We start from the raw sequence: 135,248 nt of genomic DNA, 5'->3' as shown, positions 1-135,248 counted from the left end.
GATTTTTCCTTGATAAAAATCAAACCAAAAAACATTTTTTACTTGAAAATTAAAAATATAAAAGGTATTTTTTTTAAATAAAAAGCAAGCCTACATTTTTTAAAAAATAAATTAAAAAAAACTTCAAATGCTTTTGGTTTAAATCTATGTTTTGTTTGTGAAATTTTAAAAACTCCAAATACATAAAAAGAAAGCAAACAATAATATATTTATATATTTCTATAAAAAAGTAAAATTTTCTAATTTTGTTCGTTAGCGACGAATGACGATCGTTAACAACAAAGAATGACTTCGGCATGTCGGTGACAGAATCTAGTCAAAAAGGAAGGAATGTAAAGAGAGAAGATTTAATAAATTTGTCGCCGGGGTTTAGTCTAACGGTTAAAAGTATTTGACAGCACGTCAAAATTTTGATTTTGAATTAATTTTTTTTATTTGTATTAAAATTTTATCTTTTTAATTTAAAAAAATTAATAAATTTAGATGAAACAATAATATATTCATATATTTGCCAGAATTTTTATTTTGTACATGAATTAAAATTATAAAATTATTTTAATAGGATAACAATAAAAAATATTTTGAAAATAAAATACAATACATTTTTTAATAATTAAAAAAAAGTTTTACTAAATAAAATTTGATTTTAAATAATTTTAAAAAATCAACCAAAATTTATATGTTATTAATTATTATATTTTTATTCCAAAGAATCAAATCTAAATTATCAAATGAATTGGATATATATATATATATATTAAAATAATTAATATTTTTTTCTGGTAATTTTGATCATAGCGGGGCCATTGCCAAACAAATACTGGTTGTGATGTCATTATCCTTTGGTTAGAGATGGTGTGGGTTGCTTCTCACTCTTTAGGACTAGTCTTTTAGTAGTAGCAATAAATAAATGCTAGCTGCTTTTCTTCCTTAGACTTAGCTCTTTACTCTGACTTTGGTGAGGGAATGGAGAGAATAAGGGCGTGTTTGGTTGCCGTGGCCGTTTTGAGCCTTTGCGGCTTAGCCCATGTGAGATCCAGTGCTTCTGATCATCGTTACAAAGCTGGAGATGAAGTTCCTCTCTATGCTAATAAAGTGGGTCCCTTCCACAATCCAAGGTTTGATTTTCCTTCATTTTTCCTTTTCGATCTCAACTTGAAACTTTAAAATTTTGATTTTTTATTTTCATTTAATTTTTTTGTTTGATTTTCTTTAATCAACAGTGAGACATACCGTTACTTCGATTTTCCATTCTGTTCCTCAGGTTAGTTAGTGTCAATTTCGGCATATTTAATCTTCATAAATAAATAAATAAATAAAGAGATTGAGTGTGTTGTGCAGCGCCCGTGAAGGAGAAGAAGGAAGCTTTGGGTGAAGTGTTGAATGGCGATCGGCTAGTGAGTGCCCCATACAAACTTGACTTTTTGGCTGAGAAAGAGGCCGAAACTGCTTGCAAAAGGGAGCTCACCAAGGAAGAGGTTGCCAAGTTCAGAACCGCAGTCTCAAAGGACTATTACTTCCAAATGTATTACGATGATGACCTTCCCATTTGGGGCTTCTTAGGGAAAGTTGATAAGGAAGGCAAAGCCGATCCAAGCGAGTACAAATATTATCTCTTTAAGCATCTCATATTCGAGATCCTTCACAATAAGGATCGTGTCATTGAGATCACTGTTCAATCTGACCCCAATGCACTTGTGGACATCACGGAAGATGAACCAGTCAATGTGGATTTCATGTACACTGTTAAATGGAAGGAAACGGACACTCCGTTTGAGAAGCGGATGGACAAGTACTCGCAATCGTCTTCATTGCCACACCACTTGGAAATCCACTGGTTTTCGATCATCAACTCGTGTGTTACCGTTCTGTTATTGACTGGATTCCTCGCCACCATTCTTATGCGAGTCCTGAAGAATGATTTCGTTAAGTAAGAGTCATTTTCCTCTGTTTTTGATGCATGAAAATCTACATTTAATTCAAATTACATGGTTTTAATTTTCAATTCCTTTATTTCTTCTTTAATGATAATAGGTATGCACATGACGAGGAATCGGCAGATGACCAGGAGGAGACGGGGTGGAAGTACATTCACGGTGACGTGTTTAGGTACCCAAAGCACAAGTCTTTGTTTGCAGCGGCTCTTGGTTCTGGCACCCAGCTATTTACTCTGTGAGTATCATTTAACATAGTCGTAGTTATTCTCCAAACAAAAGAAAGAGAAATGTGAGAGATAAATTTGGCCTTCCATTAGAAGTTACTTTTGGCTTTTTGTTTCTGAGCAATCTGGTGACTGTCTATTTATTTGCATTCTTTGCCAGTACAATTTTCATTTTTGTCCTTGCTCTAGTTGGGGTCTTTTATCCATATAATCGAGGAGCTTTGTTCACTGCTCTGGTTGTCATTTATGCCCTTACCTCTGGAATTGCTGGCTACACTGCAGCCTCTTTCTATTATCAGCTAGAAGGAACAAATTGGGTATGTAATGCTGGTCTCTCCCCATTTCCTGTCTATAAAAGAGATGAGATATTACATTTTGAGGAATCCTTTTCTAGTTTATAATAATCATCATACTATTAACTAAACATAAATTGGCTCTGCTGGTCAGACCAAATAAATTTTTTATGCTCTAAGTGTGTGTGTGTGTGTGTTATTTTTTACTATTCAGATATAGACAAGCCATGAGGGAGAAGCAGATAAGAATGAGGGGGAAAACATAAGAAATAGGGGAGAAAACCAAAAAGAATCAATAAAGGGTGAAAATCTCACATATTCATGGTCCAAAACCTAATTGGAATCTAAATGATGTAGATATTTATAAGCTAACTAAGCCCTCAAAATACCAAGTATAACCCTAAAACGCAAATACTTGGGAATAAGCAAAAACAATTAATAAAGAATAGCCTAAATTACCTAAATCTACATAATATGTCATTTAACTCATAAAATATATTGCTTTTGGTCCAAATTGAATGTTCATCTTACTATTTTAGGATGTTTTAAAATAATTTCCACTTTCTCAAAGTGGAAAAAACATTTTCAATCTTGCCCTTCATTGAAATACTAACTTTAGGTGGGGCGTCTCTGGCTTTTCTTAGTTTTAAGGGCTGTATTTGTGAAGTAGAGAATGAAATGCCTCATTCCTAAAACTTTTGGGCTGTTTGGAAAGTGGACATTCAATTTGGAACGAAAGGAGTAACAAAATTACAACCTAATCCCACTGTCTCAAACCTTATGTTCACATTTCCCTTTTGGCTTGTCTCAAAATAAGGTCCACTTTCCCAAATTGAAAAGCATTTTTCAATGTTGTCATTCATGGAAATACTTACTTTAGGTGGGCTCCTCTTATGACTTGAAGGTTGAAAGTTCTAAAGTTAGGCTTTACAACGGCACACTCCTTTTCCCCTAGGACGTCATTAAATGGTTTTAAAATTGTTGCTTTAGCAACAATAACTTTGATCTACCAATTAAGGTATGAGTTTTTATCGGATCCTTCTTCGTAAGCACATTGGAGAAATGTGTTTGAGAAGTTGTCATGATAAGGTATCTAAGGATGCATTAACTTATCCCAATTTATTATTTAATTTCCTGTATTCATTCTTTGATTCCATCAACCAAATTGTAATCTCCAATTTCAAGTATTTTCTTGAGGCATATGCTCTATAAAATCATGGTATTAATAAAGGTGTCAAGGAAGAAGGTTCTCACAACCATATCTATCCTTGAAAGATATCTCAAAATCTCAAATATTCATCATCCAAAACCTAAAATAGCATAGATATATTTAAGCTAAACCCCTCAAAACACTGATTGATTATAGCCCTAAAACTAAATGTGGTAAAAATAAACTTGAACGTGAAAACTCACTCAAAAAATCTCGAATCTAAACCTACCAAGAGCTAAATTTACAAAAACAAATCAAAGACCTGAACCAAAAATGACCTAAGCCTGAGATAACCAGAAGCTGAAATAACTCGAAGTTGAGATCGATTTGACCCAAACCTATAATAACCCAAAATTAATACTAAAACTTAAAATTAATGAATTTTAAAATTAAATTTAAGTACTGACTTTTTTCTCCTCTGAACTTGAGCTTGACTCAAGCTCGAGAAAACCCAGCCTGAAATTGTCCCGAATTCACAACAAGCTTGAACTCGAAACAACTTGTTTCCCTCACCAGGTTGGTGTCTGTCCTGGGTTTTTAACTATTCATATCATGTTAGGGTCATCAAGGTATAAATATATCTTATAATACCCAAATATTTTTCCATTAGGAGTATGAATATACTGTCTACAATGTTACCAAAATGCCCTAATGTGAAAGAATTCCATGAATCACATTCCGCTTGTGCATAAGAACATTCTATATTCCCTCTCAATTTTAGTTTTTATGAAATTTTGAAAACGGAAAAGATTTTCTCTGAATGATATGTTATTATAATGTGCAGTTGTCCTTACAAAAGCAGAACTAAGAAGCATGAGAGGAAGCTAGTTCTTAGAGATTGCAACTCATATTCATAGATGTCAAAGCAAAATTACACTATTTTTATCAGTGTGAATGTAATTTAGTTCCTTAGCTACTATTGAAGGTGAATGTTTTCAAATTTCGAGTCATTGTATTTGTCTTATAATGCGCCTTCTTGAAGCGGATTTTATGGTTACTATTATTCTAATCTAAGCATCATGCCATGGCAATTAAGCAATTCCTTATCTTAATCCTATCTTCTCTTGTCTGCTGAATCTTAATGACAGAATGTAGGAACTTGGAACCAAAACATGCTAGCCTCATTTTACAATGTTACCTAAAAGGAAAATGTCTTACTAAAATGTGAATATCTTTTTGGTCAATTGTAATGACTTTTCGACTTTTCTACCCTTTTCCATGACAGGTGAGAAACTTACTACTGACTGGAAGCTTGTTTTGTGGACCTCTTTTTGTCACATTTTGCTTTCTTAACACTGTCGCAATTGCTTATAAAGCCACTGCAGCGTTGCCTTTTGGAACCATTGTGGTGATTTTTCTCATATGGGCTCTGGTCACATCTCCTTTATTAGTATTAGGAGGTATTGCTGGAAAGAATAGCAAGGCAGAGTTTCAAGCCCCTTGTCGCACCACAAAATATCCTAGAGAGATCCCACCATTGCCTTGGTACCGGAAAACTCTTCCTCAGATGGCAATGGCAGGGTTTTTGCCATTCAGTGCTATCTATATTGAACTTTACTACATATTTGCCAGTGTGTGGGGACATAGGATCTACACCATATATAGCATCCTTTTTATTGTCTTTATCATTCTCTTGATTGTCACTGCTTTTATCACCGTGGCTTTGACTTATTTTCAACTTGCTGCTGAAGACCATGAGTGGTGGTGGAGGTATGTTTTTAGCTTTCTGATATGCACATATAAACACATGCATTTCCATGTGGGCACAAACAAAATACATGAACATAGATGCATGGTTACTTGAAGAATACTTTAAAATTTCTCATATTATTGTTCTGACGAGCACAGTTTTTGTTTTTTTTTTGTTGGCGCATGTGGCATATTTGTGTTGCATTTATAATAAGCTTAACTTCTTTCGATATATAGGTGGATTGTTGATAGCCATGTTGTAATTAGCCTTTTCTTGTCTGGAATTCTGAATCACATTCTCCATTTGTACAATTCCAAAAGAAATGAGAAACCTGACCCAAGTTGCATGCATAAATCTAAGTGCTGCTATTGTTTTTTCTGTGCATTTGATAAGCTTTTTGTAGATATGCAATTGGTCTTCTAAATACTGATGCTAAGCAGGATATAGGTAAAGCCAGCCATCTTATGATAATGTAATGAAAAGTTTATGAAGAAAATATTTTTCTATAAATTAGATTCTTTTTCTTTTAAAACTTTCATTAACCAAACCAATATTCATTTAGTATGAAGTTTAAATACTTTTTTCTTGAAAGGGCATAAGCCCATAAGTTGAAGTTGGAGGGAGTATAAAGGTGAATTTTTAAGCCAAATTTTGTATTAGAAATTTCTGGGTCAGGGAACTCACGTTCAATGGATTCAAATTTCTAAGGTAAACCCTTGTTTAGAGCTCAATTTGAAAGAAGAAAAATCCTAATATACTTGGCATAAAAATATACGCTAGAAGACCTCTTTCCCTTTTCTCAGGCTGCACTGTAAAATCTCCCTCACCCTTGCTTGCCTGCTCTCTCTCACTTGCACACACACACACACACAGACACGGAGACACACCCCACGTTAAGCTGCAATTTACCTTTTTGTGGTTGTTTTTGAGCCAACCTCATATTGAATAGAGGCCAGATTGCTCAAAGCAAAGTCCTACTTTTGAAGCTGTGACATAGATATTTTTGCTCCCAGAGCTTTGTTATTTCATGCTGATACAGGTTCAGTGCCCTAGAAACACTATCTGTAATTGTTAAGACATTTTTGCAAAAGGAGCCTTGTGTGTCTGTTTATGTTTTGATACTGGTCTTGTGCCAGGGGAGCCATATGTATGTTAATTCCATTCATTTGCCTATAGCATTGCAAAAGATTAAGCAAGATCATAAACTAAAATCATCATCGTACCATCTGTATCTCCAATTAAAGGTTACTCGTGGACATGCATCTATTGTAGGCATTGCCATACACATGCATGCAAACACAAAAGGACACATACTTTAAGGGAGAATTCTATCTCCGATAAAATGTTACTCGTGGACAATATGACCTTATCTTTTTCCTTGTAAAAGTACATGCATCTATTGCAGGCATTGCCACACACATGCGTGCACACACAAAAAGACACATACTTTAAGGGAGATAATTCAGGGAGAGAGTGATGTAAGGGGATTAGAGAAATCTTCCTTTGTTGTTATCTTCTAGATTTATGTTAGAAAAATAAGTAGATAAGTAGTTAAGTACTAATATAAGTAGGTATATAAATGTTCATACACCTCCCTTTACTTGATTCTTAACTATCCATTTCACAATAGATCATACCTGTCATGTTTGCCTAGCTTTTAAAAAATGTGCCAGACTCTAGAATTAGCTACTATCTTAGTGAACAAGTGTGTCAGTTGACCCACTGACCTCACTGCTTGTGTATGAATCACATTGTTTATTTTTTAAATATGTGGCAACCTAATTCAATATGTATGAAAGTTGTGGCTGTTTGATGTCCACACGTGTCACATTGTTTATTTCTGGAAACCGAGCTCCTCCAACATGTATTTTAAGCAAAGCAACTCACAAGTAGTATTGCCATGCTCAAAAGGTTGATGCAAGCCCTGATCTTGCCTCCAACACAAAATATTATGCATTACATTGTTCATTAGATGGATATCCAGCCAATTTGCATCAGATAAAACCTGAAAAATAACCATGATTATTTTAAAGCAAGCCACATTATGCGGCATCCTTGAAATAATTGAGGATTTGCATAATGTAAGGCTAATGACTAGTCATTGGAGACGCTTAAAATGATTTACTGGAGTAGAGGTGTTTACTTTTGCATCAAAAACGATAGCAATAATGATACAGAGTTATTTATTTTTCTTTCAATCACCTTTTTGTTGTGTAATGGTAGTACAAGATCACAATTTGTTGTCCACATAGTGCACATAGCAGGATCCTCAAAATAGTCCTTGTAGAGCGAGGGTCAACAATTGACTAACCACTCTTGCTACAAAAGAGTATATTTTTCTTTTAGCCACCTATTTTGTTGCGTAGTGTACATACATGATGATGGGTGATGAGAGAGACCAATGTTACCAATTGGAGCATGCTACTTTGTTAGAGATAGGTATGCATCTAACATACTTATTTATTGGCCAAAATATTAATGGGGCCCTTACACTTAAAATTTTCAGATAAGACCCGGTTTATGTTACCAATTGGAGCATGCTACTTTGTTAGAGATAGGTATGCATCTACCATACTTATTTTATTCGCCAAAATATTAAAGGGGCCCTTTCACTTAAATTTTCAGATAAGACCTGGTTTATATCATTCACAGTTGAGCATTTGTTTGGATTGAAATTGTTAGTTTCAGTTATCTTTGCCATGTCAATGTTCACATGGTCACTCTTTCTAGCACATTAATGCCTACATGGCAGGTAGTTTCAAAATAAGGGCTCTATTGATACTAATGTGTTATGCCATGTAAGCACCGACTTCATGAGAATTTTCATATTTTGTCAGCGGACACTATTGTAGCAAAGATAACAATCACACAGATACTGACATGGCAGAGGTATCCGACTTTAATGGTTTTCATCCTATATAATTACCTAATTAACCAAAAATAGTAATTTAAAGGCTCAATTGGGTACAATAGAAGAATAGAGGCATATTTGGTAATTTTGGGAAATATTGGCTTTTTTTAGTATTGCAGCCTATTTTATTCTTACTAATTGATTCAACATTTGGCAACCAAGTTTTGCATGCTGCCTAAAATTTTATCATTTATAGATATGGCTGCTGCTTGATGTGATTCTTTATCTACATGGTAGCAACAAAGTAAGATGGCAATTTGTATTCCCCTTTAATGCGCATATGTGATTCTTGATGCCTCCACCGGGCAGGTGATAGAAATTAGATTGGACTTATTGGGCTGAAGTGTCAATTGTGTTCTAATTTCTGAACCGAAAGGGTAATTACCATTAGAGAGAGTTGGAAAGGGAAAATTAATGTGGTTCGACTTCATCTTGGAGATTGTGCAAATGTTTTTCTTATCCATTTTCTTTTGGGGAGGTGGTTGAGTATAGCTGTTTTATGAATGTGGTTCTTGTGTACTCGCTATGCTTGCGCTGTGGGTCCTTTCTTGTGCTACTGAAAGGGATGGCATGATAATTTCATGATGATGTTCCAGTCATAGTCATAGATTTGGGTGGTCATCATAGTCAGTGCTTTAGGTGGTCAACAGACGATACATCTTGGCACTCTATCGGAACTGACAGGACACTGCCATAAAATTGTGATCCCTGTTCTCTCATTTATGCATTTGCTTTGTAGTAGTCTCTAAGTCTTTGCTAGAGAAGGTCAAAACTTGATGCGTGAGTGTTAGACATTTGATCGAATCTTTGCCACATCATGCCTTGCATCTGATTATTGATAACATTTTTACTCCTCAATTCCAAGTTAAGCTGATTCGTCAGACCGAATGAAGCTTCAAACCATATAAAGTAGCCTGGATTTGTACTTTGATTGCTGAAACTTTACTCAAATTTGCTAGGAGGCTGCAAACACCGGCAAAATGATGTCGCAGGCATCAAGTTGCTATCATTTTCTGTCAGTCTTGGATGATTAGTAGATTTATTAATATGAATTACTTTTATGATTAACTAACATCTAGCATCGCAGACAAGTCTCTTGTTTTGATAATCAGCTGGTCTTAACAGAATTCTTTTTGGTCTGCTAGGTCCTTACTTTGTGGTGGGTCTACCGGGTTGTTCATATATGCCTACTGTTTGTATTACTACAATGCACGATCAGACATGTCAGGCTTTATGCAAACCTCATTCTTCTTTGGCTACATGGCTTGCATTTGCTATGGCTTCTTCCTCATGCTTGGGGCCATCGGCTTCCATGCATCTCTGTTCTTTGTTCGTCACATTTATCGCTCTATCAAGTGTGAGTAGGAAGTTGGATGGCCTTCCCTGTTAACAAGAGGTATGTTTATTTTTGCTTTACGAGAAGCAGTCGATAGTTTTATCAAAGATTTTATGATATGATGATGACGATGATTGGTAGCATCTTTCATATTTACAGAAAGAGCCGAGTCGGACAGAATGTACGTTGGAGCAGCAACGGAAGCCAATGTTTGCTTCAGGGGAGCTATTTCAGTGTTATAAGAAAATATGAATCATATAAACCTTATTTGACTACGACAACCAGATAGCAACAGAAACTTGTATTTCTCAGTTAGCCCATTACACGACTCAACCATTTATTTTTGTTTATTATTATTTTTTATTTGGGAACAACTTGTGTTATTATACGGTCCGTCTTCTTTTACAATCCCTTTTTGTTGGGTTTCTTGGGAACTGATTCATAATGAACATCATATTATGACCATTTTTATGTTAGTAAGCTTAGATAATGAAGTCAAACAGTCAATCACACAAAAAAAATAAAAATTTAATGTACTTAGATGCTTAAGGTCTATTTTAATGAACAATAAAATCAGTTTTGATGATATTAATAATAATAATAATAATAAAAGTTATGGCAGCTGCATTTCAAAAAAATTATTATAATTGCGATTTAAAAAAAATTTATAGAAAAATTTATGTTAAATGAATTTTATTAAAATTGATATTTAAATTTAATTAGTGATTCATTGAGTTCGATTAGACAGTGAAATTCAAATATCTACTTAGTATACTTGTAGTATCGACATAAAAGATAAAACATTCACTAATTATAAACTATTATCAATATATCAACGCTCAAACAATCCATTTAAAATTTAACTCACAACCTGAATTAACACAAATATACACGACCGATATCTACGTAAAAACTCACACACTCACAAAATCAACCCAAGCCTAGCCCAAAGCACTCCCACTCTACCCCAACAACCTCTAATCAAGCAGAAATCTTAGCGACCTCGCTTCGTTTTAACAATTTCAAACCAAATATGCACGTCCATGAAAACTTTCTCTTGAGAATTGTAATGAGTCCTTATGTCAGCAAGGGCAATGATATGAAGTTGAAAGAACCAGGAATGAGTACTGAGGCAACAATGGAAGCAGATGCAAGTGGTGGAAGTGGTGCTGAATCAGTAATGGGAGCTGTGGCAGAGCAAGGAACCAGGACACTAAGGAGGCAGCAAACAGAATTGGAAGCTGAGCCTGAGCTGGGAAAAGAAGCTGATAAATCAGGAACTGATCATGAGGAAACAGAGAAGAAACTGAATTTGGAGCTACAGTGGTATAACAGTTGTGTAGGATTATGGTATAACAGTTGTTATACTGTTTGTGTAGGATTCGGTGCTGTGCTGTCAAGCATTATGTTATAACAGTTGTTAATATATTTTGTCAGCATTCTACAATTTTGTTTTACTCGGTTGAACCTAGTGATGTGATATATAGGAAATGCTATGGAATAATCTTTTTACTTGTCAAACAAACTTGTCCACCAAGTGTACTTTAATTATTAAGTAATATTTTTAAAACAATCATAAAATCTAACGAAATCTTTTGGATTTTGGTCATAATCTCTAACAAATTTATCATTTACATTCTTTTTATCCCAAAGTCAATGAAATTGAAAGTTTGGTAACAAAATTTGTCTTTTGCATTAACATAATATAATATTGCATGAAATATTTTAATTTTGTTATTCTTTTATTAAAAATTAATAAAATTAAAATTGAAGTACTATGATAAAATCCGATATTAGATTATATTATAATGATAATTTCACTTTAATTTCTATTTTATTCCAAAAAACAATCTTCTACTTTCCTCACCCTCTGGTTTTTAAAAACAAAAGTTAATGATGCTACTATCACTTTGCTTGACGGAAATAAATTAAATTTTATTAATAGAAAAGATGAAAAAAATAAGAATAAAAATTTATTAATTTAATGATTAAAATTTATAATCATTTTTTATCTTGTAATTTAACAATTAAATTAATAAATTTTTGTATTTTCATTTCTTATCTTCCTTTTAACTAAATAAAACCTTTTTTTTTTCATAATTCTCAAGAAGATATCTTAACCGACATCACTAGAATTCGAAATCTCCATTCAAAATGAAAAATAGAAAAGGATGTTTCTAATATTGTCTTTTATTTTTATTATGTCACTAACTTTTTAATCCGTACAATGTATGGGATTGTTTATTAAATTTTTCATAATTTTAAATTTATTTTTTTATTATTTATTTAATATATAATCATATATTTATAAATGTTAAGTTACAATTAAATGATAATTTATATATAATATATTATAAATGATATTGTTCATCTACAAAAAATCTAATTTTTTACAAATTTTCAAGAATTATAAAAAAATTTTCATTAACAAATATTTTCTTTAATTTATTTGCTAAATACTAAAATTTTTGTTACCGTTTTTTTCTTGTTCGATAAAAAATCAAGAATCAATATTTAAATAGTTAAAATTAATAATTATTTTTATCATAATGTTGATTAAGTGGTGTATATATATATTTGATTGAACAACAAATCACAATTATTAATTTCGTCATAATCATGTGCTTTTAATTAGTTCTTATTTTTAACATACTTCAAGTAATTATTACACAAATATATTAGGTTAACAATTATTTCTATATATGTCAACAAAATAAAATTATTTTTTAGATAAAACAGAAACAATAATTCTTTATGTCATGCTTAATTTTTTTTATTATTTTTTTAATTTTTAATCATTTTTAACATAATTGATAGTATTTTTTGTGAGTTAGATATAGTAGTGATCATCATTTTTCTCATATCATTCATTGTAGATAAAGAAATTCAATAATAAAAAAGTATAGCAAAAGGAAATAGAAAATATAAATTTACATATTAATTTGTCAATATTAAATATATACAATAATAAAAGTAAATATGTTAATAAATTAACAGAAAATAAAAACATTGAATAATTAATAAAACAAAAAAAATACAAAAAGTTAATTATAATAAATCTAAGCAAAATTAAAAAAAGTTATGGACTAAAGAGAAACAAATAAATTAAGCAAATATATAATATAAAAATATTTGAACTAGAATATAAATAAAACATTATATTTGTTTTCAAAGTAAAAACATAATTTTATCTAACATTTTTATCAACATTCAAATATCTTATATTTTTATATAAATATGTAAACTTTTATTACTTTAAAAATACATGTTTTCTAGTTAATAATTCATTAAGTATAATTTTTAAATAGTCTATTAAATAATTTTTAAATTTTGATAAATTTTGATTTGAATTTAAATAATTATCTAAAAATATTAAATTTAAATAATTTATTATATAGAATTATTTGACAAAAAATACAATTTTATTAAATATATATATTTGGAATTGCCATTAAATTTAAAAAGAAAAGATAAATTATGATTTAATATATTTGAATTTAAATCTTATGTAAAAATTTCAATATTAGATAGATATTAATTTTAATTTAAATAATTATTCAAAATATTCAATTTAAATAATTCATTAAAAAAGTTTATTTGATAAATAAAATAATATAAATATTATTTTATATATCATTAAAAAAATTTATCCACTTAGACATCCACATAAGTAATTTTGATCATATAACTTTTTATGTTATAATATATATATATATATATATATATATTAGATTGTACGAGTCAATCATACATTAAATATATTATAAAAAAAATATTGTGTTATTAAATAATTAATGTTAAATATTTAACTTAAAATTAATTGATAATAAATAGAAAATTTAACTTAAATATAAAATTATAAAAAATTAAATATTTATTAAATATAAGAGAATTCATTTCAACAAATTTTTATCACATGTTGATAGGAATGAAAAAAATCTATCACCTGACAAATTAAAACAAAAAACAAAAAACAAAAAATTTTAATTTTAATATTGTATTAAGTATTTAATTTAAAATTAATTAATAATAAAAATAAATAAAAATAGGATAACCTGTTTTAATAATTGGAACATAACTTTTGCATTCTACTAAACCCTTCCTCTTTTCCTTTTTTTGATTTTTAGTATTTTTTTTATTGAAAAGATCTACGGAAAAGCAGCACAAAGAGAATAAACAAAGAAAAAGTAAAAGGAAAGAGAGCCGTGAGAACAGAGCTTAAGGGAGCACAGCGTGGAAAAGTGTGCAGAAAATGATGGGGGGCCATGCAAGCCACGTGTAAATTAGATGTCTAAATAATACATCGACTGGTGGAGGATTATTCAAATTTGACTTAAGTTAAGTGGGTAAATAATATATTAATATTTATAAATTATTTAAATTTAATTTAAATAAAAATTGAATTTTATTTTATTATTGTAAAAGCAAACTCGAATTTAAAAAATTTAATTTATTAAATGAGTTAAATTTAAATATTTTAATATTTAATTAGAGTTATTTATAAATTTAATCAAAATTTTTAAATTTTAATATATTTTTATTATTTTAATTAAAATTTTTTATTTTATCTTTATATATATATCAATTTAAATTTAAGTTTAAATTTAAATTAAATATAAAAATTAAACTTATTTTTATTAAATAAATTTATTTGAATAAATTTAAATAATTTAATTTTTATATCAAATTGAATATAAATTTAAATTTTAAAATTTAATTAAATTCGAATTAAATTTTAAATCAAACTCATATTCAAACTTTTCATTATATCTATTTGATTTGATTAAATTATATTTCTAATTTAAATATTCAGATAATAATGCAAAATTATGTTATATATTATTGGGTTTTGTTTTTATTTTGTTGGTTTTCAACAAAGACGGTGGGTGGGGGATGGCAAGGGATGCCGTTTCCATTACCCAAATCAATCATTTTCTATGTTCAAATCACAAAATCCCTTATTCGCTCTTTCTTTTTATTTTATTGTGGCGGAAAGTGGAGGTTCTAAGGGCGTGCGTGTTAGTTTCTCGAGAAAATAAGCTGAAAGTGATTTCACAGCACACCACTTTTCTCTTTTGCCAGCTGTGTTTCCTTCTTTCTTTGCTTCTATACTCAATGATGCCTTGCTGTCCTACCAATTCTTTATTTCATAAACCCATCACTTGTTGACACGTGGCTGGACTTTCCTTTCTTTTCTTTTTTTTTACCTAATAATAATAATTACCTCCCTTCGTAGTAATTTTTCTAAAAGAAACAAAAATACTATCTATCTGGTGTTTCCTCTGGCTGGATTCCAAAAATTTGATGTTTGACCCTTATCTAAAATCACTATTTCTTTGTTTTATTTAAATTGTAATAATTGATTTTTTTAACTTTTTTTATCTATTTATTTTTAATATTTTAATTAAGAGAATTTTATAAATTGTGCATTTAAAATTTACTTTGTTTTAAATCTTAATTAATTAAAAAATAGAAAATTTATATTTTATTAAAATATGAATCCAAGTTAAATGGACTCAAATCTATGAACACATTTACCTGTACATATATTTAATCTCAATTAGAATTGAATTTGAATACTATTTTTTTATAAAATTGTGATATATGTTATATGAATATATATATATATATATATATATATTTGGAACCTATTAAACTTAAATGAAAATCTTAGAAGTTTTTATTTAACTAATAAAAAAATTATTGATGGCTATTACTAATTTGATTTAAGAGTGCTCATTTGATCGATTTGATTAATTTTAAATTAAAATTATTACTTTCAAAAATTAATTGATTAAAATTATTAATTTAGTTGGTTTGATTAATTTTTTTAATTAATTAAATAATAAATATATTTAAATTAAATTATATTTTTAAATTTTAAATTTTCATATTTTAAATAAATTAAATAAAATTATTTAATAAAATATTTAAATACTAAAATATTATGTAAAAAATTCTAACAACTTATGAAATAAAATTATCTATATTTTTATTTTATATTTAAATTTTATTATATTTTAATTAAAATTTTAATTATTTTGATTAAAATCAAATTATAAATATCCTTAATTCGATTTCATATGCAAAAAGTAATTTTTTAATATAATTATTTTTTTTTTGGATAATTTATAAAACTTCACTTTCAATTTTTGTGGAGTAATATGCAAATGTAATATTACAATTATTACTTTATTTTCTTTTAATGTAATTTCTAAAGTTAACAAAAGAAAATTAAAAAAAAAAAAAAGAAAGAAAGAAATAGTAATGGCTTTTTCGCTTTTACATGGATAGTCGGATACGAAGGTTGAAGTGAAATGAGACATGATTTACAAATGATAGATGAGATAAGCGGCCACGTGCAGTGGTTAATTAAAAAGGTTAAAAAGTTAATTAACATTAATTAATCATGTGATTGTCGGGAATAAGAGGGTATCAATCTTTGGTTAAGAGTCGGCTGAAGAGTTGTAACAAGCTGTCGTCTACTTGCCATGCATCAACTAATGCTGGACCCCACTTCTCGCCGAAAAATTTTGGCTTGTTGGGCGATACTAATTAACCTTTTTTTTACCTCTCAATTCTTCTTTGTTTCTCTTTTTTGTGTTTTCATTATAAAGCTTTTGGTTTTTGTTTTTCAATATTAAATTTTTCCTAACATCTTTTTTTTTTAATTATTTTTTAAAATTAAATTGTAAACAAACTTATAAAATTTTATTTTCATTATAATCACCAAAAATTATTTTTTGTGGACAATCAATAAATTTAATATAAATCTTTATTACAGTCTATGATATATTCTGATCATAAAAAAAAATTGTATCTCTTTACAATAATTTTTTATGTACAAAAAGAAAATTGAGCTCAATTATATGCACAAATTTGCTGTTGAACCAATTGTTTGCAAATATCAAAATGCCTTATACATGTTTCACATAAAGTTTCTTGAATAATTTTAAAAAATAAAATAAAATATTTAATAAGGGGGTTATTATTAATTAATAAATTTATAATTGAATAAAATATGTTAATAAATTTAATTATAATATGAGATAAATATAAGAATTCAAATAATTAAGTGTAATCACTTATCTATAAGTTTTATACATCTTATTGAATTTGTGTGATTTGATAATTATATAAATTTTTGGTTTGATAAACCTTTAATAGATAAATTTTTAGGGTTTTAATAAAAATTGATTAAGGTTTACCTTTCACTTCTAATTAATAGTGTCTACTATTAAAAATTATCAATAAGAGTAGAGTAAAAATAAATACTTAGACTTTTCATAAAGCTATAATTACTTTTACTTATCAATTATAACTCAAAATAGGTACAAAATATAATTAAATTTGATATTCTATTATTTTCATATATTATTGAAATTTAAAATTATGCCTTAAAAAAACTTGAAAATGACTTTTTTTCAACTTTAATTTTTGTGATTGTATGACATATATATTACACTAATTACAGTTGCCTATATATATATATATATATATATATATACATGTGCGTGAAAATAGTAAGGTATACAAATATAAAATATATATATATATATATTGAAATTAAATTTTAAGATTCATATATTCATATCATATAAAATATTAAAATTTATATATTTATATTATATTTTATATAAAAATTATATATTATAATTTGTATCGATAAAAAAAATATAAAAAATAATTTTTTTGTTTATGTAAATTCATATATAGTTATTGTTATAATTTTAAGCTGTGTTACTTTCATGTCATATTTTTATATTATATTTATGTCATATTTTAAAAAATTATGTATTATAATTTATGTGGATATAAAAATATAAAATATAATTTTTTATTTTATTAAACTCGTGTCATATTTTAAATTATTAGATTTAATTAAAATTAAATTCTTAAATAATTATAAAAAAGATAAGATAGAAGAGTGATGGGATCGACATAAAAAAGAATACCAAAATTTACTTTTATATATACATATATATATATATATGTGATTGAAATAGGGCAATGCTATGCTATCTATTCTATTTTAAGTGATAGATATGTATGAAGCATCACATTGGTTGGAGTGCTGTCTGCTTCGACCAAATTTAAACAAACAAAGTGGTTGAATTTCGTGATAACCATAACCAAACCCCAAAACCTTTTGTTTTTGTTATCATCGCTCTTTGCCAAAATTTTGTGTCATTTTCATTTGACCTCTCTGATTTGTTATTTCTGATTAATGCTTTTATTTTCACTTCTCCTTTTCATTATCACCATCTTTCGTTTTCTTTTTTAATTTTTAGTACCACACTATGAATTTCTTATTTATTGTAATCTTATTTAAGGGATTGGATAATGCTTTTAAATAGTTTTCATTATTTTCTATAATATGATAATGATTTTTATTTAAATTTATTTTAGTCGAATATCCTTCTCATATGATTGTCCTTGCTATTTAAAATATTTTTGAAGTCAACAAAACCATTATGACTCAATTTCAGAGTCTTATTCAAATTTCGTGTACCAAAATTATTCAAAAAAATAAAATAAAAGCAAAATGTAATTGCAATCTATAGTACAAGGTTCCTTTATTAATGTGTGAATTCATAATTTACGATTAAATTTTCATTTGAAAACTTACAAAAAAAAATGTATTAGAATTATATTTTTATAAATTTAACATAAAACATATTTTATTATATTATAAAAATTCAACCAAACTACAATATGCATCCTAAAATTTATATATAATATAATAATACGATATGAATATAAATATAATAAAAATATTTTATATTATCATTTTAATTTAAAATTTAATATATAATTTTTATATAAAATATTATATAAATTTTAATATTTTATATAATATAAATACATAAATTATTAAATTTATTAAAATCCTACAAATTTTTAAGAGGATAATAGATGCATTATTATTAAAAATAAATAAATCAACAAATGGTGGAGAAATCTTGTCGTATCCTTGCAGAATGAGAGAGCAAAGCATAAATAAACCATAATGATTGATTTTTCATTACATAAATTTTACATCCTCATATATACACTTTAGCTACTCTCACTTCCCATCCCAACTAACTACTACAATACAACACTGCAACTTGAAGTACGTGGATCTTTAAGAACTTTGTCATAACCATATATGGATCAACCAATCCCATGTTCACCACGTGACACGTGTCCTAGGCTTAATTCAGACCGCCAGTAGAATATATATCACCGTAATGACTATAATGCTCTGCTACAATCAGCCTTACCGAATCCCACTCTCCCATTGGCTAGATCAAATTCCACCCAAAGATTTTGTTGATGAACGTTTCCGACTATATTGCTCGCAATCCCAAGCATATTCGACCGTCCGATCCCCAAGCAATGGACCCCACCTCCAACATCAGCTAACATCCTTTCCTTGTCAACGGTGATCTCCACCCCTTTCTCAAACTCCAATACCATATCACCCATCAACCGTCCGATCTCAATTGGGTTGCCGTCAAAACACATGTCAGCTACTCCACCGTACACGTAACTCTTTTTAAGCCTGGGACCTACTAGCCTCACCACTTCTTCCCTCACCGTGTTATAGGCCTCATCAACCAAGTAAGTGAACTCTGAACCCGAATCGATAATGGTTTGACCCGATCCGCCTGCATCGGGTCGGAAAACGGAAGTGGGGATTGGCAATTTTTTTGCTCCAATTCGTATCCCTTGCATTGGAAGAGTGTATGCCAAAGGATCCATATTAGGCATGGTTCGACTTCGAGGGAAAATCAAAAGGTTAACGTACTGAAACCCGCGGGAATTCGGGTTTTCACCGAGATAAAACGACCCGGTGGGTGAAACCCCGGGTTGCGTCCGACGAGTAGGCACACAGTAAGAAAACTTGGAAATTTTAGCTTGGGAAGCAAAAGACAACCGTCCAAGGTTCATTCCCAAAATACCCTTGTCTTCGCTGGTATCGGTGGCACAACCAAGGATCAAAGGAGGGGTACTTTGGGAACGTGAAAAAGTGATTTTTTCTTTGACGAGGTTGCCCTCAGCAAGTGTTCCGTCGGCGTAGAAGTAAGAATAGTGGCATAAACGGTTCTGGTCGCAAGAAGTAGGGAGGGTAAAATCGGGAATTCGAGGCTTACAGAGAGGGTGGTTACATGGCAAAACCGAGAAAGAAGAGGAAAGAGAAGGATCAAACGACGCCATAGGAGGCGGCTTTTGGGCAACCTTTTTGTGGCACTGAATCCAGGAGAGTTGGCTCCCAGTATCCAACACCATCTGCTGAGTCTGCGGTGGAGTGCCTATAGGGAGAGCCACGACCAAAGCCATTGAATACTTGAACGTTGTTTTATAATTATATGAAGATGGGGTTGGCCTTGGCCTTGGCCTAACCCGTGGGTTTGGCTTGGTTTCTGAAACAAAAGAAGGGAATAGCGTTTGAACATTACTACGAGAGAAACGGACGGAAGTGAGAGGAAACGAGAAGGAAACGGACATGTTCTGGTTTTGCGTTGGTTTTCCTTGTGTTAAGAGAGAACAAAAAGAAGCAAGGAAGAAAAGAAAAAGAGGGAGAGAGGAAATAACGGGCAGATTTTGTAAGAGAAGAGCCATTGATTCAAAGTAACGAGTGAGCTTGGGCAGAGCGGAGAAGAAAGGTTGGGGTAGTATTTATATAAGGGAAAAGGTCGCTCTGGCTATTAGCTAAGACCTATGCGGAGGAAACAGACAACCAAAACATGAAGAAATCTACAGCAATGTATACGCGTTTTCTTAATTGAGCGGTTAGATCTTATGATGATTCTTAATTAAAAAAGTGGTCACCATTTTTATGATTTATTTATGTACTATAAATTTGTGTATATATATATTTTTTATTACACATTAAATATTTATAAAATATGAAAATTATTATATTAATTTTAAAACTATATCATATATAATTATTATATTATATTTAATTAATTATAATTTAAAAATTATATGAAATTTATTAAAATTTTATATGAACCATATATTTATAAATATTTGATTCTTACATAATTTTTTATTATAATTGAATAATCATAAAATTATAATAAAAAATTATTAATAAAATGCTCCTATTAAATTAATATCAACAAATTAAATACGAAATATATTTTTATTAAAATTTTAAATCATATTAATTTTATAAATTTTATTGCTTTTATATAATCTGTTTTTGTGCTAAACTTATCGTATTTACATGGAATTATGCAAGTTGGCCCTTTTTAAGAAAATATATATCTAGGCCGCTAAATAATCAATTGTCCATTATTTTTCGTTTGAGAGGTTTGTAGATAAATCCCATTTACGAACAAATGTTTCATCCCTCCTTTATTCCTTATTTGATTTTTATAAGATTAAACAACATTTATAGATGTTCAATGTTTGTTTATATTTTAAAGTAAAAAAAAAAAAAAGTTTTTAGAAAAATAAAATTGGAATATAAAAAGAGAAGAATTTTTTTGCTAGGTACTTATAGAATATAGACAATGTTTTAAAATAGTCAACTATTATTTTCTTTATACATTTGATATATTATTTATCAAATTCAAAAGAGGAAAAGATTGTAAAATTTTTTCTTCAAATTTCATATAGATATTGGTTAATATTTTTCTAAGACATACTTCACAAAAATTATTTTTGGTTTTGTTTGTGTAAAAGGAACTTGAAAATGAAAAAAAAAAAAATGTTGGCTTGTGACCTTGATTAAAGTGATATTTAAGAAATAAAATATGTAAAAATTTTGCTAATGAATTCTCTAAAAGCTCCTTTTTAAATTTACTAAATCAGGTAATTTATTCTTATAGTGCATTGAAACTAATCAAATTAATTAAAGATAACGTACAAATTTACCATTTATGTGAATGGTGTAAATTTGGCATTAATTTTTTTAGTTGGTTCAATTTTACGTTATACTTTTAATTTTGGAATAATTTACTATTGTACTTCTAATTTCAGAGCAAAGTTGGTCAAAATGTAACAATTGTGAAATATTCTATTAAATATTTCATTAGAAACTGTTTTATAATTCAAATGAAACTAACATGATAAAAAAATATCAATATCATCCCCAAACATTTGATCTAGTGGCTAAAAATATTTGAAGAGACATCAAAGATCTGATTTTAAATCAAGCATTCTCATCCATTTTATTTGTATTAAAATTTTATCTTAACAAAAAAAATGTTGATATCAAATGAAAAAGTTTAATGTAGTAGTATATTTAATAGAAAAATGTCATAAAAAAAGAAAAAAAGTAAAATAAAAAATAGGATTATGTAACATTTTATTTAATAAAAAATAAATTTTTTTATTTTAATTTCATGATTTTTTTTCCTGTCATATTATTTTTCATTTTTTTTAAAATTTTAAAACAGCCTTTAACATAACCGTTCAGAAAGATTGATGGCAATCACATAAATGCAATAAATACAATGGTGAATTTACGCCTTATATCAATTAACTACCAACTACTACATTTAATATACTAATATTCAATAAATAATAATTTAAAAAATTTAAAAAATGTTAGCAAAATCTAATTTATAAGTAATTCATAATTTTTTAATTTAACGAAAAAGGTAATTGAAAAAAGTCGTTATCGATAAAATAATTTTAATAAAATTTAATAAATGTATTTTTAATGAGATGATTAAAAAGGTAAGGACGTTAAATGCAGTCTTAATGTGTACGTGAGGTTTTAGCTCAATGCAATGATAACAAAAGAAAAAGCCGTTAGGTTCATTAGCTGGCTGCTTCACTTTCAACAGTTGTCCATTTTAAGATTGTTCGGTCAACAAATCTTCACAATCTTTTGTCCCAATATAATGGATTTTTTTTATATATAATTTTGCATATATGTGAAGATTTGTTTGGTTTAATTAAAAAAAAAAAAAAGCAAAACGTTTTTTGGATAATTGTGAAAAATATTTTAAACTACTTATTTTTATAAATTTTCTTAACTAATAATTACTTTGATGAGTAACAAATATATGTTTCATTAGTTATCTTTTCGTTTCAAATTAAAATTATCCATCTCCAAAAACAAATTCCATTTCTAATTTCTTTCCTTACTTTTTTTATAATACAAATATCTTAAAAATTTTTTATTTAGTGATAAAAAATTTTTGAACTTCGATCCATATAAATATTTTTATGTGTTGATTTAAACATGTTTATTTATATAGAATTTAATAAATTAAATTTTTTTTAAAAATCTTTCAATAAACTTAAATTTAAATAATAAAATAAAATTTTTTATCACTTGAATCAATTGTGATTGATTTTTTTTTAATTTTATATTAAAAATTATTATATGATATTTTCTACGAAAGATTTTTTTCATTTTATAAATTTTATTTACTTTTCAAAATTAATAGATTTAAAAATTTTAAAAAAAAGTTAAAATGTCTGAAAATGTTAGAAATCAATCGTAAATTTCATAATTTTCTTGAATTAATATAGAGATAAAAAGTTTCAATTGTAGTTGACTTGCCGAGCGACTCGGGGACGGTCAAATTACGTCAAGAGCTTTTGAAAACGACGTTCATCTCTAGGATGCAAAGTACAAAACCTGGTTTCCTCTTTTTGCCTGATTTTTTAAACAAACTAATTTCTATTTTAAAGGTTCATTCATAGTCAACAACAGCTGGCTTGCACAACGATAACCAGCTCAAAAACCAAAAGTCCACTGTAGCAGCAACTTCTTTTTCCACAGGCCAACGATCAGATTTAATAAATGAGTTTTAAAGAAAAAAAAAATCTCAAAATTTAATTTCTTTTCTGGTTAAGCAAAGTTGTTCAATAATTTATTGATAGGGTATTTATAGCAAGTTCTAACTGTTGAGACCAGGACCAATGTATGCATTTTGTACTCATTGTTATCTTGCTCAAACAAATTATATTGGGAGTTATTAAATAAAGTTTGCAAAAATAATAAATTCAAAAATACTATCAATAACACTATGATATATTGTTAAGAGATTTAATAATTTAATAATTTATTTTATATAAAAAAATGTATAAAATATGAAATTTATGGTATTATAAATTTTGTCATTAATCATGTTGAAATGTTGTTGATCGGATCTAATATGGTATTGATGATAAAATTTTTTTGTTTAATTTTCTAAAACCTTTAAAAGGTCAAAAAAATCTAAAAAATTAGAAAAAAACTATGATAATTTTTATTTTCGTAAAATTATTGAAAATAAAAAAATTATTTTTTATTTTTAAATAAATATCGGCCACATTTTTTAAACTTATTTTTTAAATAATTGAATATTAAAATTTGAAATATTTTACTTATAAAACATTTTTTTAAAAATTAAGAAAACAAATTAATTTTTTATGTTTAAATAGATTATGAACAGTTTAAGAAAACGAAAACTATTTTTTATTCTTAAAAATTTCTTAAAAAAAAAAGGAGAGACACTTTCAAACTTCTGTGGGCCAAATCAATGTAGATGATGAGCTGGCAGATCCAACCTTCCCCAATCCGCTTTCCTTTTTCGTTCTCTCTCCTCTTTCCTTTTCGCACTTTGCCATTCCTCTTGTCAAAATTTTCTTTCTTTTCTATAATTCATCAGATTATTTTTAAAAAAATACACTTATAATTTAATCATGTTGAAACGACGTTGACTGGATCTAATGTGACATTAACTATAAATACTTTTTTTTTAGTTTTTTAAAACATAAAAAACCAAAACTTTTATAAAAACTTGAAAAAAAAACAATATTTTATTTTAAAAACTATTAGAAAGGAAGCTATAAGATTTTTTTATTTTTTTAAAATATGAAAAATTAAAATAATGGAATTTTTATTTTCAAAATTTTTAAATATTAACAAAATGGAATATCTTATATTTAAAATATTTTTTTAAATTAAGAAAACAAAATTAATTTTTATTTTTAAATAAATCATGGAGATTTTAAGAAAAAGAAAACTCTGGCAAAAAAGAAAACTTTTTTTTTATTCTTAAAATTATAAAAAAAATTTTAAAAAAGAAAAAGAAAATGAAAGACTCTTTCAACTTCTCTCTCACTTTCCTTTTTTGTTTCTCACTGTCTCTATCAGGCCAAATCAATTGAGATGATCGGATCCAACCTTCCTAATTTTTTCGTTCTCTCTCCTTTTTAAATATGAAAATTTAAACTATGATATAATATGATATAAAAAATAAAAAATAATATAATTTGAAATTTTAATAATTATTATATATAAATTTAATAAAATAAAAAATAAAATTTATATTTTTATATCAATATAAATTATAATATATAATTTTTATATAAAATATAATATAACTATATAAATTTTAATATTTTATTTAATATAAATATATTAATAATTAAATTTATTTTTTTATTACACTTTGTCATCACTATTGATTGTCAAAATTTTCTTTTTTTTGCTTTAATTCATTAGATTATTTTTTAAAATATTTCTTATGATTTTTTCAGTCTTACTTTATCAAAGAGGTTTATATTTTTTATTTTTATAATTTTAATAAAATAATAAAAATGATACATTATTGTTTAGTTTTTCAAAAGCATTAAACAAGTATCCGTGTTTTTTTTAGTACTTTCATGACTTTTTAATAAATAATATGAATTTTATAAATAAAAAATATTTGTAATATTTCAAAATAAAAAAAAATGGCTTCCACTTAGTTAGCTTAATCAACATGATCAACATATAATTGATGAAAAAAATCCTAACACCGGTAATCATTCTACCAAATACTCAATTTATAACCGTAAAAATAATTGATTTAATATTTCATTTTTTTCGATGAAAAAAATATTAAATTTAAATTTTATTGATGATGATTTGTTAAGTCATTTTAAATATATAATTTATAATTATTTATAATTATAAAATATGATACATTTTATTTTGATATGAAAAGTTAAATAATTTATTTATCCAAATATTTAAAAAAAAAACACTCAATTTATACAATTAATAAAATAGATTAAATCCAACATTTTCGTACAATTAATTTATCACTTTTGAAATAAAAATCTTAGGGCCACGTGTTTAATGACATTTGTCTCCAAGCTGCCAAAAAAACAAAAGTAATCAAATAATATTGTCTACCTTATCTGCACATTGATGTTGGGCAGGTTGAGCTACAGACGAAGGCAGCTTTATGTTTTTTAATGCACTGATTATATATATTCATTTTTTTAATAAAAATTTAAATATTTCAAGGATATTTTCAAGTCTATTAGATCTCATCCATTAAAATAAATTAAATAATTGACTAAAATGCTTGGGCCTTTTAATAATTAATTTAAAAAATTTTAAGTATTGAAGATTTTTAATGAAAATTTTGAATATTAAAAATAAAAATAGTGAAAAACAAAGAATTCAATGAGATTAATTCGGTTGATTAAAAAAAAAAAACTCTCATTTTTTATTAATTGTGGTTTGATTTATGTGAGAAATATTGTTTGCAGTATAATTTTGAATGTATTAAATTTATATAAAAGGGCGTGCCTTTAAAATTATAAAAAAAAAAAATTCAAATAAAATTTGAAATATTTCCTTAAAAAAAAATTAAAATTAAAGACAAGTTAAAGCTGTGAATTGTTCACGGATTTGTATGATAAAGAAGTGATCACGAGCCAATGCGAGTTTAATAATAAAAAAAAGTACAAACTTCACACAATTGATATGGTGTATGATAGATATGAAGCGACCTTTTAGAGGTGAGGAGCAAAGGAGGAAAATATCATAGCATTTGATTTTATACAATAATATAAAAAAATTACATACATATATTTTCATATATTTATAAAAATATTAAATTAAATAAAATTATAAATAATAAAGTTAATATTAATAACAAAATCAAAATAATTATTTTAAAATATTGAATTTTTGAATTATAAATAATAAAAATCAATTTATTAAATTAATTATTTATTTATTTTTATTCTGGTAACTTTTTAAAAATAATTTAATAAATTTCATTGATACACAATTGTATTACTCTTTAGCAAATATATATATTTTTATAAATTTTTTATATGAATAAAGATGAAAACATAGATATATATAATAAAAAGAAAAAAATATTAATTATATTTTAACTATTCATTTATAATTTGTTATACTTTAATAGTAAAATTAAAATTTTAAAATACTAATATATTTTTAAAAAATTCCATGTAAAAAAAAAACACAACACTAAAATGAAGATATTTAGTAAAATAAGACAAATGATGCCTTATTTAATTTTTATTACAAACACACCCCAGATATAACCATTATTATTTTATTGAAGACAAGATGACAAATTAAGTTTAATTTATGTTTTGGGGGAATATTTGTCATCTAATTAATTTTTAATCTTCGATAAATTTTGTTGTTTCACATGACTAATATATATATGTTAAAGTAATGAAGAATCTTATGTTGAGAATCAGGAAATTAAATCTTTAATTATAAATCACGGACATTATTTGGATCAGGTTTTGGGGAATATATGACAAAATATTTTTTTTATCAAATTAAATAAGAACAAAGTGTTTTTGATTGTCTAAAATAATATAGCGGCGTTTCGTCATCATCCGGTAAAGAATAAGAAATGCTTCTTTTAACAAACCGATGCTTGAGAAGTGATTTTTTTTTTTTTTTTTTGAAATTTTATAATATCTTAGTTTTATTTTAAAAAAATTAAAACATCTTGGATGTAGAACAATGAGTAAATGAAAAAGCACCGACTGGTAGTCACATGACTATGTTTGATGATAGTCTGCATATATAGTATAAAATATTAAAATTTATATATTTATATAATATTTTATATAAAAATTACTTATCATAATTTATATCAATATAAAAATATAAAATATATATTTTTTAATTTTATTAAATTTATATATAATTATTATTAAAATTTTAAATTGTATAACCTTTTATTTTTGCTTTTTAATAACTAATAAGTACCCTAGAATGGACTATACTAATCTAAGTAACCCTAGAGTGAACCATTGAAGGCACACAAGCTGGTTAATTGTATCCTCTTCGAACCAAGGTTAAACATTACGTTGGAATAGAGCTCTAAAGCCATTACTTCAGGTTTTATTGAGCTTCAAATTAAGTTCTTAGGATTAGAAACGGTAAATGATTAGATGATAATGTTTCATAGAATAAGGTGGCATCAGGAAGTTGAAAGCACATGGCAATGAATTTGGAAACCATGAGTCTTACTTATCGAAATGCTTTTACATTGCAAAGCATGTTACAAAGAAACAAAAGGACCTTAACTTCCTTTATTGACATATTGCTACAGTTCAAAAAGCTCAGCCAATACACGGCTTAAATCAAGGCATTGATAGGATTAAAGCAAAAAAAGAAAAAAGAAAAGAAGTGAACTAAGACTGAAATCCACACTACTCACTTCTTCTGCAGCATTGCGCTGCATTGTGCCATTATTTTTGATGCCCTAGTAATGGAATTAGTCATGTAGAAATTATCAACAGCAGCCTTGAATGGTGTCAAGTTTAGCTCTCGAGTACAGTCAGGACTCAACCCAGGTCCAAATGCAGCCGGCTCTATCTCATCCATGCGCAGTAGGTTTGGTGCTACAGTCCTCATCCTGGAGCGTATGCCTCCTAGTGTATCGTAAGGTAGACGAATTCCTGCAACCTCGGAGAGTGCTCGAATGATCTTCCAATCATCCCTAGCATCACCAACTGTAGGGACTGCAGGCAATGTTTGCTGAGTGCACCCTTCTGTATTTTCATATGTACCCTCCTTCTCACTGAATGCTGCTGAAGGAAGAATCACATTGGCACGATAGACACTGCGGTCCCCATGATGGCCCTGATACACCACAAAAGCATCTGCCGGAACTTTATCCAAGTTCATGTCATCAGCTCCCATTAAATACAAGAACTTTGCTGACTCGATGCTGTTGCTGGATTCTGGCACAAGTCCAAGGTCAAGGGCTGCAGCCTGGGCAGCATTAAGAAGTAAAACATTGAATCCATTCCAGTCGGGCCTGACGACATTCCCATTATTTGCAATGGCTTCAACAGCAGAAAAAATTGCATCTTTGTCTGTCCTCTCAAACAGGCCAGCACCAACAATGATGGCTGGGTTTTTGGCATTTAAGATGGCTGAACAAAAAGAATGACGACCCTCAGCAATCTCAAAGAGTGTTTGTGGGCCAGTGCCAAGATGCTGATAATCATAGTTGAAGTCTGTTGGAGGACCAATGTAGCCAACCTTAGCATTTGATGCCCGAACCGCCTTACGGATTCTGGCATTTACCATAGCAGCTTCAACCCTTGGCTGAAAATTAACATCAAATTATATGATTATTATACTTTATACTTGCTATATTCTAAAACTCTTTCACTTTACGGATTCTGGCATAAATATTACTAACACCCTTTTACTTTCACAAAATAATGTTATTTAAATCTCAATATTATATAAATAGAACGATATTTTTTCCTTTAACCTACACAACTATTTTTTCACACAGCAACGCACAAAGCATGTCGCTTGTTGTGTAACTATTTCTGTACTTCAAAAGCTCACATGCAAACAAAAGTAAAAGATTACACTGACCTCAACATATACAGTTAATTCACACAAAAGACACTTACAATTAAAGACTACACAAATAATTCAGAGAATGAAGCGACAGTATCCATCCAAAAATATTCATTCAATTTAGAAGAAAAATGTAACACCTATCCTGAGATGGATTCAGATAAGTAATTGCTAACTATGCACAATGACTGTGGATAAAACACATTGTGACATTCAGCAAGAGAACAGGCAAAAGGTATACAATATAAGAATTAGGGTTGCTAGAACATTACCTGGGTACCAACCAAAAGGAATACATCTGCCTTCTCAAGACCAGCAATACTGCTATTCATAAGATATCTGTATCTTAGATCAGCATTAGGGCTTGTGCCAGTTCCTTCGCACCACACATTGTTTGATCCCATGTTGTTTAACAAATCTTTCAGTGCCATCATGGATTCAGCATCAGAAAGTTGACCAGCAATCCCAACAATTTCCTCTGGTTTAACCTGAAGGGCAACCTCAGCAACAACAGCCAATGCATCGCGCCAGCTCACAGCCTTAAAGCGCCCATCAGCACCACGAATCATGGGGTCATTTAGCCTCTGTCTCTTCAATCCATCATAAAAGAAGCGAGTCTTATCTGATATCCATTCTTCATTTATATCCTGCAAAGGTCATTGAACCAGGGAAAAGGTACTTATCTTGTCAAACAGATCAACACTCTGGCTATTAGCAGAAGAAATTAAGGGTTTTTTTTTTTTTTTTTGCTAAATCTAACTTGGGGAGGCAAACATAACATTACAATCCATTTTCTTTTATCTTTTCTCTTTTTTTTGTATCGATAGTTAGAAACATTTCAATGACTCAAGCATGTTAATTAAGATAAAAAAGAAAGTACCAGTTGGAAAATATAATCAACTTTTAAAGAATAAGTTTCCTCCAAAATATAAACATTGAAGCTTGAGTATTTATGATAAGAAAATTTAGTTATTTCCAATCCTTGTATAAAATGATAACATAAAATGTATTGTTCCATATGCCACAATAACCACAATGTCAGTTTAATGCTAATATAAACCCATCTTAAGTTATTTGTCACATCTCCTCAAGAACTAATATAGAGGCTGCTTATCTCATAACAGAAACAACACAGGTCTATGAGTTACTGAGGTGATAAGATCAAAACAATTTAAGACTAGCACAAAAGCAGTCCACAGATATTATTTCGTTGCCCGATGGGCCTCAGACAAAAGATTCTTAAAAATGAGTGTACTATAAGCATCTTATGACAGTTTACACTTTACCTCATTTAAACGAGGAAGGATACGCATAACCTCAGGACCTCTGCTATCAATCCGAATGTTGGATCCAACCGCATCACTTACATCAATGGTCTCTGTTCCTTTCAACTCCCAGTTTCGGGCCTTGAATGCGAAGGGTTTAGAGGTAAGGGCTCCAACAGGACAGATATCTATTACATTTCCAGAAAGTTCACTTGTCATAAGCTTTTCAACATAAGTTCCAATTTCTTCTCCACTACCACGACCTAACATGCCAAGATCCTGAACTCCAGCAACTTCTGTTGCAAACCTGACACACCTGATGAGACCATAAAAAAGTTATTTGCCTCAAACTCAGACCTTCGGGTCATAGAACAACAAGAATGTTGCTTATAGATATTTCTCAAATGAAAAAAATCCTCAAAAGATCACAAAGCTTTGGCCCAAAAACTGCTTAAAGAAGAAGATGCAAATTTTGGCTTGAAACTCAAATAGAAAAGAGCACTAAGAGGCCAGAGATTTTACATAAACTTGGAAAATCTATTTATGAATCATAGAGTAGAGTCCAAACAAAACTTCATTTAGGCATAATTAAGGTGTTTCCCACAAAAAAACATCATTAAGCATTTCCAGGTGACGTCCCTATCAAAGGCATAATTTTTGTGAGCAAAGCTTTAGAACTTGGACTGAGTTGTGTAAACGTTGAAGAACCCCATCAGTCTAATGTAATGAAGCAAAACAAAATTTCAAGCTGCAAATTATATAGGCCAACTTAATCACAATCTGATATAAACCATTCCAAGTGTAGGAAAACACATGATTCAAAAGGTGCTGGACATATCAACCAGCAATATCAGCAATACTTGAGACAATGACCCAACTATTCATTCTAAAGTGGATTTAGCGCAATATACATTCTCAATGTAGCAACAAATGCCTAAAATTAAGAATGCTCAATGTATTTGGTTACTTAGAATAAAATCTTAAAGTGGATGCAGTCACCAGTTGGATTTCAACTCTTCAATTTTATAGCCAGCTTAAAATCTGAAGAAAAAAAAAGTAAAGCCAGTGGGGATATTGTTTGGATAATTTCTGACCTTGTACACTGAATGCACCGAGTCATGACAGTCTTTACCAAAGGACCAAGATTCTTGTCAACAACAGATCTCTTCATTTCAGTAAAACGGCCACGATCAGATCCAAATGCCATAGACTGATCCTGGAGATCACATTCTCCACCCTGATCACAGATTGGACAATCCAGGGGATGGTTCATCAACAAAAATTCCATCACTCCTTCACGTGCCTTCTTTGCCAATGGTGTATCCGTCTTAATCTTCATTCCTATATTACAGTCCCAGTAATAATTAAAGACCATAATCAAAAAAGAAAAAGAACAAAGTATTCAAAAATTCCAGAGCCAAATCAGCAAATAACAAAAAAGAGACCTTTAGAGCGGGAGCAGCATAACTCCTAACGGTTAAATTGTTTAAAATGACGAGCACTTTTGCCTTGAAAGAGCAACGTCATACAAGAATTATTAGGATTCCAAGCGAAACTAAAAAGAAATTAATAAAAATAAACATATTTTATGAAAAAGTTTATAAAAGAAACAAAATAATTGGTTCAAAGAGTAACGAATCATAACGTTGTATCTTCCTTAAAACTAAACAAAACAAATAGCAGCATTAAAAATATAAAGAACATTGAAGCAAATGAAATATTATAGAATTAATTTGAGAACCCTAATCCAAATCATCAAATACAACTAAAATCTGTCACGAATCAGTATTAAAAAATAAAATTCGTTCATCCAAACAAATGAATAAATTAAGCAAAAATACAAAAAAAGGACAATGAAATCGAAAGGCTAACCGGGGAGGGCCGGCATGGCGCAAGAGGCGACGGGCTTGGGGGATTTTTCAACCTCGACAAGGCACATACGACAATTCCCAGCGATCGAGAGTCGGCTATGATAGCAAAACCTAGGAATGTCAACTCCAGCGATCTCGCAGGCCTGAAGAACAGTCATGCCCTTAGGGATTTTCACCGGAAACCCATCGACGAACACCTCGATGGCATCATCCGGGTTAGTGAAGTGGACCCGCGCACCGCCCACAGGTTTCTTTGGTGGAGGCGGAGTAGGCTCTGGCTGCGGTGCTGCTGCAGTCGCTGAGGCATCGGGGGATTGGAGCTCGGGTTTGGTGACGATGGGTCGGAATCTACCATATTGAGAAGAGATGACTCTTGAGGTTTTTAGGTATCTTGAAGCTAACACGCCTAAACCCATTTTTTTGGTACCAGGCCTCTATAAAGAGATCGCTTAGCTTCCCTTGTTGGAGCTGCAAAGAGTGGAGAAAGACTTCGAAATGTTGGGTTTAATTGAGAGGGCCTACACCACAGAATTTTTTCTAGCGGTTTCTAAGTACAACCCAAAATGTTCTATATACATTCTATAATCTCCTTATAAAAATATACATATATCAAATACCAAATTTAACATTTAATAAATGACAAAAATACCTTCATACTTATGTACTCTCCACACCTTCTTCTTCTTTTTTCTTTTTTATCTTTTTTTTTCGTATACTAAACCCTAAATCTTTAAAACTAAAAATAAAATTTTGAAATCAAAATTTTCGAAAAGTTTAAAATTTTTTGAAAATAGATTTTCAAGAAATTCAAAGGCTTCTCGAAAATTGAAAATAGATTTACAAGAAGTTTTTAAGTTTTGAATTTCTGAGAAGCTTTAAAACTTTTTAGAAATGGATTTTCGAGAAACTTAAAGGCTTTTCGAAAATGAATTTCTGATAAGTCTTTAAGATTTTAATTTTTGAGAAACTTTAAGGTTTATCATAAATGTATTTTTGAAAATTTTTAAGGTTTTTCAAAAATAAATATCCAAGAAGTTTTTGAGCTTTCAGAAAAGCTTTTGGATTTTCAAAAGATTTTAAGACTTATCAAAAATCCATTTTCGAAAAACCTTTAAGTTTTTCCAAAATCCATTTAGGAGAAACTTGATTTTATCTAAATTTTATCATAAATCTTAACTTATATTTACATGTATTTTAACCACTATTTCAACAAAATAAATCGAAAACAAGTCAGAAATCTTATATCTAATCAGTGTAAAACTAAAAAACGTAGGTGATTTTAGGTAAGTTTGATGGATTTAGGGTTTTCTTTGCATTGAAAATAAAGAAATAAGTGAAAAGAATGAAAGAGTGATAGGATAGGAAGGAAAAATAGAAAAATGAAGTGTTTGGTGTATTTAGTAGAAATAGAAAATTTATGTTTGAATTTGGAGCGTATTTAGTAGTGGGGTTTATAGAGCAAAACTTTGGATGCAAATAGAATTCTCGTTTTCTCTGTATAATCTTAAAATTTTCTTTAAAAAAATTCTTATAATAAATACCAATTTTAACTTTTAACAAATAACAAAAACACCCTCAAAAGCTTATATACCCTAAAACCACCATCGTAAATCTTGAAAATTGACTTTTGAGAATGTAATATTGTCAAAAACCATTTTTCAATACTTATATTGCGTTCTCAAAAATAGTTTTTGAAAGTCATCTTGTATTATAAGAAATCCATTTTCGAAACTACATAAATTTGTATTTAAATATATATTTAATTATAAACTCTTATAATGTTTAATTTTAATTTAAATAAAATAAATACATTTAATCTTGAAATATATAATATTAAAATAAATTAATCTCTTTATCAATGTTTGACACAAGAAAATCAGATTTGTTAGCATTTCCAAATGTCTCTAATTATATCTCTGAGATATGGCTCAATTTCGTACATAAAAGGCCTCTAATCTTTAGGCCATTAACAATGTCATCAGTAGACTAGCAAATCTAACAATAAAGACTGGTGGTCAAATGATTGGAGATCTTTATTATCATATTTGCCAGTCTATTATAACATTGTTAGAGTCAATATTCTATAGGGAATTCAAGCTCAAATTAGCATGCATGCACATACATAAGTCATTAATGTACCTACTCTTACTTGATCATATGTATGAATAGAAAAGACATGTTAATTCTCAAGCATGCATAGGTATAAAAGGTGTAGGTGTTTTTGTTTTATCACTAGAAAATGGTGTTATCGATTGTCTGAAAGCTTGAGAAAAAAAACAAGTTTGTGCCATTTATGTTGAGAATATCAATTTCAACTCCATTCATATGTATGATCAAGTAAATGTGTTCATATGTATATGATTAAGGTTTTTAGTAATTAAAAGTGAAATCCAGCTTTTTGAAAATAAATACTTTAGAAAGCTCAAAGGTTTTCGGAATTCATTTCAGAGAAGACTCAAGGTTTTCCAAAAATGGATATCCAAAAAGTTTTGAGTCTTATCTATTTTTGAGAATCTTTGAGGCTTCTCGAAAATGGATATATGAGAATTTTTAAAGCTTTTCAAATATTTATTTTTGAAAAATCTCAAAATTTGCCAGATATTCATTTTTGAAAAACTCAATTTCAGGAAGTGAACAGATAAGAAAAAAGAAAGGTTAAGAATGGAAAATAGTAAGTGAGGGATGAGGGTGTATTTAATAAAAATATAAAATTAAATTTTTGAATTTGAGATGTATTTAGAAATAAAGTGTATGAGTAAAAAGAGGGTTGTAAATAGAATTCCCTTTAATTGAAATGATAGGCGTGTGATTCCCACAAGTTGGGTTTCAAGTTGACCCATATTTGTTTCCAAGGTCTAGTTATAGGCTTTATACAGTGCCATTTTGGAATTATTAATTTACCTCAAGAATGACTAAGGTTTCATTTGCTTTGCAAAAATTAACTTTAAGGAAATGTTTTCTAGAAGATGTTTACATTTTTTAAAAAGTATAGATTTTTTATTATTTAGATGAGTTAATTAATAATGTTTTCAGTTGTTTGGTTATTTTCTAGAAAATTTGTTTCTTTTTTCATATAATATGAATATAACTATTAAAATATTAAAAATTATTTATTATTAAAGCATATTGAAATTATTTATTATAAAATTATTAATATACTAGAATAATTATATTTTAATAATAATATTTAATATTAAACTACTATATCAATATAAAAATAATTAAAACAAAACTGTTTATTATTCTTTTTATTAATATTTTAAAATATTTAAAATAGTATTAATATTCTTAAAATATTATTTTCATTAATATTAAAATCATAATATGTATTATTAAAATATTTATATTTTATATTAAAAGTATCTATTCTTAAATCATAACAAAATATTTTTTATTTATATTTATTATTAAAATAATAATATAAACTCCTTGATAAAAAAATTATATACTTGTATATTTTAAACTAAAAATAATAAGAAATTATTAAAAATATTCATATTAAGAAAATAATATTATTATATTATTTAACATTAATTATTAAAATAACAAAATATTATTATATATGTTATTATTTATTATTAAAATAATAATCTCATACTATTTATTATTGAAATATTAAAAATATTTATGTTTAATAATATACAAAATTAAAATATCAAAAGACTTTTAATGTCAATATTTTAAAATTTCAATCAAAATTAAATAAAATATTTTTATTAATATAATAACTTCCAAATCGAATCAAATCAAGTTTAAGTTTAAAATGTTATGTTTAAAATTTTACTTGAATAAAACTATAAGAATTTTTAAAATTAAAATATTAAAAGACTTTTAATATTAATATTTTAATTTTTTTAAGTAAAATTAAATAACAATATTATTTATTAAATATAATAATATTTTAAATATGGTCAAATTAAGTTTTAGCTTAAAAAATTATGTATAAGGTTTTATTTAAATAAAATTATACTTAGACAAAGCGATAAGTAGTTATACTTATACATAATTCTTTTTCGAAAATTGTTTTTCTCTTTATAAATGGTAAGACAATTTTTAGAAAATTTTTCTCATTTTTCATTGACTAGATAATTATTTTTCATTGACCAGTTAGTTTTATGTCATTTTTTGCAAAACAAACAAAACCTAAAACACCTTATTTTTTTTCTCTCTACACCTAACTTTTCTTTAAAAAAACTTTTTGTAAGTGAAATGATATAAATAAATATTTTTAAACAAATTTTCGTATATCCATAATTTCCAAGAAGCCAACATTTCTAAAATTGAAATTTTATGAAAAATTACAAAAAAATTTTAATAAAATTATTTATAAATTAGTGTAATAAAAAATTGTTATTAAAAATTTATAAAATTTAAAATTAATAAAAAGTTTACTTTTATCATTTTAATTTTTAAAAAATAAAATCTTACGAGGTCCTAATTAAATATTTTATCTTATGATATTATAAAAAATAATGAAAGAACTATCATGTCTGATCAATATATAAGAGCTGAAATGTCTTAAAATTATATAAGTAATACTATTAAGTATTATATAAATTTGTCAAAATCTAATATGGTAATTAGAAAAATCCATCATGATAAATAAAAGGATAAGCTTCTCTAAAAAAATTAATTTAATTAAAACTCTTATAAAATTTTAATAATTGATACAAAAAATATTTATTAAAAATTTATACATTTAAAATTATAAAAAAAAACATATTTGCTATTTTATTTTTAATTTAATTTGGGTCTCATAAGATATTGTTCTTTTCTAAGATAAAAATAGTAAAAGCAATTTTTTTATTAATTTTAAAATTTATAATTTTTTTAATAATAGCTTATTTTATTACTTATATTTATAAATAATTTTAAGGAAATTTCTTTTTTTTTTTTCATAAATTTGATTGTAGCTTTTTGAAAATGAATTTTCAAAAGTTATAAAACTTGTGAGAATGATATCTAAGTAATTTAACTTATAAAAAAATAAAAAATGAGATGTATTAAAAAAACTTAGGATGTATTTAAAAGTAAATAGCAAGCGTAATCCTTAAATTTTGGGTTAAATTTTATATTGATATTTAAACTTTAAAAAATTTTAATTAGGTCCTTAATTACCCAAATGTTAATCAATATAGTCCTTACGTCTATTGAATCATCTAAATTGATGAAAAATCCAGTGTGGTATGACAAAAATTTAGTGTGGCATGATACATAACTTTACAAAGTTATATTACATGTAAGGTTAATATTCTGTCATTGATTTTAAGCATAAGAATTTTTTGCCAAAGAAAGAATTAAACAATTGGAGAGATAAACAACAAGTTGTCAATGGCAAATCCAATTAAGCACACATTAAGCAATACATAAGGGACGTAATTCGACAAAAGACATTCAAGCGATTCAATAGCAAATTCAATCAACCTCTAAACAGAAAATCTATCAAACCCATACTAAAAAACCCACTATAAATCACTAATAAAAAAACCACCACCCAATAAAATCAATAATCTCTAATTTAGCATAACACTAGTAGGCAAACCCAAAATCATCCATATTTGCAACGCTCAAGTAACTACACCTAATAATTGACCATAAGCTAAATCAATTTGTAGAAAATTAAGAGCTTTAACCTAGAAAAAAAAAACCCACTAAGATTAAACAAAACCTGAACATAGGAAAAATGGTATTGTAAAAGAAGAGTCTGGCATCAAAATTAATGTGGTGGTTTTGTTTGGGTTTTCCAAACAAAAAAAGAATGGCCAAATTCACTAAGATTTGGGTTGTAGTTGAGTCTCAGTCAATGAAGAAAAAATGGATTCGAAATAAGTTTTTAGCATAAGCATAGAGATTGACAATGGTTACTATCGAGATCGACGATTGACAATTGAAGTGGTGATAGTCATTGGCTTTTAGGTTAATACTATTAATATGGATTAGATTTGAAGAAAAGATAATTTAAAGAGAGGTTAGACAAGAAAGAGAAGCTTAGAATGAAAACTATAAGCTATTAACTTGGAGTTTTTTACTCCATACAAACAGTGCCGTTTGGGGCTAAAAAGAAGGAATTTCACTCATTCAACCAACGTGAAAAGCCCACAATACACCTGTCTTTGATTGTAAGGTTATATGTCATTTCATGCTAGATTTTTCATCAATTTTAGACAATACATCTAACGAAAGGATTATATTAATACGTATTTGAATAATTGAAAACTCAATTAAAACTTTTAAAATGTAGGGACTAATATAAAATTTGATGCAAAATTAAAGAATTACGCATATTAATGGCTCTATATTAAATTTTCTCATTTGCCTTGCCTTTACAAATCAAAAAAGATTTTTATTTACACCAAAAGATTAAATTGAACCTGATGTTTTTAATTTTTAATAATATGGTTAGATTGTGTACAAATAGACCAATTGAGTCTAATATTTTTTTTTTTTGATTCTTTAGATAATATAATCAAGAATATCATCAAGTCATTTATATTATATAATTTTAAAATTTATCAATATTTTTAATTTAAAATTTTGTTATAAATAATTTTTTTAAATAAAAGACTTTTGCAGGTATCAATTTAGTTAATTAATATATTAATATAGTGGCAAAAAATTTTGTATAATTTGAAGGCCCAATTATGATTAAAAATTTAAAATAAGATTGTAGTAATATTTTTAGATTGTATCGCATTTATCATAATTGTAAATATAATAAATAAAATAGCAATATTTGTATTTATCCAAGTGAATATTTTTAAAATTTTTATTATTTATCATAAATTGAAGAAAAAAAAAATTGATTATAATAATATTTATTTATAATATTTAAATTAATTTATGATATTTTAATTTTAATATCTTATGGTCATAATTTTTTGTTATATTACTATTTACAAATGTAATATATTGTTATTTATAAACATGATAATTTGAAATGTCAGTGATATGATACAAAAAAAAATACGAAGATAACATGATTTAAAATTAAAAAATTTATAAATAAATTTAATAAAATAAATTTTTTTATATTTTTATATAAATATAAATAGTAATACATAATTTTTTTATAAAATATAATAAAATTATAATATTTTGTAAGATTCAATAATAACATAATTGTCAGATTTAACGATTTGTGAGTTTAATAATTCACGCCTTCATTGAAATGAATAAAGCCGCGGAGAGTGATGCAATTGCTATAGAGATGCTATTTAAATCATGATTACAACAAATACAAACTCCATTTCTTTATTTAACTCCTCGTTCAAGCTAAACCCTACACATATACAGCCTAAAACCCTAAGCCGCGGACACTGAAGATTCAAAAAATTAAAAAATGGAGAAGCTCAAGTGCTTGGCGTTGGTAGGAGGTGGAGCTCTTGTCGGTGCTGTTTCTACCTTGTTTCTTCTTAAGCTTCGTCCAAGGCAAGTGAAATTCAATTTATTTCCATTCTCGTTGATCGGGTTTTCTTCTTTTTCCATTTGATTGAAGATTTTTCAATAATACATAATCTTATATTTTCCCATGAAAATATTCATTACTCTTTGTTAGTCGACAGTCGACACCCATGTTCACTATGGCTCTGATTTCTTTTCATCTTGGGTCTGAATTTTTTTTTAATCAGCTGTAATGATGTACTTAATTGGTTTTTAATTGCCCAGAGAATTTAAATTATGAATTTTAAACCAATGTTTCGATTAATTTTGATTTCCTAAATGACTTATTTCCTTAGTAATGTTTGTCTGTGATGGTAGTTGATTGAATTTTCTGTGTTTTGCAGAAAGATTGAAAGTCAGTGTGGTAAAAAGGCCACCAAATTGAATGGTAATGTCTGTTTTATTTACTTAGTACTTTTCTTGTTAAACCCATCCTTGCCGAGCAAAGGTCTGAAAGACAAAACTTTGCTCTTGTATTGTCTCATTTGATGGATCTCTACGTGCTTTACTTTATTTACACCTTGTAACGCTACAAACATGATCACTCTGCAATATATTACTATTTAGCTTAAAATGATAGCTGCTAGAGAAATCAATATCTGCACGATTGTTCTCGTAAATGTGATTAAGTTAGACTAATGCTTAGTTATTGAATTTGACATTTAAAGAAACTGTAATTGTTTAACAAACATTTTAAAACAGGATTTTGGACTGTCCTGTTTGATAAAGAGGCAACGTGAAAATATATTAGCATTATTTTAATAATAACCTTTTATTGATTTAGTTAATATGAGCACAAGATATCGGTGGTAGACATACAAATTTTCATTGCATGATCACTTAAAATTGAAAAGCATGGTAGTCTGATTTATTTCCTTATAAAAATTCATGAGATCCAATACAATCTGAAAGCTATTTTAGGCTAAAGAGGAAACTCAAGCTGTAACTTTTTTGCGTAAACTTAATTTGAATTGTCAGACTTGTTGGTTAGAGTAACCTTGACATCTCTTAATGTGTTTCTTGATATAGATAATCCTCCGCTTTATTTGGTTCATCAAAGTGATTGTTATAGACTATATTATACATATTGATAAAGACCTATATCCAATTTAACTTCTTTATTATTTTTATTTTTTTAAAAATCTGTTGGCTGGTTCACATAAAGAGGGGTAAATCTGACTTTCCCCAATTTAACCATTTTGTTAAATAAAGAGGGTCAAATCCATAGTTACCATGAATGCGGTATGTCTTGATTCATCTTACCCTACCCATCCTGACCAAAAGCCCATTCGAGCCAAGTCAACTTTATACTTCGACCCTAACTATAAAATCGTTTTCTCTGTCTCCTTCTCCAACCAACACAGGAGCACTAAAACCAACCCTAAATATATTAAATTGTTTGATTGTGTGGTACGGTTGTTAAAAGTAATGAGACGCAGAAATTATTTTAACCCTTGGTGTTCAATGCTCTAATTGACATACATCATGTCCAAATGGATAAACCTGCTAGAATTTGATAGAGAGTGCTTTTCTAAATATTTAATGTCATATGCTGCTCAAATTTGAACTCTTTCCTATTATATTAAGTTTTTTGTATGATATTAGAAAATTGTTGCAAATTTTATTGTTCCGTGGTTTTTATTGTTATTTCTGGAATTGAAATTGCATCAGAGGCAACTGCCAAATGCTGGATTGATTCTGGAAACGGGAATTGTGGAACGGGGGGCTTGAATCTTCTATCAGATGAAATCGTTTCTGAACAACTGACTAGGTACATCTTTTTTTATCAAATTGTCTTTGGTTGCACTATATTTTCAAAGTTTACCTTTGTTATGTGTTTAAAATGCTACATGAGAATTGTGGTTTTCTTTCTTTATCATCCTCAATATCGTAGGCATTGTTTTCACTAAATCTACTAATCTCACTCGTCAAGGTTAGCTAGAAAGTCAAAGTTGAGAGTATTGGTTTTTTTGTGTATGTGTAACATGTAGTGTACTCTCTCTTTCTGGACGTATAAAAACTGTTTAGCACAATGATATTAATTATGCTATCTATGAAACTTGTTATGACAAAGATTTAGATGTGGGTGATTAACTTGGCTAAATTTCCAAAATTGGGAGGACTTCAGGGTCATTTTTCAAACACTATGAGATTTCCAAACAACACACTGCACAATGAGCAGAAACCTAGGTAATATGCAAATGTCTACATTTGGGGGGTGTAAGCGAACCAATATGTTTGTTGAACAACTCATCACGAGTACAATTTAAGCTTGTTTATTTGTGCTTATTACTTAAATAAACTGAGGTTTGAACACATTTAATAACTGAACCAAGCTTGAACATAGCTGAGCTTGGCTTGTTTATGTTCGTGATAGCTCCTTTATATTTTTTGTATTTGTTTTTTTTTACATTTTAGATTTATATGCATTTTTTTTAAAAATTTTTTTTTGATATTTTCTAGAATTTTTGTTTGTTGTGATCATTGAGGTTGCAAAACCCACAATCTCTTAAAATTATGGCTAGACCTGAAATGTTGTGGGCCATTTGATCTTAATGACTAATTTATAACCTGTGGATTCAGGTTTTTAAACCCATTTTAAAGCTTAAATGTCTTGGCTGTGGCTTTCTTGCTTTCTCTTTCTCGATGGCGCTTCCAACCTCTCTCACCCTCATTCTTCTCTCTTATCGTTCTTCCTTTCTAGTAACTCAAACCTCTATACACACACAGACACACCTCTATTTTATTTTCCCCATGCTTGATTTATTCGTCTTTTACAATATTTTTCTCACGTTTTTTTTTTTCCTATTTCTGCCCAATCCTTGGCCTCAAGATTCTTCTCATTTGCTCTTCAAGACTGTCAAGTCCTCTATTCCCATCTTTCAAGCTTTCCTTTCACTCTCCAAGTTATTTTCTAGCTCAAATCCAGGCAATACATTTTGTTTTTCAATTTTTTTATTACAATCTCCATTCTCTGATTTATTTTTTGGGTAATTGGTATAATCTAAATAATCCGTTTTGATTTCATTGAGAGTGTTATGTTGTTTGGAATAAATTTGTGAATTTTGTTGTCTGCAAGGAATTTGGAACTTGCTGATTTTGTTCAACACAAATGAGCTCAACCTTATACAATCTGGTATTGAGTTGAGCTCGACAAAGCTCAACAAAGCATTGATATTTAACTTGAGCTCAGGCTCATGTCCAAGTAAACCAAGCCGAGTCCAAGGAGAGCCAAGATAGGTTCATTTTGAGAAAATTGATCTTGAAATTGATTGAATATGCTGATGTTATGAGATGATTAGGGCTACTTTTGCATTCAAAACTTTGTTAGAGACATTGCAATGTTATTATAAGACTGGTTTAGCCAACCCACAAATTTGAAGCAAAATTAGGAGTTTTTTGGGTAAGTTTTATCGAAGATTTTATGGTTTGACAAAATAGTTTTGAGGAAAGGTGCTCCTATTTAGCCTTTTTTGCTCACTCTTCTTATATTTCTTTTAGTTAATACTTTGCAAGTGCACTGCCATTTGGTTTTTTGGACGTATCATGCCTGATCTTTATATTGTGATGGATATAATCATTCTAATGGTGAAAATTGAGAACACTTGATTTACTGTTCAATTTCTTAGACTATTGTTCTGAACTACATGGATTGGTCAATAATCACGTGTAACTTGCCCATTGTGGAATTTAAGAGTACTTAACCATCCTTCAACATATTGAGGGAATAAGTGAACATGTCTTTTTCTTTGTTGTATGTTACTAGGAACATTCAGTTCTTTGGTCTTGACTCTCAACAAAAGGTTACAGCATCCTATATTGTCATCATTGGTCTTGGAGGTGTTGGAAGTCATGCTGCCTCTATGCTTTTGAGATCAGGAGTTGGCAAGCTCCTTTTGGTGGACTTTGACCAGGTATCTGATATGTGTCAATAATCCATTTTTAACTTATTTGGGCTTTGTTAGTATCTAGTATGTATATTTTGCATGTTCATTTAAACTTTGTATACGCAATTTGGCTTCTGTGTTGCAAGTTGTCTATCTTCTGTATTGTTTTTGTGCAACCATGTGAAAGTGTGTTGGGCATCTATAGGTTCATGACTGTCGTGCTCTTAAATTTCTGAAAGTTCTATAAAATTTAAATAATTTGGAAGACATTGTGACTTTGTTTCCTGTTGCACCAATTTTCGAAGAATTTCAACTCAAGCAGAATGGTAAAATACTAGAATCGAACTCTGATCTATTGTTGGATTATGTGAGGCCATGTTAATCGATTTAGCGTTCCCTGCAAAATTTGGCCATTTTGCATCATTAAGATCTGTCCTAATTGGTATCATTGGCTTAAAATTCCCTTCTTATTTGCATATTAATTAGGCTAATTTGTATTTGTCCTTCCATTCTTTTCTCAGAATTAATAGTTTCGTCATAGGATCCCAAGACAAGTATACCATAAAGCTTAAACAGATATAATAATGGTTAAAACTGCTTTCTAGTAGAGAATATTGGTATCATGTGCAAAAACTAACCCAGAAAATTTCATGTTAGAAAGAATCATGAACTTGCAGTTTCTATTACTTTGGTTGTAATTTAGTATATCTGTAAAATTTCACGTTCTATTTGCATATTTGAATTTAGTTTTGCAAGTATGAGGAAGGAACTGATAGCGTAAGTTGTATGGTGCAAAGCTTGTAGTTTCTTTAAAAGATTACCTGCATTAAAAATTACTTTTATAACAAATCTGTACTTATTCTTGATTATATGAGAAGGTGTCACTTTCATCATTAAATAGACATGCTGTTGCAACACGAGCAGATGTTGGTATCCCAAAAGCCGAGTGCCTCAAGAAGCATTTCTCTTCAATCTTCCCTGAGTGCCAAATAGATGCAAAGGTGCTACTCTATGATGTGTCATCTGAAGAAGAAATTCTTTCTGGCAACCCTGATTTTGTTTTGGACTGCATTGATAACATTGACACAAAGGTATCTGTCATGGCTAATGAACTTTCAGCTTTTACCTGTAGGGTATATAAGAAGTATATAACATTGCTGTCAAATATTTGCTTTTTTCCATATATATAATTCCTAATTTCTGTCTGTGGCTTGTGTTATGTTTTAATTACCTAATTTTATTTTTTTTATTTTAGTGCATTGGTAATCCATGTGCTTGTTTGAAATTGCACTCATGTAAAGTATGAGTACATAAGCAATATAAGTTTTTCAGCTAATTGTTTATAATCTGTCAGCTTATTAAACATTGTTTCTGTATTTACACAGATTGCTGTAATGGCAGAAGTTCAACCTAAGATGACTGTATTTCCATTTTTACTAGGTGGCACTTCTTGCGGCATGTGTACGCAGAGGTCTAAAGGTACTTTCTGCTACAGGAGCTGGTGCGAGAGCTGACCCAACAAGAATTCGTGTGGCTGATTTAAGAGAGTCAACAAATGATCCATTATCTAGAGCTGTAATAATTCTGCTTTGTTTCTATTTTCAGAGCCCTAGCTGGTTGTGATATTATGCCTATCTGTCTTTGTGCTTTGATTTTTGATTGGTAGCCCTCATGTTTTCTTGGTATCAAATTAATTTGTTTAATTGTTTATTTTAAACTTCTGATCCTTTCTAAAATATATGAAATGAAATCGTTGGATTTTGTTACAATGAAATGTGATGTGCTCTTGACAATCTAAATTGGTATATTTATTTTAAAATACAAAGTACATTTTATTTGGGAAGATCAATGTTTTCTTTCATATCATGCTTTGACATTAAGGTTTTGATTGGTAGGGAGAGTAGAAAATGGAAAGATAGAAAATTGGGAGAGGAGAAAACTGGAAAGATGGAAAACAGGTTAGTTTTTTTCCATTGGTGTGCTTGTAGAAAGATGGAAAAATGGATATCTTGTAAATTTGCAACACATAGCTTACACCTCTCTCATTTTCTCTCATCCAATCTTTCCAATTTAAATTATATGTTTTTGTGAGTAGGGATGGCAAATGACCATCTTTCCTTTCCTTCCTCTCACTTTTTACCAAGCATTAGAGAAAATCATTTTCTTCCCACTTTTCCAACCCCCACCCCCCCAATTCCTCCTCCCATTTTTCCTTCCTACCCAGCAAAGTCCAAATGAAATATAACTTAGAACCGTTCTTTAGATAATGGATTAAAAAATTTCATATTTTTCTGCTTCATTTTCTTTTTCCTTCGAAGACTTGTATAGCTGGAAAGATATCCTGATGTTGTAGTACAGTTCTTGTTCTCTTTTATGGTGCAGTAATTTCCACTTTCTTGGTTCCTGCCCTTGGGGTTGCTTGGGGATTCCATAACAATTTTCTTTCTATTTGAAACCTCCATAGCTTACATTCCCAAGGTCTTAATTTAAGAAAACTGAGAGGTAGGTTACAAAAAGTGTTAGATTTAGCTACAGCTTTGGAATACTAGGCAAAACTTACTTTTTAACATTTGGAATGGAGCATGATGCTTCTGTAGAAGTTGACATGGTAAGACACTGATGCATTTGGATTGAAAATAGCAAGGTAAAAAGTGTAATATAGGCGTTGGGAATTAGGGTTACCTCAAATTGATAGGACATAGGTTAGACAGTTAAATAATAAGGAATTTTGGGGATAATTAATAGGATTATTTAATGGCAGAATGATAGAAATACTGAGAAGAGTTAGAATTTATAGTTCAGTCCAATATGGTGTTTGATGTGGACGGAAAGAAGTTGCTTGAGGAATTCAATTATTTAAAGATTTTACTAATTTCTTATATTTTATGAGTTTGACTTTATTTTTTATGTAAATTTAGGATACTTTAGATTCTTTGGTTACTTTATATTAGTATTAGAGCATTAGGATCATATTTGCTATATTTAGTATGTATGAGACTTTAGGGTTTAGCTTAAACGTACTTAATTTATTTTAGTATCATTAGATTTGAATTATGGATTATTGAGGTTTCTGTATTATTATGAATTCTTGCAATTTGAAATTTTGGTATTTTGAAATTTTGATTTTGAATACACTGAAATTGTTTTGAAATTGTCAATCAATTTAACATTGGTCTGTGTGCATCTCTGGTTTTTGAATTTACACATGCTACTGCATTTTTGCAGTTGTCATTGATCTAATGATTGGAGTTTATTTTGGGTGGATGGTCGGACAGATTTCTTTTTGACTTGGACCAACTTGAATATTTTTATGCACGTGTGTGGTTATTTTGGAGATTTAGTTTTACCCTGTTTATCTATTGTATTAGGAAGACATTGTTTTAGTCATTTACTACTGTTGATCACTTAACTCCTTGTCATCCTGCTTTTAGGTGAGACACCGTTTAAGGAAAGATTATGGTATTGAGGGTGGAATTCCTGTTGTTTTCTCTTTAGAGAAACCTAAAGCTAAGCTACTTCCTTTTAGGGGACCAAGTGGTGAAGAAGACAACCCTTCAGATTATCAAGTGAGGATGCTTGCTTATTGCTTTTGTAGTTTCAAAGTACTCTGTTTAGTGCTTACTTGACATAATGCGATGGGGAAATTTCACCCAACCTGTTGCAACAGAATTTGGAATTTAAATTTTATTTGGCTAGAGCTAAAGCTTTGTTTCTTTTAGTGATTTTATTTTAACTTGCTAGTATTAGGGCCCTGGTTACTACTATCATTGGATTTATGGGTAGGAGGAAAAAGAAAATATTTTGGTTTACATTAGTATGTAACCTACATATTTAATCTAACAATTTAACTTGTTATCCTGCTGTCAGATAGTACCTGGATTTAGGGTCCGCATCATACCTGTTCTGGGTACCATCCCTGCAATTTTTGGACAGGTTATGGCCTCCTATGTTGTTACACAACTTGCAGGATTGCATGTTCAAACAGAGCCAGTGGTAAATCTAGATGTTGATCATTATCAGATGCTTCTTCAACGGCTTATGGAGCATGAGGAGTCATTGTATGGCACGGCCATGGAAGTTGAGGTAGGATTTGCCTCTACATTCTTTTTGTAAGAAATAGTGTGTTTGAGATTATTTTGCTCTTGGTGTTTGCTATCTTATGGGGTATAATAGAGTAAACTAAGTGTAAAATAAAAGTTTAAGGACATGAAGCCAGTTAACATTTTTTCTCCAATTAAAATTTTGTGGCTACCGTATTCTAATTTGCTAGATTCTAGTATGCTGAAAACTATTGGAAGCTAATTCAAATCATTTCCTTGCCTCAAGACTTGATCCACGTTGACTATAAGTAGCATCCCTAATGGCGAAGGTGCAGGCTCAATCCTGATTTTGGTAGAGAATGTTATGATCCTTATCTATTGTGTTGTCCTGTTTGTGCTGGTGTTCATATCCTTCTTTGGGAAGATTTGCCATGATAGTGATGCCGGCTTTGGGTGTGAATTCTATGACTGCTTGTACTGTTTGGTTGCTGGTGTGACTAGTAGTCTGAAATCCTTGAAGATGGCCGGAAACATATTACTCTGAGTGGTGAAGAAAATGCTACTTTTGCAGTTTTAAGTGCATCAAAGGTTGTTTAACAAACTTTCTACTTGCTATTGTTGGATTAACACCTACTCAGACCATTTGGCTGTTATAAATAGTGGCAGCCTCTGTGTCCTCGTTTGGCTGCTATTGCCTCGTGAATTTGAATTACACACTTAGTGGCATGTAACAGTCACAATAAGATGATGTGAAAATCTGCCATTGCAATAGTGTGGCATGCAACAGTCACAATAAGATGCTGTGACAATCTGCCATTGCAATAGTGGCCCATAACAGCTAAATTCTGTCATGTTTGTTTCTCTTTCTACTTTATTAGTTTTAAGAGAAATTTTCTAGAAAACAGTTGATACCGACAGACAAATAACCTTGAATCAACACTTTTTCAACAGATTACCATGAACAACCAATTTTAAGCATCAAGCAAGAGAAGAACTGAACAATTTCTAAAGAAAGAAACAATCTGATGAATAGGCCTCTAGTTTTCATCCAATTAGCCTGTCATGTGTGTCTGATTAGGCTCAATTCTTCAGACTGATTTTGAGAAACCAAAGGTAAGAATGGAGAGAAAAGATGGTCAGAGATGCCATGGAGATTCGAGCTGGCTGGCCTGAGTTTTGTCTTTCAGATGGCTTGAGAACGGGAAATTGGAAACAGCAAAAAGATTGATTGGGTGTGGTGGGTTGGTGGGGAGGTTGGGTTCTGGTTCTGGTGGGTCTTTTGGCTAGCTCTAAGCGGAATTATATTTTAAAGTTAGGTGATATGCATGTTGATTTGCAATCTCATTCTTTTTGTTCATGCATTGTATGATAAATTTTTTTTTCTCCCAGTTTGCGTTTTCCATTTCCTGCTGCTATTATCTGTAGGTTGATGTTGAGGAAGTGCGATACGTTGTTAAAGAGTTGTGGCATGGGAGAAGTGCAAGGGAGCTGTCTGCAAAAGATGTGGGGCGTGGAATGTGGCGGTCTGTTAATGAGTTGATGCTTGTTAGGTATGGTTTTCTTCATGCATGCTGTATACCTTGGAGCATCCGGCATTCACAAATTTTATTTGGCATAACTTGATAACAACATTATGCTTTTTCTGTTATTGATGATATTGATGAATTATTCTCTCATTGAATTGGATTAATTTTGTAAATGACAACTAACTTCAAAAGAATAAATTATTTCATTCAATTTCACTTAACAGTGAGACATTTTTCATTCTAATTTCATATATAATATACATGTAAATATAAATAAATCATAAATTAAACTGAAAACCAATTATTTAATCAATAAAAAAATTTAAATAGTAAATAAATACTCTTATCACATTCACAAACTGTAAATGGTGTTATTCCAAATATTTTCGAGCTTTGGAAGGAGAAAGTAGTTGTACTCCTTAATTTGTTTATTTAGCTTTTCTCTTGTTATTGCTCTCTCTACTGGTTCTTTTTTTTTTTTTTTTTTATGTTGATAACTTTTATCATATGGTAAAAAGGGAAAGCAACGTTAGCGTGGGATAGTAGAAGAAAGATTTTTGGTACATAAAGGTATAGTGGGGTAGTAGAAGAAAGCTTTTTGGTATATAAACTATCTTACCATTTGTTATGTTGTTTTTTAAAGTTTGGGTGGGTCCCTTAGTAGACACAGTAATTATAAAACCTTATTTTATTTATATTTTTACATATTAAACTCTAATATTTTGCAAAGTCACTTTTGTTCTTATCAATATTTATAAAGATGTCAATATTTATTTAGTTAATTATGTCAGCTCCAGTGGCAGAAAAATACAAAGGAAATAAAAATTTCGGTCTATTTTTATAATACAATTCCAAGGGGCTTTAGGATCATCTGTCCATGTGTCCATATGGACATTGAAAGAGCCTAATAAATTTTTTGATATGTAGCCTATTTGTGAAAGCTTAAAATAACATGTGGCTGAATTTAATTGGTAATTCAACTTGTAAATTTTTGTTCTATCTATTATGTAGTGCATGAATAACATTTTAAGCTTATTTCAAAGGCAGCTGCATCAGTCTTTCTGCCATTAACTTCGCCCACGGCCATTTCGTTTGCCATGTCACTAGTCTATTTTTTGGCCATCTTTCAGTGCCAAAAGTTCAGCTCAAATGTAGCCTATTGAAGGTGTTTGAATCATCAAACTTTGTTTGTATTTTGTTATAGACTTAAAGCTCAATATCAGTTGTTTGAGCAGTGGTGGAAGTATATACATAGTTATTGTGTATGATTTCTGAACTTTGATCACTCTTTCAATATAACCTTCAGGTGATATTGGATTTACTTTTAACGAACATCTATTATTTCCTTTCAGATGGGATCAGGCGAAGGCAGCATCCATTTCAAATTTAATTCTTCTAAAATTTCAAGAGGTATTATCTTAGCAAAGCCAAAATACTTGTCTTTCTCAGTAATTTACTTCTTTTCCAAGTATTAGGTATTCTTTTAAAATCTGTATATAGATATATAAGATATTTTAGAATACTTGGTTTATTTTATATTAGTTAATATGTTAATTATGTTCCAAAGTAATAGGATTTCAATGTTATACTTCATATTCACGTTGCAATAGGGTTTCGGATTTAGTTATAATTTTAGTTTTGATTAGGTTTTGGTTGATGAAATTTGTGGTTTTCTCTGTCTATTGATTCTTTTGGATTTTCTCCCCTTGTTCTTTTGTTTCTCCTCTTGAGTTCCCCAGTTACTCCCTAACACCCCCATAAAGCACCTAATGTTTAGTTTGCTTTCATGTAGTCACTGTGGATGTGATATTAGGTCTTCCTCTTCTCCTTTGTGATGTGATATTTTCTTTGAAGGCCGATGAACATGAGCGGAGGACTCTTGACGATATCAAAGAAAAGGAACCAGAAATTTTCAGCCACGTGACATCCGTGCTGAAGCGAGCTGAGCAGGACTTTGGCTTGTAACGCGCACAATTAGATGAAGGTTAATTTCTTCATTACTTTCTCTGTACTTTCTTAGTCTCAGTGTCATACCTAATGTCTAAAAGTATGCAGAAATTTAATGTGAGGTAAAGCAATCATCTAATCATTGAACTTTACATGAATTGCATTTTAGTTTTTTTTTTTTTTCAATCAATTAACAGCTTTGACTTTAATTACTGTGTTGTTCAAGTACATATCAGTATTGTATCATGTAAACATCTATTCTTAGTTTGACTTTTTCTGCTTTGACTGTTTACTTTTCTTGAATTTTCTGTCATTTTGTTTTTGTAATCTTACCTCTCCTGACTGCCCATTTTATTTGCATTGAGTGCAGTACCGTGAATGGGGTATGATAGTCATTTTGTTCCTTTTTCTTTTAATTTTTTTTTGAAAATGAAGGCAAATTTTATCGTATTCTCAATTTTTTCTCTTCACACTTTTTTTTAAAAAAATTTTTTTAAATGAAATTACTCAATTATCCTTTCTCTTCACACCCTTTATACTTTTAAGCTTTTGGATTTATTAATTCAGAAGCTTCTAAGAGTTTTCGGATTTACAAATTTATAAGCTTTTAAAAGCTTTTTTGAAATTACATTTCTAAAAATTTTTAGAAGTTTTCGGATTCACATATTTGAAAACTTAAAAATTTTTATAAGATTTTTTCTCAATTTTTTTTTTAAATTTAAATTTAACTTTTTTTTAATTTATTGGATATAAAAATCCGGTAAGTTATATAACTTATTAAAAATATATATATGAAAACTTTAAAATTAAGATGAGAAGGTTAAACAAGTAATTTGAACTTAAAAAATTTCAAAAAAAAAAAGTGAGTGTAAAGAAAAAAATAGAGTGAATTTAGAATCAGCCGAAAATGAAATTGCTTCCTGTCTATCTGATAATACAACAGCCTCTCACTCCGTCTATCAACCTTATGGCGTCATTTGCTAAACACAAAGACAGAAACAAGTTTGATCGTAGTTTGAGTTTTGTTTCTTTGGCGAAAGTTAAAGTGTTAAGAGTTTTAATCAAAATTTAGTATAATAGTAGCCTTGTTGACAAATTGATCTAATTCAATAAAAATTTTTTTTCATTTTGCTCAAATGTAATTTAAAAAAAAAAAAGAAGAAAATTTCAGAAACGTGGATTTTGCATGTTAGCATGCAGATTTGCCCTTTCACCCCTTTTCCACGGCTCTTTTATCATACAAATATTTTAATCAAAGTATTAACCAGGGATTCATCATTAAGCAACCGAGGTGCACATCTATATTTTAGGAGTTTTTCTGATATAAAAGCTTTTGACCAAAAAAAAAATTTTAATATTCTTTTTATACACGTACAATTAGGGTCAGCAATACTATTAATGTCGAATAAATTTCGATCCAATTCAATTTTATAGAATTAATTTGTTTTTTTAAAATTGAGTTTCAAGAAGAGTTAAATATTTTTTAAAAAAAATTAAGATTTAATTTTATGAAAACTCGTATTATTTTTATTTTGATTTGATATATATATATATTATTATTTATTTAATCTTATATTTATATTTAAAAATAATATTTTATATTAAGAATTAATAATTCATTAATTTCATATTGAATCAAATTGATTATGAATTTAAACATAAATGAATTAAATCAAATTAAGGTATAAAAATAATATCATATCTAATCAAATTTAAATATCAAATTTATAAAATCAAATCAAATTCGAAATAAATAAAACTTATTTCAACCTAATTCATTACCATCTTTCATAAATATAATGTATTTAATTTTAATTAATTTAATTTGATTTAAATTTTAAAGAATTTTATAAAATAGGTAATATTATTTATATTTTTACATTTTTAATTGAATAACCTTTCACTTTTACTCAAAATTAGCATGAATAAAAATCTTCAATGAATTAATTATATTTATTCCTTTCTAGATATCTAATATTCTTACCTTCTATATAGATAAGTTACAATTCGATTTACTTAAACCACTCATTTAAATACATAATAACGTTATGATTTTTTAAATTTAAATTTTAAATACATAAAAAAAAAAAAAGAATAGATAGGGAAAAAGTAAAAAATTAAAAATGAATAAAAAAATCAAAGGAAAACAACAAAGAATGATTCCTCCTTACAATTGTTTTTATATTTTGAATCTATATTCAATATTTATCAACTAGGAAACAGCAGGTCATCTGAAACCAACCGGGCCAACAACCCCCCAAGAGGCTAAAAAAGAAAAGGCACACAAAAATGATTAAAAAAATCAATAATGCTTTGAGATGGTGAGAAGATTTTTGTAAACCTTCACCTTATTGTAAGGAAAAACCAAAAATAATAGATGCAGAACAATGGCTTACAATTTCATTTCAAAAGCTTTTTTAGAAAAAGAAAATCACAATAAGATCAACTAAGATATGGTAAAATGCTTTATCACGTTAAAAAGAAATGGCAAACAGATGCTCTTCCTAAAACTTGATCAGATTCTGCCTATCAGCAGGTGCTACGCACTGCCATAAGGATCGGTATGCAGTAATATTAGCTGCTTCTACTCCCAATGCAGCAAGGTTCCGCCCATACTCCTGGTAAAGGTTATACAAACGGAGCTGCATAAGATAGTCTGAGAGAGAGAGAGAGAGAAAGACAGATACTAAACAGCACAGCAGAAGAAGGATGTGATAGGCATGGCAAATACAATGATCCACAATTGTTTTCTTATAAAAATTCATTGTTGGCGGCAAGGATGGGATCAAATTTGATCCTTAATCAGAGATTAGCAACAAGGATGGGAAGTTTAATCCCCATTCCATCCCACCTTATTTGCCATTTATAGGATGAGATTCTCACCTGAATATCAAGAAATAACTGCATGCAAATTTTGTCAGTATCGGAAACATTATGATCTGATACATCTGAGCTTGCCCCAGCTCGTCTTTGTGCACCCTGCCTTATTCTTTGAAGTGAAGACTCTGTTTTCCGTGCCTGGACAAGATGATCTTGAGGTTTTATTCAAAGCATATTAAGTCAAAGGAAGACTATGAAAGGAAATTGTTTCTGATACTAACCACACTGACAAGGTCAGCAGCTAGATCATAATAGCGACAAGTTATGTCTGTTGCAGCACCTAGCAGTAGATTATTCCTAGCATCATTTGTCAAATACTTCGTAGCTCGTTCACCATCCAGGAAAGTCTGAAAGCATTAAAAATTTCAGTTTAAGATCACAAATAACATGCCATGAATGCCTATGCGAGCAGCAGACAACATACTCTGAAGATAGAATACAAACATTTTCCATGGGAAATTCAAGCCAAATCAAGCAAATATAGTCTGGACTGCATCTAAAATTGTTAAGATTTCAAAGCAAAAATATAACTTTTATCTGATAATTTATATTTCAAATTACACAATTCCCCTTGCAAGACAATAAATAACTGTCTATCACCCTCCTCCTCCCTGCTTTTATTTATTTATTTGTTTTCATCTTTAGTAATCAGTCATTCATGCACTCAACATATAACATCGAGACTAGTATGGGCCAACTCGGTTTTTCCCCCAACCTAAATTGATGCAATTCTATTGTTGCTTAAAATTCCAAGCGTGAATGAAGTATCCAGGTTGCACCACTTCAGGTGAATTGCATTTTGTGCCTAGGCACGGAAAAGGCACACTAAACTTAAGTGTCCTTTGGTTTCTTCAGTTTTTAATTTCTTTTGTCAGCTATTCTTTCAACTGTCAAAATTGGCCAGTTTCAGCTCTATTTAGAGGAATAAAAAATTAAATAATATAATTGGTGCACTACATTTTGTTCAGGATGAAGGTGAAGAAGATTTGGAGTTTTATTTGATGAAATTAGTTATGATAATTCTTGATCTTTAAAAGTTACTTCACTCGGGTGAGGGATTTTTTTGCACCTTGTGCCTCAGGTGAGGTAAGGGTCCTAGCACGTAGAGTGTGTCTTGCACCTTTGACAACACTGTATTGACCAGAACAAAGACATCTTTGCACATACTGAAACAACCATGAAGGTAGTAGTTTCCATAATAATCCACTAACAAACACTACTAAAATGGAAGAATAAATTTGAATAAGAACAAAAAATGGCCTAAGTCACAACAGTATGACATCCCACATTAATAAATTTTCATCAACCAAGGCATAGGTGAGAAGTTGAGAAAACTTAATTAGCTTCATCAAAAATAACAATCATACATCATGCATAGACAAAGATGGTACTAATATAAGCAGCTTGGCCAGAAAATTCGAGGAAAAAAATGGGCGCACTGGGGCTGTTTAATTGTAAAGCATAATCATGGAATGATGCTTAAGTAGTTGTGACTTGTGACATAGCTAGAAACTAAAAGGACATACCTTCAAAGGGCGCAATACCCCTGCCACATAGGGTGAATGCCTTACCGGAAGAGGTTTATTTGTCATCCTGTAAGTTGCAGTTATTCCCTTCAGTTGTCTCAAGTCCTGTGGAATTCAAGATAAACGAAAATAAACAAAAAATTCCAGAGTATAGTGAAAATGCAAGCAACCAAATTACAACAAAAATCATCAAACCTATCATGGTGGTTTCTACTTAGAGAATAATGCAAATAAGTGATACGCTGACATTGTAATGCTTACCTCAACAGACTTCTGAACTAGAGCCTCTTTAATTGTGTTGATAACTATGGGTAATAAATCATCCAATGATTTCCCACAGTACAAAATGCTCTGTTTTACTCGATCAAGGACTTCAGTGGAACATGAAGATAGAACCTGAAGTACATGATCCAGGTAAGCACCACCAATCTCCTTTGCCAGACAATTTATGTCATGAATAATCTGCAAGCACAAGTGTGTTCATACATATGCTGCTCAAAGTCCGCATCAACAATAATTATGGTCTACGATAGTAAAAAAATAACAATATAGTGCTCGCCTTGGAGAACTGAAAGCAGCTTGTAAGTAGAATTAAAAAAAAAAAAATACATAATAGAATGCTTTAAAGTCCTACCAACAAGGCACATAATTCAGCAGATCAAGCTTGGGAGACTAAAAATGATTAGATCTGAAGCAATTTACAACTACTTTATTTATTTTTCTACATTTTAATAATGAAATTTAGGAATATATTTGAATGTCATAAGAAAGTATAATTACCAGTTTTAATTTCTCTCTAAATCTGTCTACATTAGAAAGAATCAAGTGGATATGTGGAGAACTAATTATTTCTCTATACTTATCTCCTCAAACGTATCCAATCAAAAGTAACCATTAGTTCTTCCTCTAATTCTCTAAATTTTAAATTTCAAAAGTCAAACAGAACACCATTGATTAAACTTCTGTACATTTCAAAATGTAAGACTCAGCAAATTTAACATTTGAGAAATATAGTGAAAGAAAGACATGTGCGTACATAAACAAAATCATCTGGAGCAGCTGAAAGAGCCCATTCACATCCAGGGCTGGAGCCAGCACTACCCTTTTTTCGAGCAGCAAATCCAGATGACAACCAATTTGAGTATCTATCACACACAAAATACAGTCAAATAATCATATTTCAGCAAATCTAGACTACCCAATACAATTGGATTCAAGGTATGACCTTGAAAGCAGCTGCAAGGACAAGCGAAGAAATTTGTCGGAGCAAGAAAAGACAAGAACTTCTTCATTCCAACAGGACCTCAAGCTCTCCAAAAGGGTAACACTTTGTTTAAGTGTCAGGTTCTGAGAATTTTCTTCATCAGAATGTGAATTCTGGGCAAGAACAAGACTGGATGCTGCAAGTGCAGAATCCAGAGCACCTGCTATTTCTTGAAACCTGAGTGGTGAGCAGTTCACTTCTTAAGTAATAAGGCACAATTGCATGAGTAAAATAAACATCTAATAACTCCACTAAATACCTTAAAGAGAAATAAACACCTACGTTCCACTGCTTCATGAACTCAACATAAAAAGGTGCTGCTCGAAATTTGGCAACAGCAGCTCTGGATGGGCAATAGCCTGACAATGGAAACTTCTTTTATATCTAATAAAATGGACTAGAGTTCAGACACTTTAATTCTTTAACAATATAGCCTTTGCAAAGTTTTTAGTCTTAGATGCAAAATGAAAGGTCAGATGACTACCTTCAAGATATGCCAAGAAATCTAAGCTTGATTTGTAGTTTTTAAGAAATTCTTTAGGTCTTCCTGGAGAAAAAGCACCAGGTTTTCCCTTTTGGATGGCTGCAAGGACAGCTTTCAGAATCGAATTTGCCAAGAAGTCAAATACATGTAAACCTGTATTTTCTGAACAAAACGAGATCACAAAATTTTAACAGCCTTAACAAATAGCAGATCTGAAGTTTGATAAGCAAAGGCTATGAGAAGACTTAAATCATCTTACCCAGAATCTTCACTACCCCTAATATATTCATTTCAGGCACCAATTTAATATTGAATTTTAACAACTGAGATGCTTATATTCACAAAATTCAACAATATATAGTCGTAAATACGGTATACCCTTGTCAGGATACATACATATTTCCGACATCAAATCCAATATAACTTAGAACTAAAAACCCAACAAAGAACAAGATCAAGTTACATCATTAATAAGACCACAGTCGATAAAAAGGCATAGATATATACCTGCAGAAGCAATTTCTAGTAAGAATTTAAAATCATTCTCGACATATTTTTTGATTTGTTGATAATCATTCTCAAGTTCATCCCCAGATGCCCCAGCAACAACTTCTCCCAAGGAACCATGTGGAATTACTTTTTGTATCAATGGAGCCACGATAGTTGTGCGAAAAATTTCTTCTGCATTACCATTGTTATCAATGGCTGCATAAGCACGTAAGCAATTATAAATTGCATTGACATCCCTGTGTTCCAGCCCATCTACAAAACAGTGTCCCAAGCTTGCATCTAACAATAGGCTAGCACTCCGAATCCTCTTTTCAATGTTCTGAATGAAAGGGAGGTTCTGCACTTGCATAATATAGAAAACAGATATTTCATAAGTCTCTACCCTGAAAGAAAAAGCTTTTAACTTGGTGGTTGTTCACATATCTATAATGCATATGAAACAAATTTTGCTGTCAGCCATCATGAAGCAAAGTTACCCTGATAGTTCAACTATTCTTCCAAATTGTGAGACTTTGATATGAATGCAATGTTTACAGCTGATAAGAGGTGCACATATATAATGCTTAAAGAGACTTCGATGCATGAGTTTATAGATGAAGAGGTTCACACTGCTCTTATGCAAATGCATCCTTCTAAATCACCATGGCCTGATGGTATGAATTGAATGTTTTACCAAAAGTATAGGCATGTTGTTAGCAGCAATGTTACCAAAGTAGTTTTGGATTTTCTTCATAAAGGTGATTTTATTGATATACTTACCATACTAGTTTAGTACTAATCCTAAATGTAAGAACCCAGATCAGATGGTGGACTTTAGACCAATAAGTTTGTGCAGTGTTCTTTACAAACCAATTTCTAAAGCGACAGTTAACCTTCTAAGCACATTCTTCCCGCTATAATATGGGAGAATCAGAGAATAAGTTACTTTGCAATGAAATTTCCATACTTATTAATATCATATATATAAATTCAGAAAACAAATCCGAAAGGAAATTCCACAATCAGATTTGGAATATCTCAGTAGCTAAGGCATAAAATTTAAGACTGAAGAAAGAAAGGTACCTGTGCATGAGCAATACTAAAGTTAAGGCGATTCATCTCACTGGCAATTCTCTCAAGAAGCATGCTTTGGGTCTCTCTGAGATTTGTTACTCCATTCTCAACGTGATGTAAGCTCAAAGCATTACTCTTTTGCACTGAATTGACATCCCCATTCGACCAATCTGAAGCCACACTAGGAAGCTCCTTTATAAGCTTTTCAACCTTACAAAGGAGTTCGTTTAAATCAATACTAATACAAATGGAAATTGAAATGAATCAGCAACTATACTATTACGATTACCTTGGAAACAACATGAAAGGTGTCGAGCAGCAACTCCAGCACCTCTCTGGCAGCGGTCGCCTCAGCTCGTTGGCTTAGTCCATTCTTCAAAGCGATGAGTGAGCCCTCAACGGCTCCCCTGAAGCCTTGGATCTTATCGCGGAGCTCAAGAAGCGGAGCGCGCATTCGAAGCACGGCGGAATCCACGTCGACGAGTTTGGTGGAGAGGTTGACAAAGTCGGCATAATCACGGTTGATGAGGTCGATGAGTTCGTGTTTGAGAGAAGAGAGGTGGACCTGGAGCTCGGATCGGAGAGTGTCGAACGGGACAAAGGTTCGGAGCTCCGAGATGTAGGATTCGGAGTCGAAGTTGGGGGAGAGGAACAGAGAGGGCTTGAACCAGAGTGGGTGGGCGTCGAGCGGGTCGGAGAAGAGATCCGTGGCAGATCTTGGGGCTGGAGATGGGATTTGATCTGGCATTTTGATTGGGATCCAAGCAGGGTAGGGGTGAGTTTAGATTTGGATTATAATAATAATTCCTCTACTGCAAACGTTGCTTTAAATTATAATGGGCTTTTGGTAATTTGACGGGAAATGAAGGAGAGAGATCTAATTAGAGAATTTAGCTGTTTGTTTTTGGGAAATTCTAAATAGGCCAATGTTTTTTTATTAGAGTGAGGCTAAATGCACCGCTATATATATATATATATAAATTTTTGTAAATAAAATTATTTAATTATATTTTTCAAATAAGTTTTTGAAAAAACATTTTCAAAAAAGTTTTTCTGGAAGTCTTTAAAAATTTTTTAAAATTTATTTTTTAAAACCTTTAAGATTTTTTAAAAATTTATTTTTGAAAGTTTTGAATCATACTAAAACATTTCAATATATCTTTGAGAACTTCAAATAATTTGTTCTTTTTATTTTTTTGTAAAATTTCATGTTGAAATATTTTGGTGTGTTTTAGAACTTTAGATTTTTGAAAAATCTTAAAAATTTTTAAAATTTTATTTCCATTTCCGAAAACCTTTAAAACTTTTTAAAAATTTATTTTTGAAAACTTCTTTAAAAGAGGAAAAATAATTAAGTAATTTCATTTCTAAAATTTTTGAAAAAAAATGGGTGTGAAAAAAAAAAGGTGAGGTGCATTTATTAACACTTTACGTTTTTTCAAAAAAAAATATTTGTAAGTGAAATTATTAAAATACTCTTCTCATAAATTTTACAATTTTTTGAAATTCATTTTTGAAAAATTATAACACCTCTCACAAAATGTATTTCTTAGAGTGTTAAAAGTGTTATTTTATGAAAAATGATAAAAAAAAAATTTTTGTTAAAATTATTTATAAATAAGTGTATGAAAAAGTTATTATTAAAAAATAATAAATTTTAAAATTAATAGAAAAGTTATTTTTATTATTTTTATTTTGGATAAATAATAATATCCAATGAGAGCCTGATTAAATTAAAAATAAAATAGCAAACATAAATTTTTTATAAATTTAAATTTATTATTTTTTAATAATTTTTTATTAGTTATTAAAATTTTATAATAGTTTTAATTAAACTAAATTTCATGAGAAGTCTCTCCATCTACTTATCATTATGGGTTTCTCTGATTATAATATTAGATTTTGATAATATTTAATAATATTATTTATACAATCTCTTTATTCATAAGTATATAATGCTATAGTTAAAAAAATCTCCAACTTTGAGTTAATTTCAATTCTTCGAACACCTTCTCATCGATTCCCAAATTCATATGAAATCGAAGACCTAATAATGATGATTTTTCTCTATATTTCTTATTTGTTGAAATGTCATCAAAAAGTCCAACAAGCATATAATTATTATATGCAAGGACACTGACTAAGTTTAACTTGACTGGTTATATTCTCACCTACTAATGATTTAAAGACCTAACTTATAGTTTCAACAATCAAGGAGATGATTATCTTCATTAAGATTTCAAGGTATCTAATTAGCTTAAAAGCACATATGTTCTTTATGCACTTCTAAAATCAAAGTAAGTTTTTTATTAATTTAAATTTTATTATTTTTTAATAATAAATATTTTCATTATATTAATTTATAAATAATTGTAACAAAATTCTTTTTTTAAAATTTTTATAAAATTTTACTTTTTCATTTTCAAAGTATATTTTCAAGAAATATTATGACTTTTAGGAATTGGATTTTCATATCAAAATTATGAATATTCGAAAACTTATAAGTATTTAAATTATTTTACTTATAAAAAATTTTGAAAAAAAAGTGAGGTATAGAGAGAAAAAAGGTGGGATGCATTTAAAAGATAATTTGTTTTTGGTAAATTATTGAAATTAAGGGTACGAATAATATATTAATATTTATAAATTATTCAGATTGAGTTTGAATAAAATTTAAATTTAATTTTGTTATTATCGAATTAAGTTCGAATAATTTGAGTTATCGAACAAGTCAAGTCTCAACATCCTAACGTATAGTTTGAATAGTTCATATATCTAATTGAACTTTTAAATTTTAATGTACTTTATTATTTTAATTGCAAGTAAATAATTATAAAATTGTACTAAAAATAATTGCCGGTGAAATATACCTCTTTTTGCTATTTACTATTTGCTATCCCACACTTGGACCTTATTTGTAGCAACGAAAGAAATATATGCTGTTGAAACGGGAGGAAATGACTTTTGAATCAACACAAATACACAAGTTTAAGATATATGAAGAAAATTATTGGGTCTTGACATCAAGTTTAAGACCTTAAAAAAAGGGAGCCCTTTGAGGTTTTCCTTTTCTTTTGTGCTGTGGTTGCTCTATTTTCAACGGTTTCTTTCGTTTCTCCGCCTTGTTTAGGGACTGGATAGAAAGAAAAGGAGGAGCTAAATCACTTGACTTCCTCTCAAATGCTATGACCTGATGAAATTCAACCAAATTACTATACATTTAATTACTTATTATAAAAAATGAAAAGGCAAATTAAACCTAAATTAATTATTATATATTACCTTGCAAGAAATAGAGCAGTAGCGATAAAGATCTGGTTCAGCCAACCTTCTCTTGCAGATCTCACATGATGTCTCAGCGTTCAATGTTGGACCGCCGTGGGGAAGAGGATTCAAAGCTATAACCAGTCGTTTGTTGCACTTATATGGCTAATTAAATCACACGACATGAAATTAATTAGATCATTATAAAGACAAAAATTATTTACAAGAGATTGATTTAATTGATAAAATTATTTTTTTCGATGTAAATATTTTGAATTCATTTGAAATATACGATTTGCAATTGTTATTTTTAAGTTATCAAATACGATATATTTCGTCATAATTTAAAAGAATTGAATCAACTTATTTATTTTGGATTTTTTGTAAAAAAAAAATTAGAAATTATATAATGAGAAGTATATTAGTGAAAGGGGAATTGATGAAGAACCTGAATTTCAGCACAGTCAATGTACTTCTCCATGGCACCAAGTGACACGACATCCTTGTAGACATGTCTGTAGATTTTAAGAATCTTGTGATGGCGGTGAGTGGTGGAAGTCATGCAATATTGGCAAGCTGATGAGTCACAATTGATGCAATACCTGTTCTTCTCATTTCTTCGAATTGGATGAAGTGAGCATGAACCAAAGTATGTTCTTTGCAGAAAAGCTTCTAGCCACTCTGGCTTTTGATTTTTGTTTTGGATAACTTGTTCAACCTAAAAAACACCATCCACTAAAACATCATATGTTTAAGCAAAGAAATAATAATTCCTAAAAAGAGAAGAAAACATCACCCATATATTGGCAATTTGCTTTAATAAATTACAAAGTTAAGGAAGAAATGGGAAAAAAAAAAAAGAAAAATGAATAAATTACAAAAAAAATCATGTGATTAAGGTCAATATTTGATGGATGGTGTTTAATATTTATATTAATATGAATAATAAAAAAGAGTTAATATTATCATATAGGTTGATTAACGTATATGACATTGTTAGAGATAATGAACCATAAATTTAAGGAAAAAGAAAGGTTGACAAAAAAAAAAAAAAAGGATAAACGCTTTTAATTAACTCTAAAATGGAAAACATTCTAGGGGGTTAAATTCTCCCTTTCTAAATCATATGAGGCATATTTAATTTACTAATAATCACAATGTGAATTTTTGGAATTATTTTAATTATAAATCAATTCAATTCAATCATAATAATAATAATGATCATTATAACAAGTTAGTATTGTTTTTTTTTATTATTATTTTTCAACCAACACCTTAATTAAATATTGCCTACCAAAGGAAACAAAATTAATTTTTGGGCCCTAAAAAATTTTGCCACTTACCCTGTTCTCTTAAGAGAACTTTGTACTTTATATGGCTTGTTTTATCACTTCAAGACTTTTATTTAATTCTAAACTCAGTAAGTAATTCAATTTTCTTTGTTTTATTTTTATTATTTTAAAGTTACATGTATTAATAAAAATTACAGTCATAACAAAATAATTTTGAATAAGTTAAAATTAAAAAAAAGTTTTGGAACTTTATTATTTTATTTAAATACATTTTTATATTTTTATTACACAAAAATAAACTCTCAATCTTTAATTTGTAATTAAATAAGCTCTTAATTTTTAATTTATATACAAATAAATTCTTAATTTTTAATTTGTATCTAAATAGACCATTATCATAATATATAATACATGTAAAACATTAGTTTTTTACAACCACAAATGCTTGAAGTAAAATCTTTACTTACTTAAAGAGCCAATTTTAACATGATTAAAGAGAACCAAAAAAAAAAATTACAATAATTAGTTTGAAATAAAAATTTGTTTGGATAAAAATTAAAGTATAAAGGTTTATTTAAATGTAATAAAAATATAAAAATTTATTTAAGTATAGTTGTAAATTTTAATGATTTTTTAAATATTTTAACCTTTCAAATAAAATATTTAGAAGAAAAAATTAATAATCAAATCAAATTAACAATCAATGAATCAAAATATAATTTGACAAAAACTATACTTAATGAAACTTAAATTTAAAATCTTAATCGAATATGAGCCCAGGACCTAAATTTCTAGGAGTCTTCCATACCAATGATCAGATAAGACCTCACTGGCTTCATTTACTCTTTTTAAGGTTACTAATTATTACTCTTGATTTTTAACTCCTTTAATCAGGACTTTACGTTCGGTTAATGATCAAACAAACATTTTGCTGAAACTAATTTTTGTGTTAATTTTATTCTTTAATTTTTATTATACTAACAAAAGAAAATGCAATTAAATAAAACAATTTATTTGCTACATATTAATAGGCATCACATTAAGAAAGTTTTAATTATGAATAAACAAATCAATTTTATGTAAATCATCATTATAAAGAGAATTAATGAACAAAATTTAATAGTAAATACTTTGGTACCTGTTTTACAAAGTTGGAGGACGCACTCATGGTGGCCTTCTTTTGAAATGTGAAGGGAGCGGAAAGAAAGAAAATGATTTTAGATGCCCAAAATTTTGATTTTTCACTATTACTTGGACTTGATAAGAAAGTTTTTGAGATTGTATCGATGGAATCGAGGTGCAAATAAGGCTGCAGATTTTCCTTTTCGATTTTTCATTTCAGTCCTCGGGAATAGAGAGTGACCTTATTAGGAGGCATTTGTTGATATTCTAGTGGCTGAAGTATCTTTCTTTAATCACATGAAACAAAATTTATCACAATTTTTTTCAGAATAATAAATATTTATTTAGTTATTCACTATTATTAGAGCTTTATTGGTGGGTTTGCGTAAATTTTTTTTTTATTTTATTTCTCTACATTGCAAGAGCATTTTCACTTTGTTAAAAAAACAAAAAAAGAAAATTATACTTGATTTGCCCCTCTCAACACTCTAATAGTTAGATACTTAAATTAGAATTTTGAAAATATTAACTTGTAGCTTAGAGTTTATGTTTAAATTTAGAGAATGATGTTGAACAAAGTATATAGTAATGGGTTTGAAATTGAAAAGAAAAATTAATGATATAGTGCGGGTTATTTAAAGATCAAATTTAAATGGTAAGTTGCCATTCCATCATCCTTTGAATATGAAAGTGATTTATACCAAGCAAAATGTTATTTGCACTAAAATAATAATAATTTGGATCAGATTTGATTCATTTTGATTTTTTTAAATAATATTTAAAATTATAAATTTTTAAAATTTGATCCGAATTCGAATTGAAATTTTATATGATTCGATCTTAAATGAATTGAATTTTATTTATTCTATTCGAGTTAGCAGTTTCTTTTTTTTTTTGTTTTTTATATATTATTTTTATATGATTTTTAATATATTTAAATAAATTTAGATATAAAATAATTATTTTATTTTATAAAAATTTAAAAAATATATATAAGCTAATAAAATATATAATTTAATTTGATTCACTTTTTTTTATTTTTTAATTTTTTATTCAAAATTTGATCCGAATTTAATATATATTTAATATTTAAATTTAATCCAAACAAAATAAAAACAATTGATTCAAACTAAACCAAATACAACAATTTTAAATCGATTTTCAATTTTCTCATTTTTTTCCCACCTCTAATTTGCACTAACATATTGTATTTAAATAATGCATTAACTTATATTATTATAAAGATATAAGAAAAAAAGTATTACATTTTTATGAGTTATAATAAAATTTTGAAAATAAAATTTTAGGTGAATATATGAAATCAATATATTAGATAAATATATATAATCTTTTCATATTAGAAACATAAAGTAAAAAAACCTATTTTCAATCAAAATAAAAGAATTAAGCACCCTAACGATGGTTATATTTGTCGGTGCATAATCATCCTCTTCAAAAAAAAAAACTAATTAACAAAAGGAGAGAGAATTAAAAAGTAACCCAATTAAATTAATCATCACCGAGAGTTGTTCAGGGGCTTTTCCAGCAAAGCTGAAACGTACATCTCCCTGAGCTCCGGTCCACGATCAAGCTTCCTGCCCACCACCCACTTCAACTTGTTGAATCCAACGCTTTCAATAAGAGGAGCATAGACCTCTTCCAGCTGCTCTCCAGTACAAAAGAAATGATCCAACCAAAACAATCCTCCAGGCCTTAGCACCCTGTATATATCAAACATCAAGAAATGCAGCGTCGTTGTTGGAATCCAGTTGCTCAAAACGTGCATCGAGTGCACTATATCCAATGTGTTATCGAAAAATGGCAGCCTCTGCGAAATGCTGAGGTACAAAGGCACAACCCCTCTTGAGGCAATGAAATTATTGAATGGACCATTTAAATTCATGGAAGTTGTCACAATGGTTATGTTTCTTTCTTTCATTCTCACAGCAAAGGTAGCCACTCCACCACCAATGTCAAGCCCTATCCGGATTGTGCCTGGTCTTCTTGTCGCTAACACTTCATCGATAGCAAAGTCAAGTGATCCATTTTGGCTTCTCTTTGAAGTCCAACGACTTCTCTCACGACCTTCAAGATCAAAGCAATCCTTGCAATCGTCAAAACCCTTTTGCTTACGCTTCCTATTGATCAGACAATTGTAGTTCTTGCAAGCATAGGCTGTCCATACAACTGATGAATCGGGTGGTGTTGTCCATAGGCTGGTTGGTAGTGGATAAGGTTCGGTGTATCGATGTGGTGCAGCAGGGCGACAACGGCGACGAGGCAGTGGCTCGCAGCCCTTCAGGAGGAGCTTCTGGGCAAGCAGCTCGTCGTCCGGACATGATCCATTAACTTTGTATGTCATGTAACGTCGTAGTTCATCTGAGAAGAGCGTGCAGGCGCGTCCCACTGGAGAATACATGGTGTCAGAACCAAAATTTGTGTTGAACCCAAATGGGAGTGACTTTCCAGAAACAAACCTAAGGAACTCATCAGATTGTGGCAATGGTTGAGAGGGTTCAGACATAGACAAATCTGAGACGCTGATTCCAATATCACTGCCATTGGTTGCAGCGGTTGAAGTAAGAAATCTGAGAGAGCAAGAAGAGTAAAGAGTGGAAGATAGGAACAAGGTGAGTAGATTTGTAGACAAGAGGAGGAAAAGGAAGCAAAGATTAGTGGAAAGAGATTTGGGTTTTGGAGGGGAATCCATTGGTGTCGTTTTTCCGTATTATTAGGTCGGTCGAAGATTAAGATATAAGCAACCATAGAGAGTAGGAAGCTAATCGATACAATGCAATATTTTTAAAATTATGATATATCAACTAAACAAAATAATATATATGAATGAGATGATAATCAAAGGTAATATATCAAAATCCAACCAACAGATGTTAACTACTACTAATCTACCGGGTGGAACCTGTATAAAGTCAACTCTGTTATAGATCTTATGTAAACTGGTTAACCTCCATTTCCTAGTTCCTACACCCAAGAAAAACCTGTCCAGTAGTGAATGGAGAGTACAAATGAGAACATTTGTATTGTATTTGATGTGAAATATGACAATTATTATATCATAATTTTTGTTAATTTATTAAAATATAAAATATATTTTTTATTTTATTAAATTATTATATGATTTTTATAAAAATTTTAAAATTATGTTATTTTTGTTATTTGTTATTTTTTATATTATATTCCAATATGATATTATTGTTTTGAACTTAAAATTGCTCTAATAAACATGTGAAATGTGCTCTTAACATGCATTTGGTTACAAGTTAATCTATAAACTTAACATGCATTTGGTTACAAGTTAATCTATAATCGGAATAGTAGCTAAATCACTTATATTTTATTAGATTTTATAATTTATATATTTATATTATGTAAAATGTTAAAATTTATATATTTATATTATATTTTATACAAAAATTATGTATAATAATTTATATTAAAATAAAAATACAAAATATATTCTTTATTTATAAATTTATAAATAATAATTATTAAAATTTTAAATCATATTATTATCAATTTTTTATATTATATTTATATTTTATTATCGTATCCTATTTTAAGTTGCAGGTATACACTTTATTGGAGAAAGCCTTCTGTTTCTACAGTGAAGGTTTACCTTGGGAAGGCCTTTCTTGTACGCGTCCTGACTTACACAAATACCCCTATTGTCCTTTTTTTTTTTTGTTCACTCTCAAATTCTTAAACTATTACATTCATATTTAATATTTTATAATTTCCCATAAAAAGTTATTATCTCAAAACTTACTTTAAATAAAAAATAAACTCCTTTTCTTAATTGTTTACTAATTTTTTGCCCTTTTCCCCCAATCCTTATGCCCTTTTTTAGTTTTAATAAATTCTTTATCAAACAAGTTAAGATAATTTATTTGTTTAAATAAATATAATTTAAAGATAATTATAAATTAAAATATTATAAACTATATTGTTAAACCATAATTTAGCTTAATTTATCAAATTTAATTTGATACCTAATTATAGATTTTTTAAAACTAATTAACATTTGTAATGTATAATTGAAAATTTTTCAAGCAACAAATTGTTTACTGTCACATGGGATCAATAATATCATTTAAGTCAACCATTTACTTATTTAATTTTATTATTAATTAAATATATCACTTGACAATTGAAAATAAATAGAATTAGTTATTTGACTAATCAAAATTCTAAGATTCATAGTATGGTCAATCAAAATTTATTTAAAAATCATCTAATATATCTCTTAACTAAATCAAAATAATTTAGAGATAAATCTAAATATAGACTAATCAAATTTCAAAGATTGTTGCATAATCTAATTAAAATTTACACTTGGGTTTTCAGTTTTAATTTTTAATTAAATTAGAATTATTTAGAAATAAAAATAAAAAAGTTTAAGTTCTCTTAGAACTTTCTCTTGCTTAACAGATCGACACTATAAATACACTATTTTTCTAAACCATTTGACTCACAATTAATAATTTTGAAATAAAAGTAAGAGGTTTTGAAGACTCAAAACTTCTTCAAAAGTCTCAAGAATCATTCTATGAAGATTTGAAAAAATTTTGAACAATTTGAAGAGCGCAATATTTGGATTCCAAAAATTTTTAAAAAGTTGCTTTTCAATCTTATTTCGCTTAAAAAAAAAGATTAATTCCATTTGTTTAAGATAAAGTTTTTCAGACCTTTGAAGTGAATTTTTCATTAAAAAAATAATCAAAGAATTTTTCTTTGTTTTTGAGAATTTTCAAAAATTATAATTTTCAATCTTATAATAAAAATTTTATTTGTCTTCAAATTTTCCATTTTATTTTTACTCCAAATTTGGTACAATTCATAACTACCTCAATCTCAATTATGAAGCAAAAGAAAAATAAGAAAAACATAAAAACAATGTGAAATAGAATAATTAAGGATGGAGAAATAAATAATATAAAAGGTACACTTCTTTTTCTATTTAAAATTGACTTGGTAATTGGCACCATTACCTATTTTAAGAAAGAAAGAGAGGAATCTTATTTTCCTTTTCAAATTAATAGATTTAAAATTAACTTAGTAATTGGTATCTTTACCTTTTTTTTTTAATAAAGATATCAACGACACCTTGATTTAGTGACAAAGAGAAGGTGTTAGAATTTTGAGATCCCTAAATGTGATTTCGATTATTAAATTATATTTTAATTTATTATTTAATATAACTTAATTATCATATAATAATTAATTGTTCAATTGATTATACGTATATAATATTTAATTATGATTGTAACTTGAAAAAAAAAAAACGTAAGGAGAAATTTTCTTTTTTAGTTAATATAGTTAAAATTAATTTGGGTAATTGGCAGCCTACCTATTTTAACAAAGATAGAGAGGATTTTTCCTTACAAATTAATAAAGGTAGGTGTATATTTTTTTACTAAAACCTCAAAAGAATATTGTATTTACACTTTTTAATAGGGCTTTTTTTAAAGTTATTACTAATAGGCTTATTGCTTTTGAAATTGGTGTGTTTCGTAATGTTTTAAATTTATCAATTTTGTCTTCAAATTTTTAGTTTAATAGTTAAAGATGCTTGAAGGGATATCAATCGCTTAGTTTCGAACCAAGTATCTCCCATTCTCCTTATTTTATATTAGGGTTTTACTTTTTTGATGTAACAAAAAAAAATTTACCAACTTTAAATCTTTTAATATTATATATGTAATTTTCTACTTTCAATTATGTATATATTTCTCATATAATATATTTGTATATATAAAAATATTAATATTATATAAATTATTAAAGTTAAGTCTCCAATTATTCTAAAAGCTTAAATTGATAAAAAAAAATCAATCATCATATTTAAATTTCAACATATCTTTCACGTGCAAGCCGAATAAATGATTAATGGAAAGGTGTAAGCTGAGGGAGACTTTTATTGTATAAAAAGTTAGAGAAATAGGTTTTTATTGTAAAAAAAAAAAATCGTATGAAATGGTTATTCATCATTTAATTATTATATATGATATGTAATAAATAATTAATTTTTTAATAATATAATTATTAATTATATGATATAATTTGAATAAAAAAATATATGTATTGATATGGAATAACAATTTCATATTATCTAAATTCCTTGTCCCTATAAATTATTGAAAAAATGATTGTTAAAACTTGGCCATGAGCCATTTTGGCAAATAAAGAAAATAAATGCAGATAAACAAAAAATAAAACATAGTTTGTTCAAAGAATGAATGAAAAATTTCATTGAATTTCTATTTACAGGTTTTTGGTCTAATCTAAAGACAAATTGTATCATGTAAATCAAAATGGTCTTTTGAGATACTTGAAATCCATTGATGAATCCACACAATCAACCCTGTTCTTGTAAACATTTAGCAATTTTAGCAACTTTGTAACCTTCTCCTTTGTAGTCTCACCACATCCAACCTGTAAAATTACCAACAATTTCTGAAAAGCCCCCAATTGAATAGCATCAATTATAGCACTTTCTTCATCCTTCATTATCTCATTCTTACACAGTTTCCAAAAAATCGACAGTGAAAGCTCTGTTGCCGAATTTGAAACCCTCAAAATCTTCTTCACTAAAACAGGCATAATCAAAGCATTCTTGTAGGCCTCTTCCTTCCCTTTTTCAGTGTTGCAGATAGCATCCAAGACGGCCAAAGCCTTCTCGCAAACACTTTTCTCAGCCTCAACAATGATCTCTACAATCACAGGAACCAAACCCATCTCCAAAAATCTGGAGGTAATCTTGCCATTGCTCACCATTGAAGTAATCAGGTAGTAAATAGCCATGAGGGAAGCTTTTGTAGCAGTAGGGGAAATAGGCTCCTTGATCAAATGAACTAGAGTTTCAACAACTTCTTCAATCTCCAGCAAGGTCTTTGAAATTACATGTGTTTCATCCGAATAAAGAAGCTCCTTGAGTACTAAGATGGCATTCTGTCTAGAAGAAAGATCTCCATTCCTCAAAAACCAAATAATACAATGTAAAGAAGACTCGGATACCAGCTTGGATCGGCCTTCTTCGCCCAAAGGGAAAAACCAGGACAACACTGACAGAATTTCCCGCAATAGATTCATGTGTTTCTCCAATGAAACACTGGCAAAAGACTCGAAAGTGGCTGATAAACTGCAACCTGTTCCGTTTTCCACAACGCAACGCTTGTTACGTTCGCTTTCTTTGCCCCAGTTCTTGATCTTCTTAACCAATTCTCCACACTTGTTTCCATCTCCACGTTGAGTGGCATCGACAATCCTCGAACAAGCTTCTGAGACCTGATATGGGGACACTGGAACTCGTGGAGTAGGGATCCGTTCAACGCCATGAGAACGGTTTTCAACGCACCAATCTTGGATAAACCTTCGCAGTATATGATTTGGGATCAGATCAAAGGTTTTTGATACTTGTTTCGTCACTGGACAGGTTTCATTGCCGGCTTCAATCCATCTCTCAATGCTCTCCCGATCGTAGGTGATCCCAGTGCATAACGTGACAGGATCTTTCATTAAATCAAGAGAAATTGGACATTGAAAGTGTGTAGGAATCATGACTTCCACATCCAAACCATCACACAACTGCTTGTTGTTCATCTTGTTGGCTCTACGTTTTCTCCAAGGTAAAATCATTGTGATTATCAGGCAAAATTTTGGTTGAAGACAAAGTGACAAAAAGTGAAGGAGGCTTTGATATTTATACGAGGGATGAGAAAGTTTGTAGTTTTTCACTACGAAAAGAGAAAAAGGTCAGGTAAAACGCCGGTCAAAGCTAGGTAAGGGCAGGGAAAAGGTTTGACCGTTGAATGTTTGAAGATTATATTTACAGTTGGCTGACGATTAAGCGGCTGACTGAGTCAAACGGTCAACAAGTCATTGCACTGACTTCTACTTTTGGACCGCCGGCGCGCGGCGCGGGTCTTTGGTCTTTTAAGGTAAGGCGGTTTTGAAGATGGTAAAATTGATCTGATCCGCGTATCTGTATCAGATCACACGCAACCTTTCCTAATTTTTTTATTCCAATCCTGTAATTACTTAAATATGATAAAAATATGTAAAAATTAATTATTTAAATAATTATTTTTAATAAATAATTTTTTTTATCTCTATAAATTCCAGCTGCGCGCTATTTTGATCCTTATCTTTATATCGATATTTTCGTTAAGTATTAAGCGCACGTGTTTTTGGATATTTATGAAATAAGCATTGGTAAATCAACGTTCAAATATTTAATTATGTTTTTTTTAGTACGAAATTAATTCCAAATATGCATTTTTTTTATGAGATCAGTGCTACAATGCCTTCAATTTTGTGTTCAAATGATTAAAATTTGCTTTGTATAATTTTAATTATCTTATTCTTTTCATATTTATTTTTCATTCTTGTTAAAAAATATAATTCTTCGCTTAAAAAAAGATTATACTAATATATCATATTTATATATGTACAATTTTCATTGATTAAAAAAAAAATTACATTACATTATAATTATGTTGATATGATATCGTAATTATATCATAATATTAGATATTATTCGTAATCATACCATATTGATATTGTTCTAACTATAGTAACATGATTTTTAATATTAGGTTTGAGTTTGATTATATAATTACATTAATATTATGTTAGAATTAGTAGATTCATTATTTCTATGTTGATTACTTTTTGTTTGCGCATATTCAAATTCCATTTAGTTATATTCATTTCCGACATAAGAACTATGCATATTTATGAATACATTCAAATGAATGAATGATATTTTTCAATTTATATAGATATGATATTTTTCATCGTCTCCATTTTGTCCATTAAGTTGCAGGTTTTGTGAATTTTTTTTTTCCTCGGCTAAGAAAGAAATTTTACATTGCAAGACGTGATTAATTTCTTTGGCTCGAAATTTAGAGTTTGATAAAATTGTTTGATATTGTGCTTTAATTTTATTCTCTACTAACTTTTTTCTTCCTTTATAATTATTTATGTCATAATTTGTTTTAACTATATATTTTTTTAGATTTAATAATTGAAAATATGACACAGTGATATAACACAAATACAATATAAAAATAAAATACAAAAGTGATATAGTTTAAAATTTTAGTAAAATTATATATAGATTTAACAAAACTAAAAAAATATATATTTCATATTTTTGTATCGATACGAATTGCGACATATAATTTTTGTATATATAATATGAATACATAAATTTTAATATTTTATATAATATAAATATACAAATATTAATATTTTATTCAAATAATTAAAAATATAAAATATGATATAAATACATAAATTTTAATATTTTATAAGACATCGATATACAAATTTCAATATTTTACCCAAATAATCAAGAGTATATGGACATCTTCTGCTTCTTCTCTAAATATTAAGCATTTTTCTCTTTTTTTTTTTCTCATCCAATTATTGTATTAATGTGTTTGTGGAAGTAACAACATAGACACTAATAAAATGATATATATATATATATTTATCAATGCTAATTTATTGATATTTTTATAAAAAATATTAATTTCCAAAGTTAGGAATTTATGCTAAAATCTCTTATAAATATTTTAATTAAGGGCAATCCCAAAAGTCATAATGCAAATGAAATTAGATATTATTTAAATAGATATAGTGAAAATAGATATTAAAATACCATAGCAAAAATAGTAAATTTATATTTGACAAATTGAAATGAGATGATATATATATTATTATTACACACAAGTAATAAAACTTTTTAAGTTTCATAAATGGGTTTAAATAATCAATACATATCCATTCAAATTATTATGTTATTTAATAAAATAATTTTACTTAAAATAATAAAAATTGATTTACATGTAATTTCAATAGACTTTTTACAGTTTATTTTAACCATTTCGAATTTAATTTAACGATGTCAAAAATTCTTTTGACTTTTAAGTTGCATAAGTGGGTTTAAATAATCAATACGTATCCTTTTAAATTATTATGTTAATTTAATAAAATAATTTCACTTAAAATATTAAAAAAAATTGATGTACATGTAATTTCAATAGACTTTAAAGTTTATTATAATCATTTAAATTTAATTTAAGAGTTTCAAAAAAACTTATAATGCGTATAATAAATTAAATATAAATTTATCATAGGAGAATAAAAATTATTTATAAATTCTATTTTTATAAATACATAAAACTACACGTGCAGTGCACGTGTCATTACACACTACTATTTTTTAAAATTTTTAGTTGGCAAAATTTTATTTAAAGGTGGCAATTGGATGATGAGAACAGATTTGGATATATAATTTTAGATCAAGTAATTTTTGGTTAAAAATTCATACCATTTTGAGTTTAGATTATTTTAAATTTGTGTTATTTCGAATTTGATTCATTTCATTTTAAGTTTTTCATATTTGACATTTGAGTTATTTGATTTATATCATCTACTCGAATCATTTTTTAGTCCAAATTATTAAAATTTAAAATAAAATTAATTTAATTTTAAATTTTTTTGTTAATCTTTTAGATAATTTTAATTTGAATCATTTTAAATTCAAATTATTTTAATTTGAATTATTAATTATTTTAATTAAATTGGGTTCGATTAAATTCGGATTCTGAATAATTAAATGAATTTTTTTGGTTTGGGTTAGGTTTCATAGCTCTGATTCTAACCGATGCCTAAATGCTTCATTTTTAGCATTATCCTAATTTAAATTGAATTCTCAATATTTACTAATTAGTTTTCATCCCAAATTAAAGGTTTACAGGTTGGGCAACAAGAACATGTTTGGGTTTGGTCCACAAATGAGATCCAATCCATGAAGAAATGAAAGCAACAATTGAATGAGAGGGGACAGATGCCTTGGAAATTGAGAGCGAAACGTGAAGCCATGTGTGGGACAACTAAACCTTATCACAACACTCGCAGGTCAAGGTCCCCGCATAAAACTAAGGACAGCCACGCTATTCCCCACACATCTGTTTGCTTATTGAATGGCATTGTGCTGTTCAATTCTGGTTTTGCTGTTTTTTTCTATCAGAATTTCCAACATCACATTAATTTTGTCACGGTTTCAGTTTGAATCAAGCGAGATGTCAATCCCATCTTTGCCCATGTTAACATCCTGGTTGGAATTTGGTGTTCAAAGCTACTTTTGTAGGTTTACTTGCATTTTTTTATAAGCTAGACCTGATGATTTGTATAGTTAGGATGTATAAAATATTAAAATTTATGTATTGAAATCTGTTTTACATAAAAATTATGTATTAAAATTTGTATTTGTGTTGATGCGAAATGTATTTTTTTTTTTAATTTTGGATTACTAACTATACTTCGAACACTAACCGAATTTTTGACAGCTATGCAACAAGACAAAAAAAATTTTCTTATTAATTTCAACCTTTATACCCCCATTGACAGTTGCAAAGATGGTTTCTATGGATGAGTTCACATTTGGTCATTTGCACATAAAATCGATGCTAAAGTTTTCTCATCAGCAACAGCATAATCAGAGGCCAGTTCACCGGCAGGATTAAGAATGAGGCATTTGCATGAATGAAACATGAATGAAGTGTTTGGCTTTTAGGAAATCCAAAATCATATTCCAACAAAAATACAACGTCGTGGGATAAAATAATTTAGAGAACAAGTGCACTAAGAAGGTAAGAAGCAATGAGAATGAACATGCAGAGCCACTGATTCCATAATTTACAACTGCTTATCTCCCATCTGCCGATGTAAATGATTCAGCAAATCCATAAGGCCGTGTAGGAATGCTGGTTTGAGTGTTATCTAAGCTGGGAAGAAGTGAAGAAGATGAGGATTCCAAATTGCTTCTCCCTTCATAAGCTTGCCATTTCTTTAGTGCTTGTGGCAATGACATTTCAAGGTCAATGCTATACATGTCTTCAGAACATGGATCAATTGGCTTCCACATCTCCACTAGAGAAGATAGCACATTGACAGCATGACCCATATCAGGCCTTTGATATGGTTCCCTTGCACAGCAATGACCTGCCAACTCAGCAACAGTGCTGATGCTGGAAAGTGTTTCCTCATTGAGGTCAATTGTGGGGTCAATTGCTTTGCAGAAGTAGTCCTTGTTGATGAGCATTCTCTTGAACCATGTAACCAGGTGCATGCTTTCCTCAGGTTGGCTCTCATCAAGTGCTCTTCTGCCAGTGATTAGCTCCATCAATATCACCCCAAAGCTAAATACATCAACTTTAGTTGTAACTCGTCCAGTAACTGCACTCCGTATTCAAAGACAAATTCATTGGATGTCAGCACCGGAAATACTTGCATACTTTTATCATGCATATTGATTTGCATTTATGTTTATTAAGAAGAAAATAAATGAAATTAAAGAGAAAAACCAATAAACAAAATATACCTGCATATTCTGGTGCCAAGTATCCAAAGGTTCCAGCAATTCTAGTTTCAATGGATCCTTTACCCTCAGGAGCAAGACGCACAAGACCAAAATCTGCTACCTTAGCCCTCATGTCATCTCCTAGTAGAATGTTTGAAGGCTTCAAGTCTCTATGTATAAAACTTTGATGGGCCAAACCGTGAAGATATTCAACACCCCTTGCCACATCTAAGGCAATGGTCAACCTTCTTGTCCATTCAAGTGGCTTTAATCCTTCTTCTGCCCAGTTAAAGATAAGTCTACTTAGAGTACCTTGGGGCATGTATTCATACACAAGAAGCTTTTCATTCCCATCCAGGCAATACCCAAGAAGAGCAACAAGATGCCGGTGTCGAACCTTTGTCAATACAGCAATCTCAGACTTAAATTCTGCTGAACCCTTCCCACTAATAACTCCAGATTCCATTCTCTTCACAGCGATCTTTGTACCATCATGCAACTCACCTTTATATACCACCCCAAAACCCCCTTGTCCCAATATATTTTCTTCACTGAAATTGTTGGTCACATTCCTTAGAACTTGGATAGAGATCACCATGTTTCCTGCCTCAACCATTTGTATGTCACCAGGCTTACTGTTCGGAATTGTATGGGTTTCACTGACAGCACCCACACTGACACTTGAGCCAGCAACCGTAATCTTAACACCTTCATTATCTGATCCAGAATGGCGAGGGTGAATTACCATTGCATTTGGGCTCTGTACTCTGCTAAAACGTTTCTGTTTCCTTTTGTAAAGACAGAAAACCAACAAACCAAGCAAGCCAACAACTACCAGACCCCCAAACACAGAAACTATAATTATTCCTAGCAAAGCTGAAGATTTGTTGCCATTGTTTCCAGAACTTCCGCTACTTTTAGATCCTGAGCCTGCACCGGGATTGTCAGATTCTGAACCTGGAGAAGTAGAACTACTTTTGTTCTTGCCTATGTCAGGATTACCATATGTTTTCAAAATTACATTGCTCTTGAAAGTAGGGATTTCCCCATAAAGTTTATTGTTTGACACATCAAGTTCTTTAAGTTCAACCAGAGAACTAAGCTCCACAGGAATGGGGCCAGTCAGATTATTGTCAGCGAGAATCAGTCTCTGCAAAGACTTAATTGATGCAAAATCGGGAGAGATGGTACCTGTAAAGCCTATCTTCTCAAAATTAACAACAGTAATGTTGCCACTACTACAAGTAATCCCAAGCCAATCCGCACAAGGATCGTTCCCTTTCCAATTATCAGCAAGCTTTTGTGGATAATCCATCGACTTCACAACAGTAAGCAACGTAGTCACCCTTGGATCACAGTCTCCAGGACTTGGCAAACAAAAGCTATTCGAATCCTTTACCATTTCCACAGAAACGGAATTCATAAACTCGGGCACTGGTCCCTGAAGTAAGTTATTTGTCAAATTTACAGTTTTTAATGACCCAAGCTTCACTAGAGAAACGGGAACAGGGCCAGTAAATGAGTTGTCCCTCAAACTCAGACTCTGCAAGTCTTTCAAACCAGAGAAGTCTGGTAAAGGACCAAAAAATGAATTGGACTGTAACCAAACCTCTTTCAAAAATGTCATGTTCTGTATCACAGCAATGCTACCAGTAAGTTTACCATTACTTTCCTGCCCGTTAACCCACAAAGACTGGATTGGAGAACCAGAAAAGCCGGAGGGAAGTTCTCCTTCCAGACTATTGAAGGCCAAATGCAAAATGCTTAAACCTGGAAACTCATCAGGTCCAAAAATGTCTGGTATTTTGCCAGTAATGTTAGCAGAGTTGGCTGAGAAATTCTGCAAAGCAGAAGCACCTTTCAAACTTTGAGGGATTTCCCAGGCAGAAAAAGGGTTGTTATCAATCTCCAGGGATTGAAGAGAAGATAAACCAGAAAAGAAATCACTGGGAAATGAAGTGAATAGATTATTACTTAGCATAACCACTTGCACGGAGCTTAACCCGTTTAAGCTAGGGACGGGACCTGAAATGTTGTTCCATTGTAGCTCTAAACGCTCTAGTTCAGTCAGGTTTTGAAGATTTGAAGGAAGTGTACCTTGCAGGTTTTGGTGACCAATTTGGATCCGCGTGACCCGCTTGTCCTCTGAGCAGACAACGTGGTTCCAGTTGCAGGGATCCGGGTCGGACCATCCGAGAGATTCGGGTGGGCTGAGGGACTTCCTGAGGGCTAACATGGCTGCAGTATCATCACTTGCACTTGTCTGGGATTTAACTGAGACGAAGATGGAAGACAATCCAAGAATAATGGCAAAAAGCCTGAAGCAGCAGCAGCAGCCAACTTTGTTTTTCTTATTCATCTTGAGAGATATGAAATGCAAAGCTTAAGCTTTATATTTGAAGATGCAGCAGCAAAGAGTTGCAGCTTTTTTCCAAGGCATTAGATGGATGGAGCAACCATTTTGACAGTGAACTGAGGAAAGGAAAGAAAAAGGCCAAAAGCAGCAGCAGAAGAAGAAGGAGAGAAAGCTCGAAAGGAAGATATGAAAGAGAAAGACAGAGAAGTTGGCAACTTAGGAGCATGCAAGTGGAAGAAAGGAAAGGAGTAATTGAGAAGAAAGCAGTGCACATGGAGGTAGGGCCCAGAGATCTGGGAACCAAGCGAAGGCTGTCGAAAGGCAGGCTGGGAGTGGTGGGTGGGTGCTTGCTTAGCTTTCCGGTTGGTAATTTTGATTCCTTTCTTTGTATTACTCATTATACGCCAACTTGCCTTTGCATTTTTTTTGTTCTCTTTGTTTTATTTTGGGTTGGATTTTGTTTATTGATCGTTACAAATATAACCTTTTCTTTTCTTCTCTTCTTTTAAAACCGCGAATCAACAAACTCACGATCGAGTCTCTTGCTCAAATGATATATTTTATTAGGTGGAGACATTACTTATAAGGTCATGATTCATCTTATTGTGTCTTGTTATATTGATTTTTTCCTCATAAAGAAGGGATTTACTTTAACCTGACACAATTTTGATTTTAATATCTCTCAAGAGAATTTAGATTAAAACAAGAATTAGATAGACTTTTATTTTTAACTTAAAAAACATGTTTAAAATTCATTACGTACAAATCCCAAACTCATCTAGTATCTTGCCAATCTGGATCTGTGACCCATGCACATGGCTGATGACTCCCCATTTCATCTTCTTTCATTACCGTTCCCTAAGATCTTTTTTTTTTTTTTTTGGGGGGGGGGGGGGTTTAGCCTTCATTTGAGATTTGTGATGATAAACAAAGTACCTTTGGATCTGGTCAACAACCGAGACTTGAATGTTCCCTAAACTTGGTTAATGGATAGAAACAAGCCATTGAATTTTTTTACTTGATTGGTTTTATTCACAGTTCTATCACCTTTTAGATAATAGTATAGTAATGTACATATTTTTAAATTTGATGAAAATAATACATTAAATAAAAGTATAATTATTGTTTATCACAGAACTAACCTGATGAATTACAATGGATTAAGATATATTTGTGTTACTATTAATGAAAGTGAAGCAATAGGATAAAAGCTAACAAAAATTAGAACATTTACTGCCCGGTTTGTGGGGGTAATGAGGAATCCTGGTTCCTTGTGTTTGTTTATATTCCGAGTATCACACAAACTCTTATTGACTGAGTGAGCAGCAATTGAATGCAGACCATATAGCTGAGTCCTAACATCCTCCTTTATTAGAGCACACACCTGTTCTTTCGTTCCTTCTTCATTCCTGAATAACTTGCAATTTCTCTCTTTAAATACGATATATGTGAGCATTCCATGCATTGCTCAGCACTACTGATATCAATGCCCTGTCCCTCATCTTTGTCACTGCCTAATTCAACTCTTCAGCCCACTCTCCAACTCTTCTCTCAATTCTGCATGACTGGAATAACATCCTCCACACCTTCTTTGCATATTCACAGCCAAAGAAAAGATGATTCCTGGACTATCTACCTTGCTGGCAAAGGCAGCATCTTTCTTCCACCTCGACTTTCCAGTCTCTCAGTCTATCCTTTGTTGTGAGTCTGTCAAAGATAGCCATCCAGGCTATTAATGAGTATTTTGGTATGTGGTATGAAACCAGAGAAGTTTGTGCCACTCAACCTTCCCTTGCAACAGAATAGCTATTCCTAGGTAAAGGCACACTTCAGTACCATTTCCCTGCCTGATAAATTGCTGACCTCCAACTCCAGTTGTGATTGTGCTTTGGTGTAACCTGCCATATGCTTATCTAACAATATCTTTTGCCTCCCCAAACACTTGGTAAATCTGCTTCCTACCTTTTAACACAAGAAGCCTGAATAAGCCAATTGCTTTACCATCTTGCCAGTAGTAGCTCTCAGTGTCAAGGTGCAATTCTTCATCCATTATCTTCATCTCAGCTTCTGTCAGATCTATGTCAAACACATGCTGTTCATTATCAAATACTTTTTTAAGGCAAGAACTATGTAATAGTAGTTTTTCCTCTTTTCAAAAAGGAAACACATTGCAAAACACTAACACATTTTTGTTCAAATTATAACATCCTATTTGCTTTCATAACCAAATGCATCTTTTGTATTTTTATTCTAAAAGCAAAAGCAAGTAGCACAACAAACAGCAAACCATGCCCAAATGTAAAAGAAGATTATGGAATCATTAAGTAGAGCACATAAAGCAAAAAATAACAATTACAGCTGATGACTAGTTTCACATAAGAAACGTGCCTGAGACTGGCATATACATCCTTCCTTGTAATTCTCTTTTTCTGTCTTTTCTGTGGAATCATATTTAGCAATATGTAAAAATCAAGACCCTTGACTCCCTTAAGTGGATAACAAGCTTTTACTTTCATTTCATGGACAAGAAAAATATCATTTTGGAAAGATTTAGGAACATATAAAAGCTTTATTTACATCATAAGAATTATACTACAGAAAATACTCAAGAATCAGCAGCTTATTCGTTAAGATATTGCAATTATAGAAGACATAGAAGATAACCAACCGTGTGTTGCAATTATATACATATATATATATATATATGTGAAAATTATCAAGAAGAGACACTAATAAAAACTCTCTTTCTTAGATTCTCTTTTACTTAATCCTTATGTATCCAAAAAAACCCTACTTGAAAGACGAAAATTTGTGGACATCTCTAGTAATTGTTTTATAGATGAGAAATATTAAAATAAAAAAAAATTGTTCAAGAGCATGTCAAAAAGTAAATCTTCGAAAATGTAAAAGAAATCAATAAATCAATATTGAAAATTCATATTGGCATTGAAATAGATAATCCTAAAACTATTGATTACCTTCATGAATTAATCAAATGGTGAATCATAAAGTATTGAATTTATGTCTAAATTAAAATGTTAAAGGTGACACTAAAAATGATAATTCAATTTGTCCCTAACAAGTTTCGATATGACCCAACTTTTTAGAGTAGATTTTTTTTTTTTTGAAAATCAAAATTTGGATTGGATCAAATTGAATAATTGTGTATATATATAATTATATATTTAATTATATATTTACATTAAAATAATATTTTAATAATTTTTAATTTAATCAAATTGAATACGATTTTATATAATATCAAGTTAAATTTAAATATAAAAAATTAAAAACAAAAACATGAATGAATTTAAATTTAAGTATTATAAATATAAAGTCAAATTAAATTGAAACGAGTAAAACCTTATCCTGCTTCGATCTTTTATCCGTTGTCATCTTTAGATGACACATATATCACACACACACAAATCATTATAAAATTATTATTTTTAATCTATATCATTGCCATGTCATCAGCACATGTACTGTAAGCACAGTTAATGAAAACAGTGGAAAGTGTTTCCTATCGCCTTTTGCTCTCGCATTTAATTGTAGGCACAAAGATTAAATTACCCAAAATTGAAGTACATGGATTAAATAATTAAATTACATTTTTTGGTCATATAGTATAGGGATTTCATCTTTGATACTTCTAGAAAAACAGAAATAAACTATATAAAAAAATCTTGAATAAATGGGTTAAAACTATGTTTAAGTGCATAAAAGATAAAGATAATTGTACAAAGAGGTTTAATAAAAGTAATGAAAGATAAAGTAAAAGTACTTGAAAATTTAAAATAAGTGTAATTGCCTATTGATTGTGTAATTTAAAATACTGCCAGATTTTCTCTGATAAAGGCTGATTACTCTTACAGTCCAGGTTTATAAAGTTTTGATTTGAGTTAGGTCCAAGAATTATGGATACTTTTTCTAATCGGACTTTGATTAACCCAATGATATTGGGCCTTTAATCGGATTGTTCTCTTTAAACTTAGCCCATAACTTGATTTGATTAATTTAACTTGCTTAATTAATCCCTTTTAACCCAATAATTGTTAAGTATGATTCCCTTAATCAATTAGTTATTAACTAACTAATTAATTATTAAGTGGGTGTTTCTAAATGCACTCCCTTAAATACTTTTTATACCTTTTTTATTTTAAAAAATTCTTATATGAAATAATTATTTAATTAATCTTTGACAAATTACCTTTCAACCCCTCATACATCCTTGTTTACTTCTTTTGCTTTTCAAGTTTTCGAATTTGTATTTTTGAAAATTTTTTTAAGTTTTCGGATTTGCATTTTAGAAGCTTCAAAAAGTTTTCAAATTTGCATCTTCAAAAACTTCTACAAGCTTCCGGAAATGCAAATTTAAAAGTTTTTATAAACTTTCATATTTATATTTTCGAAATTCATGATTTCACAAATAATATCTCATTCTAGTTTTCAATTTATTCAATATTTAACCAAAATCTAACAAAATAAAAGACAATTTAGTTTTAAATTGAAGTTTAGTGATTTGATTAACTCTAAAACTTGTAATTTCAGGATAATTTTTGGGATTAAGGTTTGAGGAGTTAGATTGAATTGGAAACAAATAGGAAATTGGGAAAATTGAGGAAAATAAGAAATGTGGTTCGAGGTATATTGAGTAAAAATTAATTTTTAAAATTTGAAATTGTGGTGTAAATAATAATTAGATGTTAAAAGTAATTTTAAGGGTGTAAATATATACTTAAAAAATAAAAAATAATTTTTTATTAAACCATACTTTAAACATGAGAGTACAATAATAGGAATTCATTATCAATGTTCAATTTTTTTATCTTTTGATTTATAAATAAGATTCGAATTCAAAATTTTAAATTCTAAAATTAATTGCGATATCATTGTGTTAACAACTTATTCATTACATTAACAAATCTATAAATATGCTTTGCATATAATTTTAGAATATGCTATAAAGTGGATCCTTACCAGTATGCACATATGCTATATTTTTGTAATAAACAATGATAAAAGCAATGAAGCATGAGCCTAAATAATAAGAGTCAATTAAGAATGTCCAATAATACTTCATTAGCCATACATTAATTATATAGATTATTATATGTCTCCACAACAACTATAGTGCCGTGTGGATGAGCATGGTGGGTGCCTGGTGGTGGGGGACCAGTTCGATCGGAAGTTGCATCAAAAGCCTGAGCAGACGTCTGGGAAAGCGCACCGATCGGCGCCAAGGTTGAACTGTCTGTAATTGCAAGACTAAAAATTAAATTGCCATTTTTAATAGATCTAGTCATTTGTACGTTTATGTAATATAAAATATTAATAATTTATGTATTTATATCAAATTTTATATAAAAATTATATATCTTGTATTGATATAAAAATATAAAATAAATTATTTTATTTTATTAAAATTTTAAATTATATTATTTTTATATTTTTAATTTGTATAATGTAATTGAATTGTATTTGAGATTGCCAACACTAATCACAGCATCGAGTCACGTGCAAACAAGAGTCGAGTCTTTTTGTCTCGAGAAATGAACAGGTTCGTTTCACTTTTGTTTTTTGTACGTGCATATTTCAATTAGATCAAATGGAATATTGGAGTATACGTCGAGACTGTATTGGTTTAAGGGGCATTGCTTTTTATTGCCACCAGACATTTTATTCTTTTTAGTATTAATAACATTTAACCTCATCAAACATGTGCTTAGGCTTCTAAGACCTAATGGTTAGGTATCTCATGGCTACTTCAATATAAAATGGAAGAATATAGCTAAGTGCTCCATTTGAAGCTAAAGTTGAAAATCAAATTGATCTCGCCCAAGATTTTTTGTCTAAAAAAAATTTAATTTTGAAGGATAAAATAATTATAAGTGTTAAATTTTAAATATTAAAAATATTAATAATTTTTAATTAATAATAGTTGAGTTATAAGTGATTTTAAATTACATTGAAAAATTAGTTTGAATAAAATTTCATGTGGATAAAATTAAAAAATTTAATAAATCAAAAACGGTTGAGCTTTAGAAAGATTTAATGGATGTATAATTTAAGAAAAAAATTCATGAATATTTATAGAAGAATTTGTTTATTAAATTTATTCATGGATTAGATTGAATTGGATTAAACCTAATTGATCTTTTAAAAGATTTGTCCACACAATTCATCGAATCTAAAAATCTAAAATTTGTTTAAGGTAATAAAAAGAAAGCTAAAGAAATGTCTCCAGGATGAGTGAAAAGGAATTGATTGACGTGTCCGTTTATAAGACCATGAAAGTAAGTAAAACTTGTACAATGGGATTAAATAAATAAAAGAAAAAGTAGTAATAATGCAAAATAAAATAATGTCCAACTGGGAAGGGACATGTGCCTTTGATTTTTGGTTGGTAAGGTTGTTTCAAGAAATTAATAAAAAAGCATCTATTGGTATTAGATACAATTAAGAATGATTAATTAGTTAACAAATAGGATGAATCTTATGAATGAAAATAGTTAAGATTTAATAATTTTAAAATATAATACGATAATATGGTATAAATATAATATAAAAGTAATAATTATATATAAATTTAATAAAATAAAAAAAATATTTTATATTTTCATATAGATAAAATTATAAAATATAATATAAATATATAAATTTTTATATTTTATATGATATAAATATATAAATTGCCATCTTTAATACTATGCATTATTGAATTATCTAAACATACACTTTTCAAAGTGGAGAGAGAAAGTGAGAATTATTTGTGAGGCTAAATGAAGCTATAAATTTTTTATACTATAAGTTGGGTCTTTTCAAGCTTTTTTTTTTTTTTTTAGATTTAATTCTTTTGACGATTTAAAGGTGTACCATCCTATGTGAATACGAATATGTTGGATTAAAGATTACATATTGAAATTATTTTTCACTTCAAACCCTAATTGACAAAAACTCTTTTCTTCATCAACTTTGCTAATTATTTTGTGTTTTTAACTTGTTTTTGCTATTCCCCATTTCTTTTCCGCTGATGCTATGCTATCTATGACCATATCATGTGTACTTATTATACACATATATTTTTTAAAATATAATAAAAAATGTTTGAAGATAAATTACAATTTTAAATTATCCAAGTACAAGCAACAAAAATCTCTTATTTAAGAAATTCTCTTAAAGGGTCTTATTCTTGAATTAAATATATTTTATCTCAAAATTTATAGTTTTTTGAAATTCTTAGAATTTGATCTCAGATTTAGGTATTCTTGTAATTATGAGATATGATCTCAATTTAAGAATTCATGGAATGTTGAAATTTGATCTCGATTTAGAAATTCTTAGAATTTTTTAATTTTAGTTTCAATTTAGAAATTATTGGAAACTTTGTTCTTCAAATTCCTTATTGAAATTTTAGAGTTCCAGAGACTTTATTCTTCAAATATATTTTCATGGACTTGTTGGAGAGCTCTAAAGATTTGATTATTTTAGATTTTTTTTCTCAATTACTCTCTTGGACTTGTTTCCCAAATTGTGTGTGAAATGGTTTTGAGAAACTCTTTATTCACGATAATAGGTGATTTAAGGTTAAAAAGTTCCAAAAAACTCTTTCTTTAAATTATTTCATTTTAATTAGACATAAATAATAATAATTCATATGGGTGAAATTTAATTAGATAATTAATGAAAATTTGAAATTTGATTGACTAAAATTTAAATTTATTTTAAAGTTAATTTAATTTAATTTATATTTATAAATAAATTAAATGACTTAAATGAATTTTCACAATGAGTATTTGAATTTTAATTGATCAAACCATATATTTTATCTCGATTTATCAAATAACTTGACAAATATTTAATTAATTTATTAAGTAATACGATACAAAAGTTTATTGATCATTAAGCAAAATTATAAAAAAAATTTGAAGGAGATGGCCTACACAATAATTGATAAAAAAAAATTTTCTCCAATCTATACACTTGTATATCAGTGGAAGCAATTGTTTGGTTTTTTTATAAAGATTAAAATTCTGAATAAAATATTTAATATTATTAAATTTTAAAAATATTTAATATAATATTTAAATTATAAATTTATTAATTAATATTATATTTGAAAAATTATATTTTTATTATGTATTATCAGTTAGTAATATTAAAAATAAATTATTTATTTGTACCATATTATTATTTAAAAATAATTATATTAAAATTAAATATTATATTAATTAATAAAATAAATTTATAATTAAGATATTACGTTAGAAATTTTTTAAATCATATCGTGTAATTTTTTTAAAAAGGAAAACTGTGTGCGTGTAATTTATCGCAACACAAATTAGCCTTTTATTTATTTTCTCTGACTTGTCTGACGTCCCACCACTGTCCCCTCCCACTCTCCTCTTACCTTAGCTTTTCCATAATTAAACATCAAATACCCACCCATTTCCTCTCCTTTCCTCTCACTCTCCTTTTTCCTTCCTTTTTCTTTATCTTTCAACTCTCCTGTTTCAGTGTTTTTTGTCCTGTGATGATCAGCCATAAAAAGAACATGGATTTCTCCAATTTCAGACACAAGCAGTCTGTGTTTGGTCATTCCCCAGCTGACCAAAACTAGCTAACCACTTGTTCATCATGGTATTAAACTCTCTGCCTTTTTCTCCTCTTTCTTTTCCTGTTTTGAATCTTAGAAGTTTTGGAGAAATCCAATTTCAACGTTATTAATCATCAGCGGCAGCTCTTCTCCTGTATTGGTGAAGTGTTTTATAAACTAATGTGATTTTTGCATGCAATTTTATAGTCGTGACTCATGATTCACTTGCTTTTATCTGGTTTTTGCACCAATCACCTATTCGGTTTCATATATAAATTTCACTATTTTTTAGTGAAGCCAACAACCACGCCAACTCTCTTAAAAAAGCTAGAAAAGGTTGTTGCCTGTCAACTCCTAAATCAGCCAAACCATTGGCCATGAAGTTACTTTCCCTTGGAATTGTAGGAAAAACGATTAACTTGCATTTGTTCTTTGCCTCTTCAAGCCTAACTGAAATGCTTTTGAAACCTGTACTTGTAAGAATCCTGAGGAAAATAACAGGTGAATTGAAGCGTCCTTGAAAACAGTGCTCTTGGGTTTTTAAGAGAGGGAAAGCCGGTAATGATTATGTAAAAACAGGCTAAAATTGGCAATTGCTGGAGTAGTTAGAAGTGATGGAGTTGTAAATGGAATGGGGGCCGTACAGTAACACGGCCAAGAACATTTAGAACTACATATTTAATTTTTATTTCAACTTTTTTGCTTGTTTATACTTTGATTTGTCTATCCATTGACTGAAGTTTTAACTACAAGGCATCAAATATTCCTCATGTCTCAGAAAATGCAGGTGGAGATGATTCTGTTGCTGAAGAATGTTAGTTCGACTGACTCAATTGCTTGAATGTAGTGTAGATTAGGTTTTACCCCAAACTAAATCATGAAACCAGTTATTGACCTTGAAGTTGAGGCCTCAGAAAACGAATCTGATGTTAGCAGCCAAGTAGCTTCAAACTTGTCCATCCAAGAAACATCAGCTGCTCCTTCCAATGACAGCCTTGCTAACTCTTCTCATCTCACAAACCCCTTAGAGATGCAATCAAATTCACGGCCAATTTTACTTGATTTAACTCTATGCTTTAATTTGGATGAGTCAGGAGGAGGGAGGGATTCTGTAGGACTCTCATTGTCAAGCACAAGTGAGAGTAGCAATGACCCTGCATTGCGCACTACAGAGTCAGCCATCCCACGAGTTTTTTCCTGCAACTATTGCCACCGCAAATTCTTTAGTTCACAGGCTCTTGGCGGCCACCAGAATGCACATAAAAGAGAAAGAACATTGGCAAAGCGGGCAGTGCGAATGAGTATTTTCTCAGAGAGGTATGCCAGTCTGGCTACTCTGCCTCTGCATGGAACCTCTTTCGGGTCCTTGGGAATCAAAGCACACGGTTCAGCACACCAAAGCTTTGTACCAGCAGCAAGACCACCAGATTCAAGAAACAATACAAGATTTGATCATGGCTATTTGGGTTTGCCCATATTCATGGAAGATGATGAGGCAGATCTGTTGTGGCCTGGTAGTTTCCGTCAGATAGCTGAGGCAGGTAATAGTAATAGTCATCCAGGTTTTGAGCTGCCTGGAAGTTCAAATATGAATTTTATGGAGGTTACTCAACAAGTAGACTTGGAAAGTTCAGCACCAGATCTCACCCTGAAACTTTGAGGCTTGTCTCTTGAAAACCAAGTTTCTGACTCTTTGTACAGCGAAACTATGCCTAGCCAACAGCTAGTTTTTGCTTTCCCTGATCTTCATTTGGTGTTAAAGAATGTTTGCCAGTGTATAAGAGCTTCTCGAGGATTGTTTTGGAGCTCCTGTGCTTGTAATCGGTTTCTGAAGTTTCTAATGCTGATCGAACATTTGATCATATTCTCAACCCTTCTTTACAAAAAGTGAGACGAAATAGATTGTTGTAAAAGTTTGAACCTGCTTTTATGGCCAAGCGCGGTGAGTTACAAATACAAAAGGCACGATTGTGTTTGAAAACTATAGGTCTGACAGTCTACAGATTTCATAAAAAAAAAAAATCTAATTAAATCGAAACGAAAAATTTGAATTCAAATTCGAACTTGACTCAAAATTTATTACTTAAAATTTTACTTAAATTAGAGATAGTAATTGTTCGGATCAGATTTGATTCATTTGATTTATTTTAGATATTGCATAATATTATAAAATTTTAAAATCGATCCGAATTTGAATCAAACTTTTATTTGATCTAAATTAAATTAAATTTTATTGGTTTAGTTTAATTTATTGATATTTAGTTTTTTATTTTTTATATATTATTTTAATATAAAATTGTAATATATTTAAGTAAATTTTGATATAAAATTATTATTTTATTTTATTTTATTTTATAAAAATTTTTAAAAAATTAAAATTAAAAAATATATAATTCGATTCATTTTTTTTTTAATTTGTCATTTTTTGATTTGAAATTCAATCTAAACCTAATATATATATATATATATATGTAATATATGAACTTAATCTAAACTAAAAAAAAAAAAAAGATTCAAATTAAACTGAATATTACGATTTCAAATCAATTTTTAGTTTTTTTAATTTTTTTCGCACCTCTAACTCAAATTTAATCAAATTTTAATTTTTAAATTTGTGTTTGATTAAAAATAAAAATTGAATTATTTAAAATTATTTAATTAGATTTTTTTAATAAAAATGAGCTCAATTACGTATTCAAACTCAAGTTTGAATTTAAATTAATATATATAAAAATAAAATAATAATTTTTAATTAAAATAATTAAAATATATTAAAATTTAAAAACTCGATTAAACTTACAAATTATTTGATCCGAATATTAAGATATTCAAACTCAATTTACTTGATAAATTAAATTGTTAAAATTTAAATTCGACTTAATAATAAACAAACTGAATTTACAAGCTTTAACGTATTATTTATACTCTACTCATAATATGCTTCATGTGAAGTCTAAAAACTAAACTATTGCGAATGAAATAATTTTTCAAAAATAAAATAGTTATTTGAGATAAAATTGATAAAATTAATTTTAATTTAAAAATTTAATTTAATTTATCCAAATAAAATCTAATTTAATTTAATAAAAAAATTTCAACATCACAAATTTGTTCAGTTTAAATCTGAAATAATTTAATTTAATTTAAAATAATTCAATATGAATGACTTTAAAATTAAATTGATGAATATTTATTAATCTAAAAAGAATTTTTGACATAAGTGAGTCAACTCAAACTGGGTAAGACCCGCCCCAGTTACGACGTTTATTTGAAACAGAATATTCCACGCAAAACTTATGTGAAATTATTTAAAAAATAATTTAATAAAAATTTTAATAAAAAATTTAAAATAATATATTAATAAAATTTAATAGAAAAATTAATAATATATAAAAAATTATTAAAAATATTATTTATAATTCAATTTTAATCAATGTATTTATAGTCGTTAAAATTTTTATTAAAAATATTTACTTAAAAATATATCAAATTTATTAATTTTTTTAATTTTTATTCAATTTATTTATATAACAAAAAATTTCATTTATTTTGATTTTTTATTTTAATTTTAATTTAATATGTTTATTATAAAACTTCGTGAACCTTTCTAGAATATTCAATGTCTTGATTAATAAATTAAACAAAATAAATCCCAACCACCAACCAGAAAAGTGATTCTCTTCTTCGGGTCGTTGGAGCTGCGTTAATTGTCAATCTTCGATCTTCCTTCTTCATTCTTCAAGTTACAGTAAGTAAAAACACATACGCAATGGCGGAGCCAGTGAACGACGCGACCGTAGACGAAAACAAGGGCAGCCATGGGGAAGAAACGCTCTACGTCGTTCTCCACCGTTTGATTTCGATGATCATCTTCCCGGATGCGGCTTCATCTGCATCCAATTCTCTGCTGCAGCGGATCAAGATCTCCACTTCTGAGAATTGTCCTCGTCTCGGCGAAGCCTCAAGAAACACTGGCCAGAATGTTCTACAGTGGGCTCGTAGAGGCAGCCCTCTTCGTGCTCTTCTCGTCGTTTCTGTGAGGGCTTTTTTTAAAATTATTTAGTTAAATAATTTCTTGATCTTTTCTTCTGCTTTAGAATTGATAGATTACTAAAAATACTGCATTCTTAATCATTGCTTGCTTTCGTTCACCAAACTTATGTGAATTTAGGGATGGCAATGGATAGTAAATAAATGGATATTACCTAATCTGTTTATGTCGAATTTGGATAGCTATAAATGGATAATTAACGGATTCAGATAAAAGATTTAGACAGATTTGAAATGGATACGAATAGTATATTTGAATATCTAATATCTGAATCTGTTTAAATTTTAATGAATGATAATGGATATCCGAATCTGTTATCCGTTTACATATAAAATATATAAAATTTTATATCTATAAAAAATTTTGGATCTTAAAAAATAATTTTTATTTGTTATTAATTAAAAGTAAACTTGAATTTTAAATTAAATTATTATTTATTTTATATTTTGACAAAAAATTTAAATAAACAAATATTTTAATGAATTCGGATATTTAAATTGATAGTGCTTATTTAAATGGATTTGAATTTGGATAGTGATATTAAACTTAAACGGGTATTTAAATGGATTCAGATATTATAAATATTAAACAAATTCAGATATCGTAGAAATAGCGGATATCCGCACCATTGCTATTCCTATGTGAATTTTGTAAAATTCCTTACAAATTTGATTTTATTCTCTTAAAAATTTGTTGGTAATAAATAAAAAGGGTAAGGTGTAGGGTATGATTCAATTCGAAGCTTATTATTATTAGGGATAATGTTACAAATGACCCTCAACTATATGAATTATAGTGAAATGTTCAGTGTGATATTTAAATTTTAAAAATCTTTATTCTGGTATCTAAATTATGAATATGTTAACTAATATGATTCTTGGAGTGTTATTTGTCTATCACATGTTATCATTTGGAGCTAACCACGTTAGAATGAATACTGTATTAGTTAACAAATTTATAGTTCAAGTACCCACATTAGATATTTTTAAATTTTAGATGTCATATTGAACATTTCATTATAGTTCATGGGTCATTTATAAAATTTACCCTTATTGTTATTAATATTCAAATTTCAAAGTGAAAAGCAAAATGAAAGGTGTATTTCTTAACAATCAAAGTAACAATATTTCACTTCTGCAAACTACACTATACATGATTTTACTACCATATAGAATAATTGTGTTAGAGTTGGCCTTGCATTTTTTTTTTGTTCATTTTTAATCAAATATGATTTCGGTTTAGAGCAACTTTTAAAGAAGCTATAACAAGAACAACAACCAAATGGAGCTTTGATGAGTATGGTTTTGAAGGATTGTGGAGGACTTTGATACCTGGGGTGAGAGATAGATTGTTAAGTTGACAGATTGCAAACACGATGGGACTACTTTTGATTTCGAGAAAAACATCCTCAAATTGAGTTCTTTTGTGTGTATATCAATGCACTTGTTTGGGTTGGGTGGACAGAGAGGCTTGAAGAGACAAAGCTATGTTGTTTCCAATGATTGACGATAAATATGAAACAAAAATCTGAAATAAAGAGTACAAAAAAGAAAGTAGTGTTAAATCAAATAGGCAATAAGAGAAGATCCTATAAATGAGTAGTTTACTTTGTCATGTGCTCTTGAGGAAAAGTGTATTGGAGATGTTATCCTTCTAAGAGTTAAAGTTGCGAAGATCAAGTGAACAGTTTCTTTCAAAGTTCATTTAGACCGTTCTAAGACAAATAAAGAAAACTCATCCATTTTAGAAGCTTGGATGATTCTTGTTCAAACACCTTACTAGGAAAAGTGGAATCAAAGAGAATGTTAGGGTTGTGATGTGGAAGGATGCAAAGTCACCATATATTAACGTGGGATAATGGTTAAAGTCAAATGGGAGAAATGGACCTTGGAAGTTGAAGTGCGTTACATATAAAGCATTGATGGGTTGAAGCTCCTTAAGTGTTTGAAAGTTCAATGATATATGAAATTTCAACACCGGTTTCTTCCTTGTACTTCAGATTTCTGGATGCTAACATCTACACTTGATTCAACTTCCCTGCTGCAAATTTTTTCTTTGAAAATTGGATGCCTGCCTATTCTGTTTCCTTCATAAGCTTTTTCTTAGCCTACTGACATGGAAAACTTAAATTCATGATGGTTGCATACCTGAGTTACATATTGTGGTATGAGTTTGGAATTGCTTGCGTGCCTTCTGGACTTTATAATTTTTCTACGGTTGTGCTTCCAACTTCTTTGTGTATCTTTTATACACCAAGCTTCTCCTATTTCTTGCAGCTTATATTGATATCTAGTTATGATAAATAAGTGACCTTTGATTTTGATCACATATATTACTGTGCTTCACTTGCCCGTGCTCTTGCCTTTACCTGCCTTAATTCACATTCTTCATAAGTCCTCTGATTTTTTCCCTTTTACCAACATTTCTGCAGGTTGGGACAATTACTCTTCTTACCTTGACAGGATTGCTCGTATTTTTGCTTTTCTTTCTTGCTGCAACTGTCAATGCCATCATTATCTCTCTCCTCATCTCTTTGGCAATTGCAGGATGCTTCTTGGCTTTTTTCTTTTCCTGTGTAACAGCTATTTATATTGGGGCCTTATCAGTTGCTGCATTTGTTATTTCAATTGCAACAATTTCAGCAATTGTAGCTGTTCTTATAGCTACAGGTACATCTCTCTAAGCACTGTATTAGATTTTGCTTTTCCTGTTTATAACATCCAATTTTCATGTTTGGCTTGGTAACCACAAGATGAAGCCTTTTCATTTATTTCTCTAATTAGGGTTGAACTTTTTTCTTTATAAATTTTTTCTAGAATCTATGACCCTGGATGGATATCAGTCCTATGGCATTTATACGGATTGTTTTAGATGGTAAGCCAAATAAAGTAGCAAGAATTTGCTGTATACATTATGTTGGGGAAAATTATTTCCATGTTTTTCTCCTTCAAGTATGTTTGTGGTCCTTCAGTGCTGCAAAGACAGAAAATTGACAGAAGAAGATACGACAGAAACCTAGGATGTACAAGATTGGAAAGTAAATTTGTTCCTATCTTCCATCTTCACCATGATTAGTTCATTAATTAGTCTCTCTTGCTCTCTCTCCCTCTCTCATGCTGTATTGCTTTGCCCAGCAACAAGCACAGAAGAATAACCTATATGCCTTTTATTGACTAAGTTCGCTTAATGTTTGAGTGGTTACCTTTATGTGTGTGAGTTTGCATTCTCACATGCACCATGGTTGCTGTGTGTTTTTGCAATTACTAATTCATGCTATTCTGATGTGTCTTGTCCTTGGAATTGCAATGAGGTAAGATGTTTCAACGGAAAGTTGAGATTCATCGTAATGCACATTCTGGGAGTTTTGTTATTGAGTCTATTCACGCTGTTTTCTGTCTCTTTTGCGCCAATTGCCATCCTTTTGTGGCACTGTTAGCATTTTTAACCTAATTGGGTAATATTAAGTGATTATGGTGTTCCATGCCATCCTAATTGATATCTCAACCCGTTTCAACATGAAGCTTGAGATTCTTCACAGTGAATATTGTTTTTAGCTTTTTTCTTATGCAACTTGAAAAATATGAACTAGTGCTTTTCCATTGATATTTCAATATGAATCAGGTTGGGTTGGATTCTTTTGGGCTGTATGGTTGGGTACTAAGAAAAGTATGGGCCTGGCTAAGCATTCATTGAGCATGACTGGATCAGCTCTTTCAGCTTACTCTCATGCTCGGCATGCCCGACGCTACCAGTAACTGGACAAAGTTTCAGATTGAAATGCTTTTGTGAACATAAGTCCCCATCTTCAAGAAATCCTAGATGCTTTCAATATTTGTACAAGTTCTGCTTGTGCTTATTTATTTGACAGCTTCTGTGCATCTATATGTTGACAGATGCTGATTCTTGTTCACAGATCCGAAGCATGTGAAGGTGTTTGCCAATTTAGAAATGGTTCCAGAATCATAGATAACGAGATAGTATTACTGGTTGTCCAATTACGTAGTCTACTTGCTGGTAAGATGCTCGATTTTCCTCTTTATCTTATCTTTCATTTTCCAGAAAATTTTGGTATGTTCTTCATTCCATTATGGATGAATGGTGTTGTACACTTATAGTTGTTCCTCTAGATGGATGGATGCTTAGCTTGTAGTGGAAACCATGGTTGCTATGGATCTATTGTATATTGTACTGAATGGAGTTTGGTTTATTCTAGACCTGGCTTGTTGTGTAAAATATTGAAATTCATGTATTTGTATCGTGTTATACACGAAAATTACGTATAATAATTCGTGTCGACATGAAAACATAAAATGTATCATTTTAGTTTTGTTAAAATTTTTGTTGCTAAAATTTTGAACTATGTCATCTTCGTGTTTGATATTGTGTTCATGTTGTGTTGCTGTGTCGTATTATAGATTGACAAATCTAATTTGTTCCCATGTTTATTTCTAACATGTTTTTTAGAGTATGATTTACGTAAGTGATGCTCTGCAAATGTGTGGTAAATAGCTGAATCAATTAATAATAATAAATCAAAGTTGAAGTCCAATTCAATATGGTTTTTTTTTTTATAAACATATAAATTGTGAGTATAATTTTTAAGTTATTTTTATTTTTATTTATTTATGTTTTAATGAAAATTAAAAATTTGTGTAATTTGTTTAGATGAATGAATTAGTTAATGATAAACAACATGACATAATAATTGTTGAAATTCTCCTTCTAATGAATTTCATATAAATTATAAAGAATGTGATATTTTTTCAATTAATCATTTTTTTTTTACAATTATACATAATAAATATAAGGTTAATTTAATTTTATATTTTAAGAAATAATAAAATAAATAATAATAAAGCACTATTTGTCTAGTGGTAGAATAGTAGGTGCCTTCCACCGGTGCAAAGTTCCGTTTTGGCTAGAATTGAAAATATTCACAATCAAAACAAAAATAATTTATAAATTAAAAAATAACAAATAATATAATAAAAATTAATTAAAACCTAATTTTAATAATTTTATTTTTATTATTTTATCTTAAATAAATATTAGATACTATTTATCAAAGATAAAAGACTTAAAATGTAGCTAGCCGGAAGATAATTAAATTAGAGAATTTTTTTCATCTCACTAAAAAAGTTATCATTACATATAATTTAAATTTCATATGAGAAGATTTTAATACTTAAAAATAACAGAAAATAGAATTAAATTATTATTTGATTTCAAAATTTCAAATAATCATGGTGAATCACTAAGAATAACTAGTCTAATAAAAATAAAATAAAATATCAATCAATAAAAAAAATTAGAGCAATTTGTTAAAATTTTTATATAAAATAAATTTAAATAATAAAATAACTTTAATTCACTTGTTTTTAGCCCTGTTATATGATTTAATGTTTTTTCAAATTTATTTTTGAAATATCAAAAATCAAAATTTTGTGGTAAATCCTTGAATATTATCTTAAATAGAAATTATAAAAAAAATATTGTAAATATTAAATTTTAAAATTCAAAATTTGATGGATATTATCTTTTAAAAATAACAATATAATCTAAATCCTGAATTGGTCACAAAGCATGATTTACCCAAAACAATATTAATGAAATTTGACCAACTTTAGCCACTAAAAACAATCTCTCAAAAAAAAAAAAAAGTATCTAATATTTAAAATGTTACACATGTGTTTCATGTATGAATGTCCATTTATGAATACAAGGAAAGAACCAGCCAAGCACACTATATCAAATGTATGATAGTAAATTAATTATTTGTGTTGTCTCCCATCCAGTCTGGTCTGCCTAAAGTGAAGTCCAAGTTTGGGTTTTTGCAATTCAACGATGGACTTGTATCACAATATTCCTGCAACATTTCAAAGCTTGGGTTTGTACTATATCTTTTATACTAAAGGCTATCAATATTTCAATTTTGATTATTGAATCTAAGAATTCAACATTTTATCAACAGTTATAAACATTAAAAATATTTTTAAGTTTTGTATTAATTTATTTTTTCAAATGATTTTTAAAATAATAAATTTAAAATTTTATTCTCTTGTAAAAATTGAATCCTGACTGAAATATATATGAAAAGTTTTTTTGGTAGGGTTACCTCAGTTTTTCTGGATCGGAAGGATTGTGGTGGTGTGAGCCCATCTGTATCATACGAGTTAACTTGCGGCCATGCTTCTCTGCCACCAAATCAAGTGTGGTTTCAGAAGACAAAAACTTCACATCAATAATTACTATTCTGTTGTAACAAGTAATGATGAAATCTTCGATGTTTGAGTCTTTTTCTGGAACCAACATAAAGTAAGGAAAGTACCCAAACGGAAAGGAAACTTGACAGTTTGCTTCATTAGACAAGAGAGTAAAAGTGATTAAAAACTTCTCATTTTCAATTTTTTATTTCTTTTTTTTAATGTTTTGACAATTTCTTTCATTAAAAAAAAAAAAAAAACCGAAGAAGCCTAAAATTCTAGCCAACACTCGTATCTTTTTATTTTCTTTCCTCTTTTTTTTTTCTAGAATTTGATCACTAGTTACCAAATGGCTTTGCTTTTGCTTGTTCACACTGTGAAGTTATTGGATCAATGATGAAAGCTTGGATATATATATATATATATTTATATATATATATATATTTGTATGTATGTACATATGAAGCCTAAAATTCTAGCAAAAACTCGTTCCTTTTCATTTTCTTTATTTTTTTTTTCTAGAATTTGATCACTAGTTAGCAAATGGCTTTGCTTTTGTTTGTTCACACTACGTGATGTTATTGGATCAATGATGAAAGCTTGGATATATATATATATATATATGTATAGATGTATGTATGTAGGTATGTATGTATGTATAATTGTAGCCTAAAATTCTAGCAAAAACTTGTATCTTTTTATTTTCTTTCCTTTTTTTTTTCTAGAATTTGATCACTAGTTAGCAAATGGCTTTGCTTTTGTTTGTTCACACGATGTGATGTTATTGGATCAATGCTGAAAGCTTGGTGCGTGTGTATATATATATATATATGTATATGTATATGTATGTATGTATAATATTCTATTTAACAAGTTATTAGTTGTCAGAAGAATTCCATCAAACTAGTTATCAAACTAATGCTATTTAGGTCTTCATATGCACAAAACAAACCGAAAAATAGAAAGTAAGAAAAAAGAAAAACCCTACTTTGCATTTCAATTGCATTAAAAAAAAAAAGAAGAAGAGAAGATAGATTGAAAAGCTCTTCAATTTTATGTTTTTTTCTTGGATAAACAATGTGCACTTCACTAGATTTCAACCATTGAAAGAAAGGGACTACATGTTTCCAACCCAATAGCCCCACACCTCTATTAAAAGTTTTCCTTGTTCATTGGGCCAATGGGGGATTCGAATCTAAGCAACATCATCAATGCATGTACATATGATATAACTGTATTAGAAAATGATAGTGAAAACAGTTAAAATAGTTTTTTTTTTCTTTATATCGATCTTAATGAAATCATACTACAAACTACGATAAATTTTATATTTAACAACAAAAATTTTGAAATATAATATTGTTAAAAAATTTATTTTTTTTTCTTTTTGCAATTAAAAGTCTTATCTTGCAATAAGCTATTACAAATTATATTGCACAGCAATAATGTATATAAAACTTATTTCAAATACTTTATACAATAGTACCATTTACAGCACCTTGCAAAAATTTATACCTTTAGCGTTATATAAAAAGTCTTATGTCGTAATAAGATTTAATTCACAAGCTACATCTCAAAATAAACATGTGTAATTTTTATCAAATTTTTACCTTAAAATAACTTTTATCAAATGAAAATATTAACTTAATCAAAATATCGGAAAAAATCTAATTTATGAATTTGATATTTAATCTAATTAATTCATGCAGTCATATTAAAATATAATATGCAATAAGTTTTAAATTTAAATCTCAACATTTATACAATTTTTTTTTCTATTCTCAAATTACATGTAAAAAAAATCTAATCGACAAATTAAAAGAAAAAAGGATAATATTTGGCAACTTAGTGTGAATGTCGAGATGCATCCCCTACGATGCATTCAGGGAAAGAGGCTCTAAGTTGAGAGAAAAAGCCTTTTTGGTATCCTTGCGGATGGATAGAATCATAGAATAATAATAAGAAGAGTTTGAAATTGATGATTACTATAATAGGATCGGTTCTGCTTATTATAGGAAAAGGAAAAGGAAAAGTAGTATCAGCCATTCTCTTATCCTAATTAATTTTAGTGTTTGATTAGTTTTACCTTTTGAGTCAGCCCTCACCCCAATCAAACTCCCATATCTTAGCTCACCGCAAAAGGAAAGGAAAATATATATAGAGAGAGAGAGAGAGAGAGACTAAAGAAAAGAAGGAAGAAACAAATAAAGCAAGTTAAAGCTGTGGCGCAAACAACAACAACAACTCCTTTTGTTCTTAAAAAAAAAAAAAAAATTGGAGGTCGTGGGTTTGCTTTTTTAAGCTAATAGTATTGTTTGTACCGTGAAAAAGTTAAAGGCAAAACCAGCCAGTACTACTGCATATCAGTCTTGAGTATTCAAATTCATATATATAATTAAAGAGAGAGAGGGGAAATGGTACCTTGAAGAATTACTCCAACGAGTAGGAGTGTGACACGATTCTTGTGGAAATGAGATATCAGCTGTTCTTATTTGATCTGTCAATTCCGGCAGGCCAGGGTTGACACTGCCAACAGTCGATATATCTTCTTCTCCTGACCCATCTGATTGACCTTCAATGTTTTATAATATATTTAATATTATAAATTATTAATGCCAAATTGATTTTTCAATATTCAAGTGTATACTATGTATGTATGTACGTATGTAAGAAGAGGGAGAGGAAAAAAAAAGGCTGCTAAAGAAAGCTGAGGCAAAGCAAAATATGAAATAGGGATTACCTGAAGAGGCTGCATGCTTGTCAGTTGTCTTAACAGTCCGATACATCTGCAAAACAAAGAAAGGCCATTTCAACGTTTATATATAGAAGTGAAAACAAAAAATATTTATAATAATAAGATTAAAAGGGATCCATCCATTCATTCACGTTTATATATATATATCTCTTGTCCTTTTTTCTCTCTCTCTCCAAAAGTGGGGTTTGTCTTGGATTCAGGTATCACGAGGTCGATGTTCGATAAGGTTACGTATTATTGAGAAATGATGACTACTTTTGTCTCTTATCATTTTATACACCATTCTTCTTTCTTTCTTTTTTTTTTCTCTCTGTTAAAGCAGAAGCTGCCTCTTTGGTCTCAGAAGTTGCAGGCTTCTCCCTCTTTATTTTTCATTCATTCATTCATTCACTTTCACTTGTTGCTTCATTCAAACCATTGCAATCTTTCATAAAAAATAAAAAAGAGAAAGAACCATAACATGTTTCTTTCTTTTTTATTAATTTCTGGCATACCTGTAAATGGCTTTTCACATGTGCTAATGTGAGATCTTTGACATCCATCAACTCAAGAACTGACTTGGGAGTAGCTCCTGAAAAACCCCATCAAATTAAACATATTTTATTAGAATAATCCAAATATATATATAATATATCAAATAAAAGGTATAATTAGAAGAAGCAGAATAAATAAAGCACGAAATCTTACTTTCATGACCACCAAGTAGCTCAACAGCGTGAACAAATCTAGCATGAAGTGTGCTAGTCCATCTCATCCTCGGTGCTCTCGTACTTCTTTTAGAAGGAAGCTTAGCCAAAAATCTTGATCTAATCAGTCCATGAGAAGCATCAGAAGATCCAACTCCGTAGTGGTTATGCTGGGGGTGCTGGTGCAATTGGTGGGATTTTAAAGCATCCATGGAAATCCCATTAAATCTAGTTGTTGTTGTTGTTGCCAGTGACCGACAAGCAACTGGCGAAGATCGATTAGGCCCTGAGGCTGAGCATAAGATGGAGATGGGATCTAATCCTGCTCCAAAGTAAGGAGAGACAGAGAGAGATGGAGAAGAAGAAGGATAAGGTATTTGGTAGAAGCACATCTTTGGATCCTTCTCACTTGAAAGATTTTGTAATGGTGCGACTGGGATTAATGAACGGTTTTGATATAGTGGAATCCCTTTTATTGCCCTAACACCAGCAGATACATCAAGTTCCGAAACCCCATGATTTAAGTGATTGAACTGGGTATGCAATGGTTGTTCAGCTCCACCAGCTGACTTTCTTCGCCTGATCTCCTGCTCCATGGCACTAGCTGGATGTGCAAGAGACAGCTCGGTGTAAGCCTGTGAGTCATTTCTCATGGTCATGGAGCTGCTGCTGTTAGATTTGCTGACCTGTTGTCGGTTCAAAAGATTAATTACTGAAGAAGTGGAAACATTGGGTGGACTAATGTGAAGTGAAAGATCAGGAATTGGGTTCGAAGAGGGCTCATGGAAAACCCCTTCCAAGGGCATGCTTCAAAGCTAGGTTTTTCTTCTCTAAATAGTTACCTATTTTTTCCAAGGAAATGACAAAAGTGTAGGGTATTTGATCTTTTCTCCTCTTTCTTGACAACAAGTAACTATGTTTCAAGGGATTGAATTGATAGATATATATGGTCAGAAAAGATGAGAAGCCCTGAAAGCTTCAGCTTGGATTGTGTTTGCTAAAGAGAGGAAAGAAAGGTGTCTTCTCAACAAACAAACATGGGGTTGGAGAAACAGATGAGATGATGCATAGGTGAAATTAAACAAAGCAAAAAAAGAAAAGAAAAGAAAATCCAGAAAGGGTTTGGACTGATGTTCCTCGAGAAGATATCTTGGAAAATGACACAAGCTCTGATGAACAAGAGCTAGCACAAGCTCTGATCTCTTTAGTCAAAAAAACAAACCCCCAAAATAAAAAAGAAAAAAAAAGATTCACTAAAATAATAACATGGAGGGCTTTGATTTTCCTTCCCCGGAGACGACGGGATAAAATATGTTAGAGAGATAAAGATTCCTTTGTCTTTTTTTTATCCCAATACGACTTTCTTCGCACAAGAAATTAATGGGATTTAATTTCTATGTTTAAATGGGCAGAGCCGCAGAGGACACAGGCTAGGTTAAACTAGACAAAGTAGAAAAGTACCTAAATATGTGTATGTTATTAGGATATAAACGACATTTTCAATTTTCAAGAGTTATAAATTTTATATTTATTTATGTACTACTATTTTTGTTAAAAAAATTTATATCATGCTTGTGGGTGGAGTTTTTAGATTTCATGAACTTGATTAAAAGATTATTATATTTTTTAAAAATATATTAAAAAATTTAATATAGTAAAAAATACTTAAGATAATTTTTAAAAATTAATTTATCCAAAATAGATAAAAAATAAATTATTATTTGTTAATAAGTTTTTTAGAGATAAATTTTTTTTTTGTACAAAGAACATCGCATTTTAAGAGAGAAAAAAGGTAAAGTGGTAGAATTTAAATTTTAAATATATTAAATATTATTTTAAAGAGTGATTGCATAGACCAACGAATTAAATATTCCAAATCTATTTTTTTTTTGTTTTATTTTATGTAAAGATAATGTTATAATACATCCATTGACCTTAGAGAGGAGAGAGACCCATACAAAAGTGAATTTTGTTTGCTTTCATATGTTTTCTTCGTAAACCCTAAATCTACCCATTTTCCCTTTGTAAATTCCTCCCAAATATTCCCTTCTAATCTTGTCTGGCATTCATGGGTGTTTAATTATTGTGCCTTTGTTCACATGAAACTCAAAAAAAAAAAAAAAAAAAAAATCCTCATTGACTAACCCACACTCTATAATTAAGGTTTGCTAAACCCTAGGCTAAATCAAGTAAACTAACATCATCTATGTTTGTATTGGGAACTAACCTTTTACTATAAATGCATTCACTAGAGGTAGCAAACTAGCTCTTGGGGAGGCAACCCTCACTTCTATCAATCTTTTTAAAATAAATTAAAATAAGAATTAATATTTAATATATTATTAGTATAATTTTTAAATTATACAAGTTGAATTAAGAGTTTTATGTATGTCTTATTTTTTTAAATAATTTTTTTTATAAATATATTCTAAATGATATGTGTCACCTTACTAATTTAGCTTGTGAAATTTAAAAACTCTATTAACAGTGAATGAAATAACTTCTCGATGAAGAAGAAAGCATAGAGATTTTAATGCTACCAAAGATTTCTAATTCAAAGGCAGTGTTTACAGCGCATTCTAGGGTTACAAAATTGTTCATGTTAATTTCTACTTTCACCCTCTTTGAGCTTTGTCTTTATTTAATTGGAAATGTCAATTATAGTTTATTGATATTGTTTAATTAATGTGATATTTATATTATAATCAATCACCCATTTTCATTTTAATTTCTTAAGAATAGTGCATCAAATGACAAAAAAAAAAAAAAGTAGCACCTTTTCAAATGATAAGGGATCACAAATCACTAACAATATTATTATAACAAATACAAATTAATTACTATCTTTTTATCTCATTTTTGTTGTGCATCTTTTTGTTTTAGAATGTCCCAAAACTATTAGTTTTCATCTATTTTTAAACAAACATTTCATATAAATATTTTGAGTTTAAATTAAATTAGGATCATCCTAAAAAATGAATTTTTATAGGCATTCAACAAAAAAAAAATCATAATTTTTTTAGAAGTGTATAACTAAGAGCATACACCTAAAGTACAAACCCTTTGTTTCAGCTTTAACCGTAATTAGACTTTATTTTAAAAAAAAAAACTTTAGGGATGTTTTAATTTTTCACCATTTCTCCTTTTCTTCCCTCCATTATTGACTCCCTTGTTGAATTGCATATGGGATTGCTGCATAAATCATCTTCTTGTTTGTGAAATAAGATTTGAATAGATCTTATTAATTTTTGACAGAAGAAGAACCCATCTTCTTGTTTGGAATAACAAATTGATCATACTTCTTTTATTCTCTTTTGGGTTAAGATTTAAATCTCTCACTCAACCTCTTGATATGAGCATAATCATAACCTTGAGTATAATAATAACTTTTGTTTTTTCTTGTTTTTATATAGTGACTGTTGACACCCACAATTAAGTCCAGGGATTTAGCTCATAAAATAAGTAATTATATTAATTCAACAAGAGCAATTAATTAAGTGTATTAGGTCAGTGATTAAAATTAATTTGTGATTTACTAATTAATTAAGAGCCCAAACCACAAGGGGCTTAGCATTTTATATGCAGAATAGAATTAATCAAGACTAATTGGATTAAAAGCCCAAACTTCTTGAAGACTTGATAATTCTAAACTAACGAACGAGGGATCCATGGGCTAAAATAAATATAAGAGTCCAAATAAAATTCGAATACTCTATGATAACAAACCATGCTTGAGAAAGTTTAAGCATAATGGGAAGTTATCAATGGTTACAAATCAACCGCCCAGAGATTTGGCATATGACTGAAATTTAGAAATAAAAAATACATAATTCAATTTTCAAGGCCGAGAAAATTCAATTAATAATGAATATATTTCAACCTTCATCTAAAGTAAATTATTCTTTCCGTCCCAAAATCCAAATTGTTTGAGTATTTTTTATTTTCATAGAATTAAAAAAAAATAACTTGAATGTATTTAATATAAAAATTTTAAAAAAATTTATAAAACTAAACTTCAATGATTTTTAATGTCAAAAAGTTAAAAAAATCAAAAATTAATTTTAAATATAAAAAAATAAAAATGTTAAATTTAAAAAATAAAATTTTTTTTAAGACATTCTAAAAAAATGAAGAAAAAAAAGAGAAAGATAACATTTAAATAGAGAGTAATTCAACGGGAAGGCAAAGAACTAACGTGTATACCCATTATTGAGCACGTGAAGACAAAAAAGTTAGTAGGCAACAATTAATGTAACTTTTTTGATTTTTTGTTCTCTTTCCTTCATTCATGTATTTTAGTATAAATATGAGTTTTCAAGATGTAAAACGTGATGTAAAAACATCAAACACTATACAAATTACACTTACGTTACATCTTGATTTATTACTATTTACCTACTTTTCAATGCATTTAACTTATTTTTTATTAAAAAAAACTTATTTTTTATACACTGTATTTAACTTTCATGCACTTAGGTATAGTTTTAATTTAAAAATTTATTAAACTTACTTGAATCGTCATAGTATCTTAAAAAATAATCAATAAAATTGACACGTCTGATGGGACATTTTGAAAGATAATGTCACGAAGAAAGAACGAGTTTGTTGACAAAGAGACAGTTTCGAAAGGCGAAGCATAAGGATGAAACTCGCAGACCGTTGCCGAAGATGTTTAGCCAACCGAAGGTGATGAACGACTTGTCAGAATAAGTCCAGCTACACTGACCATTACTTTCAAGCTGCAGTTGAGAATGCAGGTTTTATTTAATGCGAACCAGATATGCAACATCAATAGTTCTATAAAAACTGTGTCCGAAAGGTACGTCAAATCAATGTTCACCAACGGACCTCTATAGATAAGACAGGTGGACAGAAGAATGAACCAATAAAGCAAGAGACATGAGAAACCTAATTCAATATCCCAAGTGCACTGGAAATATTAGGAGGATAAAAATATACAAAAAACAGGAGCCTAATATTGATATTGAGAAGAATTAAACAAGAACATAGCACCAGCGGATAAATGACAACGGTTCAGATAAAGAAAATTAACCATACCCGAGATTAGTCAGTTAGTTCATCTGAGTCGTGAGAATCGTTGGACGTGACATCTGAGTCTTCATCTTCATCTTCATCAAAATTTTCTTCTATCCTTGAAGCTTTACTTGCAGTTATCCTGGTCATTGCTGCAGTCATGCTTGCCCTTTGTGAGCGAGGGCCTATAATGCCAGGAATGGTCGGAACCACAGATTTAACAGAGGCAGGAGAGTTTTCTTCAGAAGAACTAACTTCTTCCCGTCTCACTCGTCCCTTAAAACGACTTGGACGAGTTGTGCTTGGGGCTGGGGTTTGTGGAACTGCATTGGAACCATCAACGTCCAAGTTGAATTCAAGGTCTAACCTTGCTGCAAAACATTCAGAGAGTACATAGGTGTTAATGACCAAAAACACAACCACTATAAATATAAAAGGAAAAAAATTAAAATAATAATAATAATAGTTAGCCAAAAGTGGTATGTTCGCTGAAATTATGGTTCAAACACAAGATTTTGAATGTGCTTTTTATTTAAAACATTGATTTTATTTTAAATGCATCTGGTATTCAAAACGTGGTAATCCTTTTGGTAGTTTATTTCCAGAAAAGCATTCTTCTATAAAACACTTCTACATGATCACACAGATTTTATATAAATTCTCAATCCAAATTTCCATTTGACATGCAGAGCACAAAATCATCAAATAATTTACCTTCCTGTGGGTGTAAGAAACTTACCAAAAATAAACTTCGCTTCATCTTCGGACAAATCCTGATCTGAATTTCTATCTAGTCCCTTAAGACGATCAGCCATCTGATTCAACTCCTTTACAAGATCTGTCTCACCTAGCACACATTCACACACACGACTCAAAAGCCTCCTTATTACCTTTACCAGGCCTTGTTCTGATAAGCGGAAATGGAGAGAGGCAAGTACTCTACACAGAGCCGCAACATATTACCCCTCCGTAGGTGTCTTCTTTGCTTGGAACCTAAGCACCTTGGGAAAGCATAAAACATCAAACTAGTATGTAACAAATTATATTGTTCAAAATGAGGTATTCTTCTTAAAAGATTATGCCAATCAATACGGCCACCATCTTTCCATAAAGCACATCCATGGCTTTCAATGCAGCAAAATAGAACCCTTTTTTTTCTTTGCATACGCAGAAACATAAATCATCACAACTTAGGAATTGCTTTGAAGTGAAGCTTCTAAATAAAAACACAGTAGATGTACCCCACCCCAAATTAAGCAGCTTGATTCCCAATAATATATGTGCAAAATTGAAAACTCAAAAACCTTAGATATCTATATTTTTCTCATCGTACTTTAGAATTTCCGTTTCAAGGTGTAACTTGGGAAAGGAAAACTAAAAGCTATGTGATAATTTCATACGCTTGGCAAAAGAAATCCAGACAAAAGAAATAGTACAGCCCTTCTATAGTCATCAAATAGAAGTCTGCTTGCATTCAGTTGCTCTTTGGGTGTAACAACTTTGGGTTTGATCAGAGATCAAAATTCTTAGGAGATGCCACCCAAGGATTGATTTTGATGAAGCTATGGCCATAGAAAACTGGCTATAGCAGGTGAAGAATCATTTGAGAACCTAGTAGTTGGATATTAATCTCTTTGACAGAGCGCTCAACCATTCAAGTTTAATGTACTAAGTTTTAGAACACTAATGATGTAATTTTCACCAACATTACATGACTAGATAAGGACTTCAGGCATTGCAAGTTAATAAAGGTTGTTGATTCTCTCTGTAAACAAGGATACTTAATATTCAGAAAAATAGGTGGAAGAACCGCAACTACAGGCCAGAGTAATTTTGATGGAGAACATTCTTGCAAGTTTTGGAAGAAGGTCTATTACAGGCATAAATTTAGGAAATCGGATTTAATCTATTTATGGCTTATCTAACATTAAGATTTTTAATTGAGAAAACTACAGAGTTGAGTTTATGCAAGTGAGAGATTTTCAGATTATTTTTGAGGGCTATTATTCTGGATTATTTGTTCTATATCAAATTTTTGTTCCAGATTCTGTGAACAACCTTTCTGCAAACAGGAGACTAAATAGTTACTTCACAGTTACACTGAAACGAGTCTGCATATGGGGGCCAGACATAGAACCAAATAGGATTATGAAAAAGATATGATTTAGAGGAATGATATGAATTCAAAAGCTTAAAATTTCTGCCCAAAAAACGCATAAAATAATACTCCTCCATCCCATTGAAATTAAATCTGTCCATCCTCTTTAAACCTCTAACCAAGACATTGCCTGACCCGACCTGTCAGGACTTAAAAGGTCCAAAAAATTTTTAAAAATTTTAAAAATCTTAAAATATTAATGATAGTAAAATATTAATATTTTATATTTTTATAATTAAAATTAAATAAAAAAGAGTTTTATTAATTAAATAATATTCTAGGCCGTGCCGAGACTTGAAAAGGCTTGTCCAAGGCCCAGCCTGACTGGGCTCTAATTAAAATTATCATGCAAACAATGCAAAAAGTTTTATAAATCAATTATATTGGGAAATTATTGCTATATTTTACTTTTGAGTTGTTAACTACTAAACTTTAACACAATTTCTTTCTTGCATGTCTAGTTAATTAATTAATTAAAGATTTTTATTATTTTCAGTATGTGAAAACTTTAATGACAGGAAGTAGTATATGGTTTCCCAAGGGGAGAGAAAAAAGGACTACCTAAAAGTGTATTACAAGATAACAATCATAACTTAATTGAGCAAAGACATAATAGTACGACTATTAATCCTTTAGCAGTCTCCAACGGCTATCATTAACAGCAGACTAAATTTAAGTCGAGAACAATTACCTCAGTGGCTATGTGTATTGCCAGTCCCTTTTCCCCACATTTTACTGAAGGCTGTGCAGAGCCATCTATGACTTGTGGTGATTCCTTACAACACTTATCATCCTCCACTACAGTCCCCTTTGCATATAGGGGAGACTGCATCATCTGCAGCATGAATCTCGAAGCTTGTATGGCACGCTTACGCATGTTGGACTCCACAAAAAAGGAACCTCCAGAATTGCCATTTATACCAGGCCACATAGAACGCATGACAGGAATGAAAGCCTCGGACAAACACTTCTCTTCTGTTGTTGCAAAATCAAAATTATTTGTGATCAACAAAGTCTATGACATTAGACATATATGTGAAAAAATTAAAAAATAAAATTGTATGAAAAATTAAGAATAAAACTGAATGTATGTCAAAAAATTACTTATAAAAAATTATATAAATATCTTAGATTTATATATAACTAATTAGTAGGTAAATTAAAAAATTAAATCTTTCAAAAACTAATCATTTAATTGAGAGATTGTCTATCATAATTTTTTATTCTTAATTCTAATAATATAAATACTCAATTCTAATAATACAAATATAAATATATAGATTAAAATATTACAATTAACTGTAAATAAGTGTTTTTTCACACACACCCTTAAGCTAGTGAATATGTGTTTTTCATTCTTAGCTTAGAAATAATTTCTTGAAATATTACACTATTGAGATCTTTAGTCAACATATCTGCAAATTGACCCTTGGTTGATACATACGGTGTACAAATCAATCCACTATTTGATTTCTTCTTTATGAAATGTCAGTCTACTTCAATGTGTTTTGTTCTGCATGTTGCATAGGATTATGTGCAATACTTATTAGAGACTTGTTATCACAGTAGAGTCTCATTAGTTTATCCCATTTGATCTTTAAGTCTTCTAGGATAATCTTTAATCATAGTAGTTCACAAATTTCTTGAGCTATTACTCTAAACTCTGCTTCAACATTTGGTCTTGTCATCACATTTTATTTTTTACTCCTCCAAGTCACAAGATTACCAACCAGGAAAGTATAGTAGCTTAAGGTAAATCTTCTATCAGTTATTGAACCTATATAATCCGTATTTGTATATGCCTCTAGAACTAGCCTCAAAATTTTTTTGAATAAAATATTTCTCTCAGGATTGACCTTCAAATAGTATAATACACGGTAGATAGCTTGTAAGTACACTTATTTAGGATTATGCATAAATTGACTTATCATACTCCAAACATATGTTATATCAGGTCTAGTATGTGAAAGATAAATGAGTCTCTTAACTAATCTTTGGTTCATCTTCATTAGCTTTTTTAAGTTTATGATTAGGATCTATAGAGGTATTTGCAGGTTTTAAGTTTATGATTAGGATCTATAGAGGTATTTGTAGGTTTACACACGAGCTTCCTGGTTTCTTTCAAAAGATCCATTACATATTTTTGTTATGAGATGAAAATACCATAACGTGAGTGAGCTACTTCAATTCTTAGAAAATGTTTTAATCTTTCAAGCTTTTTATTTCAAATTCTCTAGCCAAATACTGTTTTAGATATTTTCTCTCTTTTTCATCATCTTCAGTTACAATTACATCATTAACATACACTAATAGAATTGTGACTCTACTTATATCCCATTGCTAGGATTACTTTAACAAATCTCACGAACCAACCCATTGCCAACAGATTGCTTATATCGGGAAATTATTGCTATGTTTTACTTTTGAGTTATTAACTATTAAACTTTAACACAATTTCTTTCTTGCATGTCTAGTTAATTAATTAATTAAAGATTTTTATTATTTTTAGTATGTGAAAACTTTAATGACAGGAAGTAGCATATGGTTTCCCAAGGGTAAATAAAAAATGATTATCTAAAAGTCTTTTACAAGATAACAATCATAACTTATTGAGCAAAGACATAATAGTTTGACTACAATCCTTTAATAGTCTCCAACGGCTATCATTAACAGCATACTAAATTTATAGTTGTGAACAATTACCTCAATGGCTATGCGTATTGCCAGTCCCTTTTCCTTATATTCTACTGAAGACTGTGCAAAGCCATTTGTGACTTGTGGTGATTTCTTACAACCATTATCATTTTCCACTACAGTCCTTTTTGTATATTATCATAATATATAAATTTGTAAATTTATAACTAGACTTAACAAATGGAGTGGCCACCAATCTTTTTTACTAGGTGCGATTGGCCACCTAAAGAATCTATCATCTTAATGAGCTCATAAACTTGACTAAGGGTCCCTAAAAGAATAGGTTCGGGTCTACTAACTAGAATAAGGTTTGAGAGTTTGATTACATGTTGAGAAGGTTATAGCACCGCCACATACCCATCCAAATGATGGTATAATTTTATTTTAAATTTATCATAAGGTCTCGATTCTAATGATCTTAAATTTTAATGTTTAAATATTGAAAATAATTCTTAAGATTTCTCCATCAATCTGATAGAATTCTTAAAAATATTTTTTCACATCGAGAATATTCAAGAATCTCATTTGTTTTCTTAAAGAAGCTCCATATCAAAAAAATTTTAATTATTTTTTTATTGAAAATACATCTAATTATTCCATAAGTTGGGCCAAATTAAATTTTTTTTTTGAATTTCTAAATTTTCTACCATTTGAGCTTATTTAAAATTTTTTTATTTCTTTTTTTTTTTTAAATAATATGACAATTATTTTTCTTGAAATTTCATTTAAATTCTTCTACCATTTGGGATAAATTTAAAGAAAATTTCTCACCTAGAGATTTCTTAGAAAATTTAATATTTAAAATTTCTAAGAATCTCATCATTAGATAATTACCAAATATTTTAAACCAAATTTGAAAAAGAATACAATTACTTTTATTAAAATTTCATCTAAATTATTCCACAATTTAGGACAAATTTAAAGAAAATTTTCGCCTAAAAGTTTCTTGAAATCTCTAGGTGAGAAATTTCTTAAGAATTTATCATTTGAAATTTTTAAGAATCTCTTTTTTAGGTAATTCGTATTTAATTTCAAAATTGTTATTAATATTTTTTATTTTTTTGTTTGAAAATAAATATTAATTACTATTATTGAAATTTTATGTAAATTATTTCATTATTTGGGACAAATTTAGAGAAAATTTCTTATCTAAGAATTTTGTAGAAATTTATCATTTGAAATTTCTAAAAATTTCATCATTAGATAATTATTATTTATTCTAAAAAAATATTTTATTTTTTTAATTTTTTCTTTTTTTAAAAAAATTTAATCATATAAAAATACTAAAAATAAATAAATAAAATACAAGAATAAAATACAAAAAATTTAGCTCAACTTGGTTAGACGGCTAAAGATCGGCTCAACTACAGGTACAGACAAAGGCTTGCAAAGTAGCTTGGCTTAGCTCAGCAGTAGGGTTTGGCTGGGACACGGGTTGACGGATCAGGTTACGATCGAGTTGAGTTACTCGAATAAAGACACGCGAATCTTGAAACCTTTTAAATGCCAAAATGACATCATTTTGGGGTCGGTATAAAAGCATGAATCCAGTTTTTTTCCACCAGATTTCTTTTTTCGCCTTTCTCTCTTCCTCTTTCTTTTCTCTCTCTAACTTGGATGAACTTCGGTTGAATCTTTTACTGAATTTTAAAAATCTGATTGGAATCTAGGTTGATTCACTAGAAGTTCATCGAAAAATTCAACTGATATCGAAATCTTCAATTGAATTTTGAAAAACCTGTCGAAAAATTAATTGATGTCGAACAACTAGTCAAAAAATTCAACTGATACCGAAAAATTTATCGAAAATTAAAAATTTTTTTAAAAAGTTTTTAGAAAAAATCTTCTTTTTAACCCAAAATTTTTTTAAAATCTTCAAACTATTTCTGTAGATCTTTACTACATTTCTTCCTATTTCTCTATGTGTTTTATCTGTGTTGATCTCTTTAATTTCTTTTTCTCTCTCTATCTTGCTGTGTGATTCAGATATTATATTTATAGGGCAAAAAATAAAAAAAATTTCCTTTCGATTATGAGTCCACAATTGACAAAAAATTTGCATCATCACAAGTCCTAAGATTTATCTATTGCAGTTTAAATTAGTTTAAAACTTTACCAACACCTATCCACGGTAAAAATTATTTTTATTATCCTAGCAAAAATACCAAAGATAAATCAACCAGAAAATAAAGATAAATAAAACAAAATAACTGAATAATCAAAAAACCTAAATAAATAAAATAAAATAAAGAGTAATTAAGCTTAAAATTTTCACACTTTCGGGCTAGGCCCAGCAGGCTTAGACCTGAACCAATTAAAGTATTTATAGTTGTCTCTTTTTGCGTAATTCTTGTGCAACATGAATTATGCAAATACATAAATACCCTACATATTATCATCTTGGCACATTCACCCTTTTTTTTTTTTAAATAACTAAACGTTCGAACCGATTGAATGACACAAAACTTCCCATAAGTAGAGGCCCACCAACCTTTAAAAAAAATAAATAAAGCTCATCCAAATAGAGGCTCAATGAATTTGAAAAATAAAGAAAGCTCCTATAAGTAGAGGCTTAACAACTTTGAAAAAATAAAGAAGCCTTCTCTAAACAGAAGCTCGACAACTTTGAAAAATAAGCAAGGCTCCTCTAAACAAAGACTTAACAACTTTAGAAAATAAATAAAACTCATCTAATTAAAGGCTCAATAACTTTTAAAAAATAAATAAGGCTCCTATAAACAAAGACTCAATAACTTTGAAAAATAAATCAGGCTCATCTAAATAGAAGCTCAACGACTTTAGAAAATAAATAAGGCTCCTCTAATAAGAGGCCTAACAACTTTAAAAAAAATAAATAAAACTCTTCTAATTAGAGGCTTAATAACTTTGAAAAATAAAAGGCTCATCTAATTAAAGGCTCATCTAATTAAAGGCTCAACGACTTTTGAAAAATAAATAAGGCTCCTCTAATCAAAAGCTTAACGACTTTGAAAAAAAATAAAGACTCTTTGACAATCATGTCCAGATGAGTCAAATTAGGATTGATGAAATTTGTAATGAAAACTTAAAGATTCATAATTTGAGTTTGAAATTCAAAGGTTTACAAAAATTTTTAGATTTGTAAGAACCTTTCAACTTCACAAGAATTCACTAAAATTTGATTCTCAAAATTTCAGTTTCATAAGAATTTGATTCGTAAAATTTCAGATATACAAAAATTTAAATTTGCAAGGTTTCAAGATTCGCATTTATCAGATTCTCATCCAAAATTTTAATTCAGGGATTCGTATACAAATTACAAAGCGCACATTAAACATCTAAAGATTCTCATTTGAATTTTGGAAATTCACATCCAAAGTTCAAAGCTTGTCATTCGAGTTCAAAAGTTCATATTCAATAAATCTTAGAGTTTCACATTTCAAAGATTCTCATTTGAAATTCAAAGACTCTAATTTGAAAACTAAAAATTCAAAGATTCTTATTTGAAAACTCAAATATTTTCATTTTAGAACTAAAAAATTCAAAGATTCTCATTTGAGGATTCATAATCTTATCTTAAAAGACTTCGTCAAAATATTCAAAATTCTTTTTCAAATGACTTTTAAACTTTTATCAAAATTAAAATTTTGTATGTAATGAATGTTATGATCAATGATGCAAATGCTTTCTTAATGATACAAATGCAATAATCTAGATCCTTACAATACTACAAAATGCCATATTCTCAATCATGATTTAAATATTTACTGCATAATGCAAGTGCATAGCCAAACCAAGTTACATAATACATTTAATGCAGATGTTAATGTCATGAAATTCTAATTAAATGTGGTAACATGGTTCTTAAATCCCCACAATCTCACATTTTTCCTTTTATAGCTTCTCAGCACTTTAGAACAAGTTTCATCAATTGATCCTCATTATCTTCATCACTTGATCACCATTCATAAACTTATCAACTCTAATAATTTTAGAACAAATTTCATCCATTGCCCCGTATCATTTAATCACAACTCACAAGCTTCTCAACACTAACAATTTCAAAATAAATTATGTCAATTAATCCATATTCTATTTATCACTTGATCACCATTCATAAGCTTATCAGCACTAGCCATTCCATAGTGAATTTTATCCACTAATCCTCATCATTTGATCACATCTCACAAATTACATCAACCAATCCATCACCATATTCATTTGATCACACCGTGTGTCTTTCTAAATTATCTTTTTAGGTTTCTGCCATCTCTTCATTTTTTTTATTTTGCTCCTTATCATCCTAGATTTCTTTTTAAAGAATGCGAGAATTTTTTATGTGCATTATCATTCATTCATTATCATTTCAAATCATGACAAATATAATGCATTCATACATTCTCAATTTATTCTGGGAATGCAAAAATAAGAGAGCGGAAGTAGTAAGTTGAAAGAAAGGTAATCAATGAAAAATGAGTACAAAAACAAATAAACAAAGGAACAAATTCAATGCATATCAGTAGGGATAGTATTGAATGGTATCTCAATGTCCAAATAATGAATACTTAGACAATTCTTAAAATTAATCCAGAATTTTTTCTTAAAAACTCATTCTATTAACTTTCGAAGTTATTTTGAGCTTATTAAACTTTACCCTAACTTTAAGAGATCTTCAGATGTTTTTAACCTTTTATCCATGTGAACTATTTATTCAACTCTCAACTTAGAGATTTTTCTACCAAAATCGTCCTTTCAAATTTTCAATTTAAGTTTTCTTTTTCTCTCTTTTTCATCTTTGTTTATTCTTTCATTTTCTTATTTTTTTTTCTTTTTTTTTCATCCATTAGTAATATCTCTCATACATCAATCTCTAGAGTAATATAACATGATTCTGTTGTTTCATCACGAGTATGCCTTAACCTAACATATGATCATTTAATTCGAGCACTCATATTTAATCCAAATGGACTTTTAAAGGTTATAATGTAGGCTATGGTGAAATATCATGAAAGAAATAGATAAAATAGGCTCAAAATATGTGTTTAAAAGGTTTAAAACCAAAGAATCATTTCTCATCATTTGATGCAACTTGTTATTTTATCCCATTCCACATCATTTCACTACCTTTTTCTTTTTCACTAATCTTATTCCTCATAAAAAAATTCTCAATATTTTGCCTCGAATCATATGTGGTATTTATTTTTTCTTTATTTTTTTTATAACTTTGAGACTTTTTTTCTCAAAAATTGCCTCTCAATGTGAAAAGTGATCCTTAGTTACGATTCTTTAAAAAAAAAAATCATAATATGGTAAAAAAAGTACCAATGAATGGTTTTTCAAATGGTAAAAGAAAAATGACAATTTTTCCTTTCAAATGTGAATGCTTTCCTTAAAAATTATCTATTGAACAAAAATAAGCTTATAAATCTTTATAAAAGACTACATATCTTCAAGATATATCTATTTTACATCTGTTAGCAACTTACTTATTTTGCTCAAATAGTCTCCTCAGATCAATATGAATGAGTTTTCAAAATTAAATCCTACAATTATTATTGTCATTGTCTAAACATTCATCATTAAGAATTCAAGAATGGGAATGGAAATAATAGAGTATGAAATAATGGTTGGACAAAAGAGAAAATGTAATGAAATGCATCATAATTATCTTTTATTGAAATGATAAAAAAAATGAAATCTTATTACAAAAAAAAATTCCTAACATTACTTTGAAAGAAAACCTAGAATGACAAGTAACATCCAACCTTAACATCCTTCTAAAATTATGCCTCTATGTGATCGAATGAAAGATTTTCTTGACATCTGCAGCTTTCTAAGTCTTTTCAAATCACACTCGTTCTTGATTTTCACTTGAAGCATTGACATTGTAATTGTGTAATTGATTGCCACTAACATTAAGTATTGTTATCCCCCCTATATCAAAGTTTATCATTCCATCTTTGACCAAACATTGCACCTTATGCTTTAGAGTAGTATAATTTTCAGTAGAATAACCAACAATTTCATAGTGGTAGTTGCAATGAACTATAGGATCATACCACTTGAGATAGAGTGACTTGAACGGCTCCAAATGGCTAAGGGCAATCAAGTGATTATTATAGAGCTTTTATTATAACTTCGTATAAATCATGGGATTAGATCAAATATAGGTTTTTTCAGAGTAGTTCATGGCTTTTGTGAACCATTTGTTAGGTTACTAGGATAAATCTAGGGTCTTACAGAAGGTTGAATTTTAAGGTGTATATGAGAGTTTGGAAGTTAAAAACAAGCTTGGTATATGGATGAGTAAGATAGTTGTGGGGTTGGTTGGTATGGGTAGGATAAGGTATTGTTCACAACAAGATAGTATAAGGAATAACCTTATGATGGATAAGGTTAATATCCTATGAACTATCTATCAAAATTTATGGCTTGAGTTTCAATCTCTTTTTTCTCTAGCACTTTCTTAGTTTTTCCTCTTATAACTTGTCATTTTTAATGGCATTCTCAATTATTTTATCTGAGATTACCATGTCAATGAAATTTTTTGTGGCATTCCTTATCATTTTTTCATAAAATTAGATTTCGAAGTGCTGACAAATAATATCGTGGTTTTTTTTTAGTCAAAAAAGGCTGCACTTGAATAGCCATGTCTTTCCACATTTAGGCGTATTTTTTAAATGATTCAATCATTTTTTTTTATATTCTGCAAAGAAAAATGATCAAGAGCTAAATCTATGATATGTCAATACTGACTAATGAAATCATGAGCCATATCACTCCAAGAATAAATGTGAGTTGTATCCAATTGAACATACTACCTAACAACAAAGCCCATAAAACTATCTTGGAATACATGCATCAATAGCTTCTTATTATGAGCATGAGTAGCCATTTTCTTACAATACATGGTAATGTAGGTCTTAAGATACTTTGTACCATCATATTTTTCAAACTCTGACACTTTATCCGAAACTAAGCAGAGCCTAACAGCATTTACAAAACCATAAAAATTGATTCCCTTAATGGCTCACAAACTTTCCTCTAATAAGTTTATCTTCTGTTACGTTTTTAAAGCTTCTAAAGTCTTCTTCTCTTTAGGCCTTAATTTTTCTCTTTTTTGAATCATTTAAGTTAAAGATTGATACTAATTCTACTACTTTCTTAGTAAATATAGGATTTATATAACTCTGGTACTATCTTGAGATTTGAAGCTGATGGCATTACAAGATATGAATACCTTATAAGATATGAGAACTACTGTGGTGGATCTTATGTGGACTGGACTTGTTGTGGCCCAAAACTAGGAGACTACAAAGGGTTATCCACCTATTTTGATGAATGATTATGCTGACTAGTATTTTTTTTTTATTTTTTTTCCCTTACTTAACCTATTCAAGGCGTCCAAAATCTTACTCAACTCCCCTTCTAGCTTCTCTTAAACTTTTTTTATTCTTTCAAAACAATTGAAATTTTCTTGTTTCATCTATCTAGCTTTAACTTTTGTATTGTATTGTATTGGTAAGTTAATTAAGTGGGATTCTTGGTTGGTGGAGCTATCATTAAACCTTGAGTACCACAATTATGTATTATTAGAAATATTATGCTTTATGCATGATATGTTTATGCATTAATAAAATATACATTTTCATAGATAAAATCTAATATGAAAATGATGCATGACATGCAAATGCACAAAGTCAAACAAAATAGTTAGATCACAAACCATTCTTTTTTGTGTCCTAACTTTGGGTTACATCTATCATTGGGTAAGAAAAACTCTATCCTGAGGCTGACCTATTAAGTGTACACTATATAAAAGGTTAGGTGATTTTGACCACTAAAGGTTCTTAAATTATTTTTTACATCCTTATCCATCACAGACTAGTAAGATAATTCAATCTCCATTTATTACCAACAGAAAAAATTTAATTTGAGTGGAAGTATTTCTCTAGCCATTGTAAAAATTATCATCTCACGATAACATAAGTACTTTATTTCCTCCTAAAAAGGACGAAACCTAGGTATAAAGCTCATGTAATGCAAATGCATGTAATAGTGTTTATGAAGGAACATATAAGTTTCATGTCCTAAAAATAAAAGACAAAAACTTAGTAAATGGATAACACAAATTATTACAATTTAAAATTATTAGACCAAAGAATAGGATAAATTTAAAGGTTTATGGCTTGACTCTCTATAGTATCCCCAACAAAGTCACCCAATTATCATAACATATAAATCTGTAAATTTATAGCTAAACTTAATAAATGGGAAAGGGGATAAGGAAAGAAAGGAAATAGTATCATGTCCAATAAATACTTTTACATAATTCAAAAAACTGCTTTTGTACTGTATCCTTTCCAATTTATAAAAGCATAACATTCTATGAATAACATAAAAGGATGCAAGCCAAGGCCAAGATATTTGCTTCTAGCCCATCCTACCAAATAAAGAACACATTAAAACCCTCCAAAAGAATTGAACCACCTAGATCTTTCTCCATTTCCTCAACATTATAGACAAGTTTGTTAAAAGTTTTCCATAAGTGAAAATATTTTTAAAAACTACCTAGATATATAACCCAAGTCTACCAAATACTAGACTTAAAGGATCATATTTAAGCAGTTGAAAGAAGTTGAATCCAAGTCTTTCCCCCTTATAAGTTGATTGTGATTGTAATTGGTTAAGTCAGATGAATTCTTACAAAAGTTATGCTTATAGCATGCAGTTTAGTTACCATACTCAAAAAAGGCATCAAGTTTTGTATCTTTCCCAAATTAACAAGACATAAGGAAGTCAAAGATCTCAACCATCAAGCTAAAATTAACTTTTCAATGCACCTAAATAAATTAACTTCTATTGGGGGATACTAATTGACTAGACTGCATGAGATTGTTAAACCACACCAACTTAAAAGACTCAAGCTTAGTTGATCATCCTAATGTGGCATGCACAACCTCCAACCACTACACACATGTTTACAAAGTCATTATTATAGCTTTTACAATAATGGTGAAATAGTAAAAGTGAAAAAAAAAATATGATCATTTCTCATTTAGCAAACGTATACAGATCTCCACAAACCTTCGCTTCTTTCATTCGTTGATGCTGGTAATATGTACTGCTGGATGCTTTCCCCATTATGCAGTTTCACTAAACCAGCTCTTACAAGAGACTCCATTACAGACTTTCCAACTGATTCATATGTTTCAACATCGAGATACTTGAGAAGTTCTACGGGTTCTCCATTGCAGCACTTAGCAAGCCACTGATCTGTCACTAACTTCAAACACTCCTTCGAAACAGCCAAAGAACGATCAGCAAGTCCTCTCTGAAGAATTATTGTCCTGTGCTTGATGCTAGAAGGCCAAGCAAATTAAGCAAATCAAGATATAATAACTTATTAAACAAAAGAGAAAATAATATAGCACAACTAGAAGATTAAGATGCAGCTCCCCAGTTCCCTACCTGAGGCTTTGAAGAGGAAATTTGTTAACTATAACACAGTATGCTGCTTTGCGTACCGACTCACTTACGTCCATTGTACAATCAATGATTACTTGGGAAGTTGTATTCGAAGGAGCCAAAGATAACACAATGGTCTTGCGAACCTCCTATAAATAGTAGCTCCGGAGAATTCTTAAGAAATTTTCAATGATTTTGCTTACTCCTACGTCTCAGAATTCCTATTAAAGGTAAAAGCACCTCTACAGAAATTAAAATTTTCATACCAAATGAGGCAATCCATAGAGGAAAAGATTTAGACAAAGTCCTTACGTGAAGTTTATGAAATTCCCTACTAAAAACGATTAAATAAAAACTAAAATAAAAGAAATAGACTGAAAGATATTGTTACTTGATTTTACTAAATTTTGATATATATTTTTAAATAAAAATTTTAATAAAAATAATGACAAAATTTTTATGGTATCAATCAAATTTAAATTATAAATAACATTTTTAATAATTTTTTTACATTATTGATTTTCACAATAAATTATCTCAATCTATCAATTTAAATTTTTTATTAAAATTTTTATTAAATCATTTTTAAAAAGAAAATTTTCAAACATCACCTAAAAATATTCATATAAGTTTTGTCCACTCATAGAAAAATTAAAATAAAATAAGTTCAGAGACTGACCGAGTTCTGTTCCAATGGAAGGACCTCGAGATATAAATCAAGAATGTCGCTCTTTTCAGCATCGTTTACAAATCGTGAAAGCGCCCTAACTGAAAGTGTACGGATCAGAGGAACCTTATCCGCTACCCGAAATTTCATTAATTCTATCACCTCATCCCATAGTTCATTGCTCACTTCTGAGTCATAGCACAGCCGCAATATAATCTGTTTTTTTTAATATTAAAAAATTCTAAAAAACAAACCCTAAAAAGTCGAATTTGAAGAAGATGACCTCGGAAATGATCTGGGAAGCCCTGAATCAAGCGGTTTTATTAGCGGCCGTTGCGCCAACCAAAAGAAACTTCTTAAAATCCTCCAAGAACTCATCGCTAGCGGAACCGTCATTGGGATCTCGGGTGCTGGAAAAAGCTGAAACGAAGCGTACGACGCTTTCCGCGGTGACTGTTCACTTTGGGATTTGAAGGAGAGGGTTTAGGGTTTTGGTGAAGGCGAGTGAGAATTGATTAAGGGAAGCGGATTTTGATCGGACGGCTGAGAGGTCTTTCAGCTTCCGATGATGGATAGCGTTCGATGTTTTAGCCTCGTCGACGATTTTGGCAATTTTGCAGATCAATTGTATCTCTGCCATTTCTTGCTCTTTCATCTGAACCCTCGTCTGCATTTGTCCATTTGAATCTTCTGTTTTGAATTCGAGCGGGAGTTTTTTTAAACGGAGGTTCCCCGTTTGGGCCCTTCGGATGCACAGCGAGAGCACTGGGACAACACCAAGGGTCCCGGTTTGTGATTGCAGTTAGAGATCTTTATGAGCTGGATCGAACTGGGCCCAATTTATACCTTAAAGTTTTTATCCAAAATCAAGCCCGTCGACTTTATTCTTTTAACATAAAACTTCTATTCTATCTATTTATTTTTTCTTTTAATACATATTAATATTTTTTCTTCTTACGCTATGTTTAATGCATAAAATGATAGATAAAATAATATGATAATTATTTTATATTCTATTTAGTTTGTATCTAATTGAAAATGATAAAATTATAAAAAGGATTAGCATCCTTTTAGTATATGATAATTCAATCTTCTCAAAGTTAAAAAGATTATTTTTAATCCATAAAATTAAACTTATATGTCTTATTAAAAATTTTATTAATAATTTAAATTGTGTAAACTTTAAAGAAATATAATTTTGACAAATAAATAAATTATCTTATCTAAATATTTGCACACATTAAACATAAGATATGATAACATTATTTAATTTAATTCATTAATATCATATTATCATATCTTATTATAATCTTGTATACCAAATATGACCTTAAGCTATTACTTTTATTTTTATTTGATTATATAAAAGAAATATTTAATACACTAATAATAGAGTTTTTAATTCCAAAAGCAAAATTAAAATAGTTACATATGTCTCACTTCTTTTTCAAAATAATTTTTTTATTTTTTTAAAAATATACACTAAGAGACATTTGTTATCATCTTAATCTTATAAAATTAAAAACTCAACTGTCAATATATTTGATAATTTCTTTTTATACAATACATGTTCATGTTTTTATTTTTTTGAAACATTCATATAATAAAATCTCCTTTTCTTTCATAAAATTGTGTGGGCTATTGATTGAAATATTAGTAGAATTAAAAGAAAAAATGCATTGATTATACCATATCAAATAGAATATATTGCAATATCAATTTTCTTTATAGTAGCAAAATCATTATATTTTCATTCACTTATATGATAGGATTTTTGCGAATTATAAAACAAAATCAATTTTAATATATATATATATATATAATTTTACTATAACTTCATGTAAAGCAACTTCATGTAGAAAATCTATATATGTTCATGCAAATGAAACCAATGTTTCCATATTTTATTAAAAGAAGGATTCATTTATATTAGTGTAAATCTTGCACTTCTTATCTATCATTGAATTAAAATTCTTTAAAAAAAATATTTTGATTTAAATTATTTATGGATTTAATTTTAATATACAAATTAATAAAAAATAAAATTTACACTAATATAATTGAATCTTTACTCTATTTTATTTTCAACCATATATTACTTCTTTTTCTTTAAAAAAATAATACAGTGTATCTTCTATTGTAAAGAAAATTAACACAATATTCTACAAAGGCTTAATTTACTAATTAAATTAGCTATGATTTATTGACTAGTATTTTAAAAAGGTACATAAAAAAAATCCTTCCCTTATTCACTTAGCAAAATCAATTCTATTAATCAATTTCAATATTTCTTTATTTAAAAAAACTATGAGAGATTAATTGGGAAACAACTCGGCTGATTAAGTAATTAGCTTGTAATATATGATGTAATGAAAGTGATTAATGTATGGTTAATGAAAACTTAAATACTGAATTTTTAATTTAAAAATATATAAATAATGAATTTATTATATAAAAGTTTATTTGTAAATTTTTATGATACAACTTTATAAGTATTTTCAACTAGTAAAAGTAAAAAAAAAAAAGAATATAAAATTAATTTAATTAAATAACATATAATACTTTAATTAACTAAAAGATACTTATCATTTTCAACATTTTTGTCATTGCAAATATTCTAGTTCCTAAAAATATACATAATGAGAAAAATAAAACTACTGAAAATTTTAATTTTTAATAACTTCAAATTTTTCAATGATTTATGAAACACACCTAGCTCTTCATCACTCGGTCAATTAATAAACTCTCATGGTGTAATTATCTCAAAAGTCCAACAAGTTGAAACCAACATGTGCATAAATTCCTGACGTTCGCATGAATTATTCTGTACCAAGATAACCATACCGATGCCATGTGAAATCAAAGGAGGATTTTTTTTTTTTTAACAAATGTTAGGATACAGAAAGATCCCAATTGCTTCTAAAGGAAACCACATTGTAACCGTATCCATAAAGATCACCATGCAATTTTTTGGGAATAAATTCTTTGGAGTTATGCATGGAGACAAGCAACTAGTTTTACCAAATTGGTTAGCGTCTTGTAAACATCATCCACCAAATGGAGATAGAAACATAAAGCCTGTGATATTCGCACCAGATACGTGAACCATGGGTCAATATTAAGACAACTAGGAAACCAAATGGCCAATTATCAACTTTGTTTTCCAAACAAGGCAAAACAACAACAAAAATGCTAAGGTTTATTAAATTGGAGGGAACAATGCTACTGCAAGAATCATCTCCATTCATTCTATATCACTAACTTTTCTTTTGCATTGGTTTTTATATTAAATTGCTTTTTCAAGTTGCATGAACAATTTTGTTAGCCTTTCATATGCCTGCTCCCTTTTGTTCCTGTTTTCATGAGAAGGAGAAGGGATAATGTTTTGTTTTTAAGATACCACTTTAGTCATTTTTTATGCTTCAAAGGCTTATATAAGACGTTTTCTCAAAAGAGAAAAAAAATTGAAATTAAGAAAAACTATCATATCCACTAATATTAGAATTTTTAAATTTTTTTTATCAGGATTAATAAGATGATACATATTCTTTAAAATATGATAAAATTAAAAATAATTAAAAAACAAAGATATATATATTTATGACAACATCTTAATTTCGCTATCAAAATTAAACAAAAATGACATAATTGATGTATAAAAAATGAACTCTTGAAATTAAATTGTTATTTTTCCTCTTTCACAGTCTATTCTTTCCAAGCTCAAGGAATCTTGAAAACCAAACTTGCATAGAATAATAAGATTAAACTTTTCTTTTCTTTTTTTTTTCTTTAGAAAAGACAATGAACAAATGTAGCAAGGGGACATTTCAAACAACTATAATTTAAGAATCTTAATAAGGTACGTTTGATAAATTGAAACTAAAATGCAAGAGTGAAAGTTAAATAATAAATAATTAGTTTTAAAAAATTAAATTTATGATATAAAAATCATTTGGTATTGATTATACTTTTTAATCAATCATTTGCAAAAGAGAGATGATTTTTATAAGTATTTTGTATTTTTAAAAGTTAAGCAAATAATAAATTAAAATAATTAGGTTTTAAGTGAATCCACCAGACCCAACCCAATATAATAATAATAATAATAATATATTTTTATTATTTATTTAGTTATATATATATTATATTAATAAAATTATTATTTAATTTTTTAATTTAAAATATTAATTTAATAAAAATATTATATTTATGTATAGCTAAAATATAATTTATATTAGAAAATATTTTATAAATATTATAATAAATTAAAACTATTAAATTAATTTTAAATCGAACTGAATCGAATACGATTTTATATATATGTGAATTGAATATAAAAAATAATTTTTTGATATCTAACCAAAATCGAATATAAATTTTATGAAATTGAATCAAAACCAGAATGAGCAAAAACTCACCCATTCTGTTCCCAACTCTAATTGATCACCAATGGTTTCAAATTAAAAACAAGACTTGAAAAGCTATTTTTGACCATTTATGTGGCTCATAAGTCTTATTTTAATGACAGTTGAGCTTTGGTTTTTTTTTTTTTTTTTATGAAAATATATTGATTAATAGAAATTATAATCATAATTAAATAATTTTATTAAATTATTATAATAAAAAAAATTTTAATAAGCTTTTGTTAAGAAAAGCCTTTAAAACATTATTTAAATATTCCCTCTCTGTTTGTCGCAAAAATTGTCAATATATGAATAAAATAAAGATTTATTAATGAATTTAAAGAAGGTCTTAACGTAATTAAATGTAAAAGGATGGTTACCGAATTTCAATAAGATGAATATTAACTTATAGAGTAAAATACATAATTAATCATCCAATTATATGTGCTTTTAAAAATAATCACTTAATTATTAATTTTTTAATTTAATCACTTAAATTTAAATAAATATTTTTTTAATCACTTAATTTTTAATTTTAATGATATGCTAACATAACAGTACCATGTTAGTGATTATGTTCCATATAATATTGCCATATCAGTGATCATGTGTCACGTATCACTATCACATAATTTGATATATTACATGACATACTGATAATTAATATGAAAAATGATGTGATAATACCCTGTGACACTTGATAATAATAATATCACATTAACATATCGTTAAAGATTAAAAATTGAGTGAAAAAATACTTACTCAAACTTAAGTGATTAAATAAAAAAATTAATAATTAAGTGATCATTTTAAAAATTTAATCATAATTAAGTGACGAATGATTTTTTTTATCATAATTTATATTATATATATATGAAATCGAGATTAGACAAAGTGAATAAAATGATCATAATTATAATTTTATTTTTTAAATCATTAATAATTAATTTTTGATTATTAAAATTAAAATTTTATAAATAAATCTTGCAAACTATTGATGATTATAATTATTCTATTAATTGAGACTCCAGATTCAATTATTTACAAGGTCAATGATTTCTTTTTTTTTATTAAATAATTTGCAAGTATAATAATTACTAGTAGTATTAATAAATAAATAATAATTCAAGAGAAGATGCATGATATGTGACGCCAGGATTAGACAAAGCAAAATCATACATGACCACAACTAAATTAAAATTTTAAGATTCTAGAATATTCAATTTGCAATGTTTAATAATCTTTTGCCTATTAAACAAATTATTGGGACTTACCTTTCATAAAAAAACAATTGGACTTGCCCTTTCGATAAAATCAAATAATTAATCTTAGTGACCTTTGTGTTTTCCCAACAATTGTCACAATTTTTTTTTTTTTTTTGAGAAAAGTTTCATACTAATTGAAAGAAAACTATAATAAAACAAAGTCAAAAATTGCAATTAAAATAAATAAATAAATTTGACAAATTATACGGAGAATCTGTGGTTTTGATGATAATCACTGACCTAATGCAAAGTCATGGGTCAAATTTGCAATTCTGTAATCAATCGTTCTAGAAAAACCATTTTTCATAATAAAAAATAAAACTTTTTTTTTTTTTAATTCTTTGTTTACATTTTGTTTTTGGCATTTTTGGAGATGAGCAATAAAAGAGTGGTTGCTGGGAAATTAATGTTTTTTTCGCATTTTGTTGGTCCTTTCTTTGATAAGAGAATATTTATTCCTAAAAATTTCACAGGTCAATGAAATTATATGAACTTAAAAAAGTCCAATACTTTAAAATAATTACCTTTTATTTATTATTAAATAGATTGTTTAACTTATAAATTTTTATTATAAAAGTATAAATATATTTAAAAAATCCTCAAGAAGAGTGAGGTATTCTAGTGTTGCATTAAATTTAGCACATAAAAACATAAAGACTTTTCAAAATTTATTGCATATGTGTTTGGTTGTATAATTATATTTTAATTTATTAATTAATTATTTAATGATCATAATTTAATTATAAAATAATAATTAATTATTTAATTAATTATATAAATATAATATTTAATTATAATTTAAAAAAATAAAAATTTTGGGAAATCGATTATTCGGTCTCTTTTTTTTTTTTTTTTGACTGTCATCCTTATGTTCAACTTTCACCTACCTAAAGTTTGGTAGCATGTGGATTGGAGCTTCCCTTAATAATCTTCCAAAAATTATAGAAATATAAACATTAAAAATTTTCAAAATCGAATTATTTTTTTTAATTTACACAAAATAAATATCTATAAAATATTTTTATATAAACTTGAATTATTTTTTTTAATTTCAATTTAAAATAAACAATTAAGTTATAAATATTAAAATTTGACCTCAAAATTTATTACTTTTTTAACAAGTATTTACATAAATGATTAAATTAAAATCTGAACTCAAACTAATATCAAACACAATAAGTGAATAAATCAACTATATAATTATTTTATAATTAATATTTTTCAATTTTTTTCAAGCTAATACTCTAATAGTAAAGAATACTTTTGATCTTCTAATGTAGCTCTTATCCCCACCGAACAATTTGGGACAAAAAGTGTTTTTTTTTTTATGCTTTTTAAAATGAAAATTAAAAAAAAAAAACTGAAAATTTTCACTTCATTGGGAGTTTTCGGTACTGTGTTTGTTGGGCGCAGTAAAGATCAATCACACAATGTCAATTTTTGAGCGACACGTGGCGGTTAGTGCACTCATCGTCGTTTGCGGTACAAACCGCTTGTTCTGTTACTTTTACCGGCTCAAACGGTTTCCAAACGTCAAAATGCCTTTTTTTTTTCTTTGAAAAAAAAAAAATGATAATTTAAAATATAATATGATAACATAATATAAAAATAACATAATTTTAAAATTTTAAAAAATTATAGATAAATTTAATAAAATTAAAAAATTATATTTTATATTTTTATATCGACATAAATTAAGATACATGATTTTTATTATATAATAATAAAATTATCATATCCATCTAAATAAAAAAAAATGAGATATTTGTTAAACCTTGCTATTAATATACATACGTAGACATAGCATTTCACCAAATAATCTTTACAATTTGTTACCAATGAGCGGCTTCTGACCTTTGCAAGTTACAACTATTTTTCGTCGTGACATCAAATAAAGTAGTTTTCGGGAAAAAAAAAAGAAAAAAGGAAACTGACCCAAATTTAGAAATGATTATTATTGATCAGATTATGACTGTCCAACCAATGTTAGAATAGTAGAGAATACATTTATTCATCTTAGGCAAGGTCGGCAGTTTGATTTGAGTAATTTGTACGCCAACATAATATGAGCCTACTAAACTGCTAATTGGCTTTAGAAACAGAAGCATTAATGAAATAGAATCCACATGCGCTGTTGGAATAGCAAAATAATCTTAATTTCCTTTTCTCATTTTCCCTTAGCAACATTTTTCTTGGGATGGTCTAATGCCAAGGCCCAAGTGGTGCAAATGAGAAAAAACGGCTGTATAAGAAATGGCCACCGATAACACAAATATATTATTAGCACGGACGGATCTATATAGTAGCCAGAGGGGCAGTTGGCCTCATTGAGTTCTTAAATTTGTTTAGGTTTATTGAAAAAAAAAAATTCAAAGTTTTAAAAATTTAAAATATTGCTCCCACCAAAAATATTTTTATCAAATTTGTTCTCAATAAATTAAGGCTCATACAAAAAAATATTTTATTGTTTATCTAGTAATTGTGCATTAATTATTTTGGTGCTAAATAATTTCGTTATAATATATATATATTTATATATAAGTTTGTAAAATAAAAGGAAATTAGTTTTAGATTGATGTAAAGTGATCTTATTAGGGTAACGAAACCTGTACTATTTAAATGTTTTTAACTACTTCTTTAACACAAAAAAGTAATATATAAAATGTGAAGTAATTAAAAAAAATCATTTAGATTTATATCTTCATTTTTCTTTTCATTGTATGTAAGAAATGAGACATTTTTATTCTTTAAATTATAATGAATAAAAAATAGAATATATTTGTTTATTTGAAGTAAATGATAAAACTAGACATATTAAAAGTGAATAATAAAATGAGATATGTTAATTTTTATATTATTCTTTCACATATTATATCTATCTTTAAGAATTTCATAGGTAAAATTTTATTAAATTAATATGTGTTTCTATACTGAAAGTTAATTTATCTAAACAGTGTTTAAGCTATAGTTGCTAATAATCATATAATTAATTTTAACTATACAAACATTATTTTTATGGCAAAATTTTTTTTTCTTCATGTATAAAAAATATGTTATAATTCTTAGTTTCATTTATCATAACATATAGATCTGTAAATCTATAGCTAGACTTAACAAATGAATGGAGTCATCACCAATATTTTTTTTAACTAGGTGTGATTGGTCACCTAAAGAATCTATCATTTTAAAAAAACTCCTAAGCTTGACTAAAAGTCCCTGAAAACATAGGCTCGGATTTACTAATTAGAATAGGATTCGAAAGTTCGATTACATGTGAGGAAGATTATAGCATCCCCATATGTCCATCCAAAGGATGATACCATATTATTTTGAATTCATCCTATAGTTTTGAGTCTAATGGTTTTAACATTTAATGTTCAATATTGAAAATAATTCCTAAGATTCTTTCATCAATCTGGTAGAAATCTTAAAAATATTTTCTCACTTTAAGAGTATTCAAGAATCCTATTTGATTACTTGAAGAGACTCCGTTGTCAGAAAAAGTTAATTTATTATTTTTTATTATTATCATTTTTTTTGTTGAAAATAAATCTAATATTTCTACAAATTGGGCCAAATTAAAAATATTTTCTCTTTTGAATTTCTAAAATTTTTACTATTTGGGCCTATTTAGAATTTTTTTTTCTTTTTTTCTTGGAAAGAAAATAATATGATAATTATTTTTATTGAAATTTCACCTAAATTATTTCGCCATTAGGATCAAATTTAGAGAAAATTTCTTACCTAGAGATTTATTAAAAATTTACCATTTGAAATTTCTAAGAATTTCATCATTGGATAATTATCATATATTTTCAACTAAAATTTTTTTTTTTTGGAAAAAGAATACAATTACTTTTATTGAAACTTTCATCTAAATTATTCTACCATTTGGGACAAATTTAGAGAAAATTTCTTACCTAGAGATTTCTTAGGAATTTACCATTTGAAATTTTTAAGAATCTCATCATTGAGTAATTTGTATTTAATTCCCATAAATTTTATATATTTTTCATTTTTTTGTTTGAAAATAAATATTAATTATTGTTATTGAAACTTTATCTAAATTATTTCATCATTTGGACCAAATTTAGACAAAATTTCTCACCTAAGAATTTTATAAAAATTTACCATTTCAAATTTTTATAAATTTCATAATTGGATAAATAACATTTATTCCCAAAATTTTATTTTTATTTATTTATTTATTTTTTTCTAAATTTAATCATGCAAAAAAAAAAAAAAAACCTAAAAAAACACATAAAAATAAATAAATAAATAAAATACTAAAAAAATACCAAAAACGACTCGACTGGAGTAGCTTGGGACGTTTCAGCTACAGGCTCAGAAAGAGGTTGGAACAGCACGACTTAGGGCAAGCGGCTTGGCTTAGCGCGGCTGAAGGGTTTGGTTGGCACGTAGGTCAAAAATAGGTTCACGCTCGGGTCGGGTCATCCGATGGTAAAATGTGCAAATCCTCTGGGATTATAAAGGTCAAAACGACGTTGTTTTGTAGAGGGTATAAAAGGTTGAGTTCGGTTTTTTTCCTCAGATCCTTCATCCTCGCTCTCTTTTTTTCCTTTCTTTTCTCTCTCTCTTTGGCACCCCAAGAACATTGGTTGAATTCATCGGATTCTGAAAAGTTTGATCGAAATCTAAGTTTTTTGTCAGAAGTTCACCGAAAAGTTTAATAGTTTCTGGAAATGTTATGTTGAAAACTGGGCAGCTAGCTGAAAATTGGGGATATTGTCAAAAAATTCAACTGGTGCCAAAAAATTAGCCAAAAAATTCAACTGGTGCCGAAAAATTTTGTTAGAATTTGAAAATTTTCCAAAACATTTTCAGAAAAAATGCCAAAAATTCAAAAAAAATTGCTAACAATCCTAAAATTCCCGTAGCCCTTCTAAACACTTTTTGCCCATTTCTGCTTTCTGTTTACCCTTTTTTTTTAATGTTTCTCTTTCTGTTTTTCTGTGTGTTTTGGTTCTGTTTAAGCTTATATTTATAGGTATTGATCAGAAGAATTTTTGATCAATGCCAACTCTTCCTTTGACTGAGATTCAAGATTATAAATCCCAATCCAATCCTACCACCCCATATTCTCGAAAGAAACGAAAAAAATAAAAATCATATATAAAATTAAAACTCAATTTCGAACCAAGAAACCAATAAATAAATAAAATAAAAATAAAAATAAAAATAAAAAAACATAAAATAAAATAAAATAAATAAATAAATAAAAAATAAAATTAAAACTAAAATTGGCCTATCCTGCCCCATTTGGACCAAGCTTAATTGATCCAAGTCTAGACCAAATTGGGTGTTTACAGCTGCCCCTCTTTGCTCGTTTCCTGTACAATAGGAATCGTGCAAAGATATAAACACCCTGCATATGACTATCCCAACAAATTCATGCTTTCTTTTTTTTCTCTTTTTTTTTTGGATAAACAAAGCTCTTCTAAACAGAGGTAAAAAAACATGACTTTGAAAAAATAAATTGTTCATCTGAATAGAGGCAATAAAACTTTGGAAAATAAATGGCTCCTCTGAATAGAGGCAATGAAACTTTGAAAAAATAAATGGCTCATCTGAATAAAGGCAATAGAACTTTGAAAAGTAAATGGCTTATCTGAATAGAGGCAACAGAACTTTGGAAAATAAATGGCTCATCTGAATAGAGGCAATAAAACTTTGGAAAATAAATGGTTCCTCTGAATAGAGGTAACAAAACTTTGGAAAATAAATGGCTCCTTTGAATAGAGGCAACGAAACTTTAAAAAAAAAATGGCTCATTTGAATAGAGGCAACGAACTTTGAAAAATAAATGGCTCCTCAACAATCATGATCGGAGGAGTTATAGATCAAATTTGATGAAATTTGTAATAGGAACTCAAAGATTCACAATTTGAGCTCAAAATTTGCATTTGTGAGTTGTCATACTTGTATTCAACATTTAAAGACTTTCATTTGAATATTAGAGATTCGCATCCAAAATTTCAAAGCTTTTCATTCAAACTCAAAGGTTCTCATTCAAGAAATCTCAAAGTTTCATATTTCAAAGATTTTCATTTGAAACTTAAAACTCAAAGATTTTTCTTTGAAATTCAAAGACTCTCATTCTAAATTCAAAGATTTCCATAAAAAATTTCACAATTTCTCTTCAGGTGACTTAAAATTTTGCATGAATGAATGTCATGATCAAAGATGCAAATTCCTTCTTAATAATGCAAATGTAACAACCTAGATTCTTATAGTGTCATGGATGTCTAATCAAATTATGTGCATGTATTATTCAAACAACGATGCCAATGCGATGCATGGAATGCAGACATTAATAAAGTCATAAGATCTTGTGGTACTTAAGTTTTTCAAGTCTCTTTCTCTTAGGCCTCAAATCCTCTTCAACCTTCGAGTGTGGTCAAATCAATGTAGCTCTAAATCATTTTTCCTATTTAATTCTCATCTTTTTCTTTTCAAGAAATCCAATGTCCTGGTCATGAACTGAACACTTCAAATTTGCCTTTATCGATATTAACATTTCCAATATAATGTAACAATCTTTTATGCTATTATTCATTTATCAATCATTATTTTAATCTTAAAAAGTAAGAATGCAGTCACATATTTCTCTCATTGTAAGGTATTGAAGAAAAAAAAGTAAGAATAATTAATAAAAGAGACACATGAAGAATGTAATGGAAAGTCTTTTATTAGAATGATAGCAAACTTTGGTCAATTGGCAAAGAAAAAATTATAAAGATGGGTATGGGGATAAGGCCTAAAAATAAACTATCAAACAATTATGATAACATATCTTGAAGTTTTTTTCAAAAAATTCAACCACTTAAGGCACTCAACAACTTAGAGCACCTCAAAACATGCTAGCTTTTTTGTCAAGAAATGTTCAAATCTGATGCTGTATTCTTCTTATCTAAGCTTTCTATTCAGGTTTTCAACTTAGATACTCTCTTTTGACTCAAATCACTTTTTTGGGGTTTTCGCCTTAAGTCTTCTTTTTTTTTTCTCTTTTTTAAGCATAGTATTTCTTCATAGCATCAGAATTTATAGGATGGGGCAAATCTTTTCCATCCATCTTAGCCAGTATCAATGCTTCATTAGAGAAGGCTCGTCTCACAACATATGGCCTCTCCCAATTCGAAGTCCATTTCCCTCTATTATCGTGCTAACTTGAGAGAATTTTTTTCAAGATCAATTCTCCTTCTCGAAAATAAAGAGGTCGAATCTTTTTATCATGAGCTATTATCATCATTCTTTGATATAATTGGCCATGGCACAATGTCATCAGTCTCTTTTTTTCAATAAGATTTAACTGTTCATAGTGTTATCGAATCCATTTAGCCTTTTTTCAATTCAACTTCTTTTAAGATCCTTAAAGATGGGATCCTTACTTTCACTGGCAATACAACTTCCATCCCATAAACTAAAGAAGATGAGGTTACCTCAGTAGAGGTATGCACCGACGTTCGATACGCATATAGTGCAAATGGTAACTTTTCATACCAGTCCTTATAGGTCTCGATCATCTTTTCAAGAATTTTTTTATATTTTTATTTGTCACCTCAATTGCTCTATTCATTTTCGAACGATATGATGCTGAATTATGGTGCTTGATCTTGTACTGGACACATATTTTTTGCATCATCTTGCTATTTAGATTCTTAGCATTATCTAAAATGATTCTCTCTGAAAGTTCGTATTTGTAAATGATTTTTTTTTTTATAAACTTGTAGATCACAGATTACGTTACACTTTCAAAGGATACTGCTTTCACCCATTTCGTGAAATAATTTATCATTACGAAAATGAACCTATGCCCATTAGAAGCTTCGACGTAATAGGGCCAATGACATCCATGCCCCATGTAAAAAATGGTCAGAATGGTGTTAAAATATGTAAAGCAGATACGGAGCATAAATCTTGTCAGCATAAATCTGGCATTTATGATATTTTCG

At 29.0% G+C, this 135,248-nt stretch overlaps 12 protein-coding genes and 1 pseudogene across 23 annotated transcripts; 4 read left to right on the top strand and 9 right to left on the bottom strand.

The window, feature by feature from the left end:
* The first annotated feature begins 932 nt into the window (after nt 1-932).
* On the top strand, nt 933-10,066 carry LOC111305808 (transmembrane 9 superfamily member 4-like). Its single transcript, XM_022903634.2, has 8 exons — nt 933-1,118; nt 1,224-1,264; nt 1,342-1,930; nt 2,035-2,172; nt 2,322-2,478; nt 4,890-5,374; nt 9,411-9,661; nt 9,761-10,066. The coding sequence occupies exons 1-7, from the start codon at nt 967-969 to the stop codon at nt 9,628-9,630; spliced, it is 1,782 nt and encodes a 593-aa protein (XP_022759369.1). The 5' UTR covers nt 933-966; the 3' UTR covers nt 9,631-9,661; nt 9,761-10,066.
* An 8,532-nt stretch (nt 10,067-18,598) lies between these two features.
* On the bottom strand, nt 18,599-20,320 carry LOC111305807 (aspartic proteinase PCS1-like). The gene has a single exon (XM_022903633.2). The coding sequence runs from the start codon at nt 20,207-20,209 to the stop codon at nt 18,839-18,841; it is 1,371 nt and encodes a 456-aa protein (XP_022759368.1). The 5' UTR covers nt 20,210-20,320; the 3' UTR covers nt 18,599-18,838.
* A 7,500-nt stretch (nt 20,321-27,820) lies between these two features.
* On the bottom strand, nt 27,821-32,813 carry LOC111305806 (NADH dehydrogenase [ubiquinone] iron-sulfur protein 1, mitochondrial-like). The gene is made up of 5 exons (XM_022903631.2): nt 32,336-32,813; nt 31,558-31,804; nt 30,485-30,779; nt 29,471-29,845; nt 27,821-28,931 (listed from the first exon to the last, which is right to left on the bottom strand). The coding sequence occupies exons 1-5, from the start codon at nt 32,748-32,750 to the stop codon at nt 28,032-28,034; spliced, it is 2,232 nt and encodes a 743-aa protein (XP_022759366.1). The 5' UTR covers nt 32,751-32,813; the 3' UTR covers nt 27,821-28,031.
* Nucleotides 32,814-39,459: 6,646 nt separating this feature from the next.
* On the top strand, nt 39,460-51,471 carry LOC111305805 (NAD(P)-binding Rossmann-fold superfamily protein). Of its 9 annotated transcripts, none has more exons than XR_016331268.1 (12): nt 39,461-39,762; nt 40,119-40,162; nt 41,446-41,545; nt 43,541-43,688; nt 44,540-44,752; nt 45,102-45,236; nt 47,093-47,227; nt 47,529-47,744; nt 49,127-49,251; nt 50,275-50,489; nt 50,580-50,637; nt 51,082-51,112. XR_016331268.1 is itself a non-coding variant. In XM_022903619.2 (12 exons), the coding sequence occupies exons 1-12, from the start codon at nt 39,674-39,676 to the stop codon at nt 51,190-51,192; spliced, it is 1,494 nt and encodes a 497-aa protein (XP_022759354.1). In that variant the 5' UTR covers nt 39,462-39,673; the 3' UTR covers nt 51,193-51,471. The 9 variants fall into 9 exon arrangements, 6 of the variants coding, with proteins under 6 accessions (XP_022759362.1, XP_089606466.1, XP_022759354.1 ...); XM_022903619.2 differs by having other exon boundaries at nt 39,462-39,762; nt 50,432-50,489; nt 51,020-51,471; XM_022903625.2 differs by having other exon boundaries at nt 39,463-39,762; nt 50,432-50,489; nt 51,082-51,471.
* Nucleotides 51,472-53,284: 1,813 nt separating this feature from the next.
* LOC111305804 (oligomeric golgi complex subunit-like protein) lies at nt 53,285-59,690 on the bottom strand. Its single transcript, XM_022903618.2, has 12 exons — nt 59,181-59,690; nt 58,901-59,101; nt 57,836-58,175; nt 57,329-57,490; nt 57,104-57,203; nt 56,806-57,021; nt 56,617-56,725; nt 55,842-56,042; nt 55,581-55,685; nt 54,276-54,401; nt 54,058-54,192; nt 53,285-53,792 (listed from the first exon to the last, which is right to left on the bottom strand). Exons 1-12 carry the CDS (start codon nt 59,637-59,639, stop codon nt 53,679-53,681), a joined length of 2,268 nt encoding a protein of 755 aa, XP_022759353.1. The 5' UTR covers nt 59,640-59,690; the 3' UTR covers nt 53,285-53,678.
* A 2,231-nt stretch (nt 59,691-61,921) lies between these two features.
* On the bottom strand, nt 61,922-64,615 carry LOC111306605 (protein RGF1 INDUCIBLE TRANSCRIPTION FACTOR 1-like). Its single transcript, XM_022904418.2, has 4 exons — nt 64,586-64,615; nt 62,604-62,873; nt 62,174-62,320; nt 61,922-62,081 (listed from the first exon to the last, which is right to left on the bottom strand). Exons 1-4 carry the CDS (start codon nt 64,613-64,615, stop codon nt 61,929-61,931), a joined length of 600 nt encoding a protein of 199 aa, XP_022760153.1. The 3' UTR covers nt 61,922-61,928.
* Nucleotides 64,616-66,029: 1,414 nt separating this feature from the next.
* LOC111306341 (putative methyltransferase At1g29790) lies at nt 66,030-67,368 on the bottom strand. Its single transcript, XM_022904237.2, has one exon. It carries the CDS (start codon nt 67,277-67,279, stop codon nt 66,086-66,088), a length of 1,194 nt encoding a protein of 397 aa, XP_022759972.2. The 5' UTR covers nt 67,280-67,368; the 3' UTR covers nt 66,030-66,085.
* Nucleotides 67,369-70,810: 3,442 nt separating this feature from the next.
* LOC111306340 (ARM repeat superfamily protein) lies at nt 70,811-72,422 on the bottom strand. Its single transcript, XM_022904235.2, has one exon. The coding sequence runs from the start codon at nt 72,223-72,225 to the stop codon at nt 70,897-70,899; it is 1,329 nt and encodes a 442-aa protein (XP_022759970.1). The 5' UTR covers nt 72,226-72,422; the 3' UTR covers nt 70,811-70,896.
* Nucleotides 72,423-76,168: 3,746 nt separating this feature from the next.
* On the bottom strand, nt 76,169-79,542 carry TMK1 (transmembrane kinase 1). The gene is made up of 2 exons (XM_022904234.2): nt 76,982-79,542; nt 76,169-76,836 (listed from the first exon to the last, which is right to left on the bottom strand). Exons 1-2 carry the CDS (start codon nt 79,317-79,319, stop codon nt 76,307-76,309), a joined length of 2,868 nt encoding a protein of 955 aa, XP_022759969.2. The 5' UTR covers nt 79,320-79,542; the 3' UTR covers nt 76,169-76,306.
* An 8,200-nt stretch (nt 79,543-87,742) lies between these two features.
* Nucleotides 87,743-89,870, top strand: LOC111306338 (zinc finger protein 4 pseudogene; annotated as a pseudogene). Its single transcript, XR_016331347.1, has 2 exons — nt 87,743-87,956; nt 88,691-89,870. The product of XR_016331347.1 is annotated as a zinc finger protein 4 pseudogene (transcript).
* Nucleotides 89,871-91,528: 1,658 nt separating this feature from the next.
* On the top strand, nt 91,529-96,326 carry LOC111305802 (uncharacterized). Of its 3 annotated transcripts, none has more exons than XM_089750353.1 (3): nt 91,529-91,948; nt 94,395-94,632; nt 94,780-95,578. In XM_089750353.1, exons 1-3 carry the CDS (start codon nt 91,682-91,684, stop codon nt 94,839-94,841), a joined length of 567 nt encoding a protein of 188 aa, XP_089606479.1. In that variant the 5' UTR covers nt 91,529-91,681; the 3' UTR covers nt 94,842-95,578. The 3 variants fall into 3 exon arrangements, with proteins under 3 accessions (XP_089606479.1, XP_089606480.1, XP_022759352.1); XM_089750354.1 differs by lacking the exon at nt 94,780-95,578 and adding an exon at nt 95,877-96,326 and having other exon boundaries at nt 91,530-91,948; XM_022903617.2 differs by lacking the exon at nt 94,780-95,578 and adding an exon at nt 95,585-96,326 and having other exon boundaries at nt 91,533-91,948.
* Nucleotides 96,327-97,553: 1,227 nt separating this feature from the next.
* On the bottom strand, nt 97,554-102,978 carry KAN (Homeodomain-like superfamily protein). The gene is made up of 6 exons (XM_022904232.2): nt 101,609-102,978; nt 101,416-101,492; nt 100,907-100,952; nt 100,588-100,738; nt 98,079-98,157; nt 97,554-97,829 (listed from the first exon to the last, which is right to left on the bottom strand). The coding sequence occupies exons 1-6, from the start codon at nt 102,411-102,413 to the stop codon at nt 97,731-97,733; spliced, it is 1,257 nt and encodes a 418-aa protein (XP_022759967.2). The 5' UTR covers nt 102,414-102,978; the 3' UTR covers nt 97,554-97,730.
* A 17,298-nt stretch (nt 102,979-120,276) lies between these two features.
* On the bottom strand, nt 120,277-122,295 carry LOC149512994 (uncharacterized). The gene is made up of 3 exons (XM_089750568.1): nt 121,620-122,295; nt 120,944-121,161; nt 120,277-120,834 (listed from the first exon to the last, which is right to left on the bottom strand). Exons 2-3 carry the CDS (start codon nt 121,015-121,017, stop codon nt 120,531-120,533), a joined length of 378 nt encoding a protein of 125 aa, XP_089606694.1. The 5' UTR covers nt 121,018-121,161; nt 121,620-122,295; the 3' UTR covers nt 120,277-120,530.
* Between the last annotated feature and the right edge of the window lie 12,953 nt (nt 122,296-135,248).

This window comes from Durio zibethinus, chromosome 21, assembly GCF_047325235.1.
Source record: "Durio zibethinus cultivar Kanyao isolate XHJ-2024 chromosome 21, ASM4732523v1, whole genome shotgun sequence".
In the NCBI taxonomy this organism is placed as follows: Eukaryota; Viridiplantae; Streptophyta; class Magnoliopsida; order Malvales; family Malvaceae; genus Durio; species Durio zibethinus.
This window is presented reverse-complemented; position numbering and strand designations above follow the sequence as displayed.

What these genes read in the sequence shown, in the direction of transcription:
- LOC111305808 (XM_022903634.2), top strand. Translation starts at nt 967, where the DNA reads ATGGAGAGAATAAGGGCGTGTTTGGTTGCCGTGGCCGTTTTGAGCCTT. An exon ending in GGCACCCAGCTATTTACTCT is followed by an intron (nt 2,173 to 2,321) that starts GTGAGTATCATT and finishes ATTCTTTGCCAG; the next exon opens with TACAATTTTCATTTTTGTCC. An exon ending in GACCATGAGTGGTGGTGGAG is followed by an intron (nt 5,375 to 9,410) that starts GTATGTTTTTAG and finishes TTGGTCTGCTAG; the next exon opens with GTCCTTACTTTGTGGTGGGT.
- LOC111305807 (XM_022903633.2), bottom strand. Translation starts at nt 20,209, where the DNA reads ATGGCTCTTCTCTTACAAAATCTGCCCGTTATTTCCTCTCTCCCTCTT.
- LOC111305806 (XM_022903631.2), bottom strand. Translation starts at nt 32,750, where the DNA reads ATGGGTTTAGGCGTGTTAGCTTCAAGATACCTAAAAACCTCAAGAGTC. An exon ending in CGGTGCATTCAGTGTACAAG is followed by an intron (nt 30,780 to 31,557) that starts GTCAGAAATTAT and finishes TGGTCTCATCAG; the next exon opens with GTGTGTCAGGTTTGCAACAG. An exon ending in TCCTTCCTCGTTTAAATGAG is followed by an intron (nt 29,846 to 30,484) that starts GTAAAGTGTAAA and finishes TGACCTTTGCAG; the next exon opens with GATATAAATGAAGAATGGAT.
- LOC111305805 (XM_022903619.2), top strand. Translation starts at nt 39,674, where the DNA reads ATGGAGAAGCTCAAGTGCTTGGCGTTGGTAGGAGGTGGAGCTCTTGTC. An exon ending in AAAGGCCACCAAATTGAATG is followed by an intron (nt 40,163 to 41,445) that starts GTAATGTCTGTT and finishes AAATTGCATCAG; the next exon opens with AGGCAACTGCCAAATGCTGG. An exon ending in AGTATATACATAGTTATTGT is followed by an intron (nt 50,490 to 50,579) that starts GTATGATTTCTG and finishes ATTTCCTTTCAG; the next exon opens with ATGGGATCAGGCGAAGGCAG.
- LOC111305804 (XM_022903618.2), bottom strand. Translation starts at nt 59,639, where the DNA reads ATGCCAGATCAAATCCCATCTCCAGCCCCAAGATCTGCCACGGATCTC. An exon ending in TCCTTGCAGCTGCTTTCAAG is followed by an intron (nt 56,726 to 56,805) that starts GTCATACCTTGA and finishes TGTGTGTGATAG; the next exon opens with ATACTCAAATTGGTTGTCAT. An exon ending in AGTTATTTCTTGATATTCAG is followed by an intron (nt 53,793 to 54,057) that starts GTGAGAATCTCA and finishes AACCTTTACCAG; the next exon opens with GAGTATGGGCGGAACCTTGC.
- LOC111306605 (XM_022904418.2), bottom strand. Translation starts at nt 64,615, where the DNA reads ATGAGTGCGTCCTCCAACTTTGTAAAACAG. An exon ending in TTGACTGTGCTGAAATTCAG is followed by an intron (nt 62,321 to 62,603) that starts GTTCTTCATCAA and finishes TGATTTAATTAG; the next exon opens with CCATATAAGTGCAACAAACG. An exon ending in ACTGCTCTATTTCTTGCAAG is followed by an intron (nt 62,082 to 62,173) that starts GTAATATATAAT and finishes GAATTTCATCAG; the next exon opens with GTCATAGCATTTGAGAGGAA.
- LOC111306341 (XM_022904237.2), bottom strand. Translation starts at nt 67,279, where the DNA reads ATGGATTCCCCTCCAAAACCCAAATCTCTTTCCACTAATCTTTGCTTC.
- LOC111306340 (XM_022904235.2), bottom strand. Translation starts at nt 72,225, where the DNA reads ATGATTTTACCTTGGAGAAAACGTAGAGCCAACAAGATGAACAACAAG.
- TMK1 (XM_022904234.2), bottom strand. Translation starts at nt 79,319, where the DNA reads ATGAATAAGAAAAACAAAGTTGGCTGCTGCTGCTGCTTCAGGCTTTTT. An exon ending in CTTGGCACCAGAATATGCAG is followed by an intron (nt 76,837 to 76,981) that starts GTATATTTTGTT and finishes TACGGAGTGCAG; the next exon opens with TTACTGGACGAGTTACAACT.
- LOC111305802 (XM_022903617.2), top strand. Translation starts at nt 91,682, where the DNA reads ATGGCGGAGCCAGTGAACGACGCGACCGTAGACGAAAACAAGGGCAGC. An exon ending in GTGCTCTTCTCGTCGTTTCT is followed by an intron (nt 91,949 to 94,394) that starts GTGAGGGCTTTT and finishes ACATTTCTGCAG; the next exon opens with GTTGGGACAATTACTCTTCT. An exon ending in AGCTGTTCTTATAGCTACAG is followed by an intron (nt 94,633 to 95,584) that starts GTACATCTCTCT and finishes AATATGAATCAG; the next exon opens with GTTGGGTTGGATTCTTTTGG.
- KAN (XM_022904232.2), bottom strand. Translation starts at nt 102,413, where the DNA reads ATGCCCTTGGAAGGGGTTTTCCATGAGCCCTCTTCGAACCCAATTCCT. An exon ending in GCTACTTGGTGGTCATGAAA is followed by an intron (nt 101,493 to 101,608) that starts GTAAGATTTCGT and finishes GGGGTTTTTCAG; the next exon opens with GAGCTACTCCCAAGTCAGTT. An exon ending in CGTTGGAGTAATTCTTCAAG is followed by an intron (nt 98,158 to 100,587) that starts GTACCATTTCCC and finishes ATTTGGTGGCAG; the next exon opens with AGAAGCATGGCCGCAAGTTA.
- LOC149512994 (XM_089750568.1), bottom strand. Translation starts at nt 121,017, where the DNA reads ATGGACGTAAGTGAGTCGGTACGCAAAGCAGCATACTGTGTTATAGTT. An exon ending in TTTCCTCTTCAAAGCCTCAG is followed by an intron (nt 120,835 to 120,943) that starts GTAGGGAACTGG and finishes TTGGCCTTCTAG; the next exon opens with CATCAAGCACAGGACAATAA.